Below are 124,269 nucleotides of genomic sequence, written 5' to 3'. Positions count from 1 at the left end.
CCCCCTTTTCCTCAAGAAACTTACCCTTTGGAGACAGCTTCTGCTCTGAAGGGCTGCCTGGCTCTCCAGCTGTGTAAGAAGAAAAAGAAGGCATGAACACGTGGTTACACAGACTAATGCCCAATGAGATTGCTGGTTCTTAGTCAGCAGAATGACTTTGAATCTCACCTAGTAGGGAAGGATTGAAGGAATCCTCTGTTCCTTTTGGGACCCCTCACTACAAGAAGGACCTTGAAGTGCTGGTGTAAGTTCAGAGAAGGACAATAAAGCTGGTGAGGAGTCTGGAGCACAAGTCTGTTGAGAAGCAGCTGAGGGATCTGGAGCTGTTCAGCCTGGAGAAAACGAGACTGAGGGGAAACCTTATTGCTGTCTACAACTACCTGAAAGGAGGTTGTAGCATGAAGGGTGTTGGTCTCTTCTCCCAAGTACAAAGTGATAGGACGAGAGGAAACAGCCTCACCCTGTGCCAGGGAGGTTTAGGTTGGATATTAGGAACAATTTATTCACAGAAGGGGTTGTAAACCACTGGAACAGACTGCCTGGGGAAGTAGTTGAGTCCCCATCCCTGGAGGTGTTTAAAAGATGTGTAGACGAGATTCTTAGCGACATGGTTTAGTGCCAGGTTAATGGTTGGACTCTATCTTGAGGGTCTCTTCCAACCAAAATTATTCTATCAGGAAAATTTTCAATCCAACAAAGGACCCAGAAGACTCATATCCCTGGGGATAATATAAAAAACAGTATAGGAATAAGAACAAGTGCCTCATGAGAGCAGATGGTGTTGTGCCACAAGTTGCTGTTCAGATGGTACTCTGCTGCAACTCCACAAATGGCAGTGAGGTCTCAGCCCGGCTGCCAAGGCTGGCCAGAGCTCATTTTCCTCATACCTACCTCTGCTAAGACACTCAGAAACTTTTGCCTGCACAGCAAGGTCACTCAGTGACCCTAACATCTTCTGTGAACCCTCTGTGTTATCCACACAAGTCCTGGCATACAAAGCTGGGTACCCCTGTATAAAAACTCTCTCCCTGCTCTGTGAGGCATTACATATGCCTCATTCCTTCTAGGACGGTTTGCCAGCACAGCAACACAAAGGAGCCTTTTCAAGTACAGATCTGGCCTTTGTGCCTTAGGGCTTCATTCTCTGATGCTGGGACTTCTTTGTACCACTGTGGCTTAAAGAGTCTTTAAAGTACAAGTGTAAGTGCACTGGGATGTATCTACGTGTCAGGTGGTAACAGGATGTTTCTTGCCTACCTCGAGTAGTGATGGAATGGTGTTATCAACCAACACTTCCACCGGGCTTTGATTTCTCTCAAAAAAGCCCTTTAACACTGACACTCACTGCTCGATCTCATTGAAGTCTGCTGCAAATCCCACGTGTGATCTTCACAGCATTGTGTCCCTGCCAGACTGTTGTGCCAGCTACTGTCTGACTTCTTTAGTTTCAAAACTTATTCACCTGTCCTGAAGCTGCAGATGCCCCAGGCAGTTTTGGTGCTGCAGACCACCCATCTTCACTAGAGCTCAGTTTGTTAGTTCAGCTGGTATTGTACTTACCGACCATTAACAGCATTAACGATTTGCATGAACATGTGAGTAACATACTTACATAAATGAGTAACATCAGAGCAGGGCAGCTGAGCACTGGTATGTAAAATACCACTGGCATTTGAACAGTAGGCATTGGTTCCCAAAGAGGCATTTCAGGTTATTTCGTCAGGTATCCATACTGCTGTTACAGTTGGGTGCCTATGTTTGGAATGAAGCTTCTGCTGGCAAACCAGCACTCCTGATGGTTTTACTTCAAATAAATGTCTGATTTGAGGGTTTAACAATAAAAAATAGCAAGAGAATTTCTCTGGCAGAGCTGAGTAGACCATAGTCTGCTGTATTATGTCTTATTTCTGTGAAAACAGCAGAAAGATGATGTACCCTGTACCAAGTTTTCCAACCAATGCAATTATAAAATGGCCAAATGATAAAATCCGTATCTACAAGAAATGCTGAAAACCCTCACTCTGTATCTAGCTGAATTAACTGTAAATAATTCAGACATTTCCTTGCTTTATTCCTGTCACAAAATTGTTGGAAAATTTAGGAAGTCATCATTTTTCAACATCATAATTTGTCTTTCTCTACATGCACTACAGACCTAGGAAGAAAAGAGTAGAAGCCACAATTACAAGAGGCTTTCAAAGAAGCAAAGGAAAACCAGCTGTACGGAGCAATCCTGCATGATAAATAATATGTGGAGCTTAGGCTGAACCTTTCATCTCAATGGGCTCCATGTACATGTGGACAGAAGTGCAAAGTACCTATTTTTTACTTCAAGCCTGTCATTCACTACATTTGTTCAATCAAATTGCATTGAAAGGTGGAAGTGCTGATTTTGTCCATGATGACTGATAATGGATTTAACACCTCCCTGGGAAAGTGCAATAGGAATTGGCAGGAATATAAACCTTATATTTCCTGAGGTCATATTTTGCTTTTAAAATGGGATTTTTTGCAGCTGTAAATATGGTGAGTGCTGAGCCAGAACCATCATTAAGGCTTGCATGTTCCACATTTTACATTACTACACTTGCGTACATCAAAATATGCACATAACAGACACAGTAGGAATCTGACAAACGAAATGCTTTTGAATGCAGTTACAAGTTTAACGCTAGGCTTTCATTTATTCCTACCTTATGAAGGTACTCATTGAGGCAATGTGCATTAACAGCAAACCAAAAGGTATCTTGGCCAATCAGGATGTGGCAAGGAGAAATGCTATTGTAATAACTATGAATGATTCCTATTATAAATATCCACAACTCCATACAGGAAAGCAAAGGATAATGTGTTTATTTCAAACACTAAAATGGGCAATATTTCCATTCCATAACTTTAAGGGGCCAGAAAGTATATTCTTTTATATATATATATGCAATAATTGACACTAGGATAGAGCAGAAGCAAATGATTAAGTGCTCATGTTAGCCTTACACAGCTGACCCGCTTCATCCATACTCACAATTTTCCGGACATAACGTTTGAAGCAACCATCCTCTTCATGGCTCAGTCTTTCACCCCATGACTTTTTCCACTTCCAGTAATATCTCCCAGTATGCAGGCACCGAGCATTAATGGAAGTGTTTTAAAAGTAAATTCAGGAAAACTTGCCTGTTAACAAGAGCAGAGCCTTGTTCAAAGCTGGGTGATTCTGATGGATTTGTGGTAAATGTGCAGCTTGCTCACAATGTATCAAGCAGTTGCTGTAGCCTTGATTTTCCCTTCATATGACATACAATACAATGAGGTTATTTTAATTCACAATTTCTGTCCTTGGGAAAATAACAAGCTTTTCCCCTCTTTTCCATCCCAAAATGGGATGGAAAAAATATTGTAAAACTGAATTTTCGAGCATAAAGTTCTTTTCAAGAACAAAATCCTGTAGGCTGGTACAACAGTTTTCCTCGCTGCCTCATGGGAGGTTCATGTCTCCTGCAAAAACCAGCATGCCCAGCCAGGTTACGTTTCTCTGTGTTGCACAGAGGACATGAAGCTTTCACAACACACGGGTTGCAGCATTTTGTGCGAAATTATATGTTTTATTGGGGGTCTCTGTAACACCCAAATAGTATTTCACATGACTCACCCAGCAAGTCCTCCAGCCTTGAGGCCGATCTGCCACAAAACCAGTTGTTTCACCTGGAATTCCACATGCACTAAACATACCACCTGGGTTTGGATGCATATTTCCTCTTTCAAGGAATGGTTCTCTGGAAACCACATTAACCTAAAATGAAACAGGCATCAAAACAATAGATTAGCACTTAATACTAAACCCTCCACTCTTCACTCTTTAAGGAAAAAAAAAATAGAGTTGTTCTTTACACTGTGAAGAATGTTACCACAAAGACATGTAATCTTGTGGATGTGCTTTAGATCCTAAAGGATCTAAACATGTTTTCCTTATCACGATTCAGGTTTTATAGGCAGCTGCTATCCAAAATTGCCAAAGTTATTTTCCCAGAAAAAAAAAAAAATCCCAGTAATAAGTGATTAAAAATTGAACATCTTGTGAAAAATTCAAGAAAAACTGTTCCTTATAATGAAAATTTTAATTGATATCTGCTTGAATACATTTTCAGATTCATGATTGAAATTCTATTTTTGCCAAGCATTTTTACTAAAAAATTTGTGTCTTTCATTAAAAGAAATGTGACAGGTCTGAATGCCTTGAGATGAAAACTATTTTGCTTAATGAATTGTGTGACATTCAAGCCAAACTCATTGTCTCCCACTGTACCTAACTATGCTATGTGATACAGATAGCTACTCAGGTCTGTACTAACATAATATTTGGCATTACTATTTCTGCAATTGCTATATTACCAAGTCACGCAACTGAATTTCCCTAGGTCTCAGGATGAGGCTTGTGGATTTGCCCAGGGGGGTAGTACTGATGATACAAATCTACCAACCTTCTCATGAGTTTAACTTTTTGCAGGGAGTAACATTTGACAATACCATCAACTCTGAAGAAGCATCTAGCAAAATTTTCCTAGCCTGGAGGCAGAAGCTGCTTTATTAATGGAGAGTATTTAACTTGCTGGTTGAATGAAAGGAACTGTTTTTAAAAAATAACTTGAAAAAAAGACAAATGTCTATTTCTGCCTAAGATGCTTTATAACTTCTAGACAGTGTCCTGCTAATTGCAAAAAACATGACGCATTCAAGTCATAAATTAGCATTTCTTGAGGCAGCCAAAATAGCCTTTAAAATTCATTGCGGTAAGACTGCTTTATTACAGCACTGAAACCACAGTTTCTCAACAGCAGCTCCCTATTCAACGTAAATGTCTCTGCCAAGATTTGATAAGACAAACAGGGAGGTCGGATGGAAAAGAGGGAAATGATGAAAGAAAACTTTGCTGCAAATTAGTTATAAAATGATTTTAAGCTATCTCGTTTCAAGTGTCTTTCACTTCCACCACATCGTGCAGTAACTCTTCCAGGAGGGCTGGATTATGCGAAAGAACCATCAGCCTTGACTCATTCCTTATTCAGGCAATCTCTCAAGTACAGCTTTCCCCAGCAAGAGATGGGGAGGGACCTTTAGCATTTCACAGACACTGCTTGAAACAGCAAGCAGGACCTGACCACTGAGCAATTTGCAGATGATAGGTCTTTTCCCAGCGATCTGTCTTCCTCCCTGCTATGTTTCACCTCATTCTTTCTGTCCTGTCCCAGATTTATGTCCCTTTTTCTTTCCTATCTTAGTCAGCCCTTCCCTCCTGCATATCATCTCTCTGCAACGCCTCCCCAGTCGGGAGGAAAAAGTGATTATTCTGTAGCTCTCACTGATGCTGACACTGACACTCACGTTTCATCACTTGAAGGGTTTTTCAGGATGATAATTTCCAGCCTTCCTGAAACCGAGTAAAGAATAACATGTAAAAACCCCAGAATCTGTGGTCTGTTGATCTAACCCCAGGCAAAACATGGTCCTAGCTGTGGCTGTTTTACATCTAATCACAGCAGAAGAACAGCTTCCAACCAGTCTTATTTGTAAGTTTTTATCTCACTGTCCAGCTAAGTCAATCAATTGCTACAAACTGTGTTGTGCTGCAGGGTAAAGAATAATACAGAAATATTCATCGAAACTGTACAAAAATTATTCCCACTGCTGTGTATATAGGTTGAAACAGCAGTCTGTCCCCTGCTTGCCAGGTAATGCCACTGGTCCTTGATAAGACTGTTACAGCTGTTCCACTTTCAGGAGAAAAAAATAGAAAGAGCCATAATTCACCTCAGGAAGCATCCATGGAATAATTACTCCCTCCAAAACAATTATATCTGTAAAAAGCTCCTTTTCCTCAGAGGGAAAATCCTTGTGGAGGTTGTTCCCAATTAAGGTTTAATATATGCCTCTGTTTCTTCAGGAAAAGATTCTTCTAGTTCCCATTGGAACCACTAGGAAACTTTAATGGTCTTTGAACCAAACCTGGTGATGATGCATCTTCATTAGTGATAGGAGTGCTCCATTGTTTCAGGTTTTTTTGTGTTTTGGATGCTTATCCATCACACTGTGGCAAGCTAGGGATGAGAAATTGAACATAAACTTGCACAAAACACCTGAGATTTCCTATCGACTCAGCCACTCCTCAAGCTTGCTTCAAGAAAGCATCTTTCTTGCTGTGTACCTCTGCAAAACATCTTCAGAGTGACTTCCATCTCAATGGCCCCAAAGCAACTACATCTAAGGCTCCTGAGAGGAGCAGGGATTTTTTTTTTTTTTTAATGGAATTATCATTTAATTTTTGTGACATATTAAGCAAGCAAACCAGCAGATTTCTCACCCAGGAGCTCTCTGGAGGGTCCCTCTTACCAACTACCTGGCAAGGGAGAAGAGAGATTCCCTCTGACTCCCATGGGCTCTTTCATCAGCTCCTCGATGTTTCCATCAACCTGTGTATGTTTTCCTGTAGATCCTATTATTTTTCTCAACAAACTGGGTGCAGTTCTTAATATTGATTACCATACTTCTCTCACACACAGACACACTTCTCTCCCTCTTTCTGTCATCATACAGCCGTCAATCTTTTCTCTTACCCTGTTTTAGGCCTCATACAAACTTTTCTTTGCATTATCCCACTGCTGTTCAATAAATGACTCTTCTTGATTGAATCTGTGCCACAAAATCTTTGTATGTGCTGCTTACCTGAAGGTCCATTTAATTCTTCCAGTGCTATACTTTCCAAAGCTTCGCTTTCCTTCTCTGGCTGTCTGTACAGCATTTCAGGCTGTTCTCTTGCAGGATTTCTTTTCTTAGCTCTTCCAGCAGTTCAGGGTTTCCTTCAAGAAACCCTGGTTCTTCTAGGAATTCAGGTGCCTGTAGCCTCTTGCAATGAAAAAGGAAACAAAGATGGCTGTCAATTCAGACAGATAACCAGTACAAGGTGGTTTTGCCAGACTGTAAATCATTAAAGCATCTAAATGTTTCTCCTTTTCTTTTTTTTTTTTTATTACTCAAAAAAACTCCTGACTAGTGATCATTCTTAGAGAAACTCAGACTCTAATGGCTGCTCATCAAGTGATTTTAAAGGGGAGCTTTATCAGGATACTTACGTGGCAGGGAAGACGTCATTATCAGTCAGATAGTTTTCCCAGGGCTGGTTTTTTGTTTGTTTGTGGGGTTTTTTGTTTGTTTTTGGTTTGTGATGGAGGTGGTGGTGTTTGTTTGTTTTTGGGTTTTTGTTTGTTTTGTGGCTTTTGTTTGTTTTTTTTATTTTTTTTTTGTGTGGTTTGTTTGTTTGTTTTTATATAACTGAACTGCTGTTTTATTCAGTAGATAAGGAGACACAAAACATGGCAGCTGACAACAAACATTCAACCCAGACACATCACGAATCTTCGAGGACATTCTCACATCCAGATATTCCCCTTACTGGTTTGATCCCTAGCAGCTTTGGGTCTGCAGCCTGTTCTGAAATACATTTTAGAGGTGGTGGGGTGGTGGAACACTTACAATTTGGGATCCAGGTGAAATAAGTCAAAGAGCAACCTGGCAAAAATAACAATGAGGCTGCTTGGACCACACTGAAGCATAAGAGGCTCAAGTTAAGAGGTGGGGCATAGGATCCTACTGAGTGGGACCCCACCCAGCATCCCACTCAGGTCTACCAGGGTGGAATCCCACCCAGCTGTACCAGTTGTCACCCCTGGGGTAGCCCGGCTCAAGTGCGCATGGTCTGAGGAGTCATTTCCAAAGCTGCCCTGTTTCTCTTTGCTCAAAGGAAGCGACGCTGGAAGCCAGTAGTTGGGTTTTATGATAACTCTATTGCTTATCAAATTTCTGAACTTTGTGAGAAGTATGAACAACACATGTGAGAATTCCTTGTGAATATACAAAGAAATTTTTCTATCCAAGGGAGCTGAGCTGCTTATCAAATAAATGAATAAAACAAAGTATTCCTTCTTAATGTGGAACTTCCATCTTTTATAAACATCAGCTTCATGTTCCCATGAGAATCCTATTATACAACTTTATTGATTCATGTATTAATATCATTTTGTATTAAGCTAGCACATAATAGATGATATGGAAGTGTTTTAATATAACAACTCCTTCACTGCATAATATAACCCACTTATCATATTTTTCAGCTCAAAATTCAGAAAGTTCATGAATGCATTATACACAGAAATGAACAAATTAACTATATAAAAGTATAGTACATCATTCGCAAATTGCATGCAAACCAAAGTAAATATACAGTGCTAAGTGCTGGCTTTGATATAGCTCAGGTTGAAAGACATAAATCAGCTAATAGAAAAAATATTTAAGAGCTCAATAAAATGGAAAAATCCTCTGCAGAAAACAAGACCTGATCTAGTGATTAGGGTGCAATATATAAGCTATATGGCCAGGATAGGCACATAGGTTAGCCATTCAGGGACAAGACTCTCCCTCAGAAAAACAGTCTTGTCTCACAGCACCATTCGCCGTCAGCATAAGAAGAAGGTGAAATCCAAGATGATATTTGTTTTTATTTTGGTTTTAGGGGTTTTGTTTTGCTTTGTTTTATTTTGCCTGCCATTGCATAACAGGATTCAGCAATACTTCAATATCTAATATGGTGAAATTAAAAAAGGCTCAGGAGCTTGCTCTTTTTCATAAAATCTATTTGAAACTAAGCTCAGAAAGACAGACAAGGAAACCTTTTTCCTGCCAAACAGTGTACCAGGGCAATGATGACACAGACTGTACCCTGCAGCCCGGCGAGCCTTGTGTTGACTTACAAGGTTTTCATCTTGTGGAGCTCATTTTACAGATGCTCAGGCAAAACTGCTAATATTGGAGAGCTCTTATGAATATGTTCAGCACTGGAAAAAGTGATGTTTGCAGGAGGAACACACACACAACTTCAGTCTTACACAAAAGCAGTGAGGGTTTGTTTCTGTGCTGCTGCCACAGCACCAGCGATCTGTCCCAGTGATGGAACCGTCCGTGTGAGGTGTCACTGCCTTCCATGGACTTGTGCGAGCACAGAACTGTTACCTGTTATCTCCACAATGCTGCTACACAGCTAAGTAGCTCTAAGCTTTAATTGAACTTGGGGAAAATAAGTGGGGAAGAATATATATATATATATACTGTGACTATTCCATTCAAATTCCTGGTTTCTGCATCATCGCACTTCAATGTTCCCTGAATGTCAAAGCATTGCACCGATGTTGTAACACAAAGTTAGCATAATATCACAAATGTATACTTTGCCTTCAAGCTTGTTTTTGGCTGGAGTCATTCTTTGCTTCTGTTACTCTGGCTCTGATCCTCAAAGCTGTGTCAATGACCAACACCAGCTGCTCCAAAGATGCTGCCTGTGAGACTTGGAGCCTTTCTGCTTCTCTAGGAAAGGCCTCAGTGCTACTCATACAACCACTGTCATACAGCCAGTTCAACTGTCTCGTAAGGCACTACATGCAATTCATCCCTTCTCCCCTTCCATTGCAACATCCTACACTTTCCTACCCATTAAAAATGTCCATCTTGTACTCAGAAAAGTGATTATTAAATCTTAATGTCTCAGGAGCAGACACTTCATCCACAAATCTGCCCATATGTACCACCAAGCACAGTAATTCCACTAATCTCCTTTATTCTTTCTCCCTTGTACACTACAATTTAGAGCAAATTCAAAATATGAGTTGCTGCATCTTTTTCAGCACCTTCTCCACAGCTTGAAAATTTATTGTGTATTCCAGCTGGTTTTATGAGAGTCAGATGCATATGGGATGCTTCAGCTTCATAGGCTGCATTTCATTTCAAGTAAGGCACAGTCACAAGGCACAGGTCTTAGATGTCTTGAATAGAATGCAGCTGCCTCTGCCCAGTGACAACAGTGACAAAAAGTCACATTGGCCTGAATAATAAAAGATAAAAGCCCAAATAGTTTTGTGTTTCTTATTATTTGTAAATGTTCCTACACCTATATTCATTGAACTGAAAATACTGAAAAGGCATCTACGGTTCTTTCACCCGTTTTCTTATAATACTTTAATCTCAGGTGTATCTGTAACAAAAAACTATGACTGTGGGAGATTCTTTTGTCATCTGACTTGGTCGAAGTCACAAAGATCTTTCAAACAAGAAGAGCTACTATTTCTGCCTGTCCTTTTTAGTAGGCTGTTTACTAACAGAAAACACATTTTTTTTCCAGAAACCATCCTCGCCCTTTGCCTAACTAATATTGCAGGTGTTAATTTACCTATTAATGCTTCAAAACCTACATGTTAACAGGAAGCATTGAAAATACTTTCCCTGTGTTGAACCATTAAAAATATATCACTATTGAATCTCCTGGCTCTTCCCCACCCCCCCAATACTGACTCATCACTTCTCGACTGTCAGAAATGGTCCTCAAGACTCCGGCTTACCTTCCAGGTCCCTTGAGCAAGCGACAAGTCACACTACATGACTTTTTAACTCCCTCCCCTCAAAATGACCTGTCACTTCCCAACCCCCTGGTTCCTCTGGGCAGTAAACAAGTCTTGCTCCAGGAGCAGTGTGATCCATTTTTAATCCTGCATCACTATGTCTGGGACTTCCAGTCCAAGGCAGAAATAAAAAGACTGCAGCACAGGCAGACTAGAACTGCAATCAGAGCAGGGTTTGTAATTTAACAGAGCTACCTGGAATAATGCTGTAATCTCAAACAGCCTTCATGAGTTGTTCAGAGAGAGACCCTAAATCCTCCAATCAGCTACAAATATATAGTTGCATTACTATCATGCATTTAAATGCCTTAGAAGTCAATAGAGAGATTCTTATGATTTTTTTTATAGGCTCATGTGTTTTATATAGAAATATATACACACACATATATGAATTTGTATATAAATCTCTCCAGGGGTTTAATCTGGCTTGAGAGTTCCTGAAGAACTCATAACTGAGATGCTAAAGAAAGGCAGAGTCTGAAAGCTCTCTGTCTGTAGGTTGTTGTTATATTATGTCTTTTGAACAGAGTTTGGATTCTGTTAACCACCATTTTTCTTTTCTTCATGTTTTTTTTTTTTTTGGCAAGGCGAGAGTTGTGTCTATTCTGTAATGTAGACATCATCCTCCCAGAGCACATTCCCAAAGAGGCCAATTTAAAGACTGACAAGAAAATCACCCATTGTATTTGGACAGAGAGAAAATGATATTTTTCCAGCTGGAAAGGGAAAAAAAAACAAAAAACACACACACACACACAAAAAAAAACTAAAAACAACAACAACAACAACAAAAAAAAAAAAAAAAAAAAAAAAACAACGAAGAAGGAGAAAAGGAGAAAAGAAAATCCTGATGTATAGTCCTGATCAGATTTGATTCGACAAATCAAGGAAAGCTTGAGGTTTTGCCAGCCTGAGGATCATAATTATGGGAAAAACATACTGAGCTTTACTTGCTTGTGCCATTGCACTAATTTCCCCAAAACTCCCTTTTTTCCCTTGGTGCAGAAGCACACCCTGACCAAGTCCAGTTGAATGCTTATAGTGACCTGCACAGGTCCACCAGCATCCTCACCGCTGCCAGTGCCACTGAAGCTGGGCTGAGTCACCCATTTATTTTTCATTCCCATTTTTACCTTGCCCATCTTGCTCCCTTTCCATCTCCTTTCTCTCAGTCTCCCATGACCACAGCTACCTTCTCCTCCACCTTAAGGCATGTTCCTCCTCCTGCCTTCTCTCAGCTCCTGCTGCAGGCAGAGAAGGGATGACACCAGCTCAGTCATCGAGAGCTCTGAACAGGGAGGTAACAACAGCAAAAGTCTCAACAGTCAAAAACACCATCCAGCAAGAGGGTTTGACAGAGCAGCTCCACAAGAAGACAAAGGGAACAAGGCAAGAGGCAGGTTAAAAATAAGCACAGGTACCCTTCAGAGGGCACAAATCAGATCAAAAGCCTCTGACATTTTAACTTAACTGATGGTTGAGAAAGTGCTTCCAAATCAGAGAGCAACTTGCTGCTGGAAGGGGAAAGTGCTTCAGTGAGGAAAAATCCATATTTTTTTTTATTCAGGAAAAAATAAGGTGTTTTTTTTGTTTTTGTTTCATATTGATTTGGACATGGAGGTTAAAAATAAAATAAAATGCCTGTTTTGCAAGCTAAGGGCTGTCACTTACCTCAGTGGTCCTGTCAGTACCTGGAAAGAAACCTTTTTATACAAGTCCAGTATGGACTCAGCACACGGAGTCCTGCTGCCAATGCTCAGCGATGGCCAAACCTGCCCTCCAAAATCCCAGGGAAAGCCACAGCACCGTCATGGACTCAGTCTGCCATCACTGTAGGCTCTAAATGAGCTCCGCCTACAGATCACACAGGACTTAACACCTAGAACTACGCACTGGTGCCATACATAGAGAAAAGTTAATTTAAAAAATTAGCTGAAATCCCAAATGCATTTTTTCAACCAAATAATTTAAAATTTTGCTCTACATTTCTTTGTTTCAAAGCAGGAGGAAAGAAAAAATACACACACACAAAAAAAAACCCAACCAAACAAACAAAACGCACACCAGAAACTGCAAATGTAGACTAAGAACAAAAGGCGTAGTGAAGTGCACGTAGTGGATGAGTAGAGCGTGGGTAAGGAGTAAAAAGCCTTAGGCTTCTTTAAATGTCTTTCTATTGCTAATTAAAACACTGTGCAGATCTTCCCATGGGAGGAATCATGGAAATTGAGCCTCACGGCGTCAGCTTGAGAGAGGAGCGGGACGCAACTGCTTCCCTGAGATGAAATTTTCTCCCACAATTCTTTCCACTGTCCCATCTCACCCCCACATCACTGCAGCCCCGCAACACACCGCTGCCTATCCTGGAGCTGAAAACCAAACAAGCAGAGCAGAGGACTGTCCCTGCGCCCCCAGCCCGGCAGAGAACTGTCCGTGCACCCCCAGGCTTCACCAAACAGGACTGTGAGCACGTGAAGTCACTCAATTCAGGCTAAGGTAATCTGGGGACATACGATGGACAAACTGTGTGTGATTTATTCCCCTCCATGGTAAATTTATCTTGGATGCCCCAGGGCTCAGGCTGGGCTACAATTAAGTGCCTACAAGCCACAGGGCAATTTGTCCCAGGGGTATATTTTGTGCTTGGCCTCTGCAGCTTTGGTTCTGCAGCTCAGGTCTGGAGCGGAGAGCACTTCTGCTGCCTCCTCCCTGTCCCCTATGCCCTTAGTCAGCACAGAGCCCCCCTGCCACAGCCCTCTCCCATGCTTCCTCCACAGCCCTGCTCACCATTCAGTTGCAATGCAAAAATCTCAGGCTCTGCACTTGCTGGAATAATCTCATGTCATGTTCACAGAGATCAGACGGGTTTTATTTCTAGATGAAACTTGGCTGATAATATAAAGCAAGTTATTAATCCACTCAGGACAGCTATGTAACACCCAAAGCCTGTTACTCTTGCTGGCTGGAAGGAGGTATTTGATTGAATCAAGAGGGATTTGTTGAGCTCTCCTTGTTTAAGTTAGAAGCTGCTTAAAATTTGTAGCTGGGGTTTGTGCCCCTGTGTTCACCACCCAACTGTTGCTTCTTCATTACTGAGACTGAGCCTGTGAACAGAGACTTTATAGTAAAAATAGGAAAGTCAGGATTCACATTCTCTCTGCTATGTTTTCCTTTAGTATCAAGATGCCAGGACTAGAGATAAGACCAGCTCTGACTATTCACTTTTTTGTCTTGAATATTCATAACCTAACTCTTCCTTTCAGTCTATGAACCCAGATTCCCTGCTCATCCCCTGGTTATGGCTTGCCAGCTCTCAGTCTTCCCTTCTCCCATCTTAAGACCCAAGCTGATACCCCCATACCTCTCTCCACTGTCTCATCTTTCAGCCTCCCCCCATCAGAGCCCTGTTCCCAGCCAGGGCATTGCCCCACACTGCCCCCATGCTCCCCAGGGGAGAGCCCCGTGCCCATGGTGGTGCTCCCTGGCACCCTGCCACAGACTGAGCGAGATGCAAGGTAACTCCCTTCAGCTTTTACCACCTTTTCTGGTCGTGAAAAAGCTGCACATTGGGAAATTTGGGGTGCACAGGATGCTTTGAAGATTGGAGGAGTTCTGAGTGGTTGTGTTTATGTACTTCTGTGCTAGAAAACTCAGATTTCTCCACAGCAGTGGTTTAGATCTGTCAAAACTCTGTGTTTAGCTGCTGCTTTAACCTGCAGGGACTGGATTTTCTCTCTTTTTCTGTCAGAGGGTTTGATGAGAGAACTGGTATCAAGAGGATCAGGCAGAGAGTGATGATAATGCTTTTAGCATCTGAGCCAAAGCCCACTGCCTTTACTGAAAGCCTTTCCATTGACTTCAGTGGGGTTTGATCAGCGCTTTGCTGTTAAGGAAGTTTCTTCACCAAGGTATCTCAAAGCAGAGCCACAGAACAGGACAGGCTTTGCTTTGAACATGTCTTCAGAGTTAGACATCATGGTTTTCACAGGTCACCATGTGTTCTGGTCACGGAAGTCTGCAAACAGGCAGGTGGACAAGGGAGAAGAATGGAAGATCTTTCCCCACCGCCCCTCCACTTCTACTTCCTAAACATCTTCCTCATTGTTTCTCTCATTACATTTCTTTTTCAAGTATTCCCAAGAACCTCCTAAAGGATCTGAAAAGAAAAAGTTATCAACTCATTTTTAACAGAGAGATGTAAAACTAGAAGTTCTCGTACAACAAATAAATAAAAATGAGGGAAGTGAAGAAAGCAGACACAAAAAAGATGATTAAATGTTTTGTGACGCTGACAGAAAGGCACTAGTTTAACTCCTCTCTCTCATTGTCTGAAATCAGTTAAATGTAAGTAATGCAATTCTCCCAATCTCTATTTACTGCATTATCCATAAACTCTGCTATCCAGGGAGACGAGCAGATCTTGACATGCTGTGACAAGCTGCCAAAGTTTCTGCAAACAGAAGGTTCCTGAGAAGCCACAATAAACGAGGACAGCCCACACGTGCTCCTAATGAAGCGAGCACGGTGACACGCAGAGCACCCGCAATCTGCCTCCCTTGTCACCCAAGCAAGTCACGCCAGAAATAAAGGAACAAATGGTGTATGGAAATGCCTGGCAATGGGAGCAGCATGCAGGCTCCTGCAATGGGAACTAATGTCAACTTCTACATCTCGTAACAGTCATCTTTCCTGTCTTAAATCAGAAATTAAATGAGCAGGTGCAGGCCTGAGCCTATGACCCTCCAAGGGTTTAAACAAAACATACTCATTAAGATGCCATTTGACACCATGTATTTTTTGAGGGGTGAGACCATGGTCTGTCATTTCCTTCTTAGGCTTTCTGCCTTGTTACACTCTAAAAGCTGAAAGTTAATTAATTGCTTGCACAAAATGGAGGAGGACTGAGGCAAGGTGTGACAGAGCCAGGCTGCTGCCATGGGGGAACATCTCTGTGTAAATGCTAGTATCCATCCACAGGCTCCAGAAAACCTTGTCCCGGAAAAAATACAAGCCAGATGCAAAGCACATGATATGTGCTCCACTCCTCTGCAGTTGCTTCCCCTTTGGAGCCCCCAGTTAATTATAACTTTGAGGAATAGCAGCCTATAATCGTGTACGTGGAAACTCATTTCTCTTTAAATGAAACCTACCTAACGGTTGCCTTTTACTGGAACAATTTTCAAATAAACAAGCTCTGAAATTTAGAAGGAATCTTAAACTCCATTAAATAATACAGTTCCTCCACAGGAATTTCTCCTGGGAAAGGATGTCTTCTATTCAAGTGCCATGTTATGACAAGCATGACAGACTTGATAGCGATCTGTTCCAACTCATGACATTGCTTAAATTAGGTTAGATAGAATCTGTACAGGCTTTCTAAGGAAAGCTCCTCTGGGTGAAAGCACTATTATTTTTGTTAATGGCTGTGAATCATGATTTTCTTCTCCTAGGAGTCATAAACTATGTTGCTACACAGTAGTACATCATGTAATGTATGTAATACATGACTCCTTAGTAGGGGAGGAAACTATTACATTTGCATACATTAGAGCCAGAGTTGTAATCAGAATGTGTTTTCCCACTTCCTTCATTGAATATTTATAGATTTCTTTCTCACTTCCCCTTCTGCCGCACATGTCTCCTGCTTGACCTGGTGTCTTCCTCTCTCTTATTCAGACTTTGGAAGTGTACATGTTTCTGGCACGTTCCTGTTGCCTTGCAAACACTAAGTGACTGGCTTTCTTTCAGATTGCTTTCTAAGCCTCACACAGGCTCCCATGCGTGTGCAGCCACAGCCTCAACCGTGTGAAAAGACAGATGGGGGCAGAAAGGAATTTAACTCTATTGCTGTGGGCTTACAAGCACATCAGAGCACTAGACAGCAGTTGCCGACACCAAGGACACTTGCAGGTAAACAAGGGGATTTTAAGGTTGTACAACCTGAGTAAGCTCAGAAGTGCCACGGCCAGCAAGTGACACTTTATACCTTCAAGAACTGCCAGACCAGGAGTATGGGAAAGGACAAACCAGCCCATCCTCCTGTTTCAGTCCTCTCATAGCATAGCATCTCAGCACGACTTAGCAGAAGGGTAAGAAGGCACAGAGCCATACATTTGGTGCTGTGCCACTGTTTTCAGTCCATTCCATACAGTTGTTTCTGAGGGCTCAGATCTTCAAAGGTGCTCTTGGGCTCCTAAGTCACTAAGGTTTTATTCAGAAATCCTGCTCAGCAGTCTGACAGGCAAACCCACACTTGTATTCTTCCATGTCTTTGATCATTCATGTCTTGAATTTAATAAAAGCCATTCAAGTGCAAACTGAGATCATTAAGGAGATAGACTTAAAGGGTTTTTTCTGAGCTTACATAAACACACTTATTTCCTCATCAATAAAATACAAGCTGAGAGAAGACTGGTGCTTATTTGTATAATTTGCAAAGAGGAGATCTGAGAAACTTGGACAAAGAAAAGCAGCAAGTACGCTGGTTTTGATGCTAGACACGAGTACAGAAACAAAGCAGCGAAGCTGGAAGCCTCTCATAAGGATCAGAAGGTAATACACCACCACGATAAAGTAATACTTTGGACTTTGGAAAAAGTTCCTTTTGAATCCCATAAAGCAACAAAAAGTATATAAAGTTCTAAGAAATTTTCTTGGATCACAAGTACACAAAACTGAATTTGGCCCTTTTTTGCTAATTACATTATCTGCAACCTGTGTAACAGCGCATGTCCAGCCTCCCCTTGAGAGAACATTTCTACAAGTGTTTGGGATTACAGACAAAATTGGGTCAGGTGAGGTATCCTCCACCGGTTCCTGAAGCCTTGTTGAAGCACTGACAAAAGCAACCGATTATGGGTGTGCTCCTAAGTAAACTGATACTGATCAAAGCAGAGGAAATCTTCTCCATGTCCATCACGCTGGCAAAGGCTCAGCCAGGTTAAGAGGAGGTTTCACATCCATGTGTCAAAGGTTCACAGTAATAACAGGCTGCATGCTCAGAACCAAGTTATTGTTGGTGCAGGGAGGTTACAGAGAAACCAAGAGCATTTCTTACTGACTCAAACCAATTTACACTCAGGTTTCCAGAGTGACAGGTTGCTATTTGTTAGCTGAGAGATCATTCAAGGCAAACTTCAACCTTGCAGGCAGCCCATGGGTAGCACAGCAGGCAGCGATGGGCAGGGGCTCGTATTTGCAAACAGCAGGAGCTGAGAGCACTGCACAGTTGTAGGCCACTGTCACTAAATGGACACATAAAGATCTCTGTTTTGCCTTATGGAAATATTCTCTGTCTCAGAGCAGATTTATTGCTGGGCTGTCAGGGAAGAGCTGCCTCTGCTCCTCCTCATTAGAGAGAGTGTGGTTATAATTTCTGAGTAATTGCCAAGAAGGAGGGGATGGATTTACATGGTAGTCCAAGGGTTTTAATGCATGACCAAGGATGTACTCAGAGCTAAAAGATGTTTAGCTGCCTAAAAAATACAGAGAAGCACATGGGCCCAGATCCTTGAGCAAAAAAGCTTCTCCTGCGTAGGGCTGAGTGGCATTTCCAAGCCTTCCCAATCAAGAGAAATGCAACGACAGGACAACAGCACCTCTGAGCTTTGGTGCTCTCTGCATCTTAAAGATGCAAAAATACCTTTGCAGAACTGGTCTTTCTGCTAAAGAACAGTTACAAATCTAAAAGGGGAATAAAAAATCAAATAGGATGTTGCAATTTCTGAGCTACTGGGAGAGGCACAAAATAAACAGGAGCAGGTGATTTTACTTTCTACATTTGAATTCATGACAAGAAGACATTTAAAAACAAACAAACAAAAACACAATGTGCAAAGCATCTCAACATAACTTTAGCATCTCTTTTCCCATATGGGACACTAGCCACAATGATCTAATTATTATATTATAGTCATTTACCATCCTGGAATGGACAGACATCACCACTCCGCTCCTACATCAGCCTGGAAGGATCATTAGTGTGAAGCAAACAAGAAAGGAACCTACTTTAAGCCACTATTCAAACTCTCAGTCCCTGAAGAAGGAGGTGTCACATACCATTGTACAGATATGTGTCCAGAATACCCACTCAGTTCAGGACACGTGCCATTACGATTGCAATGTGTGGGAAGGTTTGTAATTGTATTGTGTCATGATTTTTCAGTTGATAAACAGCAGACTTCAGCCCACAGTGCTGTTAATCTAGCATCTTTATGAAAACAACATTTATTTTCAAAGAGAACTGGATATTTATGGCTGATAAGTGTTATCTGATGTTTTTCACAAAATTAAATTTAAGTTCATACTGCATGCTCTCCAGACTGTTCTACATTATAAAATTACACTTAAAGCAAAAATTACATAAATCATAGACAAACTGATACAATCCTCACTCCTTAAAAGTACTGCATGGGTATTATTTAACCATGATTTATGCAAATCAAATGCAAATTAAATAGCAGTGGGTGTGGTGTATATGTGAATTTCAAACACTACCCAGTCCCAATTTCCCCTTCATGAACTGCCTACAGCTATAACTCTCAGAATTTATGAGCTGCTCAGCTTCTAATACAATCTTTGTGATTGTAATGAGACAAAAAGAATGGAAAATGACAAAAAGTCAACATATTGCCATAGTCCCTATCCCTCTTCAGGGGTCCAGCCACCCAAAAAAGAACTATCTTACAGAGAGGCAATGCAGAGCATGGGCGCGTGCAGGTACCTGTCAAAAACCCTGTATACAGAGGGCACCTGAAGCTTTCTGTGTTATCCAGAGAGCTGAGACACTGAGGGCTGGGGATCACACACAGAAGACAGCATGAAATAGCAGCTTCCCCAGTGCTCCTTCTGGCAGCTCATGGGTACAACTAATCAAGAAAAAAACCTGCAGCTGCTGTAAACCTCATACCCACAGCTCCAGCCTACATTCCTCTTATTTCCATCAGATGTAGCCCACTTTTCAGCACTAAAAATCATTTTCATCAGCATCTCCCCATGGATTAGATGCAATCTGTCTCTTTGTTTTCCATCAATAATGTGAAATGACAAATTCCATGAAGAACTCTATCACACCTCTACCCAGAGGGGATAGTTTTTAGGTTGCTAACACCTAAATGCCTGGATTGAATTTTTATTAAAGCAGATTCCCATTTTTTTGATAGAAAGTATTTTCTATTTCAAAGCAAGTTAACATTTTGGGAAGTCTTCACACCGAAGGCGTGATCTGGCTGTAGAATTGACCTGTTCCTGGGACACACTCATTATGGAGGGTTCAGTATTTTTCTGGAAGAAATGTGATGGTGACCCTCCAGGCTGACCTACCTGCCACCGACAGAGGTCATCCAGCACCGAAAGAGTCACGCCCCCAGCTTGAGCCGAACCCTGCAGATGGGTGTACTTCAAACCCAAGTCTCTTCCACACTGGTCCCAAAGGGAAATTTTTCCTACACTAGACCGATAAAGCATTACAAGCATTCTCCTCCATGTTCTCCTGATACTTGAAGGCCCCCTGCCTTTTATTGTCTTTGAAATTTCCTTTTGAATCATTTATTTGAGCATTCTTACAAAGGCTGTGGGGACTTCCACCCTGTGGCAGCCTCCCTGCATTTTCCTCAAGGTTTTGTGAAGAGCCTTCCAGCAGCTTCATTTCCCTCCAGGGCACTGAGACATCAGATTCAGTTGCAAGAGACCTGACAACAATGAAGCTGTCTCCCAGACCTGGCAGTCTTCATCCTGGCATGTAGAGAGTTTTCCTTCACAGTTTCAAAAGCAATAGCATAAAACAGCCCCAGAGTCTCTCCTTCACTTTCCTCCTTTCTATCTCTTATAATATAAAAGGAATTTGGTGATTTTTCACTCCTGTTTTGGACTCATTGTGCTTGTCACCAGGATCTTTCCCTGAGGACATACCTATAGACATACTCTTTTTCTGAAAACAGTTCCACATCACCACTCACAGCAAATCTGGAGAGCAAAGGCTGGTATTTACTGAGCAACAGAAGGGGAGCAACATCTAACCTCTCTGGGCACAAACACAAAACCAACTTCAGCAACAGGTTTTGGAGACCAGCCCTTCCATGAAGAGCAGAAACTATCCCAGACAGAGCAGGACAAGGGAAAAGAACAGAAATGGAGCTTTTCCTAACCCCACTGACTGAACACTGGGAGGAAAGATGGACCAAAACACACAAGAGATTGGTAAGTTTGTCTGAATCAGAGGTCCATCAGGACTCCTGGCTGTATCCTGCCACTCGCAGCTATGGTAACTGTATTTGCTAAGTGTGATTCCATTTTCTATTTTTATTAGACGTTCAGTAACCATGCAGCCTGTCATAGGGACATTTAAAACATAGAACACAAACAATCCTCAACAAAGAGAGGATTAAAACTTTAATTTTGGTTCTGAGTAAGCCGTTCCATGAGGCACAAAGGAGAGCCTGCTTTTAACTTCAAGCTCATTGAAAGCAAATCTTGTGTTCCTGGAGACCAGGAAAATTGCCCTTTCCTCTGTTAACTCCTTTTGGAGATAGCACAGTTTCTCTGAGTCCAGAGTAACCTGGAAACTCTGCACCAGAAAAGGTATTTGAAGAAGAAATAAAGGAAACATGCAACTCCAAGCATAATGTGTGTGAAGCCCCATCCACTACAAATAGAACATTCTAATTTGTGACTGCAGACCTCGGAGTAACACGATCAAAGGCAGCGTCTGATAGTGCATTGTTTGTGACTTGTTCCTGTCTGTTCTGTTTCCAGCTAATTATCCCTTCGTTAAGTGAACAGAAAACAGTTTAATCTGTTTTTTTCAAAGCTCATTCTGTCACATTAGGGGGGTACACAGCACTTTCACTGCTGGTAAAACCTATACCTATAAACTACTAAAGACAGTAAATCCATCTTTCTGTGCAATATTTTCTATTTGACAAACTCAACCAGTTCCTCCAAGGGGGGAGGAACAAAACATGCAGGAAAACGCTCAGCATACACCATCCTCATCCGGCACACAAACCACTTTGCTTCCTCCCATCTACCTTCAAAGGTGCAAAGAATGGTGGTGAGCATTCCCCATCCCTGCTCCTTTTTCCCTACTGGTAGCAAGAAACAACCCAAAAACCCACTGCACCTTGTCTTTTCCCCACTCCACTTTCTGCTAGTGGGAGTGTGGGGTCTCCCAGTACTGATGGTTCCCGCTCACCAAGCCTGCTGTTGCACAGGGTGTTATCTTCATCCTTTCCAACATTTCATAACATATGCTCACTCACACTGGGGATTGTGTACCTCTGGTGGAAAAAGCACAGCTTCACCAGGATAGAGAAAGCACACAGCTTTGGATTAGCAGAGTTTTATCCAACATTTACACATGTCTTAGTGTTGGAAGGTAGCAAGAAGGAACAGCTCTTACCTAAGGAGTGGTCTCCTTGGAGTATTAGCAGTTCACTTTGGGAATGCTTGTTAGCAGTCAGCACTTTATCAGCTGCCGTTAGGCTGCACCTGTGCTTTGGTCTCACAAGTCTGTTAAATAATCCACCTGACAACTCCTCAGTCTGCTGGCCATTTTATGGTTTTATGACTTATTCCTCAATAATGTCAATAGGATTCATGTGGACTGACCTTAAGAAGCAAAAGCTAACGTTAGATAACTATACCCATAGATCCAACTCAGTCTTCATGTCTCTATGACCCTTCTCTATATTGAGCCTGACCCAAGTCCTGCTGACACTTGTGGGAAACATCTGGCCCTAGACATATTTGTTTTTATCTGTCTTCATGCTTTTCTGATCAAGTAAGCTGTAGTGTTACTAAGTTTTTCTTATAAAAACAATCCTTCCTTATTTGGAAAAAAAATAAAGCAGTGAATTACAGAATTACAGAAGATAGAGCCACAAGAGAACTGAAAAAGGATATCCAGCCAGTTTCCCCAATCCCAACAGAAGACCATGTCTACTTAAACTATTCATGAAAGATGTTGTTTAAGCTATTCTGAGAATTTTCAGGCATGAATCGTGCTGCACTTTTATATAGACATGATTTTTAAAATTATTTACATGATTTTGTCCTTGCACAAGTTTTTATATAAATCATAGCTCCATGGAGTGGATCAAATTAAAGATCACTATTTTTGTGGGGTGTTGGGGGATGGAGTTTGCATTAAGCAGTGTGTAAAATACACAAGGCAATGTCAAAACAAATTGGGAGTCTCTTTGTCTGCACTTTCCAGTTTGAAAAGATTCCAAACTATACAATGCAAAACACATATGAAGTTGGAAAGTATCCTGTGGGGAAAAATCATGAATAAAACAATTTGATGCCTTTGCAATCTGACGAAACAAAGAAACAATTTGAGTAGTGATTCTCAGGGACAAAAATCATTCAGCTTTTCATTATATGTGTTAATTCATGCTTTACATATTTTAAAAAACAGTAAGTTTGTGACTTGAAAACCTGCCATTACATCTCACCACAAGTGTAATTTATTCAATACGCAGAGAAGCACTGGTAGATCTAAGCAGCAAGGATGGTGCCTTTGCAGTTACTACCAACACTTACTAGTTTCATGGGGGATGACACTTTGCTGAATAATTTTTTCCTAACCATGGACAGCCATTGCACCTTCCCAGCCACACTTCTGGCCTTGGTGACATCAGTGGAAAGAAGGTCTTAGGGCATTTGAAGAACCTCCAGCTCTTTGAAGTACACTCTAATTAGTTAAACCAGTTGCACCCAGCTAAGGAACAAATGCAAATCTCCTTATATAGAGTCCATTAGAGCAGAGACAATCCAACCCCTCCAGGGCTCAGGAACTGGAAACCATCAGTCTGAAGTTTCTGGAATACCATTACCCTAAGCCTTCTCAATCTGCAAAAGTATTTCTTCCAACTGTGCCATATGTTGAATCAGTTCTCAAGCCAGTTGCTCATTCTGCAACACCATTACACAAAAGACAAGAGGAGGAAGCCTAATGCTCTAGCAGCTGACTGCAAGATCAGATGCCAGTAAAACCAGTCAGACTAGACAAAATTTCAGTTTTGTTGTTGTATTTAGTCATGCTTGTATCGTTGAGACATGATTCAATGATGCTTTTGACTCTTGAAAAGATAGCTCTTTCACCTTTGCTCTTTCTCATCAAAAAGTCTTAATTCACACTTCAGGACATATTTTAGTATGTACCAGACAAATGAAGAGGAGAAGTTAGCTGATTTTTGGTTTCAGATCCAGAAAGCATTCCTGATTGAATAGGCAGTACTAAAAATTAAAAAGAAATAATAATAATTTAAAAAAAAAAAAACAGATAACAAGCTGGTAAATAAGACAATAAACAGCATATTGTCCTCCTAATGGAAAGCCTTCTGACTCTCTCAAATGAATTACAGATCAATTGCCTATCACCCTGTGGAAACTTCATATAGAGACATTCAGCTATAGGAAAATGCATAAGCTCATTTCTATTTTGAAAATAGTGTTATCTGGATTTTCTTACAAAGCAGACATCTTTTGCATCATATTTTCAATACAAAATCAGATATCTTTTTTCTGGAAGCACAAGTGTAGCACACCATTGTAATAATTACCAACTAATGTGAACAGAGATCAGAGGTTAAACTGACCTTATAGATCATTTAGTTCCATCTCCCTGACATGGGCAGGAACAACTTTCACTAGACCAGGTTGCTCAAAGACCCATTCAACTTGCCTTTGAATACGTCCAGGGATGGGACATCCACAGCTCCTCAGGGCAACCTGTTCCAGTATGTAATCCCATCATAAAGGCCACCAAACTTGTCAGGTATGACTTGCCCTTAGTGAAGCCATGTTGGCTGTCACTAATCACTTCATTTTCCGTGTGCCTTAGCATAGCTTCCAGGAGGACCTGCTCCATGATCTTGCCAGGCACAGAGGTGAGGCTGACTGGCCTGTTGTTCCCTGGGTTTTCCATTTTTCCCCTTTTTAAAGACAACAACCGAGAGGTTGTGTTGGTTGAAACAATTGAATCAACTTGTCCTAGGCAAGGAAACCAGCCAACAAGAAATTCATTAGATATGTTTAAGTAGCCTTATGCCATCTATTCCCTTTGTATCTTCCAAGAAGGTCACTCTATGAATCTGTAAGTCAGCAAAACAAATAGTTGTGGGGAAGTGTCAGTTTATTAAACATGTAAATATGACTCTTCCTGGAAAATAAACTTCCACCTACAAGCAAACTGCTGTTTATGTTTTTCTGTTCCAGCTAGGTTCAGCCCATCACACATGCCAGATCATAGCAAATTAAAAAAAAAAAAAAAAAACAAAAGCAAAGAACTCATTATATGTGAAAGAGATTGATGACTTTCCTGCCTGACAGAAGTCAGTGAAGAATAAAAATACCCTATTATAAACCAAAGTAAACACCTTTTTTCCAAAAAAGCCAGAATTCAAAATAAATATTCAAAAAAGCAAGTCTTCAAAACACTTCTTTCAACAATAAATAGCTTCTTCAAGCTTTTCAAAAGCTGATTCTTGACAGTTCTTACATGCATTTTTCTCTTACCACCTCCCTGCTACCTGCCAACAGTATCATGTTGGCCAACATCCTGTATATCACACAGGGGGATATAACCCATGAAACAACACAGATAGCTCTGCTGACACCCAAAGGTATCTTCATGGGCACCAGAATCATTGCCCTGATGAATCAGTCTGCAGCCTTTGATATAAAGCTTGAAGAAACTATTAGTAACAATATGTACCACAAGTACACACTTCATCCTCAATATAGTTGTTACTGACATCCAGCAAACCTAAGACTGGAGACAGGGTCTGTTCACCCTTCCTTGAACAGCCCATAGGCATTCACATAATTCTTCCTTCTTTCCACTAATTATGCAAGATGACTGGGAGAAATGGAGAGGTGCTGCAGGCTTGGTTACCAACAGTCTGCAGATGACAGTCAGTGTCCTCATTCTCCACGGATACAACCATTGACACTGACAGCATGGCAGAACACCTCCAGGAAAACAGCTCTTGGAGAGGAGCAGATGGCTTGAACTGAATCCAAGCAAGGCTGAAGTGAATGAATCCAAGCACAGCCAAAATGCAGGATAAGAAGAAAGATTTCCTTAACAGCTCATGGAAACATCATCTCCCCCTCTGTGAAAAGCACGTTGTCAACATTTGTCAAAGCTGTGCCTTGGGTCTGACACCTTGCAAAGTCTGGCTGCTTAGGTGGCATCAGTAATCCATGAATTTGTCACCTCTGGGCTGGATTATAATAACTCAACATGTTCTGAAGCTCAATGTGGGAGCTGTACACCAGCTCCAGCCGGTTGGGAATGGAGAACAACTGCTTTTCCTATGGCTTATGTTGCCAAGGGCATATCTGGTTTGTGCTCATCTTTCCCATAGCTCCCAGTCAACATCTGATGCCAACTTAAGGCTCTGGTCCTATTTTTCAAAGCAATTAGTGTCTGAAGACCCAACCACATCAAAGTCTGAATTTTCATCCCTGAACCGCCATGGCAATTGTGCTCCTTTGAGAGGTCTTAAAGCTCAGAACAAAGCATCTCTGAGATCTGTGAAGAAAACAGGCCCCTTTTTATCAACAGCTATGGAATATTTTTCTAGTGGAGATCAGGCAAATCCAGGTTCTGGTACACTTCAGGCATTATTTCCTTAAGGTGGATTTACTTCTTAACTCAAATGCACAACTCAAATAACTGTTTCATTCCAAAACTCTTCCCAAATTCCTCATCATATCAATTGTCATGAGTTTCTCTTCCCTTTGTGATGAACTGGAAGAGGCTCAAAAAAGTCCATTAAACACTTAACACTGAACTTGCCCACACATACAGATACTCCAGCAGTTTAATACCTTTAGAGAAAGTATTAAAAAGCAAAAACAGGAAGAATGTGCAGAACACAATTTAGCCTGTGCTTCAATCCATCCTTGACAATTTTTTTGATGACACATCATATCAGAAAGGAAGCTAAAACCAATTTGATATACACCCACCTTCTCACATCTGGAGATTTTGCAGCTTCCTCGTGTGTATTCTTTTGTTCATTCCTCTTATGAATTACTAGATTTTGGAAGCTTATTTACTCCTTCTCCAGCTCAGTCACCTTGATGAGTGTCCAGAGCAATGTTATCCTACCTAGTATACCAGCATGCAGGAAGGCTGATTTGTCCCCGGTAGCCACTAGTGGAAATACCAGCTTTATTTGCATTGAAAGTTTGGATTTCTGGCTCTCCGTATTTTTAAGAATGACAAAGCGGCAGTCTTTTGCAGATCACAGTATCACAATATGTTTGGGATTGGAAGGGACCTCAAAAGATCATCTAGTCCAATCCCCCTGCTGGAGCAGGAACACCTAGGTGAGGCCACACAGGAATATGTCCAGGTGGGTTTTGAATGGACATGATCTTATACATGATCTGTGTGTAAAGGTAACTTCAAAATGTAGTTTATTCAGAAGCTGCATTTTTTCTCAAGGCTCCTTTCACTACTCTCATTCTCCTCCTAGTCTGTTCCCCTTCCCAGAATATTCCTTTCCCACTGAATGTCCTCAGCATCAAGTCCTGCTAGCGGTAGATGCAATTATCTTGCTGTTCCCACTAACATCCATGGCATCAGTTGTTAGAAACACACTCAGAGTAGCACAGGCAACCCCTCACATTCATCATAGTCTGCCCCTACACAGACAAGATTAAAGACCTTTCAGTAATTAAAGATGGAAGGATGTCATTGAAAGGCACAGGGTAGCTGGGGAAGGTGAGTTATCCAAGTGACACATCTATGATTCTCTTGTCTCTCCTGACCCCTTGTTCTGAAGGCTACTGTTTGTAAATCAAGATTAATGAGACGAACAGCACTTAAGTGCACCTGATCATAAATCTGGGAGAGTTAGTACACTCTCTGACAAGATTAATATATTTTATATCTGACACTGTCTGTGTGATGCTGTGTTCAATTTATTACCATCTCAGACCTGAAAGTGAAGCATGGATTTACTTGCAGTGCAACTTACACTTTTTGCAGAGCGTTTCATTTACAATTCTATATCCATTTTTATTCCTCTTGAGGTTATTTTCATATGAAAAAACTTCTCTTTTAAAATTAATTCCAGTCTAATTATATGTAAAACAGTATATTGGTACAAAGCCACTGAAGAGTGCTGTTAGTCGGATCATGAGGACAACAGGCTTGGAATTTTTTGAGTGAACATATCAGAAAATGGCATTTAACCTAAATCAAAACATTTTGTAGATAAAGGATGGTTCAAAAATTTGTAACTTAGGGGGGAAAAAAATCTAAACTACTTTTTTAATATATTTTTTACCTGAAACAGACTGCATTTCATATGGAACCACTTTTTTTTCTTTGATATTTATAATGATCAACAAATACTTCTTTTAAATCTAAAAGAGTCCGAACACAAATTGCAGTAATTGCAATTTAATGAAACACATTTTAATCAACTGAACCAGCTCTGAAATTCCTCTAACTGATGAATGAAAATTGTTGAGATTTTGGCTTTCTACCTTAATTTGAGGCAAAAATATTTTTCAAATCTTAAAATTTCTCATAGATTAGAAAAACCATCCTCATTGAGCTGTAACAGACACACAAACTCTATGAGAAACTGTAAAACACTTGCAACCGTTCCTTTAGCAGATCTCTGGCCATCCAGAAGTTCTTGACTGTGGTCAGGTAATGTGCTGATAAACAGTGTCTCAAGTTGTCTCCTTGGTGAGCTAAACACACCTGGGATCAGCATCACACATCGCTTCAAAAATACTTTTGTGCAACGGCCGCACCAGTGAAAACACCAACACAGTGTAACTACATAATAAAGGTAATACAACCCAACAGACCACATGTAGCAGAAGCAGCACTGAGTAAGGAGAAATGGGATTCAGTCCTGTTGAAAGAATTCCTCACCGGTTGCTTCCTCCCCATTCGTGTCTCCTGAAGCTGCTCCTGTCTCACTCCTGTGGCCCCAGTGAGCCCCCCGCAGCATGAAGGCTGGTGGCACGGCTCGTCCAGTGGCCTGTCCCTCCTTCCAGGTCTGTATGTTCACAATTGTGTGCCAGAAAAATATCTTCCATCCCCTCCTGAATCAAAATCGGAGCTAGAGAGTGATCAGCAGAGGCTCCCAGTTTTATTCCTCTGGAGAGCAACATATGGATACAGATCTTCCATCTTTCAAAATGCTCCTCTAATTCACATCACAATTCCAGCAGCCTCCAGGCTGACATATGCCATGAAAAGTACACACGATAGAAGGTGATTTCTCTCCCAAGATTCACCCCTGCTCACAGTTCCCATCCTTACATGCTTTGATTCTCCTTTGCCCATGTATCTGTGCTCTCACCCATTCTGCCCTCTGCCACAGCATTTCCTAAAGTTGACACCCAACCAAAAGTTTACTTCTCATTATATTTCTTGCTCTTCAGTACCACTGTCACCCCCTCCCACCACACCATATGTTCCTCATCTCTTCCCCACTGAGCAGTCTCTGGTCTCTGCAACCTGACAGCTGAAATGACCTCCTCCTCTGTCCCCGCTTCTGTCCCCGCAGACATCACTGCCCGCAGCTGGTGTCTCTGTACTCCTCAGGAAACAGCTTTACAACTGCGAACACAGGTAAAAGCGCATCTCTCATTCTCAGCCTTGATCGATTCTATCTCCTGATACTGTGGGCTTTCTAGGATACAGAGGTCTTCTGCTATTTGACAATGGAGCATTTAAGCAGGGCCTCACGTCTGACTTAGGTCACTGTATGCTTTCATAACACAGATAGCTGAACGTGCTCCCCCTGTCACTTGTGACTAGCCATTTCTAAAGCCTTTTGGTCACCAGCACCACCAAAAAGCTTCTAGCATAGCATGGACTCTCAAAGAGATTTTCAAGACGCAAGGTCAGAATCTTGCCCGTAAACAAACCAGTTACTCCATGTTCATGCTCCAGCTCTGCAGCCAGGACTAACATAAAGCAAAGTCCAGTTTTTAAATCTTCTATAGTATAAAACACCCAGCAATCAGGGGCTTATTAGCAGATAATGATTTACTTTCTACCCACCAGCTATTTGCAAAGATCATCCACTCTCCCTGTCCGAAGTACCGTCAGGGTTTCTCTATAAGTCTATTCCATTTATCATTAGGGGGATTTACACTGTAAACAGGACAGTTGCATTGCTGAGTCTAATTATACCCTGAGAAGACAAAGCACCGTGTGCCCACATATTGCACTGGAATTAGAAGTCCAGGTAGAACAGAAGAGAGGCTTTTAATTAAACAATGTCAGTAACCTTTCACAGAAAGCCTATGATTTAATTTAAATGCACACACAGGAAGAACAGGAGGTCAAGCGCCTTCCCCGTCTTGTGAACTTCAGGCCTAGTGACTGCCAAAGACGACACAATCATTTCTGCCCACCTGCCTCACATTTCTGTTTAGAAGTATTTCATCCTTTTTTTGGCTTTCTTTCCTTTAATTAGGAGTAAGGAAAAGGTTGTAGTGACTTCATACTATGTCAGATTTAATCTTCATAAGATCACATCACATGTTGGGGGTGTGTGTGGCAGGAGTTTTTAATAAAGGATTACAGAATGCACCTGCTGTGGCTGAAATATTGTGAGCTTTTTCTAAGCTCTGGGAGGCCTGTACTAGGTCAGGTTTGACTTGAACATTTATTACTTATCAACCTTTAGCATTGGGAGGGAGTCTGAAGCTCAGTGATGATGCCAGCTGATTTAAATTGCCAAAAAAGTGATCAGCTTGTTTGCACAAACCCAGATAAATGTTTGTCTTAATGGCTGTTTCAAAGATGGGCGAATTCCTTTACCCCAGACAACATTTTTTTTTGGTTCCCAGATGTCACCAGATAATGACTTTTATGCCAACAAGTTAATTGCAAAAGCAAAGCAATGCAAACATATACTGAACAATAGTAATGTATTTTCTACAATTGCTTCAAGTATAATGTAATGAATGCAGTGTTTTCTGAAGGAAGATTGCTGATGCTACGGAAAACAAATGCTGTTTCTGAGTACAACCATCACCCAGTCAAACGATTTGCAAATTCTCCCATTTGCTTGCACTGCTCTTATCACTCATTGCTTACTTCTTTTGCAGGACATGGGACACAAGGGTCAGTCGCTTTCTCCATCTTAAGGATTTCACCCCAAGGCTCACCAGCACACTTACCTTTCAAGTGTAGGTATGGGAGGACATGGTCACTCCAACCAGCTGAAGCAGCTCCACATTGCACAGGCAGATCCAGGATTCCTGGGACAGATGGAGACACTTGCACACTCTCCTACGGGTTTAAGAAGTCTCCTGCTCACACTTCTGTTCATTTTCCAGTTCTAAGGTCATTTTAACTAAGAAAAGCTCACCGCAGACCATCACTGTCACATGCAGCTGTTCATTGTTGTTCAGCAGCTCTCACAAACACCAAGTAGCAGCCAGCAAAGGAACAGTTAAACAGCCCACTTCACCCAAGCATTCCCAGCAGCAGGGCTGCAGAGCTGGACCAAGGATGTCTAGGAAACAACTGCCTTTGGAGTGTTAGATGTCTCCTTTTGAATAAATCACTTGTCAGTTCATTGCTCACAGCTGCCAGTGTATACCAGACTATTTACTGCATCCAAGCCATTTCCATTCTAATGATACACAATAGAAGAGGAAGACATACTGAAAATACACAGAGCACTGACAAGTGTTAATAGGGCTGCTATCCTGCTTTAAAGCAATTCTATTAACACATTATACTGCAGCTGAGGGTAATTATTTCCAAGGGAAATGGGTTTTGTGTCCATGACCCATGGTAGGCTCTCATAATGGTGATTAAATTCGCATGTGACTAATATACATAAGACATTAACTGAAGTTTGAGGATTTGCAGAGACATCTGCAGGGCCACAGAAGACCGTCTCCTTGGGCTGAAGAAACAAACAAACAAAAAAGTAAAAGTTTGTGTTAGTCTATCAGGTTAAAGAAATGAATTTCAGATTTTCAGTAATATGTCTTCAAGTAAAACCTCTGCAGATCTAACATTTTTAGAGAAGAAGTGAAAACAAAAGGGTTGTTGCTGCTCACATCTAATAAAATATTACATTTTGCCTTCATTTAGCACAACTTCAAACACCACTGAAGATCAAGCTGATGTAGAAACATGGGGGAAGAGGATAAAAGAAATAAAGAGTATTTAGATTCACTGCTTCTCAGCTGGCATTGTCTGTTTCTTCCTTGCTGCAAACTGATGGCAGCACAATGTTGTGCATTCAGTACTTTCCTGCCATGCAAATGAGCAAAGTACTGGTAGATATGGGGTATTCCTTGTTCCTTTGCAGCATCCAACTGGCTCAGCCAGTGCTGGAGACCGATTAAAGCCAGTGGCTGATCACTCTGCCTTTGGAAATTCTCCACCTCTGCCTCCCTCTTGACACAGGCTCAACATTACATGCCAGTCTGCCTGCCTTCAGCATGCATTTACCACTGGTCTGAATCAGTCCCAACAGGAACTATAAACAAACAGCAAAACTAATAATATAAGTTATTCTGTGCCACACATGCTGCAGCATTAGAATGTAAAATTCTTTCAGCTTCATAAAAAGAAAATCCTTTTATGGATTTCCACAGTGACTTAATGTGATCTCTATGGTCACAGGTAAATGAGAGCAGCATCACAAGCTCACAACTTCCCAGATGCTCTCAGGATGGCTTTGCTGTGTCAGTGGCATCTGCTTGCAGCTGCAGAGCAGTTGGCAAACCTTAAGCCCATCCTTAATGGGAAACCATGCTGCAGCACCTGTCTGTAAGAACCAAATGCTGTTCTGAAGAGCTTCCCTTGCTGCACAATACTACAAATGTTCTTGAAGAAGAAAATATGCTATTTTGAAAGGAAAAACAGCTCTCATCAATTTCAGTCCATGCAACAGCAGTGCAGGAGGCTTTAACAAGTACCTCTTCCCTGTCTTTTGAATGTGTGTTTATACACAGTTTGGATATAAAAAATGAAAGGGAAATGAGAACAGAAGTGAGGAAAATTTGGATCTACATCGTGGGTGGAATGAGTATAGATGTAGCTTTTACCACTCAGCCAAGTTTTCCACTGCATATCCTGTAATGCCTCACGGTAGCTGCACACAGTCAATATTTGATAGACAAATTGGCAAAGCTTACATCTTACATTACCTACTTACTACACAGCAAACCAAGAGTTGTAGGCAGGTGGGCTACAGGAATGCACATTAGGCAAACACTACGGTCTGGTTTGTCCCTTGGACCTGTGCCTTGGGGGCTGGATGGGAACAGCCTGGGGTTCTTAGCCCTCACTGTCATAAGCAATAAAACACAGACGGATGCAATTGCTTTCAGACATTGATTGAAAACCTTTGGGCTCCATCAGTCACACAGATTTTCTATTGATAAACGTGCACACTAGGATAACTACTGCATTTAAAATATTATCTGCATTTATTCAACCATCTTGTCATTCTTCGTATGTAATGGCCTGCAACTGGATCTCAAATACAACCTCCATTGCAGGACTCTGACTAACAGAGAACCAAATCCAGCATTTCTCTCGAGAAGGTGACTGATCCTCTCTCCCATTCTCCTGCTTGTGCACTCCTGAAATCAACCTGATCCCGATGATGTAGATCAGGACATTTATGGAGTTAATGAGAAAAAAAAAAATACAAAGGAATAACTTCATCAAATATTGATTTTTCCGAGATTTGATGCTATAATGAATTGTACTCCCGAGGTCACTGTGCCATGGTAGAAAATGTTAAGAAAGGAAATAATTTTGTTTATTATTTCAGAGGATACTTATTCATTTATATAGCTACATATCAAGCAGAGAGAACACCTTTTGCAGGCTCAATAATGTCATTCCTTGATTAAAAAACCCTCTGGAATCTCCAAAGCTATCCTTGAATTGAGATTCTCTCAAAGCAAAAAAATACTTTTGGAGAGTACAGAACATGTTCCTACCTCAGTTTCAGAACTTGTCTGACAGAATGTAATTCTACATACCTATGGATCACAAGATCAATGACCTAGGAACATAACTCTGTTGAAATATTCTTCACATAGTTAATGTTAATGGTTTGGAATAGGCCTACAGGGTCTAACCCATCAGTGCACCTGTAGCAATTCAGCAGACTATAGCGTCTCTAAAATTGCCATCAGCCCATAAAAACATCGGTTTACAAAGTACATCTGTAAAGGAGGAGCAAAATCTGATTTGATTTGATGGACTGAAATAGCCTCATCAGAACTATTAACTAAAATATCTTCAGAAGTCTTTATGGAGGTTTTAGAACATCTTGAAAACCCCACTCCTTTTACCTGCCATTACTCTAGAACTCCGGTGGGATGCTTGAATGGATAAACCAAGATTTCATTTAATCGTAGAAAAGTCTGGGTTGGAAGTGACCTTAAAAATCATCTAGTTCCATCCACCTTGCCAGGGGGAGGGATACCTTCCACTAGACCAGGTTGCTCAAAGCTTCATCCAACCTGACCTTGAACACTTCTGGGCACGGGACATCCACAGCTTCTCTGGGCAGCCTGTTCCAGTGCCTCACCACCCGCATGGGGAAGAATTTTATTCATGAAATCAGGTCAACACAACACAGCTCAACATCCCCACACAGCCCAACTAGCTTTCCCGATTCATCACCATCAGGGTATTTTCCCAAAGGGAGGATGTTCAAAAGCAACTTAACTCGTCACATCATTGCTCAATGGCAGAGCTTTGCTTTGATGTGGTAGACAGCTGGTTTTGATGTGGCCAAGCCTCTAGGCTGAGCCAAGAGCAAAGACCAACAGCTACAGCTTTCCATTTTCACTCAGTTCAAGCCCATCGATGTCTGTAGCTTTTCCTGTTCCTCCTGCTGTTCCAAACACTTCTGCTCTTCTGCTGTCTGCACTTGCCAGTGTGCGACATTCTCAGTGCTGGAGCAGAGGGGCAAAATTTGGGAGGCTAAAACTTGGGAAAGGAGGAGTGACCAAACCCATGGGCAGTCAATGTGCTGAACTTACCTTGGTGTGCTGGGGCCATGGCAGTTACACTAAAGACACTTCTGCCTCAGCAGTCAGTCACCCACTGCTGATCCACAGATCTCCATTCCTCACCAGGAACCCAGGATGGAGAATTTTATGAAGATCTTTATGAAGCACCTTTATGAAGGTCTTTATGACCTTTGTAGAAGACAACCTGTTGTGGTGAGGGAAATAACCTGGTGGGTGAGTAAATGGAAAAAGGGGAAGGGCACAAGGGGGCAAAGACACAATAATGACAATCAGAGCTACACCCTGCCCATGTTTTGAGGGTTTTTCTGCAAAAATATTTTGAGATATTTGGATAGAACTTTTCTAAAATGAAAGCTAAAATATTGATACATTCATTGTAGACAAACATATCGTACCACAAATGCAGCTCTGTGAACAGAGGCCTGAAAGATATTATAAATAGCTAAAAAATTTTCCTCCAGATCTGTTTTGTTGCTAGGCTTAATTCTCATTCAAGGGGGAGGAAAAAAAAAAAAAAGCTTTTGCTAAAAGAATGCAAATATCCACATGCTTCATAAAATAAACTTCCTTTTTTGACATGATTATCCCAATCTAATTAAAAATATGCTTGTCACATCTTGGAAAATTAACTGTCTTCACACAGGGCAAGTGCTATCATTTGGAGAGGTCACAATAAATTACTTATAAACAAGAAAATAAAAATTCCTGCTCTAAGTACCAAACTCTTTACAAACCTAATTAAAGAGCAAAAATCATTGTCCTGAAGTGACTCTGAGATGCTTCCCACTTGCAGAATATAAGTCTGTGTGCCTAAGGGAGCAACTCACCGTATTTGGGAAAGAGATGGAGAGCACAAAGTGAATAATAGAAAAGATGAGAGAAGGGATTTTATGCAAATGCGTTATGAATATCAATACACCCCAACACTAGAACAGTGACTGCATCATTATTGTGGAAACTGTGGGATTGTCTTTGTTGTCATTCAATGCCAAAAATCAATGCTTAGTATTCTTTTCTCATGACACTGTTACAATTCATAAATTATTAACCAGAGTCTTTTGTAAAAAGTTCCTGTTTACAAGGTTACTCTGTAAGTTAAAATGTTTGTTTCCCCTCAGATCTCTACTGTAAAGCATCTGTGGGTAGATTTACATGATGAAGTTGATAGATTTGTATTTTGACAGTACATCTGTCATCTTTGCTTCATGTGTCAAGAGGTCAGGTGTGCGCTTAGTGTTATCAGGTGGCTCATTAGTGTCCTGTGGGACATATTACCTTGTCTACTTTACTTTAAGTGACAAAAAATGTTCTTTTTAGCCCTTGCTGCAAGAATTCACATCCCCTTCTCAACAGTTTGTATTTTCCTACTGTCAGAAGATTGGAATGAATTTGTAGCACCTACACAGAAAAAATGTCTAGGGACATAGCACCATGCGGAGAGAAATCTCAACTCCTTCACAACCCCCCCATCTACCTGGGCTGCCAAGGGTCCCCCCATGGCCTCTTCTTCACAGGACCTGAAATACATATTTAGACACTCAGCACAGTCACATTACAACTTGCACAGTCTCTGTAGAGTAAATGTGCATTAATCACTGCCAGCAAGCTGTCAGCTCCCTGCTAATCACTGTTAGACCTTTGTACACTCTATAGGGGTATTGCCTAATCCATAGGCTGTGAAAGCCATGGTCTAAAGTACAACGAAGTAGTTTTCATGTTACTTTCCAAAGACTGTGTGAAAGTTTTTCAAAGGAGCAGTACCACTTTCTGTACTCTCCCTGCAATATTTCTCCTGGGTTTGCTAATACCTCCTGCTGTCTGCAGGCACATCTTCAAAAGAGAAACTAGAGAACATCATTGTGCATTCATCAGGACCTGTGTGAACTCATCAACTCGAGGAGCTTCAGATGAATCCAGAGTTTAGTCCTGTGAACATCAGTGCTGGTTTACAAAACACTTATTTTATTTTGTTGGAACTTAGAGTAATGCATTTTATATTGATTTTACCACTGTAGTAGATTACTTTGTGGGCCACTTAATTTAAAGGGTAAGCAAACAGCTGACAGTTTGCTTGCAAATCACTTGTTCTAGTGAATTTCAAGCAATAGGCATATTTGTCAAAAAATTTGGGGAAGAAAAAAATACTGTGTTTCTGTAAATTGGAAAAATCATACAATGCATGAGCTTGGGTGGATCTGTATGTTACTGTACAGCAGGCAAACAGGTTCCATATCTAATGTTTTGTTGGTTTTTTAGGCTATTTTTCCACTTCCGTGATGTTCCTCATCTTTTGCACGTGGTGGCTGATGGATGGCATTGTAGATGCTCCTTTAAGGCGCGTGAAAATTATTTTTTCCGTTTATCATGGCACTCTAAGGTCTCAGGCATATGAAGGCTACAGGTCAACTGTCCTTGAAATGTCTGTTGAATAATCCTTTATATAAATAATATGGAGTATCTTGATGTAGAGTTATCTTATCAATATAACCTTGTTACTCTTCAGGCTCCCTGCAGAGATCATTTGTGGGATTGGATGAACCGTGTCCCTCTTAGCTTTCTTTTCATGTCTGAACCAAACTTTCCCTGTACTCAGAAGACTCAGCAAGAATTTTCCTGACTGGAAGGCATTTCTTTGAAAAACCTCCCTGATGATTCAAATTAAAAAAGTGAAGAAGGCACATCCACCCACAACTTTGAATTGCAGAGAACACAAATAAGGACTCTATAGCCAAGAGCCATGTGTGGGATTACCAAATCTTCACCCAGTGCATACATTAAACAGCAGAAGGGATACTGGGTTCATACAATTTATATATTTTTTTGTAAATGCCCTTACCAATCTGTGCAACTTCATGACAGTATATGTTGTCGCATAGTGAAGCAGAACTTCAGTGAGCAGACAAAACATTTGTGTCCCTATGTCTCTACTGAGAAGTCTTCAATGACTAAATACCAAGATCTAAATGGAAGTAGTCAGTTCTGCAAAATTTCACTTACAAAAATAAAAGCCTTTTATATCCTACATGAAGAAGTCACTGTTAGTGCTGGATTATCCAATTCCCTAAATAACCAGTAGCTAGCAGATAAAATGTAAGTTATGGCTGAAACAGACAACTATATATGAGACAGTTAATACACGTTTAAAAGTTACTGCCCCCCAGCTACAACCTTCATAGTGCTTTAAGCTACCTCACTTCATATCTTCAGAGAGCACATGTATGTATGGTACCTGCATTTCAGCTAGAAACCAGTATCTTCTTTAGACGCGCTGCTTAATCCCTTGTGATCTGACTGTTCCTTTCGCTTCCAAAATGAAAAACTCATAGTGGCTAGAAGAGGTTTATAAGTCTCTGAATTACAGTCCCATAAAGGCATACAAAAACTGAATACACGATCTTTCTTCATTGTATGGTGTGGGCAAGAAGAGTGAAGCCAGAGGTGACTTTACACTCAGTCTCCCTCATGTCTGCACCTTTTACATCACATCTCAAGGGACCAGAAAGCCATATGCTTTTCCAGGACCCATCTTGGGCTTGTAAAATGCAAGTCGCACTCACAGGCTTGAGCCACCACTTTTGGTGTAGCCTATAGTGATCTTTCTGGCAAAGTTTCACTGACTATCATTTTGTATAAATGATTTTAATCAACAAACCTTTTATGTATGCTACCAAAACTGCTCTTCTTTCAAATGCATCTAATTCTAATAGTATTAGTGGGAATGTCACACATACACACACAGAGGAGGGTAGAATGGCACCTGAAGTGTTCTAACAGCAATATTAATGTCTCCTGGGAGGTGACTTTGTCTTCATAACAATAACCAAGCTACAGTACTTCATAAAATGCAAAGGTCTCTTGAAGATTGGTACAGGCTCTTATCCTAACTGATGAACTTCATGAACTTTAATCTAAATGAGAAAAAATCGGTAACTGAGGCATACCTGTACAAGGCTCTAGACTTTAAAGTAACAGCTGAAAACACTGCCTATGCTTTTTTCTTTTTTTAAGAGTAACTGACAAGAAAAAAGACACAAAGAAAATCAGTGGGAGATGTGCTTCTTATTCATCAAGGCAAAATCATCATTTGGAAAAAACTTACACCTTTATCACTGTCTAGGTTACCCTGCCTTTGCAAAGAGGATCTAGTTGTTCAACTAAATACCAAGGTAACTGAAGTGGAAAATAGTACATACTCCATGTTTTCAGGTGTAGCAGTCTCATTCCCATGCAGTGAAAATCCCTGCAGCCATAACCTTCAAAAAAGAATCCTCATGAACTCAACATAATCAGCACATTCCAAATTCCAAGGTGAACAGATCCGTCCTGAGTCTGCCTAGGATTATTACCACAATGCATTGCTTTGGGACACTGCAGCAAAAAGCAGTCCTTTAAGTGACTTTTCTACAGTTTAGTGGCATTTATTTATCCTAAATAGTTAAAAGTTTGTTACAGGATCATCTGTATTTCAATAGCTATAGAAGCGTCTATCGTTATGACAGAAGTCTTAACTGTTCTCTTACCTCGGGATCTTCTCAGTCTGCAAGCAAATTGTTCGTCTTCCAAGACATTTTCTATTGTTGTGGGTTTGTTGTGAATTAACCCTTGAGAAAACTTACAGCAAATGTAAAAACCTTATGCACTCTCTTTAGGTGCAAATTCTAACACAAATCCTTGAAGACAACAGAGGTAAACGGGAAGTGGATTTAACAGAATTGTAGGATGCAAGAGAAACCTTGCAGGGATTTCTATTAAGATAATTTATTTTCTAGATAAAGAAAATTCCATTAATCTAGTTTAATCTATATCAAAGCATTTATTTTGATATCACAGATATTTCCTAACCTAATTGGAGAAGATAAGGATGATGGTGAGGAACTTGCTGAAGATTGAACAATGACACTTTCTGTTCAAAACAAGATAGGATGGAGTTTCTCACCAGTCAGACCTGGCAGTGTTCAACCATGGCCTTGCAAAGAGACACAAGCAAAAGCTCAGCACAGGGAACAGGCTGCATTTCAGGACCTCGGCCCAGGAGAGTCACAGTGGGTGACATTCCATAGCACAAACTTCAAGGCCACTCTCTGAGATATAATCAGTAAGAACGTAATCTATCAGCAAGGAGGCACGAGCTGAAAAAAACAAGCCTAGAACATCAGTGAAACTCTTACTGACTGTGAATTGCTGGCATGATGCAGTTAAGAAAAAGGTAAAAGCAATATAGCCTGTGGAAACTGGAGTATTTCCAGCAGAGACGGGGAAGTACTAGTGACACTCTAGAAAACCGGTGATGGCAGATGTCAAATAAAGTGCATAATTCTAGCAATCCTTGCTAAAAAAGAAAAAAAAAATCACCTAAATTTCAAGTGACGCAAAGAGGGCTACAAAGATAGGCAGAGAAAAAAAGGAGATGAAGAGGCCGTGGTTATTTTATGACTACTGAAATGTCACCTGGGCGAAGGAAAATACATCAGGCTCAACCTAATGAGGGGAGAAAAGAACACAGTTAAGAAGATATAGGTATAATCAGGACATAAATCAGTTCAGCATGGATATTAGAATAATATCTCATCAGAGGAGTGTCTGCAACAATCTTTTTTAGAAATTGTATGGCAAAACATTGCCACTTTAGGACAAAGAAGATTACTTTCTGAACCAGACTGTAGGTGACAGTGCCTGCCCAAACAAAAGCCTGGACATGATGACCCACAGGTTTTAGCCTCACAGAAGCCTAACTGTGGGATGCAAATTGAGGTTTCTAAGAGATTGCAAGTATGCTGCTTGTAAAAACAGCTCTTCTAGAACAAGTAGATAAACATGAACTAAGCCATTTATATAGAGAACACACCAAGAATCTGGGACACTGATCTCTTCTACTAACAGAGCTGCTGGCAAAGACTTTAATTTTGCTATCGCTCAGCAGAAGGGCAATGCTGGTGTCAGATGCCAGACAACAGCGTTAGAAGAAGCAGCAGTTCTCCGAAAAGAGACAGGCATATATTACAGCATTTGTGCAATGAGTCAGAAAAAGCTGTAAATCAACCCAAGATCCTCTGAAATGAAGCTGCTTTAGGAATATAAAATCTGTTATGGGCTGAGGATCTAGGAAGGCAAGTCATCCATTCGAGTTGTATTTCATAATTTCATGCTATCAAACTTATGTTGTAGTTTCCCCCTTCCTCACTGCTAGAGAAAGCACCTTCCAAGTGGCTAATGCAAGGTGTGTCATACACTGTAACCTTTCTGGGCAAGTAGATTATGTGTCTTGAACAGGTGAGACTTAATTAGACATAAGTAGTTTTAGGTCTGTTCTCAATTCCAGAACAAATCTAGTGTATGATCACTGGCAACTGACTTATTTTCTTAGTATTTATCTGCAAAAGAAGAGAAAAATAATAAAGCTTTTCTTTAGAACTCTTGTTTGTCCATTTGAAAGATCTCAGCAATGGGTTTTGCTATGTCTTTGCAAAGCACTTACCAAAATAAATAAATGCCAGTTATGGACCCACTTTGTCCAAATAGTAAATTAAAATGATCTTAAGTGATGATATTGTTGGATATATAGGCACAGAAACAACAGAAATAGTAAAGGTAATTTTAAAATTTAATCAGAAAATCAAAACAATGGAAAAATATTACGAAGGTAGAGCTCATTAGAGCAAGCAGAGTCTATTGACTGTTCAGCTGGCCAAGCATAGAGCAGAAAATCTCTCGTTTAGCTATCACTGAGTACAATGACCACTATGATCCCAGCTGTAATCAAATACATAACTGAAAGTGAACTAAACCAGAGAAACCAAAAAACACAATGCCAGATCTTTCCACCACTGACTTCAATGGAATGACCTGGCTGGATACTCCCACTCACTCCAGCAAATAAAAGCTAATAATAATTACTTTGAACAGCTTCACACTGCTGATGGTATTGTTCCCATAAACTAGAAAGCTTATGCACAATGACCTAAATTAGTAGAACATTCTTTTTTTTTGCTTTTCTATGTAAAAATTAGATATATATTATTATCCTCATATTTACATAAAGCACAACAATTAATTCAGTAGCTGAGTCAGCAGCTGTTCATCTGCATGATAGCCATCTGCATCGTTGCATTTTACTCTGTTCCAATGCATCTTAAGTCATAAAACGATGTAATGGGGAACAGACTTCACCTCCACTTACTGTTCAATATGTGAAGACTGATGACAAAAAACTGTAACAGGCAAATAAGAAAATAAGTATGAAATGCATCTACAATAATATGGAACAATTATCTGTCACAAAATGTAACCACTTGGAAATTCAGTCTGTCAAGGAACTGGACATTTAATTATTATAATCATTCTAAACAAGAACTAATTGAAAATGAAGATTCATTTTTATCTAGAATTTTGCTTATGAATTTTAAGTACGTTACCTATTAGGATATAACTAAAGCTATGAAAATCCAAACAAATTATCCTCCTTCCAGTAAGCCTTACTTATGCAGTACAAGCATGCTCTCTTTTTATTTTCTTTTTATTGAGGCATCTGAATGAATATTTCTAGCTAATGGCTAAATTCTTTTCCACATCTGGATTCAAAGAGGCAAGGAATATGTATACTTTGCTATTCCCCTAGAGAATGGATTTATTTTAGGACAAGAAAAACTATGTCTACTTTCAAATTTTCTCTCTTCCTCATGCTTTCCTGCCATAACTTACGAATGTAAAAGTTCAACTATCTAGAACTATCTAAGGAAACAAATTTAATTACACAGATATAACCAAAGTATGTCGTACAATAATTGCTACTAAGTTCCATCTTTTCACCTTCATACAACCTTAATAGTTACAGAATCACAGTTGAAAACACACTGAGACGTAATTTGCTAACACTGTCCTGTCAATTCACTTACCATTGGGTTCAGCTTTGTATTTTTATGTTGTACTGTATGTGAGAAGTACCCCAGACCAATCCATAGAATCATGGAATCGTTTAGATTGGAAAAGACCTTTGAGATCATCCATATCAGTTCTAACGCAAGCATTTTCTTTCCGTGACTCCTTAGGTTACATTCATGTTCTCAACTCATGTAAAACAATTTTATATATCTTAGAGTCATTAAGAAAGTCTTATCCTTGATGAACTGCAGAAGTTCGGGTGTGTTCTTCCAGGAATTTCTCCCAGGTGTCAGATCCTTGGGAATCCAAGTTTCATTTCAGGCAGAACCAAATCTCCTTGCGTTTTCTTATGAAATGAAAATGTACCATTCTGTGTAGCAAAATGCAGGTCCAGGAACTGCAGCCACAGTTGAAAGGTGAAGTGTTGTCCTTTTTGCTGACTAGTTTTGCAAGTTCAAAGAATTAAGTGAACAGCATCACCACAAGAAAGGGTCTCTGTGTAAAAGCCAAGCAACAGTTGCATATGCCATCATTCTGGTAGTGACCCACAGGTTTACCCTTTGCTACCGTGTTACCTATAAAAGAAGGGAAAAGTGTTAACTACACAGAATTGATAAAATAAGAATGATAGCACATGTTTTGTTGCTACAAAGGAATTGTACATGAGTAACATCATGAATTAACTTGCAGCAGCCATACTTAAATACCTTGAACAGAAAAAAAATTTATATGCAAATGTTAAGCACACTGCTTTTCAATAGTATAAGGGAGATTTGCAGATTTTTTAAATGGCCATTTACTATCAAATTTGACACCAACATCTCATGGAAATCTCCTTCTGCTTCATTTTGCTTAGCATCATTCTCAACACCAATGCCTACAGCACAAGTATACGACTTACATCCCAAAGGACCATTCATGCAAACTGCTACCCATTCCCAGCGGTCCGTCTTATGGGAGGGAACCAGGGATCAGACAGAACATGGTCTGCAAAGGGAATGAATTGCTCTTGCAGGAGAAGCTGCTCCTAGATAGCACTTCTCCCATGGGACACGCAGTCTCCTCCCCTTACATCCATATGCACCCTCAGCCAGGTGCTCCAGGGATGTATGTGCAACCCTTAATGTACACAGCGCACAAGCCCAGTGGGTCTGGCTATGCCATCGGGAGGGGTCATGTCAGATGTGCCACCCTGGAAATGGGTGAGAAGAGGCAGCCTGCAAGGAGGAAAGCTTTGTCAGCTCTGCTCTGTAGTGTCCAGCTGTGTTACAAAACTGAACAGACACTCAGCATAGAGAAGTTTTCATTTCCTTCCCTGAAGTAACTGATCATACAAGCTCTTCAGCTTTTCACATTCTAACTGTCCCGCTCAGCTACTAACTATTCATCTAAATACTGAGTAGCATCAGGAGTCTCCCGTGCTCTGTATACTTCAAATTACTCTAATATTTTCATAAAATGAAAAGATAGAGGACTTAAAATTACTCTAATATTTTCATAAAATGAAAAGATAAAGGACTTAAAATTGATTAGATTGCATTTTCTCTTTCAGTGTATAATTAACTTGTGGAAGACATTGTCCCAACTGTCACTGATCCCAGGTCTTAGAAAGCTTTAAAAATTGATTAGAAATTTAAACAGTAATGAGATCATCTTTGCTACATAACATAGAAAAAAATTTCAATATGAAATGGATCTCAACTCTCACATTTTAAATATAAGCCAACTATTAAATTTGAAGAATTTCATGTATGTGTACATTTTCTATAATTGTCCCCAAGGGTTTTGCTGTGTCTTTCTGATTTAAGTATCCCAGCACTGAGACACACAGGCTGCTGCATGGTTTGGACTACTGGTCTGACAGTTTACACAGTCCTCTTTGTGTTAAGTTTTAGTAATGCACTTCATACATATTTTGTTGATTGAGCTGAGTTTAGACAAATCTTTGGTCTATTTTTAAAATAACTTTTTAAAAAAGTTATATCATACTTTCCTTTTCCCTGTAAGAGGGGAAGTTTTCCTTCCATTCTATTTTCTTTCCAGTTCAATATTGCCTGTGCCACTATTTTTTTCTCAGAATCTGGAGTTACCATTACTCATTATATTTGAACAACAACTACATCTTGGTAGAGAGAGAAAACCACCTACAAGACAGGCAAAACACCTACAGAGGAAATACAGATGCCAGCACAGATTCTGTAGCACAGCTTTTGCTGTCCAGCATGTGAGCTTGGCAGCCAGGGCTTCCTTAAGGTATGGGAGAGAGAAAGAAGCCCTTCTGGGATGTCCACTCGTGCAGAGGGGCACAGTCATGGTCTGAGGCCACCCATTCCTCCCTACATGACTTTGGAGAATCCTAAACAACTCAGCTTGGATGGAAACATGCCTGCAGCTGGGGGCAATGAATGCCCCCGGCAAAACCTTGGACATACCACGTTCTTTCTTACTTGGAGCAATAACAAACTTCATGATTTCAGACTGATTCTCAAAAGGTACAATACTAAAAGCCAGCTACAGGAGTACAACAACTTGGCCCTCAGGCCTTCAGTCATCAACGTCAATATAAAGTTCTTTGTTCTGCCCTTCATCCCTCTAACATCTACTGAAGGCATCAGGGATATCTAACCCTAGCTTATTCTTTCCCATAAGGTCCTCTTGTTATAAATTGGCAGCTCTCTTCTGGCATGTCCAGAGATGAAGTTGTCTTATTCAATATCTAAAACTCCTTCTTTCATCAGTCTCACCATGCATTGTGATGCTACAACACTACCCTTTATCTACATGTGAGTAGTTAAAAGTCAGTGCCTGTGAAAAAATCTAAAGGCTGAGGGTAATCTATACCATTCAATAACTGACTGCCAGTTACCCATACTGACTCCGGAGTGTGCAGGCCAACGCTTTGGTGTAGTATCCGTCTTTGCTTATTAACTCAGACTGTAACCTAATCAACAACATCCATCCTCAACTAGAAGAGGCCGTAAAGGGAAAAGCTAAGCATTCCTTTTTCCTTGCTATTGCCTGCTAAAGACTCCTGTGTTATATTTAGATATGCAGTACACTGTGATTTGTTGAACTTCAATGAACTGAACTGATTTTTGATTGCTAAGCAGACAGAGGACATGGTATTTTCTCTCTGCTGACCATTAATTAAGAAATAGGACGGCATAGCAAAGTTTTTTTTAAACAAAACAGGCAGTTCAGAGGATGGCCTGTAATTAGAAACGATCTGAACCAGCCTCATTTCCAGAGGTGCTCAGTGTCCCACAGTTCTCACTGACATCAGTGCAGATTTTCAACGACTCCCAAGACAGGCTACCTCTTTCAAAAGCCAAAAGAGCTTTTTAGCAGCACAGGAATCTGACTTGAACTGACAGTGGTAAAGACCTTGAATCCATGCAGTCATTCTGCAAACTGACAAACTGATCCTGGAACATGATTATCCCTCTAGCACTGGTCACAACTGAGTAGTTCCTTTGCTCACTAAAGACTGAAGCAGAGCCTTCTGCAGTTTGACCCCAGCGCCCAATAACTTAACTAGGCTGTCAGTGAAGGGGCAGTTCTGACCCAGCATTTCCCTCTCTGAGAGCAATTGCATTAATCATCACTTTCAAAACCACTGAGGAGTCCGGTACTGGTGCTCACACCTACAGATGCAATGCAATAAGCAAGTGCTGTCAGCAGACTTCCACCTTTAAATATAGGCCATCTCTGTACTTGCCTTTGTGGTTTTGACTTTATTTCCACTGCTGCAAGACCAACCTGAATAGTCTGGCAGTACTTTACAGTCCTCTCCATCCAAACAGGGGTTCATATGACACCACCACTTCTGTAGGACAATGGACGCTAGAAAAAAAAAATAGGAAAGAGAAACAGAATATATGTATTTTTTTTTATCACTGTTGGTTTTAGTAGGCAGGTTGTCTGTACAATGTTCAGCTGTTTGATTTCAAAAGGTAGAACCAACAGTTCCTCTTTTAATAGCTGATCACACTGATTGTGTTTGAGCTAAAAATGTGACTAAAAAACTGCACTAGCACACAGAAGGGTAAATGTCACATGCAAATGATGAAGATGGGCAAGCATGGCCAGAGACTGACTCCAGCATTTGAACTGACCTCTGGAAGTGCCCTTCCATCTCCACTGACTACAAAGATGACTTGCCTCCTTCATTTACATGCGTCAGTCAAGTACCTGCTGTAGGGTGGAATGAAATAAGGCTTCTTGTTTAACCCAGCTATGCATATGCAAGACTGGATGAAGAAATGCCAGTTTCTCCCTTCACTGGGTGAGAAAATAGAACTGCACAGAGATGTAAGCATGTGAGTTCTGTCAGCAAACACTGCACATAAGAATGTGGAAGCCACTGGAAAGCATTAGATTGTTGACTAAAAATCTACTTGCAGTTTCATTGCCAGTTTTTCAGTTTGTTTTGGAAGACTAACGTAGCACACCTTAACTGCGTGAATTTATTAATTTTCTACCTTTAAGCCAATTTCCATTAATAAGACCATGCTTGTTATTTCTACAAATGTAGTCATGACTTTATAATACTACTGTTAACAACAGATATACTTCAGGAACAGGACTACTTGGAACAGGAGTGGTTCACGCAGTGCTTCGTTCCTGACCACTTGTGCCCATGCAACCTCCTGGTCACTGGGACCACATGGAACTGAAGATGGTGAAACTGGCCCATCATCTCCAGCAGTAACATCTTCCATTAAAACATGCACAGATGTGAATAGGAAACATTGCTGAGTCAATCTGTAACTTGAAGAAGATCCACAAGCTCTTTGTCAGACTGCATATTTCACCTTCTATTCATCTCTTGTTTAGACACATTCATAAAAAGTGACTCCTATCCTTCTGCTGACTGATTTCTATTCTGTGCAGATAACTCTCCTCAGAGTAACGGCAACACTTCAAAATACTTAATACAGATCTCTTTCCATTAGCTTCCAGCAAATCCCCAATTCTTTGCTGTAGCAATCCACTAATTCTTACATCCATTCTAAGTCCAATTTGTTTGTAGTTGTAATGTCCACTCTGTTGATCTGTATGTTCTAACTAGCTGTAGCTGTGTGTCAAACACATCCCTGAGATTATTCCATCAAAATTCTCCACCAGAGCCTTAGCCTCACCTTCATAGCTGGTGTTCTTTAACCATCATTGTCCCTGCAATTGTGTGACTCACTGGAGGAGTTTCCTCCTTTTTTCAGATTGAGGCACTCTTGGAGAGGTTTCAACAGGTGAGTTTCTAAGGAGCAAGAGTAACTGTGTCACTCTCATACACAACCACCCCCACAGAGGGAAAGGAGACTGCTTTGGTTTGACATTATCCAGCTGATTTGCTGGAAATCAACCAGAAACCCTGCCAGAAACTAATCTTCTGCTGACATCGCTCCCTAGATAACGTGACTCCATGGAAACAGTAGGTTCAGAGCATAAAGCCAAAAGGTGTCAGTACTTCACCTCATGTTGCCTCACACAATTCACCTTGTTGTGCCCCCAGTTGTGTTTGGCTACACATCATCTTCCAAACCAGTCTGGAACAAGTGAAGAAAGAAACTTCTCTCATTGTCTTTTTTTTCTGACAGCTGAACAATGTCAGTATGAAACACACAGCCTTAGTTTTCTTCCTCTTCCCACCTCTCCTGTCATGCTTCCTTTTCCTGTATTACAGCACCTGTTAGCAATCATCATTTTCTCCCTGTGAAGGTATTAAATGTGCTGCAATCCAGTAACTTTTCAATCTTCTGCCTGATAAGATGAGCTGATTGAACTTCTTCAGTTTTGCACCAGAATACATTTGTCTTTATTAATGCAGTTATTTCAAACAGGTTCAACTTCGTGTGAGTAGGACTGTGCCACGTGATTGCCTTGGGCTTGTCATTAATTATCCTTTGCCCCACCAGATGACGCCATATGTGTTTTTGTCAGGAGAGAATCTATATTTGCTTTTGGGTCACCGCTGAAAATGTTGCAGTGTCAGGTGCAGAGCTAAGCAGTCTCAAATCCCAGTAGGAATGTGCCATTGACTACCACTTCTTACTGGTGACTCTGGGGAGAGATGTGGTTTTGCGGTAGGCTGGGTAACTGACACTGAGCAGTGCCCACAAAGGCGTATGTTCAGAATTAAATAGCTTGCAAAAAATAAGACTTAAATCCTCAAATGTATTTAGTAACCAAATATTTAGCTGAATGAATTATACATTATCTTCCAAGGTAACTTGGAATACCTAGGCTTACCCGTATTACACCCAGAAACTATCTGTATTAGTCCTAAAAAACTCCTCAGCAAGTGAGAACAGTTGTGTCTGGCAAGTCTCTTTTCAGAAAGCCACATAAACTTTTGTGATCTGCACTCCAGGAATTCCTTGTTAATTGGATACCATATCAGCTTCTCAGTTACTCACACAGGATTGAGATCAGCATCACTTGTCCCTAAGTATCTGCCATGCTGCCTACACACTCAAAATTGGCACAATACTAGTGCTCTTCTAGAATAGCCCAAGCATTCTGCAATACATTTTGAATTACAACTGAGCAGAGATCTATTAACCAGCTGGGCAGGACTCTAAACTACCCAGGGTCGCAATTAAAAAAAAAAACAAAGCAAAACAAAAATTTTAATCTCAGTTGATATTGGTTAGCACCTTCTTTAGTTAACACTTAGTTATAAAGGACCTCCCCACCCTGTTGTGCACCAAAAGGAGAACTGTGATGCAGCTCTGCCTCAGCAGTAACAACGTCAGTATTTCACACATTATTGACCAATAGCTTTTTTTTTTTTTTTTAAAGTATTTCTGTGTATTCTACTTGAACAAGCACATTCATACCGCCTTTGGTCTGGACAAATACGAACATCTTTACCACTCGGCTGGATTAAGCTTTCTTCCATATAAATTTTCAGTACACTACTCATTCTACTGTATATTTCCTTTTATCCTTTGAATACTGACACAGCATTAGCATGCTTTTGAATTCTTGAGTATTCCGAAATCCATTAAAAAACAGTGGGAGGGAAATCTTCTCAACTATTTCTTCTTTTATCTATTTCTCATGTATTGATTTTTTGTTTTCTTGTTTCTACACGCTCTCTTCCCTTCAGTCTGTAACCCAGATGGGCTTTCAGCCAAAATTGTCTTTTTTCTTCACTGCGGCTCTTTGGCCCTACAGAAAATTCTCAAACAATTCTTTAGTCCCATTCACTTTTTTTCTAATCTGAGTGTTGCCTCCTCGCAAATTCTAGGACTAATAGAACTGCCTGGATGGAAGATGATTTGGCTAGTGATGCTTTACTTAGAGGCATTTAATGCACTTCGCTAAGATAGCTACTATACAGAAAACAAAATAAAACAAAACAAAACACATTATTAATGTTTTATCTTCTTGGCAGTAGCTGTTAGACAATCTGGAGGTAATTACTCAAGGATGTTTATGTCCATAAAGAAAATGGGTATAAACAAAATCTCATGACTACTTTAAATGTAATTTAGTCATTGACAGAAGAACCTTTGCTAGGCAAAATTTTCTATAGCTGCAATCAAACAGTATAGCTACAACTCTGTCTAGAGTGTGCAGGGTGTGTGGGATGTCTTCTTTGCATATTTAAATATTTTCTTTCATATACTCTGCTTTTTTCTGATTTTAGTGGCTCAATTTGTCTACAGCAACATTTCTCAAAGTATCAGATGGGCCTGTGCTTGGAGGCTCAAATAACTCCCAGGAAAATTAGTTGTGTGTGTGTACAGAAGAGCTAGTCTTGCTTTTTTTGTTTGCAAATGCTTGTCAATAGCTTTAACAACTAAGTTCAAACACACAAATGACAGAGTTTATTGTTGGATGCATCCAAAATGTAATTAAGTATGTGTTATCATGGGCAAAGGATAAAAAATATCCTGACCCAAAGAGTTCTTGCCCTGTGCTCTCATCTAGGCTATGACAAGTGATTTTACTATGCTTGTAAAAATGTTAGGAACATCTCTGTCTACAGCAAACATTGATTTTCACCTTCATATTCTTCTTTTTAAATGAAGTATTATACTTTGACTTCTACTACCACTATTCAGAGCTTTCAAGATGAAAGACACTGTAGAAAAGCAAAGTACTCTATCTCTGTCAGTGAGGCCCCACAACACATGAAGTATTGCTGCACAACATGAAAAACTACTAATTTGCAGCAATCAAGGCACTTAAGACTTTCATTTTTATATTTGCAAAGTTCAACTAGCTTTTACTTCCCTTTCTGCACCACTTCAGCGTCTTTTCTTTGGAACTCACCTGGATATCTATAATTTCTTCTGTAACACCCAAGTACCTGGTTTTCTCCTTAGCACATGAGAAAAGATGTCATTTCTATGTGTGAGTGTATGTCTGAATGTAATTATGCAAACCTCCATTCTGACTTGGCTCTAACAGGGCCCCTCCTGAAATGTTGGTAGCTGTGAATATTGGTACATGTATTCACTACTTATTTGAGCAGGGCTTAGCCTTAACATATACTGCTACTTCAATAAACTGCTGCTTTAAACCTGATCTTGTGTAAAATTCTTTAGCATCTGTCAACCCATTTCAAAATGTAAATATCCAGCTGGTCTGTGTATCCTAAAAAACATTATGATGGGCTTTATAAACCTATTTCATGGCCTATATATACAAAAGGGCACAATACCCAGCAGTCATCAACAAGGAGCTCTGATGAACTAGGTTCTACCCCCACTCAAATTAACAAACAAGCTGTCACTGAAACCCCGTGGGATCTAGGTCAGACAACCCATATGCTGCAAGACTGTTAAAACTACAGAAAAATACCCAACTAAATTAAAAACCTGTAAAATACTAAAACCAGATGTATAAATATCGAATGAGAAAAGCTTATTTTAATTTTATTACAACTTACTTGAAAAAAAAAATCAAAATAAGTTATAGCAGAAAGCTGCTCAAATGACAAGTCTGAGTCGAGAACAGAATGGGAAGTACAGTTTGTCTGGACTTTGCTAAAGCCCCAGACCTTTGCAGTCTTCCATATTCTGTGAGAATCTATTTCTTGCACCAGTCTTGATATCTCATGGAGCATCTAAAGTCTATGACCAGTGATATGCTTGCCTGGCCTAAAGGAAACCTCAAATCAACTCATTGCTTCCTGGTTTGTTAACACTAAAAGAGAAATCAGACCTTCATTTAAAAATAGCAAGCAGAAGAAAATTTTTGTAAAATCATCATGCAGATCTTGACAAAATTAAATGTAATTACTTAATTATATAACCATCCATTTTTTTGGTCACGAAAGGAAAACATAATTACATTCTAATAGTTTTATAAAGGCTACTACTCTGCATAGAACATGAAAAACAATCCCATGTACTCTGCTCCAATAGTCATTTTGGTGCTGCTCAAGAACAGGTGAAGGATGCAAACCCTAAAATAATCACAGGCAATGTCAACATAAGAGAGATTGACTTCATCTTATTTACCATTGTTTTCCATCATGACTTGCACAGAATTGTTTTCCTTCTAAGTGCGCATAGAAGGCTAAAATCCTAACAGAACATATTTTCTAAATCCAAATAGAACATACTTAAACATATTTGCTATCAAAATACTAAACAGTAAGCTAATTTTACCAAGAATTCCAATATGTAAAAGCATCTCCCTGTGTATGACAAAAGATTACGTAGTCTGACACAACAGGTGAGTGGTACTTTATGGACACATGCTCATGAATGTGAACCACTTTGTTTTCTTACTTAGTCCAAACACAGTTTGTCACATAAGTAATTTGAGGGTGATCTGTCTCTGGAACAGGATCCCCAGGGAAGTGGTTGTAGCACCAAGCCTGTCAACATTCAAGGGGCATCTGGACAACGCTCTTAGTCATATAATTTAGTTTACGTAGTCCTGGAAGGAGCAGGGATTTGGATTTGATTATTCTATGATTCAAGGTAGGAACTACAGGTACCAACCTACATGTCATGGATGATCAACAGCACAGAGACAACTGATGCCCTAGTGTAAATGATAACTACTACTGGATAAGGTTTGAAGTTCAAAGAAAATACTTAAAAAGATTACTACAAGCCAATTTTTCTATAATTCCTTTTCTTTGGGTTAGAAAGGTAACTCTGTGCTTTGGGCAAGTCCTTCACTTTAAGCTCAGGGCAAAACATAGGCAAATTAAACAGCCCTGCATTCAGTAAATAGGTACTGGAAAAGAAAATGAAATATCTGTCTCAGACTGAAATAAGCAAATTCAAGATGCAAACTGTTTCTGGCTTCCACAGTGTAGAAGCCTGCTTGAAGATATGTGTAGAGTAGGAGAAAACACATCTAATCCTGAGGCTAGGGACAGATAGTTACAGTTTCCGTGCTACAGCAACTGAATGACTATGACTGTAGTCCCAGATGCTTGCAAAAATAAGCAAAGCAAGCTAAAGCATTACCCTAAGGGGTGAGGGGGAATATCAAAGGCTTCCACTTTAGAAACCTAAATCTTACATTCATAGTATTTTGTTGCATTTAATGTCAACTATACTTGAAAAAAAAACAGCTACTAAATTCTTTCAGCAACTATTTGCATTGACTGAACTAAGCTTCTATGGTATCATACGTTTATATCTTTCTCTCACAGAATAAGTGTCACCTTTGCAGTCTTTAAGCAAGTTTAAAATAACACCTAACTTTTATTACCTGTTCTATGCAAAAGCATTTCTGTTGTTTGACATGTCACCTAAAGATACACAAGACACTTCTGATTTGACAATAAAACTACTTAACGAATTGCACAACATAGTTTGGGGTTTTTTTCATGCTTATTATTTTCATTCCTTGTAATTCAGGAACGAAATCATTGTTAAATAAGATGTTCTCAGAATAGATAATAGGTTTAAAAAAAAATCAGACATGAGTTTTATGTTTAAAATCAAATATCTCTGAATGGTAAATTCAAAATTTGATTTTGAAGCTCTTGTTTCATATTAAACTTGTAATGGTTGCAATTTTGTGAGAAAAAGAATGAAAACAGAAGGCTCTTGCTTATTAATTAATGTAATGAGGGATCTGGTAACTTCTAGACTTTTTCTTAAAACAAGCAAGCAAACCAAAAAACCCAACTTGTTTAAATTAACAACAAGAGCAGCAGCCTCTCCAGGGAATAGACTGCTCAGGGAAGAGGTTGCTGGTCTCAAAGGAAGACGGGAAAGCCAGAGTTTCTTAACTGCTGGTAAGACAGAGAGAAAAATGGTGGGGGTGAGGTGCAGAGTGAACCTCAGGGAAGCAAGTCTTATACAGCCTCAGAATGTCTGGTTAATTTACTTACTTCAATTTCAAATGAATTATACTGCTAAAAGCATAGTGATGGCAATGTTGAGCTCTGTGAGGATTTCAACATCTACCCAGGAAGGTGATGGACTAAGGCAATTGTACCATGTTTTTCCTTCATCAGATAGGTGATGTAGCTCAGACCCTGTGTCCTGTGCAGCTTATTCTGCTCTCCCAACTCTGATGTACTTGGGGTTACAAAACACAAAACTGAATAGACACAGGGCACCATTATAGTACTGATGTTCAGCATAAGAGACCACTAGGCACATAAACCAGTGAAACATTCATCTAGAGAACAACTCTCAAAATCAGATATCCCAGCACTATCTGCATGCGAAGTTCTAGGGCTGCATTTATTATCTAGTGACTTCTTACTCAAGTTTAAAGACAACTGGAAGGGTTAATACCATAAATTTTAATTTCTTGGCTTATGCTGTTTTCAGAATAATTTTAAAGGAGAATTCTTGTGTGAAAAAATTAAGAAGTTTTGTTGGCACAGACACGAAATGGACGAGTACATATATTAAGAGGATTAATTACACCTAGATTTATGCACAGACTCATTATCATCAGTGCACAGAGATGTTTCCAAAATTAACAAAAGGAAGGATTACGCTTTTGAGGCAGTGGGAAGTCAAACAATCAAGGAGACTAAACTTCTCAAACAATCTTAATGAACCATGAGTGAGCAGGAGATTGCTTACCTTCCACGCATGAGGGCTGAGCCCTTGTCGTACCAGCCACCTGCCCTGGGAAACAGGAGCACTTGACTGTTTGTGATCGTTCTTCAATCCGGTTCTTATTGCAGCAACGATGCACTGCCACAACTTCACATGTCCCTTGTTTGACTTGGTGCTGGCCTAATAATTGCAGAGATAAGCAGCGGAGAGCAAAACAAAATGTCAGTGCATAAAGAAAAAGCCAGTTCATACAGTCCTACAAGATACTGAATATCTCAAATGTTAGTTTAAATCCCAGGAAGATGAAGGGGCAAATGATCTTGTAGGATCTGACTTATTCACCAAGTTTGTTCTATTCTTACTAATAAAGATTAGTTCAACAAGTCAATTTTTCAATTTATCTTTCCTGGCTTTTTATATAGGGAGAAAGGGAGATTGGAGTAGTCAATTAGATGGATTAAGAAGACATGCAGTGACAGAGCACACTCCTCCTTCCTTTGGCTTCCTGTCTTGCATTAGATTTTACATTTAATTCTTTTCCTTCATAAACGGACAGGATAATATTTAATGCAAGAGAAACTTATTTTAACTAGTAGGGAAACTTTCTAACATAAAAACATGTAAGCACTGCTTGCTATACCTATCACTGCAGGTATTCTAAGAAAAAATAGGCTGAAAAGCTGTCTTTGTGAAGTTTTGTCAAAAGAACCCCAAAATCAAATCAAACCACCTAGATTTCTTGAGTTCCTTACCAGTCCATTTTGAAGAAACTTGTGATAAAAATTACATCCTATTGCTTTCTTCTCAAGTTCCTTTCCTCACAATTCACTGTCCCGTTTATCTGCGTTTATTTTGCCCTTCCTCTCCTTCCCTCACTCCTGCCTTCACACCTTAGTTCCACTGCTCCTTGCACCTGATCATTTTCTTCCATTGCCAAACTTATTCTCTGTGCTGCCTAAAACCCTTTCTCAGCAACCTCGCTTCACAAAACCCCTCTCCTGTTTGCATAAATCATTTCTGCATCCTCACTTGCCTGAATAGCCTTCAAGTGTTTCATCTTGCATTTGTCTCATCTTATTTAGAGTAGAGCCTTGGATGGCTCTTATCTATGTTTGTAAAGCACCTTGTAAATTAACAGCACTACAGAACAGGGTGGGTGTTTTTAATAAGTGAGCTAGACAAAGAAACAACGCTGAGAATAATAAAAATATTCACCATCAAAGCAGAACAGCTCCTTCTATGACAGTAGAACACAGTACAGATATTGGCCTATATGTGGGTAATATCAAAAGGTACAACTGACTAAAGAAGGGAAAGCGAAAGGGAGATCACTCATCAGAAACAGACAACCCCCAAGATTCTCCTGTTTTATGCTCACTTAATGGTTGCCCTGTTTTGTCTGGGATCTTTTGGGGGTTGTTTGGTTTTGTTGTTGTCGTTGAGGGGGTGGTGGGGGTTTTTCGTGTTTGTTTGTTTGTTTTCTGTGTGTTTGCTTGTTTTCTCCCAGTATCTATTACTAATATCAGACACGGGATTTTGAAAGAGAGAACATCTTGGTCTGATGCAATATAGCCAGGCTTAACATCCTTATAGATTAAAACATACTGAGCGATTAAGATCACTGTACTTTTTGGCAGAAATATTTATGAGTTAATTAAGTGGGAAAACTTAACCTTCAAAAGAGTTAACAATGCAACCTAGGCTTTTAAGTGGATTCAAAAAAATGAGAGTATTCAAATATATGTGTATATATATATATATAACTTTTCAAAAGGTTGTATTGGCAATGTTCTTTTCCTCTGTGTGATTTGGTTTCATGAGTATTTCAAGCACAGCTAAAGGGCTGCCTGACTTTTGTTGCCAAATTTTTACTCACAACAGCCTCAATGGACAAAAAATTATGTATATGCAATCTTGGAAAGGAATTTTAGTCTTCTATTTGTGCACTCAACATGTAAAGAGAAATTAAATACAGAGAGATGGTTTGGGGTTTTTTTTCTGATGAAAAGGCTACACTCTACTTTTAAGCAAAATATGCTACAGCATAAAAATGCATAATGTATTTTAAAGAAAGCTGGAAAAATGTTCAAGACAGCATAAAAGTATCTTACATAGCTTCTGTAATAAGTTTATTGACAGATTGTGAATTTTCATGCGAGTACCTAACACCCATATCATAATAAACATGAAAAAATGAAAAGAGCTACCAACTTGTATGCCAGTAGCTTCTCTGTTAGTCAATATGGAAAATAAATATATAGATAAATGAAATTGGCCATGCCACTTCATTTGAAAGTATTTTTCTATACCTCCCATGACAATGTTTGGGGATAATAAGCAGGTGGCCAGGGGTTCTGACAGAAAAGATTTTGCAAAATGAGGTTGTTAAATTAAGAGAGTATATTGATTTATTAGATCTACAGCCCAAGTCAAAACTCTCTGAGTAAACAGGGAAATTTTCCATTGGTTTCCTACAGTGCTTACAGTGGTGGTCCTGCATTCGCTGGAGTCAACAACATTCAGGAGAACCAGGTCACAGTCTGCACTGTCTCCTGAGAAAGAGATTTTATAAGGAAGGGACAAAAAAACAAAAATTTGGATCCGCTCAGGCCACATACTTGAGTTTGGTGTGTATCTTATATGAAAGACCAAGCAGCAAGGTCTTCTTTTTAATTAAAGTCATTATTCACCAGACATCAGATGCCAAGATAAGAGTAGAAGCCATTTTTTCAGAAGGTGCATCATAAGGATGGACTAGATCCAGCTCCAACAATCAATATGTAGCTGAAAGAATGTCTATTTTCCAGCTCAAATCCTGTTTCCTTTAGGTGAACAGTCCTGTTAAGTCAATACCAAAATAAATCAAACAGGTTGGCCCTGAGCATGCAGCCCAAAAAACCTGGGGTGACTTTCAATTATCTTGTTTGAATTCTAAAGCAGTGACACTGCTCGCCTGAAGTACCAGGAGTCAACAGGCACACAGATGTTTGCAGAAGGCAAAATTAAGTCACCTCTTGAATGCATCCTCTGATTTAGTAGCTGTTTTACTGTACGCTTATTCATGCTCCACAGCTACAGAGGCAAGTAAGAGGAGATGCCCCCTGTCTGTCTGCTGATAGGGGTAGGACACTAAGGCTGGAAAGTGTTGCTGCCATGTGAAGGCAGACAGCGCTCTCCTTCCGTCCCTCATGCGCAGCTCTTACCGAGTTGAACAGTGAGAGGTACTAAAAAGCCAGAGCCATCTGCATGCATCATTTGCATTAATTGGATTGCCCTTGTAATAGTCTTTCTCCTCCTGTGTAGTCATATCTATATTTCCTCCTGCTTGTTCACGCACATCTTAACACTTTTTATTCTGTTGAACACCATACGCATTTCTTCTTAATATTCAGACACATCTGTGAACAGGTGCTGAATAAATGTTAAGTGTTAACACGCTCGCTTTCCATCCCATTTTTGTCAGTGTTCAGCAATCTAGAGGACAAGCACTCAGTTTGCAGAGTGGCTTTCAGATTTAAGGAAACTCACAGAATATCTCAAAAACTAACCATCAACTCAGTCTCTCCCTAGATCTACTGAAACCTGTTGTATCTACATTCAGGGGCTCAAAAGCAGCAAAAATAAAGAATATAACAATACTTTTCTGCACATTTTAATCTCCATCTTGCACTAGATAAACCTTCATCTCAAGTTTAAAGTACATTTAAGGTACAGCTGAAAGCATAATGATAGAAAAACCTCACTAACAGCCTCAAAATATTTTATAATCAAGAGATTCTCAGGAAGCCAAGCCATTAGAAGAGCAGGGACTGAAGAATTTCTAAGGCGTGAGGATCACAGTAAGTGAATTCTATGTCAGACACATCAGGAGATCCATTTCAGGGAGAAATGCAATGAGAGAGAGGGAGAAAGCCAGGCTCTGGAGAGCAAAGCCCCTTTGGGCTCACTTCTAAAAAGCCCATAAATTCATATCTCTTCACCTGTGAGCCTATTCAGATCTGCAACCTAAGGGCTGTCAATATTTGCAGTTAAAATTCAGTTACATCTTCACATTTAAATAAGAAAACTCTCCAAGGACAGATACATTTTATCAGCAACAGTACCAGGGAAAGGCTCCTGTGGCAGAACACCTCCCGCATGCTGAAGAGGGGACGTCTGCCAGCCCAGCACTGTGGGGGACAGAGGATGAATGTTGAAAAGACGGGGCTCTGTGCTACCTCTGATCAGGAGTCTGGCATTTGTGTTGCTCTCCAGATTCCAATTTCTTTACAACTTAGCTTTCCTGGAAATACTAATGCTATTCAAGTTCACTAAGGACACTTTCCCTGTCTCTCCATACAGGGTACAGACCTACAAGGATAGGGCTCGCTAATGGAAACAACCTCCAGGACCTACCCTGCTACAAATTTTGCTGCCTTTCGTAATGAGACACTTACAGGTAATAACAACCTTCAGGTGCCCACCGCCAGAATGTCTCCTAATGGCCTCATGGACTGGTTACATGAAGGGTCTGTGACCATTCCTTTGTTACCTGTGGGCTTTCCAGCCCAGAAGATGGTAGAGTGTGTGGAGCTGTTAGGCAGCCCTTACAGTTTTCAGAGAAGGCAGTCATCATTTCTGAAGAACAAGTACAAACTAGAAAGTTATTAGGTTTGCACATTACAAGCCAGCACAAGTGTTGTGAGTAGAGTTGACTGAACTGTTTATTCTCAATTTAATACATTTTTTTCAACTAACATATTTGACAAGACCTTATTTTCACTTTCTTCATAGAAGTCAGGGGGCAGATATGCAATTAATGCTTCTAAAACTCTTTGAAATTCTCAAATGAAAAGAGAGAAATACAATTATTGTTCATAAAATATCAAACATCATAGTGATGTGCTTCAAAACTACAAGGAAAATATCAAAGAAAGAAGTCGGCGTTCAGAAAGTTGTTAGCCAATTCTGTTCACATCCATTTCATCTCTGTGACTAATTCTAATCACTTCCAAGGAGTACTCTTTCAATGCAGTATACATGCAGGCAGCACGCCTTTATCAGAAATCCTGAATAACCTTCTCTTTTTCTAATGTCTTAGCTAAGAAACATATGGAAAAGACACATTTAAGAGGAGTTTCTATCTCTGATTCACAAGCTGCCCTCTTTGATGAAGAAAGCAACTAGTACTGCAGAAAACAGCACAACTAGACAGTAGGACAATGTGACCCCAGCTCAGCACATTCTTTAGTAAGCCTCAAAACCAGCAAGCTTGGCCTGAACTAAATCAACTGCATCATTTATTCAAAAGGTAAGAGGATGACTGTCAACAGAGAGATGAATAGTTATGGAACCTAATGTTGCAGACAAGAGAAACAAGTTTAGAAGTCAGCACGGATGCTGTTTGGAAGAGGAAAGCACTATGAAAAGCTTGGTGCCACTTCATCATCTGTTCCACCTTCACCTCACATTGGCTTTTGCTTACAAATATATGAACACACAGAAGCACACACCAAGAGGCAAATATTCATAGAAAAATACATATATTAAAGGAAACAACATTTGTTATTTTTCACATTTTTTATCAAACATATTTATGAGAACATCTCCAGCTCATGGGGTGTTTTCTGGGGGGAAAGGGAAGAAAGGTGATTTCTAAAGATGACAGCTTTTTTCAAGAGAAGAAGCTAAAAGTCACTTCGAATGTAAAATTAGCACACTAGTTTCTAGGCTGAAAATTTCACGAGAGCTTTTCTCTACTACCATTCCATCACCCAATGGGTTTTTTCATAATAATTTCAGATTCATGTCAAAAGGTCTTGACGTAGATGCTCTCCTTCCTGAAGGATCTACAATATTTATATATATATAGTCTCATAAATTGTCTCTGCATACACAAATCAGTCCAGTTTCACCTTTTCATTTGTTGGCAGTAGGGGACTGTTCAGACATAGAACTGCCACAAAAGGCAACTTCAAAATAGACAAAATATAGCTTCCCATAATCACCTGCCCATGATAACAGGCAAAGTAAGATGGAGCACGCACACAAAAAAGGGAGCAAGGAATCCAGTTTTCGGTCCATTACTCTCACATTCCTCAAATACATAGTGGTTTTGTGATTACTAGAGCTAACATCAGTAACAAAGCTGGAACACAAAAACATAGTGATCACTCAGATGAAGGAACTGATGTTGCTTCTCACAAAATGTGCAGGTTTCCAACCAAAGAGTTTGTCACGACCCATAAAATTACAGCCTTGGTTTCAGTCACGACATCTGAGCTTCATCAGTTGGGGAAGGCAGTAGTATGGCATGTGCAAAAATCATAATCAACATTTTAACTGGATAACCAAGGAACCAGCACTGAACCACTTTAACTTGTTTGGGGTATGAAGTGACACTCGAAGAAAACAACAGCTCTCAAAACAAGCAAGTACTTAGGGGTACAGTAAATCTAGATGTGTGTTTGAAAAAAAAAAAAAAGGTGAGTGACCTCAAATCCTGAAAATGAGACCCAAAAAGTTAATGAAATCAAAAGCATAACCTTTCAGTGCAGGTAGAAGAACATGCTGACACAGCTGGAGTGAATCATGTAATACAGTGAATTCTTTGGCCAGTGTCATAGGTCACATCCATATGGACATTAAAGTTCCCAGAAATAAGTAGCATAGGTGACCTTAGATCAGATACGAGCACCGAGGAAAGAAGCATTAAATTTGAGTGGTCGATAAATCAAAACAGCCAAGACAATAGTAAGTGCTGTAAATGGGGGAGGTAGGATGGAAAAGTTGCTGCAAATGAAAAGGTGGATGAAGAGTGACCTGGAAGCAAAAACAAATTAAAACCTGAGCCTCCCAACCTGCTGAGGTGCTACACTGAAGTTAATCAATAAGGACTGCCTTTCTGCCAAGCAGTAATATTCATCCTGGTTCAAGCACACACATCAGTTGTACAGATGAAATCTAAAAGCATAAAACTTCATAAAGTACCTTGGAGTAAAGTAATGCTAATCATTTCCTGGGGAAAACGTTCTACTGTGTGGCTATTTCAGGTGAGGCAGAGAAGAAAATACAACGGAGAGATTCAGTTTTCCATCATATCGTGTAGGAAATGAGCAGCATTGTGCTCTGTAATATAGAAGTATTTCCCACATGCCCCATTAACATTCACTCTCACTATTACATGCAGGCCACTCTTTTCCTCTCATTTGTTCTTTCCTTCACAAATTTATCATAACAGAAAGGGAAAAAGAATGAAACTAGTTCCCTAGAGAGATTTCTGCTTGCCTGGAGAAAGCAGGTACACACACATCTGTATAGGTCAGGCTTCGGGTTATTCACCAGTTTGTAAGAAAAATTAAATTTTCTGCCCCAATCGTGAGGGCCGATGACCTCTAAAAACAAGGTCACTCTTGCCATAGGGAAGTAAAAGTATCACATCTGGGACTGCAAACTGGGAAGGATCATCCCATCCACATTCATAACTAGCTCGTCATCGATGGCAGCACCAAAACATCACCAGTGCAGCCCTGGCAATCACCGGAGCCCAGGTAAGCCCAGGTAAACTCACTGTCCCCAGCATCCCGCTGCCGTTTGCAGCTGCTCACCATTCCCAAATTCAGTACTGTACTCGTACAATTTATTACTTCTCATTCCTGGCATGCCAGAAGTGCCTTTAATAGTTATCCTAAACTTTAGGAAAGAAAAACTTGTGTCCTTCCAAGCATTCCTTCATCACCCAAAATATCAAATGACTATTTGGGGCTTAGCTGTGTAAAACAAATGTTTAAAATCTAGGTATTTTTAACGCAGTTCAAGGTCATTCATCAGACAAGTATGAAATTTATTTAGAGGATATGGAAGAGCAATTGTCAGCTTAGTCATCAGGCTCTACAGCTTAAGCAAATAGCAGTTGCCAAAAAACAAAGTAGAAGTCTGGAAAATAAGCATTTTCTTAATTTCAAGTGAAAACTGAATCTTTATTCTCATGTCTGAGTATAATGGGTATACCTGAGGAGAGCAACTAAGGGAACTTGTAGTCTGCTCCATTTCAATATTCATAAAAGCTCAAATTTACAAGGTACAAAGAACTTCTGTTTCTCTGGTTATTTTTAAAATGCAAAGATGTCTTTCCCTCCTTTAATGAAATTACTTTTATGGGACTCTGAAGTAATAGGACTGTGCCTGAATTTAGCAGCTAAAGGTAGGCAAATGGATAATTATTCATTAGTGAACCCTCAATTTGAGAATCTGCTCAAAAAATGTCCAGACATAACTGTTGTTATTAACCAGCATAGTTTACAACAGCTTTTCTATTTGTCCCTGTCTGACAGTCTGACTTTGGTAGTGAATCTCCATTAATTGCTCTGTGTTTATTAAGATCATGCAGCAATATTTGTTGCTGCTAGAAGAACTGTCTTTTGGGGGGAAAAAAAAAAAAAAAAAAACAGAGGATAAAACTGAATTTGAACGATACATTTCATTGCTGAATTGAGATGAAATTTTCATGCGATAGGCAAATCAGGCAAATGGAATTTTGAGGAACGCTACAAGCAATCAGGTCAGTTAATGCACTGGGCACCGGGCCATCAGCTCCTCAGCTGGTCTTTAATCTCTGGAAAGGCCCCTATGTCTTGATCACCGCCGATTAATTATTTTCAGTTTGCCTCATTTTATATCAGGTTTTATGTAGCTGTAATGGTTATCTTGAGTTTATTTCGGTGGAATGGACAAAGAAAGCATCACAGCAGTCCAAGTGTAAGATCCAGCTGCCAGTTAAGCAATAACAGGTCATAAAACTAAATTGCACAAATGCATTTTTAATTCTGAGTGGCATTAGGACTTCTAAATGGTTTCAGCATGTGCAGACTGTATCCAGCCTGGCTGAATAGCTAATTGAACTTAAGGTATTTTAACTATTATAGCTGTAATCGCAAAGCATAAGTCTCTTTTCCAGAATGCCAACAGACTTCTTTTGTCAGTATTATTGAACTATTTTTTTCTTATATAGAAAAAAATATCCCGCAGAGTGCCCACCATCTTATACTACACCGTAACAGTGAAAGAGACAACAATATAAATTATAGTTACAATCTAATAAAATAAGAATCAGATTCTGATAACAATTTTCCCATAGGGCCACATTATAATTCATGACTCTGACTTACACTTCTTACAATAAAATAATAATTTAAAGGATCAGAATTCAGTAGTTTTGAGGGTCTGCACATTTCCTATCTCACACTGATGACTATTTTTCAAAGCTTCGCCATTAATAGTTCTCTCCTTTTCAAGGTTCTGCAGATCTCTTGGGCCTCTCAACTTTGACTTTTCATCTTCTTTACCTAAGAATAAAGGTGCAAATCTAAAGTTTTGACATCTCAGTTGCAGGATGTAACCCAAGAAAATCCCAGAGAAGTGCCACTTGGAGAGACAAATCTGGAGACTCTGCTCAATCACTAGGTGCATGCACACATGGGTGCTGCCACAACACATATCCTATACTGATCTTCCACCATATTTCCTACATGTTATTTATATTATTAACCCTATAAACATCTGCAGCAAATGCCTTTTTGCAGTCAGTATACTGCTTGTTCTATCCAAATTTGACTTTTTTCATTTGGCAACTAGCAACAATGACGATATTTCACCAGGCTAATAATGTGAGTTGCTGTGGAAAAGATATCATAAGAATCAGTAAAAATACACTGTTAACAGACCCTTCTCCAAAATGAAGGAACTAGATGTTAAGAAATGTTTTCCCTGTTCCACAGATTCCCCTCCAAGCATCCAAGAACTCAGTCCTTCTTGCAAACTTATTAAAATGGACAGTCCTTTATAATGATTAGGTAGATTTTCAATTTTAATTAAGCCATCCAGCTTAAAATGAAAAATTAAAATATAACTTTAAAATGGCATAGAAGCCACTGTATCCTGTAACCTGTACAACAGGAATAGACTGGAGAGTAACATCAAAAGTCTCCCTCCACACCATGACTTAGCTTTGACAGAAAGAAACTACATCTCTGGGAGAAAGTCTGACAGTTTAATCCTCGAGTCATATTCAAGTCTCACTGTCATCCCTCAAAGGACTAAGAAGGCTCTTGAATCTTGAAGATTATTGGTTTTGGATGGGTTTTTTCTACGATGAGATGGAAATTTGCTCCTTGATAACTGAACCCATTTATTTTGTGATGCAGCAACTGCAATAACAGCACTTTCCTACATCTATAGGTAGCAAGACAGTCACTGGCGTAGTCGCAGGACACTTGACCAAGCATATTTAGATTGGAGGCTCAAAGGAGGTAGAATTGAAGGAGACGTCTCAGATTTCCAATGGCCTGTAGTGTCCAGTTCTTATGATGGCAATGGAATCTATTTGGAATCAATGGAAGTGAGATGTTGAAATAGCAGGAAGATACCTGGATATCTTTCTAGATCCTGGCCAAAAAAATGGTCAGCCAGAAAAGGGGACATAGTGCGTTCACTACAGAAGAGAGGGGCTGCCCTTTTTAGCAGGAACACTTGTCACAATTGGGCAAGTTACACAAACAATGTAGTGAAATGGTCTTTTTAAAGTATCCCAGCTAGCTCGTCAGATTTGACAAACTTTTATTCTTATCAGAAAACAACAGGCTTCCTCACCTGTTGAATTTTCCCTTGGCCCTAATGAGACTATCAGCAAACACAGAGATGAATTAGAACAGTCATTAAGGAGGCAGAGCATAAAACTGAGCCACAGGAAAGGTCAGAGCAATGAGAGTAAATGAAGAAGAGCGCGTGCCCTGTCACAATCACTGCAGATGTGAAAGAAACAACCAGGGGAGAGAAGCAGATGTTCCTGTTAAAACTGTGCAAATTCAGTGGCTGCTTTCAAGGATAATGGAGCAGCCATAGGTGGCAGGAGAGGGCACGCCATTCACTTACACAGTGCTGGTGAGACTCCCCCAAGAGCCATCGACTTTAACAGCAACGCTCCACCGTCACCCCTGTCTGAATAAGATTAAAGGTGACCTGGTAGAGTTGTCATTAGTTCCACTATCCTTCCACAAAGATGGTCCTTTAATTAAAACAGTTAGATTTTTCCTCTTACAGTGTGTACTGAGAAACTTTTAAAATGTTTCTTCTGATCTTATTCTCCAACAAATCAACAGTTATACTGCTTTTTTTACCTTTAAAATCTGTGTTGACTTCACCTCATTAGAAAACAGTTTCTGCTCATGTGGTTGGTATTTCTTGATATCAGAACATGCCCTGACTCTCTTGCAAGATAAATTTTCAGAATGATAACTAACATCACAAACCCACAGTCCTTCTGGTACTTCCTTTAACTCAGTCTCCCACCAGAAACAAGGTGGGAAGGGCCAACAGGCATTGCCCCCGATAGCTGTTCTACAGAGCAGATTCCTCTGCAAGACTCTTTGCTTGAAGGTCCTGAGAAGCCAAGAAAAGGTCAGTTTAATCCTGTGGTGAATCACAACAGTAGGAATCAGAGACAACTGCCTCAGTGTTGCTGTCAATAATGAGGAGTGAAGCCCTTCATAGTCTACACAACACACTTGCCCACTGGCTGGATTGGCCATGGAGAAAGACTTCTCCATTCACATCTGCTCAACTCCTGTTATTTTCAGAGGTTCCTGGGAGACGGTGTGTGGTTGGAATACCTCCCTCACACTGTTCAGACAGCCTCCCCCTTGAACATGGACCACTCTGCTGTCTCACTGCCCAGCAGGTACTTCTCAGCAGCAGCAAAACTGGCCAGAATCACAATTCTCTTACCCAGTTGACTTGATACAAGAAAACAGCAAAAACTGTGTCTCTTGCGAGACAGAGAGAAGGACACAGTCAGAAAAAAACAACAAAACACAGCCACAGCAATTTTTCTTAGGTGGCCATGAACTTTCTAACAACCCTGAGATCTCCAACTAATTTCACATTAACCACCTGTCTGATGGCACTTCCACAGACTACCAAGCAGATCTGGATTAGAAACCATGACCTTGAGGTGAAAGGCTCTGTATCTCATTACTAATCCATTGAGGCTTCCTGTTCTCATGTGATTGCATCTTGTAATTATTTACAAGTGCCTCTTCTGAGAACAAGAAATTACAAGACTATAGTGACGATACACCTTTGGAACATGCAGACCCAACCATCTGAGATTAAGCAATATAATTAACACATTTTTTTCTGCACTATCACTTCCATGAAGAGAACTCAATTGTAGGCAAACTGACAGTTCTAGCTAGTCCAGTTTAATTCTTCCTTGGCAAACAGAACATTTAAGGAAAATAATTCACACGCTTAAGTGCCACACTGTAACTTTTTAGTGAAATAGTCTGAATTTTACAATATAAGAAAAACTACATTTTTGCATTAATAAAAATCTGAGTTTTGCTTTTAAAAATATTACAAACTTTTAGTCAACAGGCATGACATTATTCAGCATAAACGTGATGACAAAGAAACAGCTTTTCAAAAGTCTTTTTGTCAGTTTATATACGATTTAGTACCTGCAAGCTTCCTGTTTAAATACTTCTAACTATATGTAATACTTATCTATTACATATAAAATAAGAGGAAATTTTGACTGAAGTCTCCAAGTTGCTCCTGAGAATGTAAAAACAGCTGTGCAGTAGTTAAGGCAAAATTTCCTTTTATTTTTGGGCAAAGGTTAATGGAGAGTCAAAAGAGGAGGAAGATGTAAAAGATTGTAGTACAAAATTGTTATTGGGTTTAAAACAATAAAATAGGGTAAAACATCCATTCTGCCGTAAATCACTAGCTGTGATAAGGAAGGCTGCATCTAGGATTAATATTTTTATTCATTCTGAAATTGGTGGCAGATGGCCTAAGGTTATCATAAATATGTACACTTTAGAAGTGGCCTTAGCTGAGAAGATATCTGTCTTCAACAACATAACCCCAAGAGTTCACTTATGAACAGGAAAGCAGGTTTTCTACTACCAAGTTCCAAGCATTCTGTGCTCTGAGAAGCTGAGAACTAATGATCTATCTCTAATCACAACAACTTGAAACTACATAGCAAGCTTGATAGTCAACATATTTAAAAGTTAATCTTGTGATGTATACGGTATCCTTAACTCCAAGCTACACAAAGTATTGGTTTACAAGGCACAGCACAAGAGAAACTTAGACCTTTGGATATGGCCTTCAAGAACACTTGACATTTCACTTAAAATATCCTATTTTTACTGAAGGAAATTTGCCATGCAAGTTCACTAAAAAAGCAGGGAAGCACCAGAACATACATCCGTTCCCAGTACTTACATGGGGTGGCTAAATAACGCACTTCAGCATCACCTTTTCCTTGGGGACTCTCTTAACTCTAACACATTCTGAGGACAAGACCTGACCAACCAAACAATCACAATGATGTAGGCAAAGGTGATTCCCTCAAGTACCATGGCAACTCCAAGGAAGTTCACATCCACAAAGAGAGTCCCTGAGCCACACGTTCTGTGCTGGCCAGGGGTGGAAAAAGTGTGATAGCTGTCACAAGGACTTCTCTGTTACCTCTCCACAGAGCCCACTCAGGCCACATCACAGTGTTTTGGTGATCCCAGATGGCAGCCAATTCCCAGCAGAAAAGCTTGGAGAGGTTTTCAAGCACAGCTTCCTAACTGATTGCAACAGTTAGGCACTTGAAGGACTGAATTGCTGTATTTAGTATAAATTTCACTCTCTTCCTTGGCTTTAGGTATAAATATCTTAAATTTCAAGTACCTTAATTATCAATAGTAAAAATCTCAGACCACCAACGCCCTCTTGTCAGCTACAAAAGGTGCCCTTTTTCCCCCGTCTTGAAATTATTCAGACTGTGAGCTGGAGTGGATGCATTTCCAAGGTGCCCTGGCCTCACATTCATTCTGTAACACAGGCGAGGCATTGAGCACTGAGGGGCCACCTATAGGTATCTTTCACAATAAAATGAACAATGGGGTGTGTCAAAAAAGACCTCAGCTACCCTCCTACTGTGAACTATTGCATTTTTCGGTTTGTACTCATTAAATTTTGCTAACTATTAGACACGAAGTCAGACATGTTATTTGGCAACAAACTTGACAGCTACTTTCAATGGACTAGAAAAAAGCAGCATCCTTTATCTCCTGCAGGAATATGTTTTGCACTCTGAAATTTAAAGTTGCAGCCTCTTGAAAACTCACTTCACCTCTTTTTATTTATTTAAAATCATTGACATATTATCAGGAACTTGGGTAATACCTTGTTATTAAAAAAAAAAAAAAACACACAAAATGGAAAACTGGTAAGAGAGAATAGATTTCTAATTCTTTTAATGTTCCTTTCAGTTTAAACCAGAGGGATTTTTTTTTTTAAAGAACTTTTTACATGTCAATCAAATGTCAGTAAAAAAATCCAGCAGAGAGGAGGAAAAGTCTCTTAATCTGGACCCCAGGAGGCATGAAAATACTACAATGAAAAGAACACCAAACTTATTTGTGCATGAAGTATCTTGTCAAAATTGGAAATACCTTTCTAAAAATTATATCTCACAGGTTCTTCCTCCTATTAGCGGGAACAGTGTTAGGACTGATCAGGATTCACTGCTTAAAGAGCAGGTACGTTTCAGATGAGAAATTATTGCAATTGCTGGGATGAATAGAGCCTGTATGAGAAATTTGAGATGTCTCCACATTTTCCTTTGTTGGTTTATTGAAGTAATTTGAAGCATTTGGATAGAGGTGTATTAGTAGATAGTTTATGTTTAAAGGCATGCAGACAATTTATGGAGGCTTCCTGTTGGAAATGGAAAACATCTTTCTTTGCAGGATTCTGTAAATGGCTTGCCCTTCACACTACAAAGCTGATGCTTTTAGAGAAGCTGAACAGGGGCTCCTTCTTGCACCTGCCACCTCAGAATGTGGAACAACACAGAAAGTCCTGAATTAAAATCTTTATAGAACCTGTAGCAAGGACTGACCAGTTTCCAACTTCAGTCTAGCTTCTTTTAGCAAGCAATCAGTCCTTGGGTGTAAAAGTAAATACGATGTGGCTTATGCCTTATCTTCATCAGTACTGAACCAAGCCAGACAATTAGGCAAAATGAGAGGGGACACAGTGAAACAATTTGTTATTTGTTTACTATACAGTGTCATCTGATAGAGACTCCACAGAAACAAAATCCCTTCCTGCAGGTCTTTGCTTTGCTCATGACTCATTACCCTAGAGACAAGAGATACCACTGATGCTATTGTAATCCACTAAGCTGCCTTTGCTCAGCTATATGGCAAGTCTTATAAAACTCCACTGCATACAAAGCAAAATCTTCTCTCTCCTGGCAAGAAGACTTTGAACTTGAAGGTTTGAATTTATAACAAGTCAGACTATGGCAAAATGATTAGTCATAATAGGAGTGCAGGATAATGCCTTATATTTTCAAATGTTAGGTTTCGCTGTACTGTGTTAGTGCACATCCAGCAGCCCTTGTCACCAATAATTACTATCCCACAGCAACTACACAAAAATACTTGCCAATTAACTAATTTCATTTTGACAGTTTTGGAAACAGAGGGGTAGAAATATTGACGTCTCCAAGCCACAGTCAGCAGCTGACATACATCTTCTTTCTATCCGAAGGAGCTGCTGTCAAACAAATTGCTTAAAAAGGTATTTGAGGTGGTTCTATATAATACAGCAAGGATGCACAGCAGAGCCTTCTGCAAGTATTAATTCCTGGGGTACTATTAAACCAGTGCAAATGAAAAATACCCCTTGGTGGTAAGGAATGACAACTTGAGAAAAGTACTATTCATAAATGGCCAGTATTTGAAATGCTAAAAGAATTTTGAGAATAGCAATTACCTCTAAAAAACAAAGCAAATCTTGACTTTTTCAGCAATATGCACTAAATATTTAATAAGGGATCCTGGAGCTCAGAAAGGTTTAAGACACTGAGTTAGGATATTGAACTAATAAGCTCCTCCAGTAAGTCTCTAAATAAGTATAGTTAAACACTACCTAGTTTATTTTAATTATTTAACACAGAGACTGAAGGAGGTTAATGTGACCCAGCAGACTTGTTTATGTTGAAAACTATTGCCTCTCCTTACTCAAAAATCTGCATGCTGAGCTGCATCATAGCACAAAGTTACAGGGGAGCAATAAGGAACAGAGGTTTACAGCTGCTTGCTAGCGTCCAAATGACAGCGCTTATACCAGGGCAGTGACTGCATTAAGGCACAGGTAATAAAAAAGTCAGACCAACTGACTTTGTTGGCATCAATGGCAAAACGGATCCATGTAAGTAACATGCATAGTTGACAACACCCTTGATGATGGGCTATTTTGCTGGTTTCCAATATTTAGTTTTAGAAATATAAAAATCCCCATCATATACCATTCACAAATGGTAAAAGTCACAAATCTTAGGTGCTATTTGTCCTTCTTACTCTTCAGACAATGGATGACATATCGCACTGATCTTCAGCCTTTTCTTCCAGCTAAGACAGTGGAGAAAACAGCCTTCACTAAACCACTGAAAACAAGGAAAAAAAGTCAGACCACTTTAAGAAGGATAGTTTCTAAACAAAAGGAGGAGAAAACCACTTTTGCAATCTCCCACATCCAATCAGAAAGAGAGAAATGAGGAAAAGGTAACCATTCGTGGTCCCACCACGGGAGTGGGAAATAATCCAGTTTTACGCAATACTAGCTAAGGCCCAGTCTATTCATCTGGTTATCTCTTCCTCAAAAAGACTAGAAGCATAAGCAAAAAGGGCTTGAGCTTCATTTTTAACCGAGTGTCTGGTTTATCAAAAGAAATCTTGTTTAAAACCATTTGTTTTTATTGGTCCTCAGGAATGCAAGCACAAGAAAAGGCTTACATTCCTTGTCATACATGGAATGCAAAACCAGAAGTCTTATGCGCAGCATAATGTGCCAACAAAAAATGTGGTTTAGTTCTGCAAGACATGACTATTTCAGAGCAATGTTTAGAGTCATTTTGATTCTACAAACTAGTGTTTATACAACAAATGTTGTTGAAGACTAAGGAAAGAACCACTGAGAGCAGAAGCCATGGGACTCTCTGAGGATCATCTGGCAACAGGAATGTTGGCGTTCACTGCGTTGATGGCATTAGATGCATTCAGACAGGAACAAAGAATGGAGATTTTGCATACGTGTTTCCTAGAAACAAAGAACCTGCTGTGCTAGAGCAATCCTATCAGCAGATCCATGCACAAACACAGCTCTGCATTGCTCTACCACTATAAATCTACTGACATAAAACTGCAGAATCCTGCCCAAAGGTATGATATGAGCATTGTTATTTCAGCTTCTCAAGAGGCCATCACTGGGGCTTCAGCCCTTTGCCATTCAGTCTCTCTCACCACCACCATCCCCTCCTTCATGGTTACAAACAAGGATGACTGTCCTTTGTTTCCGGGTGCTCTGCCTGACTGAAAGCGGTGGCTTTTCCAAACATTTCCTGAGATCTATATGCCTAAATTCTACAGCTAATTGATTTCTAACATTTAAATAAGTTGGGGGTTGTGTTTTGGTGCTTTGCCTTCCAGAAAAATAAAACTTTGTGAAAATTACTGATCTCAGAGTTAAAACAACCTGATTTTCAAACAAAGTTGAAGTAAAAGGATTTCAAAACCTCCAAATAACATCAACATCATCTTCAATTACCTAAAAATCTCAGTACTGGGGAAATCAGTGGGGCAGAAACAAAGAGTGAAGTTCATCTGTTTAAAAATAATTAGTGATTCAAACGTTTTATCCGAGAATGAACCCGGAAGGTACCAGAGTCTTTTTTACCCCCAGTCCTGAATAAAAATAGCACACTTAAGTCTTAGTTTTGTTGGCCTATCTTTCCCTTCCTGCAGGATTTTCATTACTTCTTTTCTTTAAAGCTCTCCCAAGACTCAGTTATGTGCCTGGAGAGATTTTAAAGAAAAAGCTTACTTGCCTGGCATCTCTTTCCAGCCTCTCTTAGTTCTAATTACAAGGTAAAGATTAAAAAGACAAATGAGTTTTATCATTGCATCTTTGGCCTTTTGGAAAGGAAAAAACAAAAGCAAAAACACAAACCAAAAGTCAGTGGAGCTTCCAACCTCAGGTAAAATGTTGAAGTCAGCAGCTTCTACTTGGGTGGGGGAGGAAGGAAGAAAAGATGAAATTCATTTTACAAAAATATTTCACTACAAAGCTCACATGCCTTGTGGCAGTCTTGCTTGAGTACAAAGTTGTGCAGCATGCAGGTGACATAATTAGGTCACTGGGGGCAAGGCTTCTTAGAACTATTACATAAAGAAATCCATAACATTTCACAAATTAGGCTTCCTCCAGGTTTCAAGGAGGTTCAAAACAGTGACCCTGCAAGCAACTTGGAGTAAACCCTTCCTGGTAACACATACTATTGCAGTTATACGATCTGGCTAACTTAACAGTTTCCATCATTATTCCATTCTCAGATTGCAATTATTTATGGGATCCTGCTAAATACATTTTACAACTTCGGCAATTAACAAGAAACAAGATTGAAGAGATGCAACAGGCAAGCCACTACTGGTATTTCCTTGTCATTTCAGGACAAGGAGTGACATTGCTCATACAATAAGAGTCAGCCTTTGCAAATGGGATTTTTGGAGGTGTCTAAAAAGTGAGCCAGGGGCAAACAATGACCTTTCCTGCTCAGAATATGTTGCTAGTACTCAAATGGATAAAATCTAATAATCAAAACCTAATGCAACAGAAATCGAGAGTGAGTTGCACACTCGCATGAACGGCAATGGTTGTGCTGGGAGGAATGGACTCCAGTGTCGGGATCACAGTCCACACTGACACAGCAGCTACAGCTCGCAGTCACAAGCAGCTGCCACATATGCACATATTTACCAGATTTTTCAAGCTAGTGCAATGCCTGCTCCTCTGTCAGCCCAGGCCACATAGAATGGCCCCACAGACAATCTTACATCTGGTTCATTTCACAGTGGCAATGCCATGAAAACCAGCATTCAAATCATCACCGTCTTCTCAAATGAAAAGTTTTCTGACATTAAATGGGCCAAATCCCATGTAAGAGGTGACTGTAAGAAATAACCCCTCACTGATTGTGATGTTCCACTGAGCTGTATTCATGACAACATGTCCGTTTTCTGTCCCCATCCCACACCGCTGCCATGGCTTCCATTCTCATCCACTTCACAGTGCTCAGGCATCTTCTGTGCCCCTTAACTACAAGGCAAGTGCTGGTTCCAGTGCAGGCTGCATTAATCAGCAAGCTGCCAGGACACACAGGACAGATAACCCTCACAATCACACTGTAGCTTTTTCTTAGTGGAGACAATATTGTACCTCACTGTTGGTTTTCTTCAAATTCCTAGAAACCCTACTACATTTAAGATCTTCATATCCTTGGATTTGGCCCAGCAGTTTCAAAGAATTATTGGGGAGTCATTGACAGTTAGAGAGACAGTAAAATTATGTATATCTTGCTCCTTTAGGAACTTTCAGTCCTTCAGGGTTACAAGGTATTTGAAACACAAGATGTACACATGATTCTCATTTTTGAAAGAATTGTGAATTAGACAGTCTCACTAAACAAAGACTCAGTCATCTCTTGTTCTCTGTAACAGTCCCAGTTCCATTTTATAATTAATTCAGAACATGCTGGACTATTGGATTGACAAGTATCACAATACACAAGAGCAAGCTGAAGTGGAACAGACTAAAGAGAAGGAGGAAACAACTTGCTCAGGACAAAAAGCAAATTGTTGTTCCTGACACCTATAGGTAATCCCAATACTTTAAACAAGACACCAACATAGGGATCTACTTAACAGCAGCCTTTTTACACAACTACTGCTACTACATAAACCATCCTTTGATTACACTGTATCGTTTCCTAATGAATGTACAGGAGGGAATCCCTGTACACATCTATGCTGTGCCCTTAAAAATTCCCTAAATCCCCTTAAACTCTCTAATTTTGTATGGATTATTTCATGTCTGCCAGCTAGAGATGCTCTGCCCTTGCTGTGGATCTTCCATCATCTGTCACCTGGGTCATACATAACACCACTCCCAAAGGGTCAGTCGCAGAGTTTGACTAATAACACCTTTGCTAAGGTATTAACCCAAATAAAGAGATCTCTTTATTTCTAAAAAATCCTCCTTCAAAGCATTTTTTCCTTCAGGCATTTAAGCCAACCAGATAAATTCAACATCTGGGACAGTCCCATAAGACAAACAGCCCCAATTTCCGCAGTGCAGCATCAGATGATACATTCAGGCAGTGCACATGGCTTGTGTTGGTAAGTTTCAAACAGGTCTGTCTCACTGTATCTGCAGGTTCAGAAGGAGGTGAATAAATTGCCAAAATCTTGTTTCATTCCAAGATTAAGAGCCATAGCAGAGGTCAAGCCTGTACTAGCTCCAAGCTTGCATTTAACACCACATAATAATTTTTCTTCCTTTACTATCGCCACATTTTTGCCTAGCACCATAACTAGGACCCATGGCTGGGATTAAGTCTCTTCTACATATTCAAAAGGAATGACTGTGGAATTACTGTTAACAACCCATGCACCAAGTGTCACTGCTACAGCATTTATAGACTCTGTTGCTCTGGGGAAATGGCCCATGTTTTGATCTCTTATTTCTGCTTGCAAACAGCACTATCCTAATTTTACCCACTTGATACCATACTTACCCCCTGGGAAATAAAAGTATTTCCTCTTAAACTTAGAACCGCCTCCAAAGAAAGTGGGTGTAATATTTTCAGAAATATATCTTACTATCATTTCAGCTACAGTATCTACTGAGTAGTCAAGAAGAGTTTAAAATTGTATCTATATAAAGTCTCAGTATTTAGTTGCAAGAGACCAAAAGTCAAAAAAATAAAAAAGCTCTGGTTTTGCAGACTGCAGTTCAGTCTCTACCCAAATACCCAAAACCATCACCATCATTAGAATTTTAATTTTTGTGAGATTTTCTCATAGTTCAGAAAACACATTAACTGTACAAATCTCTCTTCCCCTACTGTTCAGACTCAGCACATATATAGCTGAAAAATATGTCACTGACACTGAGGTGAACTGCCCACACTTTCATCCTAAGGGACTGTTCGCCTCGGAGGTGCGCTGGGTCCCATTTAAATGCTGGCACACATATAAAGTATTGTAGGTCCCAGCACTCAGCATAAAATCACGTCATTTAGTCAGGAGACGTGTGTTAGGTTATGTTACAAAGGCACACAAGATGTTGTTACAAATTTTAAGTAACATCATTTACATTTTAAATAGACTCAAAAATTCAGATACTACTTCAAGTAACATGAGGAATGTGGGATTGCTCAAGGTCAAATCTAATTACAAAGCCGGCTAAGATGAGGATCATTTTTTAAGCAGTGGGAAATTAAATTATTTGTCCACGCTATCTGGCAGTAAATACCTGCCTGTTTTAATTGCTGTTGATAAACAGCAACCTAATAAAAATTGGAAGGAAAATGCTCATGCTCAGTATCAGTTCCCTGTTCAGGTAAAGTTCTGCCTGGTCTTTGCTGCAGTCTGCCCCACACCAGGTACACAGCTGCTGGCTCTTTGAAGATCACATACAGCAATACACATTCTTGGACGCTGAGAAGAGGAAACTGAAGACCAAGCTGTGCCTCTCCTGGGTACACAGAGCCAAATAACAGATTAAATAGGGAGAAAGTAACATGGGAGCTGGGAGGCTACGTTCTAACTTCGACAGTCCCACTACTTACTCCGATAAAAAAGAAATACAAGGATGTGTTCTGCTGCTGCCATCCAGTGGGGAGGTTGAGTAGAAAGCACTGGAGTACAGATCTATGGCTAACAAGGGCTGAGTCACTGTCACACTGATGCTTATTCTGCACCTTGCTGTCAATGTCTTCCGAGACAAAAAAAAATCAGAGAAAGTAAAATAAAACAGGCGCTGAATAAGAAGCCGTTGTAACAGTCTGCACACTCTGTACAAGAACAACAGAGGCACTTCTGCTGCTCCAGCTCATTCCTGATGCTGCCTATAAAAATCACTCTATGGATTTGATCCACTTCGATCCTGCAGCTGTTTAGCTGTTATAAGATGCTGGAGCTGACAGAGAGATGGTTACACAGAGCTCTGTAACATGAAGGATCTCAGCTTGTGCCATCACAAATTTCAGGTCTTCAAATTCACAAGTTTCATTGCAGTTAAAATGGAAGTTCAGCAACTACCTTGCATACACATATCTGAAAAATCCTACTGGTTGCTAATCTGCAGCGACAGGTACCTAAATATCATGTTAAATCTGACTTTAAAAGCCCATGTCTGCCTTATGTCAGTACTTGGGAGCTCAGAATACAGATGTGTAGAGCAAAATGAGACTCTGATACTCTGCTATCTACTCAGCATCCCCCCATAGATAACAGAGGGCCTCAGAATTGGTAAATGATAGCATAACATTTTCATTATCAACATCATTACTTGTGGATGATAAAGCAGAGGCAGTGACAACAATTTAAAGCCAACTTAAATTGTCAGGGTACAGTCTACAGGGCAATTTATGAAGAAGATAAATTTGTGATGCTAATAGGACTCTACAACAAGACATCAATAGGTAAGAACTCCTCCAGCAAATCAAGGAGAACAGGAGGGAAGCAGAGGGAAGTGGACTGACTTGGGACTAGGACAGAGGAAAAGACCAAGCTTTCCTCAGCATGACACAGACTTTTGTTTCACTATGTGCATGTATTTCGTATCTTCCTGTAAAATTACTGCAAGAAACATAAAATTATCATTTAATCCACAACATCAAATCACACTACACAGAGCTCTCCCGAACAGCAGTAGTGGTGTAGCAGTCGACAACAAAGGGGATGACACTTTCTTTTTGGTGTATGGGAGCAAGTAGGTGAACTGTGGCCCAATAAGATAGTCATGTTTTTTCAGTAAACAGATGTCCTTGATCTGCCTCTATACCAAAACATAAGAAACCCATTTAGTTTTTAAAAAAAACTAATTGCAGCATTAAAACCCTGGTAATTCACACACCCATGCAAACATTACATAGACAAGACTTGCATAGCACATAACATGAAGAATAATCTCAGCCTCGGCATATTGCTAACAGGTTACTGCTTAACAATGTTTTAAAGTTTAACACTTGTTTGGATACAGGACAGCAAATTAACTGAAAATGTACAATATATTATCTAATCTCTGATTCTAGTCAAGAGAGTACGTAATCATTAGTGCAGACCTATTTATCTCCCTCTCATTTCATCATCTGATAATTTAAATGTGATTTTTGAATTTCAATTGGCTTATTAAGTGCCCAACGACATCACGAGATCCTGTCTCCACTGAAAGTGATTTCTGCCTTTCTTCTTCCTTGAAAACTGTCATGTCCTGGTCACTCTATCAATCAGCCTGACATCTTTCTTTCACAGAGCAGATAACTTAAGTCATGAGATTTATGCAAAAAATAACAAGTAGCTCTCATTGCCCCAGAAAGCACTTGGCAATTGGATGTTGTTCTGTATACACACTCTTAAACAGTGTTTATCCTTGTGCATTTCACACCATCTTCTTTTTATATTCATCAATTCTTCGCTTAGTGCATTATTTACAGCATGTTATATAACATCAATGACTCTTTTTTTAAAAAAATACTACTTATTGATTTTCAAACAGATACAGAAAAAAGCTAAAGAGTAAATGGTAAGACAGGGGTGTTTAAGAAATCCATTAACACCAAAATGGAATTAAGATCTGATATACATACTCATATGCTATTCTAACTTGTCTGTTAAAACACAGGCTTCTAAACACAGCACAGCACCCAGATAACTCCAGTGATCAGTATTTTCCTTTCATGTTTCTTGCCCTGAGTGTTATTGCCAGTATAGATCAAAAGTACCTCTGCTTTCATTGAAGCCTGTAATCTCATTCTTCAACTAAGCTGTTGCTCCAACTTTACAGGAAAAGAATGGTGTCTCGCCAAAAATGTTTGATTATTTTGTGGGAACCAGAATGTTACACAGCTTGGTTCTGTCTTAGGACATGATCACATTTGTAAGGTTTCTATCATCCTGTTAGTATGCAATGACTGTATTGTCACCTCATCTGAGACAGAAAGACCCCACTTCCTCTCTCCCCCATCTCCACAGGCAAGTGGCCAACCAGTTCCTAGTGAACCTGCTAATATGAGAGCAGTGGCAATTAGCAGCATCTATTGTGTCGTTACAACCATCTGCTGAGGCAGCCACAAAACAGACATCTTCCCATTGCTTGTCCCCTGACTGAGTTCATCATTTCACAACATGCAGTTTTTCATTGGTCAAGGGATGACCTTGCTAATACTGTTTATTATTTAATAGATCTGAGACTGAAATCCCATGTCGTACTCCATTAAAAATACAGATATATAGTGAGCAAGACTTAATAACTGTAAAATTAAAGTATTTAGCATTCAATGCAAAATGTTAATAATAATTTAAAAATGCAAATTCTTTGCATGGCCTTCAACCGACTCAGCTAATCAACTCTGGACTAGAAAATATTAGAAATAAGTTTGGGAAGGAGCTTACTGGTCACTCGTCAGCTTTGATAGGTGTATACCTTCACTGCAGCCAGCCAGCACAGTGCAATGATGGTATTTAAATACTGCTCTGTGTTGTTTGCATAAATAGTAGCCCAGCCGCCAAGTCCCAGGCATGGAAACCTATGTATAACTTCTGGCACTGTTCTGCAACTGAGTCGATTTGTTCCCAAGACCTGGAAGCATTCATCATGCACACATGTGCATTTCAGCCCCCCCATCTGTTAAATGAGAATAATCACACTTCATTTGTAAAACACTTTGTGTTCTACTGACAAACACCTTGTATTGCTCTGATTTCAGTGGGCCTGGCTGCCAGAGCAGAGTTACTCCAGCCTCATTGTTTATTTAGACTGAAGCACTTGGGGCAAAGACCCTTCTCTTTGAATGGCAATACAGAGAGAATGCTGGATCACCTTTATCCCCCAGTAAACTGGTCATTCTACAGCCATAGTTCTATTTAGTTGTGTTCTGACACAGTTCTTGCTACAGCTGAAAGAAAAATGGAAATTATTTTATCAAAAAAAAGAAACAAAGAAACAAAAACACCCCACCATCAAGCAAACCTACTCAGGCCTTGGTTATGATCCAGAATTAGGTTAATCCAAATCCCTTGATAGTGGAGAGGGTCAGAAAAATGCTCTCACAGTCACTGTTGAACTAGGGTTTTTTCCCCCAGAAGAGGACATGTTTTCAGAGTAAACTCTTTTCTCTCTAGCTTGGCACAAACTACCATGTGATCTGGTCTGATAAAAGGATGTTTCTTTACATTAGCATAGCAGACTTATTTGTCAGTTGTACACTAATTATCTTGGCTCCTTTTTTGGGGACCGTGGCATTTCTTGCAGTAAACTGCATTTTGCTGAGGGCAGCAATTTTACTCAATTTCTGAAGAATGTCGACACAAAGTTGTGGAGTTTTTAAATTTCCAGTAAAAATACTGTGTGGAGGCAGGGGGGAAATAGCACTCCTGCCACAATGTTTCCAAATGAAATGTCAAATTAGTGCTTTTTCCTATGTAGTTCAAACAACAACAAAAGAGCATTGGTCTGATAGTAAAATCTGCTATGTTGTTCCTTGCTCATTTTGAAACCTTAGAAGTAGAACAAAATCTGAAAAAATAAAGTAAATTATTAACCTCTATTATGAGTGGATACTAACAAAGACAACTCATTTGGACACCTAGTTAAACAAGTGTCAATCCTAAAAGGCAACTTCCAGTGCAACTTGGCTTCTTTTTTTCTCTTTTTAAGCAAGATGCATTTAGAAACACTGAAAATAAAAATACCAGTTACATTTTAATTGCTCAGTGACCCAACAACACTATTAGGGTGCAGCTAGAGAACAGTGGGTACCTCTTTCTACATTCAAACTCTTTTAGATAAGGAATTTTAGTTGATTTAGTTTTTTGGTGAGTTTTTTGTTGGTTTGGTTTTGTCTGGCTTGTTTTCGGTTTGGGTTTTGTTGTTTGTTTGTTTGTTTTCAGTTAGAGGAGTAACAGCACCTGCTGGAAGGACGCAGTAGACAGCAATCATCAGCATATCTACGATATGGGACAGACACTCATATGTCAACTAACATAATTTGCACTCTTCAAATTATACTCTGACTTGATTTTCATACTTTCAGTAAATTATGTTTTATAAAGACAGTCTAAGAGTACTGAGGATAGAAACAAACAGCGATGATATACTGCCTAAGATCTTCCTCTTTGATCTCCTCTGAAGAGGGCATCTGCTCAAAATGGTGAATCACAAGGACAGGCACCACTCCTTTGGGTGATCAGTTATTTATAGTGCCTCATTTAAAAAATAAATGGGGGGAGGGGTGCACAGTGTTTGCACAATTATTGCTTATTCATGCAATGCAGGAATCTGTTTCCATAACTTCCAGTGCCTCAGCACACTTTTTATTGTATCACCAGACTTTGCAAATTACATTATTGGGACAAGGAGGAGGAAATGTGTCAGAAAGCCTTGATACTTTCAAATTGTATGGCATGTAGCATAACATGAAAGAGCTGTAGATACATATTTATAGGGAAAGCAGATATTCCCATACTCTTTTTCACGAAAATTTGTCTTTTACTGCACAATTGTATTGCGCATTGGATTAGGAAGAGCACTAGATCCAATCTGGTACCTTACGAAGGCCACATCTATGAATGAGGGACTTGGATGCTGTTCTTCTTGCCCCTTTTGCACTGTTTGTTGCCGAAGGACCCTTGTGCTCTAACCAAGGAGGTTAATGCCACCACAGAGCCCTTGAACCCTCTCATCTTTGTGGCCTGTCCAGTGACAATCCAAGGGCAGCATGAAGGAGGAAGGTCAGCCTGCTTTCCATCAACTTGTATTTCCTGCCACGTAGACGGAAATCTCCCAAGGAAGGAGGAAGCTATAGAAAAAAGGATATGCAGAGCACAAGAGATACTCCAAGCTTTTTCACCCGACCTGAAAATAAGATGGATCAGAAAGACTACTTCAATACACTTCATTTTTTGCTTTACTTTTGCTTACAATTTCACTTGCTATCAGGTATCATCAGTAAACATGAAACTGAAATCAGCTACATGCAGCACCCCACAAACAGCTGTTAACACAATCATGATCTGTTACATGCAGATCCTGCCATTCCACCTCAGAAGTGTAACACGCCAAGCTAATTTGCAACAAGTTGTGCAAAACAGACAGTAACAGAAATGTTTATTCCAAAATAGCCACTGCATCTTAGGATGCTATTTTAAGGAATGAAACACAGGTGTAAAACTAATAGATGAACGGCTATCAGGAAGATGCAAGCAGGAAATTACACCAAGAGAAATCTTGCCTCATGCTTATCTGGTTGTTATTTCTTTAAACAACATAAAATCAAAAGAATAGTGACCATCACTGGACTGCAAATCATATGGATGCTGCCCATCAAGGAAACCAAAGTAGAAAGAAAAATAAATAAATAAACAGAAGGCCAACCACTAAGCAATAGAAACGTTGATCCTACAATTTTCTACTCATAACTTCTGTCATTTGCAGGGTATTGTCAAAGATTGCCACCCTGGAAAATAATGAATGTCAGGTATAGTCTCTACTCCTGTGCTGATGGATAGCATCTCCAGTCTGATGAGGAGAGATTACCCTGCTGAACTCTACAAGACATCTTTAATCTCCTGATTTAGAATCCATTGTCCACTCTACTGAAGGAATACAAGAATGCTGCCAAACACAGGAAAACAGACAGCTGCAGCAAAGGCCTATCGGCAGCAATCTGGAGGTGCTCAGCCAACAAAACACTTAAATGTCAGTTAAAAAAAAAAAATCCATCTCCAGGTTCTTCCATTATTAATTAAACAACTTCTGGTTTCCAAGAAGAAATGCTTGCTCAAACACGTCCTTGAGACCAGGCACAGCAACACTGTAAACTTTCAGACTAACATCGAGGGACAGCTCTGGCAGTGGGAAATACCGCACTTGGTATGAAAGCAGAGCTGAGCATTTCTTCATGCAGTGGACTAAGCACATGTGGGACATCTGTGATGCTACAGCCAAGTGTGACAACGAGTTTCCTGCTCTTAAATACAGCGTGAATATTTTTTACCCACCCACAGCCAAAAGCATGGGCAAACAGAGCCAGCACAGACGCTCAGCATGTCCTGGGCTGCTTCTGAATCACCCTCACCTGGTAGCGCAGACAAACACAGCCACTACGTCTGAATCACCAAATCAACAGAAACTGGTATCTATTTACATGGACTATCTGTGCAGTCACTCATTTGGGATGAAACTCTCCAGCAGCACAAGGCCTTACAATTACATAAAAGTTGGACTTTAAGTTTGGGAGAGGCTCTGTGCAGCTATTACAATGAATGTAACTGTAAGGCTGCGGCAATGCAGCCCAGGCAGTAAGTACAGACATGTCGATCAATAGCAGAACAGGCCCTAAAGCAATTTCCGTCTCTCAAAATGGCAGCTATTTGCAAAACACTGAATGATGAATACTGTAAGAGTGACTGGCTTAACCGTTAATAATATCATAACTATGAAGACTAACTTTTCTGCTGGGACCAAAAACCATATAACATATCTGGAGCAGGCTGGAGACTAAATCACAGAAGAATCACAAACTCCCACTTCAGCAGGTCAGGACTTCATCTTAGGCAAGTCTTTTAATAATTTCAGAGCAAGGAATTCAATGCAAATCCTTTACGTTCCAATCTATTGCCTTCGTCACTCAAATACCCATCCTCTCAAGAACTCAGCATGTTGACCTCCATGTAAACCCAGAGCAGACCTCCTGAGTAGAGCATGTTCCACTTCTTGTTGCATCACTTCACCCAAACTAACACTGAGGACAAGATGCTTTCCATCCTATTTGTGGATTTTCACTTATCCAACCATTTCTTTCTCCTCACATTAGCACAAGCCTACCCATTTGAAATGTAAGAATTTTTTAGTAATAGAAGTTCTAAATTTTGGAGAAGTAGATTAAAAAAAAAAAAAAAAAAGACAAAAAGACAAAGAGCCAAGAAAGCTTTCCTGGTTACAATCTGAGTCAATGGACTATAAAGATTATCATTTATTGCAGATGGCAGCTATATAAAAAATTATTCTGCTAATGTAACATGAAGAAAATAAAGACAGTATTTTCACAGGCTTTCCCCAATGGCTTTAAAATAAAGTCACTTTGATATTGTGGGGAAAAACTTGGTTTCAGCCCCCTGCTGTAAAGGTTGATATACTGGACTTGGCCATTTGCCTAAGACTCCACAAATATGACTCCACCTTCTTTTTGTTATAGAAGATCGCCCCCCCCAATCTTGAAGCACAATGTAACATGAAAAGCAAAACCTGCACATTCATCTGTTTGTCTGTAATCCTGCCACCCCAACACACACACCTTGGAATACACAAATCTTTTCACAATCCACGCAGTTAAAGTGCACACTCATGGAAAATGATACCAGAAGCTATGCTTTACCCTAAAAAAGGTTAACTTGACACTGAATTGCTCCTTACTGGTAACATAGCTCTGCATCCAAACTGAAGTTTTTAAAATCAGTCATAATATATTAAAGGTTCCCATTGTTATTTAAGGGGGGGGAAAAAAAGGAGGGGGGCAGGGAAAGAATAAAAAGTACTTCTTCCTCTTTTTTTCTTCTCAAAAATAAATATACCAGCAAGCTTCATGCAGTGAACTCTGCTCCTTTTTGTCTTAAAGGAGACCTATTGCTCAACACAATTACTTTCCCTACCTTATTACTTGAAGAGATTACAGCCAAGGCTGTATATTGTAGCTACCCTATATTTAGAAGCTGGATAATAAAACACATAAATAACACAATGAATAAAACATTAAGACATAAAAGGAGTTAAATAGAACAAAGGGCTAAAGCTTATTGTGCTCTAACCATGTCTGACCCATCGAAATACAAAAGGACTCACAATTCTAATTAGTAAAATGCACAGTGATGATTTAAATCGGGAAAAAGCAAGCGGCTTTGTGCTGGAGCCCCTTTGGTTGCCTTGCAGGGCCCTCTGGTGGAACAGGGAACTGAGCCCCTGGCAAGCCCATAGCACGGATGGGAAGAATGATGCTCCAACCCAAAAAGTAAGGGGCTTTTCCCCTTGTTTTTCCCTTTTTCCTCAAAAACAGTCATATTTCTAATATAAAACTGCATTTTTCAGACACACAACCTTCACGTCAGTAGATGAAGTCTTTGAGCCTCTGTAATGGAGGAGTTTTTCCTCTGACTCCAATGGGGACAGGATTCTGTCCACAAAGTCCAGCCCCCACATGAGGTGACCTGAGGGAGTATCGCTTCAATGTTTCATTTCATTTGTGGATCCTGACTTATAGCAGTGAGGTGAAAACACATCTTTTCTGGTGCTAAATGTATGTTGCTTCATTCAGCACAGCATGGAATTGATCATTTTATCAGTATCAGTTAGGTACTCTGGGAGCCTGAAATACTGCCCAATTTTAAATAGCTGTAGCAAGGCTGGTGCTTACGCTTCCTCCAGCTATTGTCAGTGCAAAAGAAACTCTTCAGAAAGGTAATTCAGAGCAGCAAAGTCACTTGAGTATTCTGAAGTGTCTTCTCTATACAGATGTACAGTGAGCCTGCTGAAATAATCTGTATGAGCAGCATCTTTAGTGAGCTAATGATAATGAGAGGAAACATTTCTCCTCTACCTTTAGCCTGGTTAACTGCCAGTCAAAGCAATTGCAGCATTCAAATGAAAAACAGGCTGTGGCCTCCAAAGCTGGGCTCAAGATCCACACTGTTTCACAGCCATGGCAGGATTGGCTTGCCAGATTGAACAGACTCTTTCTTCACTAACAGTTATTTGAGGGTGGTGAATGTTTTGCAGAACAAAAAGAAAGAACTAAGTCTGTCTTACACATTATTACAGTGAAGAGGCCCTTTCTATCAAAGGGGATGCTCAATGGCATTCTCTCCCATTTTTCAGAAACAGGATGGTTATTGGGTCCTTAAAGATCTAGTCTCTGTTCCTGTCTGAATACTGCAGACACAGCTGCCAAATGTCATTCTTTCAGGCACCATCTAACATGACCAAAGTCAATAATTGTCTTTTCCTAGATTAGGCTCCTTAAAAACAGCAGTATTTTGGGAACAACAACAAAAAAAAAGTCAAACCCCACTTTTCATCTTATATTCTATTGTCTGTTCTTGGTTAATAAACTTTCTTAGCTTTAACAACTAAGTATTTTTTCAAAAGTGACTAGCGATATCAAGTACATAGGTTGAAACACACTGATTTTCAGAAGCAGACACAGCATGTTCTTAAAAAACAGCTTCTCCTGAAGCATCCCAGGCTAGGCACATCGAGCATGTATTTCCCACCTCGGTACTTATTTGTCAGGTTAAGGCTGCCTGACTTCAGGGACACAGGACAAAATTTTTGCCAAACCCAAAGCTTGAATTCATCCCTCTAGTGTGCTTCGGGACTGTTTACTTTGAAAAATACTTAAGTTGTCTATTGACAGCAAAAATTTTATCTCAAGTGCCATCCAAGACCATGCTAATTTGTATTAAACAAATGAGGCTACTTATTTGCTTTCCACAAAACAGGCTACACTAAAAACCCTAAATTATTTGCTTTCCTGATAAACAAGGCATCGTCTTGCTTATGTGTCAGACTACATCACAGATCTGATCGTACATTAGAAGGTCAATCTAGATGATGTATCAAACAACAAAGATAAAATGAGGCTGAGAATTGTAGGCCCCTTGAGGAGAGCCCCCCGAAGCCCTCAAAATGCTCTGTGGTGCCATATGTCAGACATGGGGAGCTGGAGAATTAAACATGAGGTGACTGTTTCATCCACTACATGGAATCATGAAGTAGGTTGGGGTTCACTTCATTGTACACACAAGAGAAACTCATCTCTGGGGAAGAATATAACACCATAGTCTAAAAAGGTGTATGAAGGCTCTAGCTTCAGGGGTGTCTGTTTGAAAAAGAGCTCCACAATCTGACCAACTATTTGTGAAGAGCAGAACCTTTAGCCTACCAGAGAAAGCACTTTATACAAATTTGTTTAACAGTCAAGCAGCTTGATTTTAGTTTACAGTACCTCTTTGATATGGGGGAAAGAATTCCTGGTGTCAATTAAAGGTATGCAGTCAAGCATTCTGAAATGTTATTGTCATCATTTACATAACACATAATGAATGTTCATCATACAAGCCCACAACACAGGATCACTACTGCCTTATTACAGGTATTTCCCTTAGGTACACATGCAAAGTGCATCTTTAAAAGACAAAAATAACATTTCTTTTTACAAGACTCTTCCCTGAATGACAAAAGCTGCAGAAGGTTGTTCTCCAGCTTTTGCTGTGTAGCCAGCTCTGAAAAGCTCTTCTAAGCAGCAGTTGTTTACAGGAAAGGTCAAGAGGTCCTAATTAACTTGTCATTGTACATAGACCCCCCCTCCTCAGTGAAGTGATTCAACTCCTTTCCATAACAGCTACCCACAAAACAGTGATACAGATCATCCTCTAACACTCTGTTTATTCATTGGAATCACTTTATGGGCTTTTACTGTGACATGTCAGTTATTCTCCATAACCTGTGACTGCATTTAATGGTAAACACATGTGAGTGTTGCATAGCACCAGGGAATGCAGAGGTGGTGATGGGGTAAGGCAAGGAGATGTTTTGTGTGCTCAGACACAGACACTGCTGATGTGCTGTGAGCATGTACATAGACACAGCAGCTACATGCAGGTCACAGTCAGTCCTGCTTGCCAGAACTGAAGAGATTTTGGCAAGCACATGAGGAGCCTTCAGCTCCTACCCAGACAATCACCAGAAGCAGCCAGAAAAGAGATCAATAGGTTGTCTCATCTGGAGGATGGAGCCTCTAACAAATGCATCCTGACTTCCTAGCACTGAGCTGAAGTGAATGCTAGCTAACATTAGACCTAGACCCACAACAGTCTGGCTCAGAGCTGAGAATATTACATACGGATTTAAGGCATTACACCTAATTTAAGAATGAGACTACCTCACAAATAGCAACACTTGCAGAAATCTCCAAGCCAGCATGAAGCTAACTATGGTATTGAGAACACAGTCATCTCACTATGGAGCTGTAGCCAGGCTTTTGACCTTTGCTAAAAAGCAGAGGTTGCAGGTGGTATTTTGTTATCTTCTCTCTCTCTCCTGGGATACAAGGTGACACAGGGCTAACACAGCTATCCTGTTTCAGGACTCGCACTGATATCTTTGCATGAACACTACTACATCTGTATTTTTTTCCGCATTCAAGCTGATGTGTCTGCAAGATCCTGGTACAGACATGTTGCTTTGAAGTTCCAGTCTGGTATCTCTTCATGAAGCCAACCCAGCTTGTTCTGAGCTATTTCTGTCATTTATAATAAGATACTACATTGTGCCTCGTAGATATACTCTGCTACAACAGCACATTCTCATAAATGAAATGTCTTTTTGCTTGCCTCACTATGCAGGTTAGGAGAAGGAGCATACCACAAGCTGAACTAAACCACAGTTCAGTATTTGTGGTACTTAGTGAAAGAACTGACTACTCTAAATCTGAGGGCTTTGATCTATTGCCCACCAAAGCTAATGATACCATTGTGAAGTCTCTTGATAACAACTGGATTAAGCAGAAGATAAAGATACTCCTCAGAATATCTTTGGATAAGTGTCACAGAGGCACCTCAAAACAACTCCAAGCAAATAATAAGCTTAAATCAACTGTAATTCAGAATCAAAAACAACCAACAGACCAAAAACAAATGACAGAAGCCAATACAAGCAGTGGTATGATCCAAAAATCAATCAGCACTCTGGCAACATTTAATAAACTGCAGGTTGGATGTACCAGTTGGGGATATTATTACCATACAACCACACAAGAAGGATGGTGCACAGCGTGCACGCACTCACTCTAAAGAGGCCTCTCTGACTGCAGGGTACCCAGCAGAAATAATCACTTGCCCAGGAGGAGCAAGGGCTCACTCAAGGATATATCCAGGAGAAATAATCACTCACCAAGTGGAAGGTGAGGGCTCTCAATCCCAGTAAGCTTCTTTAAGCAGCAAAGGCAGGACTCTGTTCACAGTCTCGCTGCTCCCAGAAGACTCCAAGTGGGGCTTCAGCATGGGCCCTGTCTTACAGCCTGGTTGGATCTGTCTGTGGCCATTAGGAGCTGGTCCAGAAGCTTCTCTAGGTCTGGGCACCTCCTCGGCTGGTGGCCCTGTCAATTGACCAAGGGTCCTGCTCCTTTGTTCCCCAGCCAGGCGAGGTAAATGTGAGGAGTCACCGTGCCCTGGGGTGGGGGACCTGACTGTCCAAGGTGCATTGTGAGGACAGGGACACTGAAGCACAAAATATGCCTAAAAGCCATCAGCTACTCCATTGAAAGCTCTGGACCTTATTGAGGTGCATGTAACTTCCATAGTAAGGATAAAACAAAAGGACACAAACAAATCCCAAAGCCCTAGCAGTCATGAAGTCACTCCAAAAACCATCTGGTGAGCTTCAGTACATAAATTACTAATGAAAAACCGTGAAAGTTTACAATAACTCATTTTGCTTCTTGTTGTTGTATTTTTAACCCATTGAACTGATTATAACATGCTGTCAACAGCCTCATCAATTATCCATTGCTAAAAAGTGGGCTCTACCATTCTGCAAGCAGTATTAATTGGTCTCAGTAGCACATAATGAGTTTAAAAGCTCCTACCTGTGTGCCCCCGGGGATGGTGGCTAGAGGCGGACAACAATTTACAGCAGACCATTAACACATAGACCAGAAAGAGCCAGTCAGACAGAAGCATTGATTTGGCACAGAATCTCATCCTGGAGGCAGAAAAGGAAGCAGTTGAGTGAAAGAACAATGCGAGTAGGGAATAACATAAAAATAATGCGGGGAATGAAAAGCTGAAAAGATGCTGAAGAATAACTAATACGGCTTATTACAAGGCAACACTGACAAAAGCATTCTCGTGGTTTGGTTGTGATCAATATTTTGTGAAGCATGTTTTATAATTAGAAGCAATGCAAAGGCTATCACACATCTTATTACCCACAAATACATATTTATAACAACACATGAGTGCAATACATTTCTATAAGTCTGACATAAGGGGTTATGTTTTCTTTTTTTTTCACATCCATCCACACTCAAGTTTAAATATACATATTTATAAGTTGTGCTACTATTTTTAAACTGCACCTGCCTCAAAATTATAGAAACATGACAGAAAAATATAATTTTTACTTAATATTTCTAAGGACATATTTGTTAAAGCTACCGACTCCCCTGTAGTCATGCAGATAAATTGCCTCGATATCCCAAACACACAACCCCTGCCGAATTTCCTAGAGATTGGTAAATTTGCTGAGGGTTAGAGATTCATGAAACCAGCACCTCAGCCAAATAAGCAAGAACTTGCTGCTCTGCCAGGGTGTTAGAAACTGCATTTCAGAAAACAGTTGTTCTAAAGAAGGCGGATGTTGTTAGTCTTATTCATGACAGTGTTAGAACTAAGACCACAAATCCTTAGTCATTTTGCTGCAAATATCTACAATTAAATCCCTCAATAGCTTATGTTATGCCATTCATCATATAGAAAGGTAATCTAATCATTCTCTTAAACTCGGTTACCATGATTTATTACTCGTGCAATACATAAATGGCCATTATGCAGTTGAACCCTTAGATACAATGTTCCATACTTTCAGCAAATGTTGTAAGCAGGAATACATCAAATTAATTAAAGGCAATTTATAGATTTGCATAAATTGAACTAAACAACGCTTTCATAGCAGGGATGTTAGTCTGCAGTTAATCAGCATGCTGGGATTTGGGCAAGTCTATCATAAGCATGCAGCAAAAAGTCCTTTGGGAACCTCTTTCCCCTGCAGATTCCAGTTCCAATTCTTCCAAGTATTTTCTAAACAATTTGTTTATCTGTATGTCTTTAAAATACCTGAAAATATTCAGCTAATCCAACATTCAAGTGATGAAAATACTGATAGTTTAAAATAAGAAACCAACCTAACTCATGCCTTAGCTCTACTGTCAAAACTAGATGAAGCACTTCTGTTTTAAATTGGGTAATGATCTAAAAGTGAAACCAAAACATATCTCATGTTTTCTCATTGAAAAGTGCTTGCATAATTTTCCCTTTCACATGTCACAAAAACATTTTGTTATCCAATTTTGTAAGAATGGGTATGTTGATAAGGCCCAAACATATCAGAAATGCACTTATTAATATCAAAATTTAAGAGACCAAAAGACTGTTGTATGTACTTTAGCAAACACTACACACTTGAAAGAAAAGAATTGGTGAAAAACCCAGCACCCTCTGCTGTCCTTGTAGACTTTACTCCGCCTACAAACTCCTCTAAAAATCTACTCAAATATTGCTAAAAATAACTTACCACGTCTACAGATGTAAGAAAAAATATACATATAAAGAAACCACATTTTAAGGACTGATTTGACAAAAAGGTACTTTTCCTTGCATTAAGATGCTTTGTTTTGAGCCCACCGTGTTACCACCCTGAATGCGAATGAACCAGTACAGGAAGAAACACACTGAGACTCTTTTGCAGCCATATACAGGACTCTTCCGCAAGCATGAATCAAGCCCAGAAGATAAAGATGTCACTGGTCCTTGCCTACCATACAAGCATCCTCTTATGGAGCACTTCCAGGCTAATTCAGAGCAGTTACACTTCAGCTAATAAGCATGGACCTAATCCACCTTTTGCACCCACCTGAACCACATAATGCGATTGCGGCTAATGGGATTGAGTCACTGTGAAACCAGCACAAACGTTATTATTGCTCTTGATCCAATATTAATCTAAGGAAACTGTCCCGTGAGCTCTGAAATCAACCTACCATTTCAGATTTTAGTGACCCAAATCTTCCCCAAGTAACTGAACCTCATTTTCTTGAGGAGAGAGCTGAATTTTACCTTAGTTTTCCTGCTCTCTCCATGAGAAACACACGGCTTACACCTCATGCACAGGTTACCACTGAATAGGAAGTAATTATCCGCTCATCCTGCAATACCATCACTCTGTCGCACTAAATGCAAACACAGGAATCTGATCCAAGTATCAGTGGAGACACCAGCTCTGGTGTCACTCTGTAGTATCACAATGAAGACAGGGACCTTCCTACGGTGTTTCCTGTGGTGTGACTGAAAGCAGGATCGAACCCTTGAAATTACCACAGATCAGACATTTTGAGCATGCCTCTTCTGGTGTGAGCTGATGGCAGGGGCAGGTATTTAGTGCCAAATCAGGCACCACATGCTCAACAGCTGCTATTTCAGCGTGTACGAGAACACAGGTGCTCCCACCATTCGCAGTGCAGAAGCAGTGCTGGTCTCAGTGGAAATGGTTGCGTGCTGACCCCATTTCAAAACCTTTCCCAGATTATGTGTTTGACTGTTTTGAAGCCACGGTCCTGACATTAGGGAACGGCAAACCAGGTTTCAACAGGTTAACAGGGTAATCCCACCCTTTTGTAAGTATATTCAAATTCAGGAATAAGTGTATTGCTACAAAACATCAACTTTATTCCATTGACACTGAAAGGCTGCTAAAAGCACCCAGTGCCATTCAAATGATACATTTGCAGACTTTAGTCTGCCTTGCAGGAAGACAGCACACAAGTCTTAAGCCCACTAATGTAAAGAAATACTAGGGGATCTTTAAAAAGGCAGGGAAAAAATGAATTTTAGCAGCCAGATGCAGCAAGGCGTACTGAGCCCCTCAGCGTCCGTGGGCTGCTGCTTTCAGAAATGTCAAGCCTTCATTCTCTCTTGGATTCAAGTGGCTATTGTTGCTAACCAGAACAGCAAATCTTCAGTGTCATCCAAAAGATAAAAAGTGCTCTTACCTTGGGGACTTTGCAAGAATTTTGTTCCAGTCAAACACAATTATTTCAGTGTGTTTTTCATAGTTATTCCAGATTCCCATTTGCAGCAGCAAATAAGCCTTTCTGCATTTCAGAATTTTTCCTTCGCTTTGGGGACCTAGAAAGAAAGCCATATTACACTGCAATTAACGTCTGGAATGATGCTGTAAAACAGGCCTTTGTTACCAAAATCATTGTTTCACAGTGCCATCTACAGCGCATTCAAAGGCAAAAGGCAGCAGTTGTATTGCTCTTTTCACCTGTTTCCAAGAGCACAGAGAAACTGATAAAGCAGCACTGAAATATCACTATATTAACTAAAGGCAGAGTTCACTATACTAGAAATTACAAACCTAATATGCACAGTTTGCTGTGTCCTTATAACCACGTGCCCTCTCATCACCCAGCTGCTGTGAAAGCTGTAAGGTCTAAGACACCACCCCCGTGCACACAGATTTCCAGATGCGTACATGAAACCTCCAACATTTTGAACCAGAGATTATTAAAGAGAGGGGAAAAATCTTTCATTGTCTTCAGAAAGATTTGGCCAAGGCCCTTGGAGTCTGGCTGCCTCAGGAGTGGAGGCTCTGAAGGGTCACATCCGTAGGATCATCGCTGTGTGATCTATGCATTATAGCATCCTCTGACACTTTCGTCTCTACTTCCTTCCAACATCACATCTCACACCCAGCTCACCTATACCCACAAGCTACTCTTTGAAATCACTATATGGAGACACTTTTGCAGCCGTACTGACACATGTTCTGCAGAATAATGACCTCAAACCCCCCATTTCATAGGCATTTGAGTCTCTTTGTTTTTATTGTTTTTATTTGTTTTCTCACTTCTATCCCTGGGCTTAGCTTGACCTTCTCCTATTGAAAACACAACACAGTGCAATTTGTGAGAGCAATAATAATGTGGTCTTCACCTACGGAGTGATCACAATAAACGTTTCTCATCTTCTCCAGCTACTCTTTTCATTTCACTCTTCCCTTGATCAATTAAAACTTTGCTTTTAATAAGCATGAAATTACACTGTCACATTTAGAGGCAAAACACCTCTGGGTCATAAAAGCACATAGGCAGACACCTTTCAGAAGGTTAGGACAGGAAAGCCCCTGGCTCAATGCACTCAGCTCCTTTCTGTTCAGAATGCCATGAGAAAACAGAGTCATTGCTGGAATTAAAGATGTACCAGGCCAGCAGTCTATAGTTAATCACATTTTACTCAATCTTCACTTTTCAACTTGAAGAGGTTCAGAGTGAGCCAAAATCACAACGCAGCAGTTCTAATCAAAACAAAATGCGAGCAAAGAGATGTCTTAAGACAAAGCACTCAGTCCTATATTAATCCTTTCTTCCACAAATACACATAAAATTAAATTTAAAAAAAAAAAAAAGGGTGCCTTCAAAGGCCTGTTAAGAAAAAGCAAACAAACAGACTTTTCAATGTAGTATTGAATGACTGAAATGGTTGTGTGATACATTTTTACCCATTTCATAACAGGACAATAAATATATTCTTACAGTGTTCTTGCAGAAATCAATATTGCAATATACTAACTCGAGCTTTAGTGTTTATCTGTTCCATAATTTTTATTACAGAGGGAAAAAAAACTGTGTAGATGCATCTACAGATAAATACTAATTTTAGTGTAACCTGTTCTGTAAACATATGTTAAACACAGGTAAAAGACAAGGAAGCATTCATTATTCTAAGTCATCCTAATTAAACTGATATAACGAAAGGGGGCAGATGATACAGCCACCAGCATATCTTGAGGCTTTCTGGTGCCTTCCAGGCAGCAATATTTCTTAAGAAAATAGAGTTGTTTGAGATGAGCATAAGGCTAACTCCGATGGTGCGGTCTTAAATCTGAGATTCAGCGGTTTTATGTCAATAAAGGAGGCAGATCAGAACAAAAACAAGAGGCTCACCTAGTTAATAACAGTATAATAAAAGGAATTCTAGGCTTCTCACGGCAAAACCATGTTTTGTGTGTATTTTGCGATCAGTGGTTTTAATGCCCCTCCCTGCCTCGTCTCAGGGCACAACGTTACTTTGCAAAGCAGAGCTGCTCATTTGCAAAGCAGCAAATCACTCCTGAGTCCCTGGCCAGGAGCTCTGCTGGGGCAGCATGTCCTGCCAAGGCAGCTGCTCCCAAAACGGGCACCAGCCCTCCCTGACAGCAAACCGAGCGCTGCTTCAAACAAAATACAATCCAGCATCACCTCCCAAGGGGTGCCAGTACATCTGGCAACAACCGGAATTTTGTGGATGAAGTCCTTGACTTCAACGCAGCAGGGTTAATTTACACAAGAGGGATTTGAATGGAAGTTACCCAAGGAAAGCAATTTCATTAAGAAAGGGTCTTTTTTATACAATGAGCACTAGGCAGGAGGCTACTGAACCCCCACCTCCATCTCTAGCAAAGCTACAGTAAAGAAAAGAAGGAAGGAGGGAGAAGGAGGGAAAGGTCCCCCTCTCAGCATTTACACCTGGGCTGACCATGAACACCTGCTTTGCATGTCAGTCACCCCAGACCACACTTCAGGCCACAAAATTATCCTGTGCCAGTATCTAGGGCATCCATGAGCCTGAACTAAGACTCTATGTTCTAGTATCTGAAGGGAATTGCACCTCAGTCCCAGCACAGTCTGTTTCTGTGCCTGTAGACTTGAGTAAAATTGGTATAAATAGCATTTGCCTATGCCAGAGAAGTATTTCAAGAACAGAAACAATAAAGGTCTGAAGTTATTTGACAATTATATGAGCACTATATAATTCCTTTGACAGACAGAATAAGATAGCATTTTAAATTAAGTACTTTTCCTACCAATATTTACATGTTGTAAAATACTTCTTATGGTTACTTTCTGTAAAGAATAAATTACTAAGCCATTTTATACCATCTTTTATAATAAGCTATTAAATAATTTAGAAAACCTCTGTCCATTAAATATTTAAAAGACCTTAATTTCTCCATTCTCAATAATTCCTCACTTAAAATGAAGATAGCACATCCCTCAAAAGACTCCTCTTCTGCAGAGCAACTCTTTAGAAGGGAGCACGTACAGATGCCACATCCTTCACAGGGCGATTTGCCAGCCTGAGAGTTTAACCTCCCCCTCAGCCCTGTTAAACTCCCATGTCCTACTGAATAAAGAACTGAGAGAAAACAGAGCAACATCTACAATTTCTTCGGAAAACAAACAAAAAACACAAAACAACAAAAAACCCCAAACCAAGCAACTAAAAAACAAATTAAAAAACCCAAACAAAAGCAAACAAATGAACAAAATCCCCAAACAGCAAACAAAATCTATCTAGTGCGGTCACTACGTATATTTGAAAAGCCCTGCTATTCGAGTTTGAGGGGAAACAGACAAAATAGGAAAAAGAGCAAAAGCAAACACCTGCTCGGCCAGTTCTGCCTGTTACACATACCAGCTAAGTAACACAAACCACCCATTTCAGGGCTAAACGACTCCAAATGGGACATATATTTAGCCATATCCCTCCAAAGGCACATTTATCCCACAGCAGCAGTTTGCCCCCAGCCCATAAGGAAGGGCCGACCCCTGAAAAGTGACCCTCCTCTGCCCGGCGTGGCAGCCCACAGCAGATTTAGGGCCGCGAGTGGGGAAATGGTTTTGTCGGTGCGGAGTAACTGTTTTTTCGGTGCTGAACCGCACCGGGGATGCGACGGGGGGCGGCTGGGACGCTCTCGCCTCCCTGAAAGCGACGGGACCCGCCGGCCCTGCGGCGTGGCGCTGCTGCCCCCTGGCGGCCGTGAGCCGCCTCGGCGGCTCCGCCGGCGCCCGCCGCCCCCCCGCCCCGCGGAGCCGCCCCCGGCCCTGCCCGCATGCATAATTTAGCGGGCAGCTATTAAACACTTCCAACTTTTGTTATTCCGCGGAAATCTCATTAAATCTCATCCGTACAATGTGCGCCGGTTGCTCCGTCGAGCCCCGGCTCATCGTTCCCCACCAGAGCCATCCTGGTCCTCAGAGACACCCACTCCCAGGCCCCCTCCTGTCGCAAAGCCTCTAATTTGCAAGCGCTCCTTTGTGCGAGAATGAACTGTCCGTGCAAATTAAGTTTTGTCATTAATCATATTAACACGTTGCTGTCACAGAATCCCTCCGTTCACCCTCACCAGCTCCCCCACCACCTCACGGGCCATGGCCCGTCTCCTCAGGGTCCCTCTGTGCCCACAGAAATGGCCTGGCCAGAGAGAAATAACACGGTTTAGATTCCGAATTTAGTCCCCTGGCACTCACCCAGATATCCCTACGTCAGATCAGGTAACTTTAGCTTGATCTGAAGACTTCAAATGGCAGTAAATTCAACACAATTAAGTTATTTCAGCAGTTAATTAACATCATTTTAAACACCGCACCTGATTTCTAAGCTGAATTTGTCCAGCTTCTGCTGCTGGGCATCTGATCTCGTTAAGCCTCTTGCTGGCAGATGAAAATGACCTCTACTCTCCGTCATCAAGTCCCTGACTTTCGCATGAGTGATACAGAGGAAACCTCTCCTTGGAGGGCTTTGCACTATTAAACCCATCACACAGCTCTTCTCTGCCTCATTGCCAAGTTCTCAGCATCAGATATTTTTAAGCGAGACTAAGAATATATAGTAACCAGAGATGATCTTTAACAATACCACAAACAGAGGTAACAAACCTTATGGCTTGTACCTCATGTTCTCTCCTGATATACTCTGCTTGGTTTTCCAGCTGGTGCATCACCCAGAGACACATCAGGTACTTAAAGGCTCAGTTCTGCCAGCTGTTACTCTCACTGAGTAAGTTACACCAGGTTGGAAGGCACTATGCAAACTGTGAAAGGACTCTAAGTTATTCATGTACTGTCATAAGATTAATCTCACAGCGCAAGGAAGAAAAGCTTTTCTTGGGCCCAGTTCCTCTAACCTTTACTCCAAAAGCCAACATCAACTTTTCTGCTGTGTCTACTTCCCTGCAGGTATCACTGAAGGTCCAATCACATCAAGCTCCACCTGGCAAACTGAAGTGAAAAGACTCTTCAGACAGAGTCAGAATAGTGAGTTGGGTTGACGCTCTGTAGGAAAGCCTTTTTCAGTTGGACTCATTTTATGTGTTTGTGGCCTCCAAGTTTAATCCAGTGGAGCTTGGGTCATACAGAAGCAGTGACAGCAATACATGGAATCAGAAAACAAATGCAGGCAAGGGACTGAAGGTGAGAACTAAAGGACTGCCAGAAGATCTCAAGCTGACACAGAGTAAGGAGGAGTTTGAAACCAAAGCTGTTGCCTTCTCTGCTGAAGCAGAACAAGTTGGGCATCCACTCAGAACCTGCTACAATGCAAACTACAGGGGCTAGTTCAGATCCCCTCCAGGCAAGGGAGTAGTAGCTACTTCATATGCACTAAGTCCAGCATATATTCTGGGACCTGTGGTCACTAGAACTCACAGTTTTTAAGTGTATTTATATGGCAAGAATAAGTAGTCTTGCAAATGAAGCATATGAGTCATGCTGGCACAAATAATTGATCACTTGCGGTTCAAAAGTATAATCTCTGTGTATGAGAGGAACATCTAAATTAAATAGAATCTCATTCAGAAAAATAACTTTTAGGAAAACATGTTAGAACCTGTTCTCTCAGCTCAAACTGAGTCAACATCTTACCAACAGAACCACTCAGAACTGCTCTAACTGTAGAGTCAGAATAGACCCATCACTATCATACAAAGAGCTCTTCTGCCAAACTAAACTCCTGAAGAGGTAAGTATTGCTATCAAGGTTTCCTTTTAAGGTTGCACAGACTTCCCAACTTGGATAGCCGACACAGCATATCTCCTCATTACAGCCCAGCATTTCAACTCTTTCAACTACATTTATTAGAGAGAATTTTTCATTGTGATTATCCAGGTTCTTTCAGTCCCTACCTACAGCTCAAAACCTTCCCCACCCCCTGGTGTATGGCCTACTGACGAGACGGGCAGACTTGCAGGTGCTGTGTTCAAGGAAGTGCAGGAATTGCTTCAACCCTGTTCAAAGAGGAGGCAGAGCAGAGTCGGTGCCCCACTCCACTCCCAACTGACCTCCCAGACACAGAGCAGTACTCACGTAAAGCAGGCAGCACGCCAAAAAACGTGGAGAGAAACGTCTTTGAAGGAAATCTCTTCAACTGGATGTTTCAGGCAAGGCAAATATGCCTTTTCCTTTATTGCAAAATTTGCCTGCCAGGTAGCAAAGCAATAGAGCTGTTGCACAGATTATCTCAAGCAACAAGACACAGTTTTCTATACCCTGAATTGATGGAAGAATTTCATTTCTCCCATAAAAGGAAAATGTAACTGACCCAACAGATATAGAGCAAGTCACTCACCTTTCTTCCCACTCACCAGAGACCCAGGTGAGCGGGTAGGTTATTTTGCAGACATTGCCTGGGAAAGAGAGGGAGAGAGGGGATGGAGGATGTGGCTTTGTGTCAGTTTGTACCTCTGGATAATGCACGGGGAGGTCCCAGAGCTGTTCCGGCTGTCTTGTGGCCAGCCCATGGCTCACATGCAAGAAGCAGATGAGCACTGACTATGGATGACCATTTGAATTAAGAACAAGAAACAATTCCAAGAAAATAGCATGAAAATTAAGAGATTCAGCAAGTGTGAGCAGTAAAGAAAGGTTGAAGTAGCTGCGTTTGTTTAGTTGAGAAAAGAGAGTTTATTGGAGATGCACTAACTGCCTCCTTGAAGAGGTTTGCTTTAAGGAAGGGCATGATTTAAAGAAGTTCCATGTAGCTACTGCAAGTAGCATAAAAATAAATTAAGTGTCCTGCAAAGATAATTTGGTGAGTGCATGAGGAGAAACTTTCTGTAGTTAAGTGTGGGAAACTCGTGATACAAGCTGTTAAAAAAACTCATGGAGTTTGCTTTGGTGGAGGCTGAACACCTATGGGATGGTCAAGGCTCCCTTCACCATCCATAGGGTTGGATTACATGTTTGCTCAGGGTCTGTAACAAGACCACAAGACTACACCTCCTTTATGCCTCGGGGAAAAAAAAAAATTAAAGAGCACTGGAATATAAATGCAAGGTAAATAGACACTGTTCACGGTGTCATCCTCAGCACCCCAACCACAGACAGTCATCAAGTCAGATTAGTGGAGGAAAATTGTGGTAGAAAGAAACTGAAAATACCTCCTACACATATTGATTTTTTTCCATGCAGACAGGGTCAGCTTGTGTTATAATTAGATATCTTTCTGGTGGTTCTGAGCATCCTTATGCAATCAAATACGGTTCTTTCTGATTCTACTGCACTAGAATACTTTATTTCCTTATTATTCCCCAAAAGTCTAATTCACAGTGAATAGTTACAGCATGTCCACTCCTGCTTCCCTAAGCTGTACCAAGCCCTGACTGCAACAGGGTCTGTACTTTTCTGTGTCAGCATTGTAATCTGGTCTCTGCTTTTGTTTCAATTCATGAAATGCTCCAAGAGGAAAGCGCAGAGCAGCTAGTTGTGCTTTTAGAACACAAACATGCTTTATGAGCGGTGGATGCACACTGGCTGATGAAGAATCCCAACTGTCCGGGTATATGGCATAATTGTTTCACTTGGGACTCATTAGCTAATTGTTAAAACATTCTAAGGAAAAGCATTTCATAACTACAGCACTAAATTTCCAGAAGTGTAATTATGGGCTGAACTCACATTTTTAGCACCTGTATTATCAACTACATAAGCCAATAACAAAATATACTGTTGTATGCTACCCCTGTTCTCTCTGTCAGTGTTGGGGTAGAACAAAGGATAACTATGAGCAAATCGAAAGGTAACATTTTTGATATTCCCATTGCTGTACAAAGATAACACAGTCAGCTTGGGATTGGTTGAAAATTCTGCCCCTAGCATGTAGAATCTCTTGTGGCAATACTGAAGAACAAAACTTGCACAGGAGGGGAGAGGCACAGACCAAGGAGCTATAACTCAGCTTCTTGGTCTTGTTTTGGCACTCGACTTTCATTCTATGGGACAAGCTTTTTACTTGATGTTAGAAAATGTTATATATCAGAGCCTGCTCCTCAAGTTATTTTAAAAAATAATTATTGCTCTACTGAATAGAAAAATTCCAGAACCAGGTTCCTGACTCATCAGTTCAGGAACTGTTACTAAAAAATAAATTTTAAAAAAATGTGTAATATTCCTCTTTTTCTGTAATTGAATGACAAAGGCAAAATACTGCTAATAAGCTAGCGAGACATTTGCATGGCATGAAGACTTGGAGTTGGGTCAATAAACAATTGCATTTTAAAGAAGGACCCAATCTTGATGAACAGAAGCACACACAGAGTCAGCCTCCCAGTTGTATTACCTTTTTTTTTTTTTTAACAGTTTGGCAACATTATGCCGGGTGGAACGACTGACCATCACACAGAGTGCACACAGTTATCCCTGAGCTGGGGATTACTTCATTCTGATACCAGCACTGACCACACTAGTCTTGAGTCCTGAACCCTGATCTCTGCTCAACATTGCACCATGGAGAAGCATCTGCTTGTTTGGAGCTCACTGGGCCACCACAACCACAGCATGGGCATGGAACAGACAGGTTTAGCTCTCACTGAGAGCATTTGAGAGACCTGCGTGAGGCTGTAGCTGCTTGTATCGTGCTCTTCAGGTACCAGGAGTCATATAAGGTTTTCTTATTCCTGACAGCAGCCTACTACTGAGTCAAGAAGAAAAATGAGCAGGTAGATATATCTGTTAATTATCTCCTGAGCCACTGGTCTTGCGCCCCTGGAATCAATATTACACTGCCAGAAGAAAAAGCAAATTTAAAATGTGGACTGATCTCAAAAAGATGTATCATTTGTGATGTGTAAGCACATGCTCTATCTGGTTTATTTACCCTGACAGACATGTACATAGAGTGATTCCACCTCTCTCCTGCAAGCCCTTGTCTTTCTCATTGTAACCAGAAAAATTCTGAATTCCAATATGAATACATAAGGTAACACACTCTCTCAGGTATTTTCATTTCCAGCAGTACCAGTTACTGCATTCCCTGGTACAAGAAAATTTCAGAGGTCAAATAAATTATATTTTGGCTCCTCACCTCCAGAAGGGCTTTCCTTCATCCTTTTCTCTTCCAGATCAATCCTTCAGGCCTCCTTCCTCATCCCTTCTCAGTTTCTCATTTGCACAGCATCTCTCCCTGCCTCGTCTGGGAAGTTCACCTGCTTGGCAGCAGCACATGTGTGAGCATCAAGAGAAAGGCTGGTGGGCAGGGAAAGAGACCCCACTTGAGTTATGTAGTGATCAATTAGAGCAGGTTAATGAGCTGCTGGCTGCTGTTTTCATCCTTTCACAGGCATGAGGAAGCTGGATAGAGCTCTGGTTTCTGTTGCAATAGAAAAGGAGCAAACCTGAAAAGGTGTTGAGGAGAATAGTCCTGGACACCTTGCTGTCACTGCATTACCAAGACAGGACAGCAGTGACCACAGCAAACTGATACTGCTCTTCAGAAGCAGTAAGAGAAGCTGCTAGCATGGTATGTCCCCATCAAGCACCCGAACTGTCAGAGGATCCTCCTTCCAGTACCTGTCACAGCTGAAGTAACAACGTATTTCCATACAGGAGGCTCAGTCGGTTACTCTGACTGAAGTGAGAACACAGCCAGACTTTGAATAAGTAACAGCATGTTCTCTTCATGGCTAAAGCTAGAAATCCTCTTCTTTATTTGGTTGAGAGTGTTTTTGTTTGCTTGTTTGTTTAGTTTTTTTTTGGGGGGGGTTGGGTTTGTTTTTTTTTTTTTCCACAAAACTCAGAGAAGGCTGAACTTTAGGTTTGTGGTTCTCAACCTGCCTAGGATGGATTTTTGGTTTTCTATTGCTCCTTCATTCATGCACGAGCCACTTCATGATCATGTAACCATGTACGTGATTGATGGGAGGAGCTAGGGGGAGGGTAAGTGGCATAATTTTGATTATGCTTTAAAATGCTCCAGGTTGGAAATGAAGTATGAGATGCCCCCACATTCCCTGCCTCACTTGAGGCCAACTATGATTGCCTTAAAGATGTGAGATCTGTTTGAAGTAATCATTTATTGTTTGTTTATTTTCAGGGTAGACAACAATCAGGTTTAATCAGCTTTTCATCACCACTAGAGAGCTATTAACTCTCTTAAAAATAATTAGAAAACAGACAAGAGAAATCTTCTCCAATTATTTTCATCCAGGAAACTGGGACTTCATGGAAAAAAACCCTGAAGATTCGCAGAAAAAAGTTAACTTGGTGACACATTTAGTTTAACAATAAGATAGTCTTTGACAGAGAGGTGGGGAAACAAAACATAAAAAACTGAACCATACTTGATAATTTTCCACATAGCCTACTGCAGAGTCACCCAAAGCCTTCCCTGAGCGCACCTTGTCACAGCCAGCACTGCCCTGCTCTCCCCTTTCCAAATCTCTCTCTGAAGATTTTCTCCACCTTCTGTTTTCCACAGTATTGTCCTTTCACCAGCCTCCAGGTTTAGTCCCACATAAGCAGTTGTTTCCCCTCACCTCCCCAAAATACAGTTTATCTGCACTCATGCTCACGATGGCAGAGCTAAAGAAAATACCTGCCACTTCTTTTTCTGTGCATTGTGCTTCTTGAGCTTGGATGATGTTATGGACATTAGCATCTGAGAAAGAAACAATATTTTCAACCACTTTGGGTGAACACTCAATTATTTCTGTTGGACTTTTTTATTTTTTTTTTTTTTAATGGAAACAGATTGCAGGAAGTTTCCATTTCTCTGATCTCTGACTGTTCACATACTTTGCTTTCACATACTTGACATTCACTTGTCTCTCAGATCCCCACAATATGCATTTTTTCCATTTTTGAGTAGATTAACTGTGAATACTGTCTTGAGGGAAATAGTGCACAAACTTAACCACCATAAAGAGAACAAGCTCCACATTTCAATTGTAGAATCATAGAATGTCCTGAGTTGGAAGGGACCCACAAGGATCATTGAGTCCAACTCCCGTCCCTGCATATGACAACCCCACAGTTCACACCATGTATCTGATGGCATTGTCCAGTCTCTTCTTGAACACTGTCAGGCTTGGAGCCGTGACACCTCCCTGGGGAGCCTGTTCCAGTGCTCCTCCACCCTATGGGTGAAGAACCTTTTCCTAATGTCCAACCTGAACCTCCCCTTGCGCATCTTCCTGCCATTCCCTCGGGTTCTGTCATTGCTTGCTAAAGAGAAGAGTTCAGCACCTACCCTTCCTCCTCCCCTTGTAAGGAAGCTGTAGACCATGATGAGCTCTTTTCCAGGCTGTATTAATTAATTAGAATCAGCAACAGGTATGAAATGTCTCAGCAGATACTACCTTTCAGATAGGCGACGTAACTAAACAGTCTCTCCAGCTCACATACAACTTACCAGTAGCTTTCCCCACCAATAATCCCATGAAAATATAGTCTCAACATGCCTCATTTACTTCCACTCTATTGCCACATACACCTTTACTGGTATGCTGGTCGTAGCACAAATGCTGTTAGCTTTACAGGGAAACAAAACCACGAGCACTTTGCTAGATCCTGAGACAAGTGTGGTTGTTCTCTTGTGCTGCTGTTCAACAGATATTTACCTTTCAGAGTGGTGACCAAACAATGTCCCATGTGCACTCCTATGGTGCAGGTGGGTGGAAAGCAGCCTTTGGTAAGATGACTGGCGGACAGACACGCTTTGTTGCTATTACACCGCAGGGAACCTGTCCTCAAAGCCAAGTAGAGATGTCCTTCTTCATGGTAGGCATTAATCGAATAAAAGTTCTCAGATCCAGTAAGAGGTAACTGAACAAAAATATAATAAGACTGTAAAAAAACAGATCAAACTGGATTATGGATTCTAAGGGACGACTAAATGAAAAATGTGTGAGGGGCTGAGCTAACAAAGTACTCCCCAACCAGGACCCCAGTGGCTCTATCTTTTTATTTTATTTTTTTCAATTGCCCGTTGGAGATTAATTGTGATTCACTTTCAAAACGGATTCTTCTTGTAAATTGATCAGTGTTAGACCCATTTGACCTACTAGTGTCTCTTTAGAGATTGATGAACTGGAACACAAAAGTGAAATTCTCTCACTTTAACTGTTCCCATCTGATTTTCCTGCAGTGTGAGGTACATTTCTTAAGAGGCCTATGGAGTGTTTACATCATTGATTCAAATTCTGGGGCTATTGCACAAAGCATTTCCATAGCCAGGCAATAGGCAAGACAGCCACACAAACTGAAAGAAGGCCATTAGCAAGAACAGTCACAGGACTATTTTAGATTTTTAATCTAAACTGCTGTTATTAAAAACCTGCTGCATTTCAGGGACCATAGCAGGAATTTGTTAGGTGTTTTAGTTTAATATTGGCCACTAATTAAATGCAAAACAGCAACAATAATTTTTTAAAAAATAGTGGAAAAATCACAAATCACTTTGAATTTAAATTTTCCCCTCTCCAAGTTAAACCTCTTCCTTGCAAATAGCAAGAGTTTTGACCAAGATTAGCAAAACAGGCTGCAGGTAATTGAAGCTTCACTGACCAGATGGTACTACTGCATCCAAAAAGGAAGATACAGACTTTTATTCAGAGCTATGCCTTGCACTGCTTCAGGGAAACCCCACTTGCTTTCACATAGCTATTTGCTGCCAGTTTAGTCTAAGACTAAAGCCAGGGATGAAGTCTTTCCACACCCTTAAATTCGCAGACAATAGTCAGAAAATTCCCTTCTCTGCTCACAGATACTGTTTGGTAAGCACTCAAAGAACATTTCTGAGAACGTGCAATCACCATTGTTTTACCCTCTTGGTCCTTTCTCTTCTCCTAAGCTGATGGATTTGTGGTTTCTTAAATCATGATTTTGTCCTTTTTAATTTAAGTACTCATTTGTACAAGAGTTACTTATTATTTCTCTGCTTGCCAGAACACCATCCAACTTAGTACCTAAGAACAGCAGTATTTCAAAAATCACCTATTGCCTTTTCAACTTGATCTTCAACAATATGAAAAATTTCTCATTTAATAATGGAATGTTCCTATGAGAGTCATCCTAACCAGAAAGTATGACTTTCTGGAACTTCCTGTTCTCCACTCAGGAAGATTTAAGTTTGAACAGATCAGTCCATGACATTGGATCCTCTTCCAACAGAGACACAGAAGTGCAGAAGTAGATGGAGAGCAGGCTGCTGTTGTATGAAGAGCCAAGACCCACGTGCTACTTGTCAACATCTGGGCTAGAAGCATGAGTGTTGCATGGAGGGGGCAGCAGGCTGGATTTTAGCATTGTCACTGATTATCTGTGCTTGGGTCAATACTAAATTAGCAGAATTCTCTGAATGGGGTTCTCAAGCCTGTCTTAAGCTCCAGTGCAGTAGTCTAGACAGAGCTGTAGGTTTTCTGGGACCTCCTGAAGCTTTTCTTCACCCCAGACCACTGGCCCACCTGTTCCCTGAGATGCACGTCCTAAAACACAGAACTGCAGCCATATCCTGTCTTTCTGTTGTACAGTGTTGAGCAAAAATGTTTCCAGAGGTTGCTCCCCTGGCACAGAAGACCAGGAACAATACCTCTGCTGTGACTGAGTAAGGTTCAGCACAAGGAACAGGATTCTGTTTTTTGTTTTTGTTTGTTTTAGCATCTCTAAGAAAGATGTGCTGAGTGCCGTGTAGTAAAAATAAAGACAGACCAGACTTGCCAGGTTTGCAATGAATTTTCCTTGGCTCTTATTTACATCTTTGATTCTGGCAGTCTTCCTCTCTGAAAGAGAAACACTGGCTCCCATTCATTACTCCTAACACAGCAAAACCCATAATATGGCAGGCATTTGCTACTCAGTGCATTGACACAACTATTATGTTTAATCAAAGGCTGAAGCAAGACAAAATGAATAAAACAAGGTAAAACAAAGTAAAGCCTGAAGCACTAGTCTATCCTCAACACTTTGCAGTTTAGCAGAGTGTTACTGGGTAGAATCTCAAAGAGCAAAATTTGTCTGCCCAAATGACACGCTGTATTGTCAAACTGTCCCATAGAAGCTCTACAGACACATCCTAATGGACTTCTCAGTTTACGTCTTATCTATCAATCAATACCTTACCCAGAGATTTTACAAAGTTTTTCTCCAATCCCTTCCTGTTGTAAGTAGAGCTGACCTACAACATACCTCTCTTCCTCGTCATCCAACTGAATTATTTCAAACAAGACAGCCATGAATCCAGCATTAGGAGAAAGCAAAATCTGAAAATCTTTGTGAATCAGCTGTCACCTTACCCTACCAAGTTAATGGAGATGTCTAGAAAATATAAGAATAACTAACCTTCAAAAAAAATGTTGGACAATGCATTTGCAACAGAAAGGCAGTGACCCAAGGACCTGAAGGAGAAGCTCAGCCATGCTTGTCAAATAATGTATTTGTGGCTGCACTGAGTTTTGAGAAAATATATTCTGAAAAATAGGATCTTGAAGCTTGAAAACCAGAATGACTTAAGAGTCACTTAGAATTTAAGCATGAGAATTGTGGAAGTTTATTCAAGGCACGTTACTCTACATATAATTATTCCCACTAGGGAATACACCAGTACAACTCCTGTGGGTGCCTGCTCCATTATGTGAGACCGAAAAAAACCCAAAAGAGTTTGTGACAAAGAGTAGTCCTTCAGCGGAAGGCTGCTTGTCTCCTCCTTTAATAAGATCAACTACCAAAGTTTTAATAGAGTAGCTCCTCCTCTATACTGTGTACCCTGACGAGATCTACATGATATCAAAAGCAACACTGGATGAAAGATGGAGGCCTCGAGATGTCCCTTTTTCATCATGCATGATTTGTAAAGCTGGTCAAAAAATGGCAAGCAATCTAGCCTGGAATTTTGTCAGCTCTGATATTCATAGCACATGTGATCAGAGAGCAGAATTTGCTACTCACTGGAGAGCAATCAGGCTTGTAACCTGACTTCCACCACCAAACACAAAGCCCCTAAACATTACTGTTGAGCAGAGTGGAACTATTTTCATTGGGCTGCATTGCACTGGCCATTAAACATCTGCAGAGTCAAGTCCTGTGTAAGCTGAAGTTGGGGCAGATATTTCCAGGAATTTAAAATTCCCAATACCTGAGCAATTTTCAAAAGAATAAGGAACTGAAGACACTATGAAACCACGCTGAAAATTAAAGAAGAGGATATAATAAAAGTATTTTATGTAATGCTCCAGGATATGTTACAGTATATTGACATATACAACAAATTAAAACAGCTAATTCATCTTACTACCTTCCACTGATAATTTTTTAATTAAGTCACTTATCTTTATCTACATATTTAAGAATGTAGATCTTTCATTATTCATCTCTTAAAGAAAATCGATGTTGTCCTGATTTGCTACAGTTCAAACAAGTAAGCAGTATTAGCTAAGACAGCCTACTAGAAAAATAATTCATTAACTTTATTAACAAGCCACAAGAAAATGCTATTGAGCAGATTTTCAAACTCCTAGAAGTCTCAATTATGAACAGAAAGTTTAATGGTTTTCAGTATGACTAAAATATACATAATGGATTAAAAAAAATGCTTATAAATAGAAAGGGAAAAGGGAGACAACTATAAAAAGACTGCAATGAAATGTTTTAGAAAGTTCATCCCTAATACTGAATTATATTATAAAAACCACTATCAAAAAAACCTCGTAGTCCGTAATGAATTAAGAGGCTGAAGCTAATCTGTAACACTGGTTAGATATGTGTCTAAACGCCTACCCTCTATGCAGTTTTGAAATATTTGCACATCAAAACAGAGTCTGGGTTTACACTTGGGATTCTAAAGCTTTATAAAAGACATTGTGAAAAGAGTAAACTTTGAATCTCAGTTTCCTGAGGAAGCAGAGTTTTTCTAGTCATCTTAAGTGTCCTTTTCTTCTCAGGGTGACCTTAACTTTCAGATTTGTAAAATGGTTTCCTCTTGTGTTCAATCCTACTGTGTAATAAATTTTAAAAATGACTATTTATCTTCTTTAATATATTAGTCATATGTAGCAGGAGAAGCCTCTATGGGAATTTTTGCTATCGAGTTTGCTCAAGCTTAAGTCAATGCTGATTTAGAAAATATAACTTACGCTTAGTAGCAAACAATCATGAATATATTTATTGGAATAACATCTTTCCATTCTCGTCCAGCAGCGTGTTTATTTTATCCGTTGCATTACTACATATGGGTGTATATTTACAGTGACCAAGGCAATTTGAAAGTAATGCTTCTGTGTTGCCCATCCTATTACACTTTTACAAGGCTGAACCGCTGTCATTTGGAAAACAAATAGATCTGATGGTTCTAAAAAATGTAAATGGAATGAAAATTGATCAGGCAGATATAAGTTATATTTATTTCTGAAAAGGGAGAAGAAGTGCATTGCTCAAAACCTGCCTGTTGCAAAAGTTATATTTAAGCAAGTTTAAACATTTTTAGATTTTGCCTTGTTAATCATGACCTCAGCTGCTTGCACCATGTAATGACAATAATGAATAAACATGCTGTGCTTATGAAGAACTAGAACCTAACAAGCTGATCAATTGTTAATTCCATAAAGTGACTAAAACGTGTCTCTACTATCAATAAGTAAATCAGCTTCTATTTGTGGGACTAATGCACCTTGTACACATCCTCCAGCTATCCTGCCCTTCTCTATAATAATGCAATTATCAATTTGGTCATATTGAAGTACAACCTGAATGAGATTTGATATTATTTTTGTCTTGAGGGTGGAAAAACAGAAAGATATTTAAAGAGACACACTGCATTTGTTTGGAGGATGCAGATTTTCCATTTGCCCTCCAATTAGTTATACACCATTATTCACTTGAAAACCAATTATTTTACAGTATTATCCTTAAATCTTACAGACTGTTATCAGACAGACATTGCAGAGAAGAAGGTCCTGTTATTATTAAAGCCCTCTTGCTCTAAGCCTCTGTAACAAAGAATTTAAACAAAAGAGAACAATGCTCATTAACTATAACAGAAGACGTTACTTCTGTAGAAAAAGACATTTAAAACAGGGCCAGTTTGTCTTTATTCAGTTTTTATTTTTCCTCTTAAGCAAGGAAAACACAGAAGATATATCAAGTTTTCAGCCATAATGCTAATTACAAATAGCTGCCACTTTCCACTACATTTCCAAACAAGATTTAACAGCAATAGTTTATTCATTGCTGAAAATTCTGTTCAAGAAGAAGAATGTGTAACACATTTAAAAAAAAAAAAAAAAAGAAAGTTGAAAATATCTGATTTCCTTCTCATTCTCACAGCAATTTGCAAAGATGCTCGGTAAACGCAGCTACTCATTCATCCACTCACCAACACAACTCATCTTGCTACGCAGTGCAACTAGAGAGTAAGCGTAACCTGAAGCATGGCATAGGTGAATGATGCACACTGGCAAAGTACATAACTGTATTTAAAGTTGCTGCACTCTTTTTTTGAGTTATAAACAGTAAGTATTTTTAAAGGTTTAGGGCTTCTCTGTCTATTCTATTGTTAAAACTAAATATATACCAAAAAATACATTAGAAACAGCTACAGGAAGGAAATGTTCCAGGGGGAAATAGATTATGTGAATAAGCTCAAGACCAATTAATTTCTAACATTTAACGAACCAAATGAACCTGTTCATTTCTCAGGTGGAAGGTTACACTAATTCTGCCAGAAGCTGCTTCTCTTCACCTCAGATCCATCCCTCTGTGTCAATCTGATGTGGAAAAGGAGGGAGAATCCTTTTTACCCAGTACTCCCTTAAATTAAGAGAATCACCGCAGGTTGTTAAAAGAAACTTCTAACAAAATTTTGTTCTTTTAATTGTCCCTTAACAGAAACAGATCTATAATTAAACAAAATCAGAATTAATTATTTTAGCGACACACCAGATATATGAGGACAATTTAATACTAAAATAATTATTTTGCTTTATTCTCCCTTCAGGCCCAGTTAAGCCTATAACCCTGCAACTGGTAAATATTTCCATGGTTAAACCGTTACTCCAATAGTATCTTTCAGCTACAAAAGCTAATGACAAATACTCTTATATTCTTGCAAATAATGTATCAAAGGTTCAGAGACACTGTTTAACTGAGTAATATAACAGCAATACACACACGTGACAATCTTTCCATATTCCAAAGTTACTGATCCTTTTTTCAGATTCAATAGCCTGTTTCATGTGCAAGTCCACTGATTGCTGTAGACTTTTTTGGGAGGGAAATTTTATAGCACTTGACTCCTAAACATGGTGCTTCACAGTCATTAAACTGACAGCGCTCAGTGCAAATAGCAACACAGTCAACATGAGCCCACCAAACAGCCAGGACCAGTCTTTCACAGCTACCTGTATCCATGCTGGGCCAGCTCCAGTAAAAATCAGTAAAACACTCGTGGAGTGAGGAACAGGTGCATGTATACAAAGAGGAACAGGTTTAGCCTCATAATAACAATGCCAGCTGACCAACATTAACATCCCTGCTTTCTGCATCCCTGTTTTGGAGGGAGAAACGCTGCAGCCCCAGCACTGGGTTTCAGAGCAGAGCAGCCACAACAACCTTCTCTCTGCTCAGCCGTCCCAGTGGGGATGATGAGAATCCCCTGCCCTCCGTGCTCGATCAGGCATGATCCAGGGATCTGAGCAGTGCGGGGGAAGAATCATCCGGTTCCCCTCTGGAGCTGATGTACATAGTGCACATGTGGCAGTGGAACAGAATTGTGCGGCATCACAACACTTTCCTTTGCACTCTAGTGCATTTTCCAGGAACAAGGCAACGGGATATCCTGGATACACTTCTGGAATTGCCATAGTCTCTGGCAGCAGCCAGAAGAGGAGGTAACATCAAAGAGGAAGAGATCACCCCCCCTCCTTCCTTCCTAGTAACCCCATCTACCGAGCATTTGCCAGGACATTGGAAGAAAACCAGTGAGGAGTGTGAGCTATCTGAATGTCCAGCAAAGGGACCATCACCAGCAACTATAGCTTCTCTATTTCCTTTTCAGAATCATAGGGATCAAAAAGTCTAATTTAAGTAAGGTGTATTAACCCCACAGTTTGTGTCCAAAAGCATACTTCCATCAAAGACCTCAATCACATCTGTTTTCTAGACCAAACAAAACAAGAAGTTTCATGTAGGAGTCTAAGTTAAATTAATTTTGCTAGGAAATAATACGGATGCATTATATTCATTTCTGAAATGAGGCATTTCTCTTCCTGTCTCCAACATTATTAGCACGTTACAGTGGGTTGAATTAAAAAAGAGGCATTTATTTTATCACCCTGATATCAGCTCAGTACAATATAATATTTTTGAAACAGGAAAATATCACAGTTTAGCAACATAAATTCAATACTGCGACAAGATAAATCCTTCCTATTAATGTAAACTGCTGTACTTCACAATGTATCAACCTCTGCAATGCACTTCTATTTGCTGATCGGACTATCATAAACACACATAATTCTCATTGAATAACAGAAGCGGCAAAGAAATCTGTGGGTAACTATGTTCTCTAGACTAAAAAAGACACAGCCTCGTCCTTCAAACAGATTCACTCATCTGGGGATGTTCCTGCTCTCAGATGACAACATAAAATACCATCGTCTCCATAATGGGAATCTAGATAACACAGCAAATGACATCAAAGTGTAGCCACTCCTTAATTACACATGCATAGAACCTATGCTGGAAGCTTTGTGAAATTGCAATATAGATATATATCCCAGAGATGCACATAGGAAGACTGGATACCCTATCAGTTAAGAATCTCCAAGTTTCTCGCGGAATATCTGAGGTGACACAAAATGCCTCAGAAGAAAAGAAGCTTGCTTGATTTTATTGAAAAGAAAAATCACCAACTATTCAATGCTGCCTACAACAAAAAAAAGTTCTCCTTTTCCCCTTTACACTCAGATCGATGCTCTGCAACTTATATCAAATGGGAATTTGGCACACAGTTTAGGAAATGCAGACACAAGAATTAATAACCTGGATATGAAATACGAACCGTGGATTTGCAATTTGTTTTAAAAAGCTAAAAGAACTCACGTTAACCAGTTTATCCATGCCAAGGCATTGCTCAAATGCTTCGGCTTCAGTTAGCAGTTTCTTACAGGCTAGAAAAAAAAGCCTACAAATGCTTTAAGAGCTAAAGCATCAGAGTCCTGCTCTCTCCTGTTAAAAGGTTAGATGCTTCCAGAATCAAGAAGGCCAGGCTGACTGCAGTTATACCAGGTCCTCCGGTTCAGAAGGATGTAACGCGTGGTTGAGCCTTGCAAGTGGCTTATTGGAGAGCAGAAGGGGCAAGAGCTCTGCATCGAGGGCTGGGGACTGAGCTCTTTAACCAGACTTCCAGCACCATGTAACACTGAGCCTGGGAGTGCTGCCACTCAATGTATTTATCTTTGCTTATTATATCTTGCCTGACTAGTAACGAGTATTATTTGAAAGGACAGAGGGAAAAACTTGTGCTGATGCTGTGCAGTGGGAAACATGCTCTGAGGAGAAAGGCCTGACCCCTCCACAGTTTTTATTCCACAGATGTTCCCTGTAAAGTGTAACTGAAATTGAAACACAACAGAAGGGGCAATAAAAACAGCAGGTCACCTTTTGAGTCACTGAAATACCTGATACTACTTTCTTTTATTTGAACTTTACTCTGGCAGAGTTGTACCAAGTCTAAGAAAATCAGCCTTTCAGCTCACAGCCTTTCCAAAACCATTGCTGGAAAAAAAAAAGAAAATATAGCAAAATTGGTGAAATCCGCAGCCCTTTGTTCCCCCCTATAAGCCTCTTTAGAATAGCAAAGAGGCTTCAGTGACACAGACCAATAGAAATCCCCATAGCTTGCAAGTATTCAGGATGCTTTGCCAGTGCAAAGCAGCTCACATCACACCGCCTAACCTCAGGTGAAAGTGTGCTGTGATCTACTGATCTGCAGGGTTGGCACTGGCTTCAAAATAACCACTTGCATGATGGTTTTCAAATTTTTCAAAGGGAAAAAGAGATGCTGGGGGAGTTCTCCTACTAGACCTTGAGAGGGGGCAAGGAGTATCAGGGCCATAAACTGTGAGAGACAAGGAAAATGCCATACTTTGAATGAAAAGTATATTTATAGGAGAGCTCTTTATTCCAAGTATACTTCCAAAATCCAGGACACAAGATAATCCTAAAAACTTTTCTCATGAGGCTGGATGTGGCTTAGCACTCCAAGGTATGTTGTTGCTCCTTGTTTATATTGATAGTGAGTTAAAAAGAATAAAAGATTTGTCTTAGAATGTTGTTAAAAATTGGTATTCCAAACAAAACAACTTCTTGCACTAACAAATTCAAGACTAGTTCTAGATTAAGGGCGTAGTTTTTCATTGGCCGACAGAGCTAAGTGGCATGGCAAGAACACAGTAATTTCAAGATTTCATAAGAAGCTTTACTGTAGATGAACCCAAGAATTAACTGCTTTCCATCAAATATTTTAGTGTTCACTTCTTAAATGTATTTTTTTTTTCTAACACTTGAGGAATACTGGCCAAATTCTGCCCTTTTCATTCAAAGCCCAGCCCTAAGCTGGGCAGCTTGCCTGAGAGAGGACAGCAGGTGTTGGTTTTAGATTAATTAAAGATTGGTGTGGGGAGATCAGGAGCTGCTCCACACAAGCACCATCAATCAGTTGCCAATTCAGATCTAATCCAGAGTCTCACATCTGGAAGGCAACACGAAGTAACGCCTGCATGGTGAGATGTATGACTGGTGGATTTAATCTAGTTCTTAGGAATTTAGATAAATCTCAGTGAAGTCAATGACAATCTTTTTATGCAATTTAAATCATACCCCAGAACTACCAGAGCTGGAGCAGCCTTCTAGGCAGCAGAGGAAAGGGGCCATGGAAGAGGTGGCATGGACCCAGACTGTCTCTGTACCCTGGCAAGGCAGAAAGCTCTTCAGTATTGAGCTGAAATCTATCACCGAGCCTCTAGTACAATTTTTCCTGTGTTTTTCTTCAATAATTAGGAGTTTTTAGCTGAGTACATCAAACCTGTACCTTCCACAAGCACTGAAGTCACTCAGAAAAATGATAGCAAACATCAATGTGAAAATAGAAGGAAAAAAAAAGAAAAAGAAATCTGCTACAGCATCATCTAAACATAAGATACTAAGTAATAGCATTAAAAAATCTATTTCACACAGATGAAAATCATTACAGTTCTCTAGAGACCCTCTCTCTCTCTCTGCAGTAACCCATGTCATTTCCTAGCTAGTAAAAATCTGCCACTGGATATCAAAAGACAGTAAGGTTCTTCTAATTTTAATATTCCTTTAATCCAATAATGGCTTGTTTACTGCTTTCTAATTTAAAGGTAATTCATTAGATGTATCCTGTCACGTCTTATTGGCATGGAAGGCAGAAGAGTCGTACACACCTCTGAGGCACGTCCGTTGTACTGCTAATATTCTATGTGGTTCTCTCAATGTAAATGGCTATCAGTGCACCCACACTGCTAAGGGAATGCGTGCATATATGCACATATAGATTACAAACAAATATATTAAAAGACTTCAGGGATTAACTCTGGCTCCCAGTATTTATGTTTAACACTAAGAACTCTAGCAAACAGAAAATATTTAAGGTAATGTAAGTGATTTGTGTGTAAATATTTGTGATAGTGACACAAAGGGTCTTGCACAGCCCATGGGGAAGCCCCAGACTGACCTGCAGGGGACTTGACTGAGCCTGCTGCAAAATGATGAAGGTTAAGGAAACATTAGACAGAAGAGGCAGCCTGAACTCAGAAATGCACATTTCAGGAGCCAAAGCGTGCTTGGCAACATCTGCTGTGATTCTGCAAAAACTACTCAAGACAGCTGAGTTTTTTGAGTAACCCTACAGCAATGTAACATGGACCGAGGCCAAGGGCTTCAAACCTGCTAGACCTTGGCAGCACGGAGGCACCGAGGTGCTGGGGCGAAGGCGAGAGCGCAGCAGGAGCCGTTAGCACAGTGGGGATCTCGTGCTTTCCTGCCTCGCCCGCTCTGGCAGCAGCCACCTGCCTGCACAGTTTCCCTCCCCGCTCCCCTGGCACACAGTCTGTGCCAGCCTCCACGTGAACAGCTCTACCCCAAGCGATAAGGTAGCTGAGGCAATGTGCTACAGGTAAATCCACTGTGTGCTCAAACGCCTTCTTGACGCAGCTTTCCTGCCACACTGAGAAATCTTTGGCTGTTTATATTCTGCCAGCAACCAGCTCAGTTACATCATCTCTCTCTGTACCAGAGAACTAATATGTCCATTTTCAATAATCTCCTCCCAAGAAGTGAAACCTTTGATCAACCAGACTAACAACACACAGGTGGCTGTGTAACGAACCATGGCTAGCTCAGAGCAGGGCACAAGAATGAGAAACAATGAAACCGTGCAAGGAAACCACCCCATTTGTCCAAACTTGGGATATTCTTTAGGAACACAGCAGGATCACCATATCAGTTTGGAAGACAGTTTGGGTTAGTACATGTCCAAAACCATCACCTCATTGGCTGTCGATGATGTCATGCCCATGCATTAATCCCCAGTGACTGCAGGTTTAACATCACGCATATCACCACATCATCTACATAACAACAATGAAGGCGGATCTTAGAGGAAATTACTGGAGCAGAGAATAAAGCAACTTGTTGAAACAGGGAAAGTCGCATCTCTTAAGTGATTATTTCCAGCTTTTTTTTGTCAAAGTGAAGTTGATGGGGTCAAGGAATAACACATGCCTCACTGAAAGTACTGGGTATAGTTACAGTGCTTTTTTAAAGAAAGCAAATGTTCAAGATACTCCACTCAAAAAGGTAAAAGTGCCACTGGAGAGAAACCAACTGATCTGGGAAATAAAAGTATTTCAGGAGCTATAAAATAGGTAGCTGAAATTAAAAATATTTTTTAAAGGAAAAAAAATGTATAAGTGTGATATCTACAAAGCAAGCTTGTCCGGTTTCTAGTGGCACCCTTATCCCTCAAGTAGTAAATGAGCAGTAAATGAGTTACATACACACACACTAGTACATATATTTAAGTATAACACAAATACTTGAAGTACTACAGACTTACAGAGTATTTTTATTATTATTACAGAGTATTACTCCTCAGCCACACTCCCAGTGCCAGAGCTTGCCCAGCCCTCAGGGTTCGATAAAGACATAGTTAAAAGCACAAATATCCCAGACACTTGCCGGCGAGCGGGGACCTGCCTGGTGCCGGGCTGAGCAGAGAGGAGCCGGGGCAGGCTGCCAGGTCCTGATGGCCACATCGGCACAGATCAGTCACTATTATCCACCGCTCTCCTGATAACTGCACTCCCAAATACAAGTTCCATCGCAAATGAAGCGACGCTTCCCCAGCGCAGCTGCCTCCCCCCGGCCCGGCGCGGATCGCCCGTCCAGCCCGCCCGGGACGCGCAGCGCCGGGCAGCAGCCCGGGCGGCCGGAGGGGAGCCCGGCCCCAGCTCTGCTCCCCGGATACCGCTTACCTGGCCGCCCTCTGCTCCGAGGAGATGCTGCCCTGAAGAGCGACCGAGGCAGGAGCTGGAGTGTCGGGAAAGGGGGAACCAGCCGCCGGAGAGCGGGCAGCGCACCCGGCTTTCCAGCTGCGAGGAGGATGCTCGGTAGAGCCTCCCGCACGTACAGGCGCAGCGCCCGAAGTGGCTTTGGAGCTTCCCCTCCCACTCCTCCTCTTCAGAGACAGGAGGAGGAAACACAGTGTCACGGCTTTTCTTCCTCTCCCACCTCCCTCCCTTCGCTCCCCCCCGGTACACGACTCCGCCGCGCACGTTAAGTGCGGAGCTAGAACTGTTTGGGCGAAGTGCCCGCTGTTCCCTCCGCTCCGGGCAGCGAGGATGCTGCAGGAGCAGCTCGCACTGCCGGCCTGCTGCTCAGCCCGGGCTTTTAACTGCCTAACAGAGCCCTGGCCTTATTTTAGCATCCGAAAGGTCGCTGCTCAGCCGAGGGAAAAGAAAGGAGACGTTTCTTCAGCTCGCAGCCAGGCTGGAGTTCGCAGCATCTTTTGGAGACAGACGCAACTTGAGAGGGGTGCAAGAGGGCCAGGGCCACAACCTCCCCTTGCCTCTTACCACATGTCTGATCACTGCTGCCCTGTATGCCACAGTCCTCTGGTTTATCAATAAATCATCCTGTTCAAAAATTTAGTTTGAAGGGAAAAAGTGAAAGATGGTGTTTCACTGACTACAAAGACAGGATCATTGTGACAGGCATGGCAGCAGCCACTGGGAAACAGACTCTGCTTCTTGCTCTGACACTGATTTTCTGTACAACCTTTATTACCTCACTTTACACCCTCAGTTTCTCCTGCAGCTCTGGTGCTTGCTTAAACAGTGATGTCCAAGTGTGTGCTTCGGGGGAGGTCAGGTGTTTAAATATCTATAGACGTCAGTCCCATTTCTGTGAGAGAGGGCAGTGTCTCACCAAGAGTGACCATGCAGCTCAGCTAATGGTAGGCTGATCTTGGCTACATTCCCTAAATGCTGTTGTGGTACAAATCATCATCATCCTCCTGGTTAAACATGCCTTAAATTGGAAGAACCACTGAAAATCTGCCTTGTGTAAGAGGTCAGGCTACTTTTATCATAGAAAATCACTCATCAGCTACTGATTCAGAATTGCATATTGCCTTTCAAGCTGTCCATGTGCAGATTTTCTAGTGCACACGTGAAAAACAGTAAAAATTTCAGTAGCTTTCACACCACGGTTCCTTGTAAATTAATAATACAGGAGCAGACTCTCACATTTTGTATAAGCTCATTTAGCCTGAAAGAAAGGGTCCAAATCCCCAGCCTTAGCTCTCCCTCATCTCATGTTAGCATAACTCAGCTGTGCTCTTTTAATCAACATGAGCTATGATACACTTAAAATAGGAGGAAACAAAACCACAACATCAGATCACATTTGTCCATCTCATTCCTTATACGTGGATCTACCACCTTCTTGCCTACTACCTGTGACACTTAACACCCCTCCAGATGTCTATGAGCCCAGGAAAGGGGACAGAGAAAAAGCAAAGCAGGGAAGGAGCTCCAAGCTTGCACAAAGGATTGTGAGAAGTAGATCTGGGGAAAAGGGAGAGAACTGAATGTACTGGTGGGAACAGGAAAGGTTTAGAGGACAGGAGACACAAATCAGCAGGAAAAAGGTCTGGTCTTGCTTCCTGGGAAACAACTTGTTGAAAGCAGGGTAACCAGGACATCAGGTAGGGATAACATAGGATCAGCACCCCCCCGGTACGCACGGATGGAGCAGTTTGCCTGCCATGGGTGCTCTTACAACTGGGCTGCTGAGCCATGGGGAAGAGGAGTTCACTGCTCTCCCTGTCCTGGTGCTACCCCATGCTCACACATCCCTCCCCAACCACCTCTGTCTCGGAACCATCTCTTGGACTCAGTTTTCCCATCCAGACAATGGAGGCAGCCACATTTCTTGTGCAGGGCTGCTGTCAAAATGAATTAAGTGATGTCCAAAGAGTACTTTGAAATGCAGATATTATGCTCGCTAGTTTTAATGCCTCTAAAGCGGTCTCCAGATATCTCTAAATCCTCAAGATATCCCTGATCAATTCCTGTTTTACAGATGAGGAAGTTGAGCAGAGGGACAGATGCTTTAGTTCATCTCTTTTATGTCAGGTTCTGGGGGTCCCCCTGACCTTGCCATGGCTCAGGCTCCCTGTTGCTGGTGTACAGTGACCAAGTCACATCCAAAGCCACATTTTGCTGATGACATAGAACAAGCATCACACATGCAGTGCATCCACACCTGATTATTAACCCCCTATAAAGCTATTTCCTTTGACAAGTTAATGCCTCTGTTTGAGCTCCCATCCCCTCCCACAACCTGGTGTTACACTCATATTTCTGGTGTCTGCTGTGCCCTGCAGGACCCCCCAGCAAGCGTGGGTGGCGTGGGGCTGAATTAAATCTCCCCCTGTATTTTCTGTGCCTTTGTAGGTGTACTGGGAAGGAGCAGGACACAGGAGCTTCTAGTCCCCAGGCCTGTGATCAAATTATCTCTCCCTCTGTCACACATCCTAATCATCACAGCTGGCGGTCATGCCAACAATATTAACGCTGCTGAGTAGCTTTCAGTTTTGCAATTAGCAAGGTTTTCTGCTTCCCTCAAATGAAAAATAGGCTTGTACTACTTAACACTGCATAAATGATACAGATACATGCAAGGCCCATGTTACTGTCTTCTTGAGATATAACAACACTGTAAGTGCTGTAGATATTTTAAATCTTCTGAAGATTACAATGGTTACAAAGCTCATTATTTCCTAAATGTGTTTATCCTTCCTCCTTTTTTTGTTTTCAAAATTAGGCAATTGCGCAGTTTAAATAAACAACTATTATACTATTAAACATTGATTAAAGAAAAGGGTTCCATTTAAATTATTAAGTGGTAAGATAAAAAGCACCTCTTCTCTTTTGTACGCTACTTTATTCAGAAGTCAAACTTCTGTAGTCTCACTGAATGCTAATGAATAGCATAATAATGCACAAGGGCAAGAGGGGGCTGAGTAATTAAAAACAGAGGCCAGAAATCAAAGGGCTTGAAATATACTTACGAAAATAATTCAATTATACATTAGAAACCTGGGATAATCAAGACACATCCCACAGTTTCATTCATCATTATGCCCCAATTTAATATCTGTACTGGTATGCTGTACACAGAAAGCAACAACTGGGACTTTCATGTGCGATGCTTCAGCTGAAGAGACAAAGGCAACGTGCACTCAGGTCCTGGTCTCATCATGCTGCACCTTGGAAATGGCTTCACTTGACTGGGTATGTTCTCAGTTAAACTGATTTAGAGAACTATTTTTAGCCACAAACTCTTTCTGTATTGGTTGTATATTCCTTTTCTCTGTAGCTTAGCAATTAATTAAGACAAATCTCCATACCCATCATTTTAGCTTCCCTATAAATCCATCTCCCACCTCTCTCCCTGGCTTTACCTCTTCTTGTGGCTTCAGGTTTTCCTGGTTATCCACAAAAACCTCTGCCAAGCAAAGCAGCAGGAAGGTTCATTCAGCAAACCGTGTATTTATCTGGGATGCGGCATCATGAGCCTCTAAGGCCTTCACACAACACAAGCTGCATCAAAAACTCCTGATGTAGCTTTGCAAGGTCACCATTCTTATTGGCCAAGGAGTCCCAGTGCAGTGTGTTGTCTCTAGGATGGCAAACAGGTGGACAAACTGTGCATTTCAAGACAATTCCAGTACTGCACAATAAAACAAAGAAAAAAGAGACAGTTTGACCTTGTTCATTGGTTTTTGAGATCAGAGGAGGATTTATGTGATTTTGCCCTGTGCAGTCTTGACGCAATAAGCAATGATCAAACCTAGTCCCATTGGCCCTGGAAACAGATTCATGGAAGAAACTAGAAGTGACACATTCTCAGGAACAATGGCAAAACCAGAAAAAGTGACTATAAGTTTCCAGCAGACAAAGGATAGCACTGTCGTTCAAAAAGTTTGCAGTTGCACAAGTTGTTCCCTCCCTTGTGGCACATAATTAAGGTAACAACAGGTGAAAATTGTTGGAAGCGACCAATTTCAGCAAAAATAAGGAATTCCAGCAAAACCAACACTCAATTGCATATCAGCTTCCAGAGGAATCAGTCTCATTGTCTTATTAGAATTTTTAAAGGTTTAAGCATAAAGGCTACCAGTTGTCTCTAATGAGCACAGAAGTCAAACAAAATACTGCTGTGCTTCACAAGGCAAAGAGGAGCCTGTAGGCCAACACAGGTCACAACACTCTACAGTAAAAAAGGGAAACAAGAATCTCAGGTCAGTTTGTCCAAATCTAGGGGTCTTAATTAAAATGAAGGTTATGACTTTAGCGGATGGATGCTATTTAGTACAGTCCCAGCTATTACTGAGATTTGCTCGTCTTCAATTTAGAACAAAACAAAATGCTGCATGAAAAAGAGTGAGCGAGCTTCAGCCAGTTTATGACAGCAGATAATGTGGATGTCTCAAACTTTCCCCAGCCTATCAGCTGCATCTTCCTCAATCAGAAATAAATCTCCTTTTGAGGTGACTCAGCTTGCCCAAAAGAAGATGTATATTCACTTGTTAAAAAGAAGATCATTAAGACAAACAAACCAGCCCGCAACATAAGCTGGAGCAGTGTTTGCCAAAGCAGGAGAGGGAAATGTACATGTTAAGACAGATGTAATTTCAACATACAGTGAAGCAGAGAGCAAAATACCTATTTTTCCCCCTTTTTCTAATGAGGAATTCGTTTTTAGAAGAGAAGACACTAACCTACATGTTACTTGATTTTGCAGAGGAACTGATTGAAAGGGGGGAGCTTGACTCAAAGGTTGAGCCTGAGCTACGCGGAAGCCCCACTGCTCAATGTTCATTTCTCAGATTTGGTGATGAAATACTCTAATAGATATCTTAGTGACATCATTTTCTGAAAAACAGTCTGGGGCAGTTATTCTAACAGGACAAGTCAGCTGTAATGAATCTCTTTCCTCGATGCAGATGGGGCCCCACTTTATTCACTTGCATAGGTTCTTCCACTTCCTAAGACTACAAGGAGACAAGGGTAAGTAGCTTTGGCCTCTTATGCTTACCTGCCTTAAACAATATTGTGACAATCAATAAATGAACTCCATTTTTTTTTTTACATGTGCAATTACATGAAACAGATTATAGAAGTGACAAAACCCAGAACAACTCTGCAAACACAGAGCTGGGCTCTGATTTCTATCAGTATGAAATCAAAGTAGTGTAGTTGCTCATTTACAGCTCAAAGATGCATTATTTTCAATGTCAGGGTATATTGCTAGTCGACTGAACTCTGTAAAGCAGAAATATCAAGCCATCTTGGTATTCCTTCCACAGTAAACAACATTTTACAAAGGAGGGGGAAATCTTCCTTCCCCTCCCTCTTTCAATTCATTAAGTTCAACCGTGATAACCAGTGAGGCATACAGGAAAGGGTTAGGTATTTCTGCCTCTGAATATTTAATTCAGGACTAAATGTAATGCACAGCATCCTTATACCCTTGGGAGTTCAGCAGCCAATATGCCAATGAATATATCCTGACAATAGTGATATTTTCTGCACTTTGGAGGCACAAGTGACATTTGCTCACCACATATGTTGCATCGGATGCTGAGGTCTACACTTGTGAGAAATTAATCAGAATCCATCTGTTTTCTTCTCATCCTGGACAATTTCATTACATCTTAACCAAAGATTATAGGATTCCCATGTCTGTGTCCCCAGCCCCCAGTCCAGTCTTGGTGTTTCCACACTGAACGATTAAAGCTGCTTAGTTTAAGTCAGGTCAGAAACAATCTTCCTTCCTGTAGGGAAAGACATAATGCTCATGAGCAGGGTTCAAAATCTGCTCTAAATTACATGTAGGTAAATCCAGAATATCCCTACTGAACCAAAGGGGGTTTAGATTTATCGGGAAGCAGGATCTAGACCTTGATCCTTTGATGCATGTTTCTGGTGGCTGATTTTGGTTGGCATCAGGCTAGAGATGGCATGAAGTCAGTCTCTCTGCAGGTCCTCTCTTACATTTTCATTTACCTGTCCAGAGGGTGAGCAAAAGGATGGCTCAGCCTTCCTGCAGGGTACGAGATACTGTGCTACCGTTGGGAAAATAAAGTGCTCTTTCTTAAAGCACTCCTGGACATGCACATGTAGCTTAGCAAATTCTTTCCTTGTTCCTTATTTAATAGTAGCTCTTTAATTTGATGTAATTGCAAGGGAGAACTGGACATAAAGATTGCTTGGATTCAGTGGATTTATTATGCTAAATTTTGCACTGTGATGGATGTATTTGCTTAAAAGTGGCTTTTTCTAAGAGTTCTTTGGATGAGGCACAAATGGCACAGAAAAAAAAAAAAGACACAAACTCAAAGCATAAATATCAGTGGGTACCTGATTGCCAGGTAACAGTTCCAGACAAGCCAGCTAACATTAGGTTTTTCCTGAATAACATAGAAGCCAAAGCTGTGAACCAAAAAGTGAGGTTTCCATTACAGAAGCTATGGACAGAGAGACACCAAACAGGAGGCCTGGGAGAGCCCAGTAATGAGGGAAACTCCTGCGATAAGGAGCCGAGAGGCAGCTGTAACACCCGGGGCTCTACACATCAGGGAGGCAAAACCTGGGATACAAAGGGATGAAGACGCGGGGTGGCTGCTGCTGTGATGACAGCAGCAGGGGCTCCTCCACCAACCCAGAGCAGGAGGTGGCACATCACAGCCCCTCTGTTTGGCAGGTCCCTTTTTAGAGGAGCAGGATCTCCTGTACCTGCTACCAACCCACAGCCTTTCGGCCCCTTACCCCTGAGTGCTTTTGCTGAGTGACAGAGGGGGCTTGGAGACATGAGGTTTTCCACCAGCTCCAACAGAACCACTCACCTCTTCCCAGTGGAGATGAAGCACTGTGAGGCTCAAAGTCCAGAGGTGGCAGAGAGTGGATGCTGGTCCCAAAGAGCATCAAGCTGCTGGAGAGGAGCAGCAGGACTCTCACCCAGATGAGGTTAATGTGATTGCCCTAAACTAGGCAAACATCCCCCAGCACTGCAGCCTCACGGGGACCAGCCCCAAAATCTGACTGTGCTGGCAGTGGAAAAGAAAGGAGACAATCAAGCAAAGCTGTGCAGGAGCAGCTAGAAAGAGTAGCTATAAGCAATGGTTTGTAGCAAGATTTATCCGCAAGCAAAGAAATATATCCAGTAGTGCGGAGGTGGAAGCTGAAGGTAGATG

The 124,269-nt window shown here is 40.5% G+C and overlaps 1 protein-coding gene across 1 annotated transcript; it reads right to left on the bottom strand.

Annotated features, from left to right (window-relative positions):
* Positions 1-41,140: 41,140 nt before the first annotated feature.
* Positions 41,141-117,070, bottom strand: TAFA4 (TAFA chemokine like family member 4). The gene is made up of 6 exons (XM_082060363.1): positions 116,981-117,070; positions 92,382-92,517; positions 89,202-89,317; positions 54,416-54,571; positions 46,108-46,232; positions 41,141-42,964 (listed from the first exon to the last, which is right to left on the bottom strand). Exons 2-6 carry the CDS (start codon positions 92,459-92,461, stop codon positions 42,953-42,955), a joined length of 489 nt encoding a protein of 162 aa, XP_081916489.1. The 5' UTR covers positions 92,462-92,517; positions 116,981-117,070; the 3' UTR covers positions 41,141-42,952.
* Between the last annotated feature and the right edge of the window lie 7,199 nt (positions 117,071-124,269).

This window comes from Streptopelia decaocto (assembly GCF_964273445.1).
Source record: "Streptopelia decaocto genome assembly, chromosome: 8".
NCBI classification, from domain to species: domain Eukaryota; kingdom Metazoa; phylum Chordata; class Aves; order Columbiformes; family Columbidae; genus Streptopelia; species Streptopelia decaocto.
This window is presented reverse-complemented; position numbering and strand designations above follow the sequence as displayed.

Bases quoted from the DNA above. Each gene is read 5' to 3' on its own strand.
- TAFA4 (XM_082060363.1), bottom strand. From the start codon at position 92,461: ATGGGAATCTGGAATAACTATGAAAAACACACTGAAATAATTGTGTTT. The intron at 89,318-92,381 runs GTAAGAGCACTT...TTCTGCCTCCAG, and splicing joins ATTCTTGCAAAGTCCCCAAG to GATGAGATTCTGTGCCAAAT. The intron at 46,233-54,415 runs GTAAGCAATCTC...TTTTTTTTCTAG, and splicing joins TCAGCCCTCATGCGTGGAAG to CGTCCATTGTCCTACAGAAG.